Source organism: Zosterops lateralis, assembly GCF_965231275.1.
Source record: "Zosterops lateralis genome assembly, chromosome: 2".
In the NCBI taxonomy this organism is placed as follows: domain Eukaryota; kingdom Metazoa; phylum Chordata; class Aves; order Passeriformes; family Zosteropidae; genus Zosterops; species Zosterops lateralis.
Window position 1 is genome coordinate 66900199 of NC_139763.1, and position 136580 is coordinate 67036778.

At 39.2% G+C, this 136580-nt stretch overlaps 3 protein-coding genes across 13 annotated transcripts; 2 read left to right on the plus strand and 1 right to left on the minus strand.

Annotated features, from left to right (window-relative positions):
• Nucleotides 1-21471: 21471 nt before the first annotated feature.
• CCNA1 (cyclin A1) lies at nt 21472-27522 on the minus strand. Its single transcript, XM_083855525.1, has 8 exons — nt 27091-27522; nt 25792-26035; nt 25443-25564; nt 24544-24767; nt 23709-23913; nt 22737-22850; nt 21950-22083; nt 21472-21634 (listed from the first exon to the last, which is right to left on the minus strand). Exons 1-8 carry the CDS (start codon nt 27229-27231, stop codon nt 21583-21585), a joined length of 1236 nt encoding a protein of 411 aa, XP_083711651.1. The 5' UTR covers nt 27232-27522; the 3' UTR covers nt 21472-21582.
• Nucleotides 27523-59514: 31992 nt separating this feature from the next.
• SPART (spartin) lies at nt 59515-77052 on the plus strand. 9 transcript variants are annotated; one of them, XM_083854335.1, is made up of 11 exons: nt 60491-60619; nt 60722-60967; nt 61060-61124; nt 65146-65981; nt 67163-67360; nt 68015-68119; nt 69887-70016; nt 70799-70993; nt 71880-72038; nt 72117-72207; nt 75009-77052. In XM_083854335.1, the coding sequence occupies exons 4-11, from the start codon at nt 65148-65150 to the stop codon at nt 75193-75195; spliced, it is 1899 nt and encodes a 632-aa protein (XP_083710461.1). In that variant the 5' UTR covers nt 60491-60619; nt 60722-60967; nt 61060-61124; nt 65146-65147; the 3' UTR covers nt 75196-77052. The 9 variants fall into 9 exon arrangements, with proteins under 9 accessions (XP_083710464.1, XP_083710460.1, XP_083710468.1 ...); XM_083854342.1 differs by lacking the exons at nt 60491-60619; nt 60722-60967; nt 61060-61124 and adding exons at nt 59516-60185; nt 73242-73302 and having other exon boundaries at nt 75009-75223; XM_083854336.1 differs by lacking the exon at nt 61060-61124.
• A 3704-nt stretch (nt 77053-80756) lies between these two features.
• On the plus strand, nt 80757-110710 carry LOC310905713 (coiled-coil domain-containing protein 169-like). 3 transcript variants are annotated; one of them, XM_083854344.1, is made up of 8 exons: nt 80757-80845; nt 86949-87031; nt 87482-87592; nt 87689-87729; nt 101082-101180; nt 101379-101432; nt 105250-105326; nt 108552-110710. In XM_083854344.1, exons 1-8 carry the CDS (start codon nt 80769-80771, stop codon nt 108652-108654), a joined length of 645 nt encoding a protein of 214 aa, XP_083710470.1. In that variant the 5' UTR covers nt 80757-80768; the 3' UTR covers nt 108655-110710. The 3 variants fall into 3 exon arrangements, with proteins under 3 accessions (XP_083710470.1, XP_083710472.1, XP_083710471.1); XM_083854345.1 differs by lacking the exon at nt 80757-80845 and adding an exon at nt 85536-85554; XM_083854346.1 differs by lacking the exon at nt 87482-87592.
• The last annotated feature ends 25870 nt before the right edge of the window (nt 110711-136580 follow it).

Genomic DNA, 136580 nt, shown 5'->3' on the forward strand with positions numbered 1-136580 from the left:
GCAGGTAGTCCTGTGCACAGGTCTGGGTTTTTTTTCTAATTGTCAATTAACTTTTGCAACAGCACACCTCAAGGATTGTGTTCATGTGAGATAACATTCCTGTCAGGTCACTGACAATTGGTTCACAAACCACCTTTGAGGTCTGGGTTATCTCAGCATGACATGCAATTTCAAAGAATCTTACTGCTTAATTATAATCCATTTTTTACAGAGAGATCATTTTATTAAGCATGGAGGTTTAAATTTTAAAGCCTTACATATTACAAAATACAAAAACACAGCCAAGGCAATTCCAAGGTCATAGAACCATAGAATGTCCTGAGTTGGAAGGGAAACTCAAGCACCATCAAATCCAACTCCTGTTCCTGCACAGGACAACCCCAAGAGTCACACTATGAGCCCAAAATCATTGCTCAAACACTTCTTGAACTCTCCAGGCTGGTGCTGTGACCACTTCCTCGGGGAGCCTGTTCCAGTGCCCAACCACTCTCTGGATGAAAAACTTTTTCCTGATATCTAACCTAAACTTCCTGACTCAGCTTCAGGACATTCCCCTGGGTCCTGTCACTGTTGACCACAGAGGAGAGATCAGTGCCTGCCCCTCCTCTTCCCCTCACGAGGAAGCTGTAACTGCAATGAGATGTCCCTTCAGGATGGTCACAGTATTAAAATTCCAGCCAACCTGAGTTTTGTTCTCTCTCCCTCACATACCCACCAAGAATTATCTAGGGTCAGAACTAATATAAAAAATGAAATAATGGGTTACCTTTAGATTAGTAATTGTGGTTATTCTGAGCTTTTGAATTAAGACTAATATTCAAAAAGGTGCAGGGGAAAATCTGCAGAAGAAAAATCCAAATCTAGTGATATTTATGAAGCGGCAAAAAGTGCCATATAATTATTTTTTAACATCTTTTAATTGCTTATTTTGTATCAATAATCAACATCTTTTGCTCACATTCTGGATGTGAGTTATGGTTTCCATAAACCCTCCTGCCAGAGAGAGCCAGAGGGAAGAGCAACTGTTATCACTAGTAACATAATAGTCACCAATTTAAGATCTATGAATAGCATCTTATGAGGCTAAGTAGGCCCAGAAACTCAGCTTGCAAACCAGGTGAGGAGAGGTTACCTACTGGAGCCCACTCTGGCACACTGGAAAAGATGACATTTCTTTCTTTTCTGCATAGACGAGGAAGGCAGAGAAACTGTTTCTGCAGTCTTGCACTGCCTGCCCAGCAGTTGTAAAGAACAAAGACTTCAGGTACTAAAGTGTATTAATGATCCTAAAAATATAATGATTAAAAAAAGCAAAACAGCCCAAACCTGTAATTAAACTTTTCCTTGAGATAGCACAGTGTTTTTTTGAAGTGTGAAGAGCTGCACAAATCAGTGTCTGGGGCAGGTAGGAGGAGGAACACTGGTTCCACCAAGGCAGTGCTGATGAGTGTGGTGGGAGGTGTGGGCACAGCTCCACCACACACCACAGGAGATGGCTGAAGCACTGACACAGCCTGAGAACAAAAGCTTTTTCCTCCTTAGAACATCACTGACTCAGGACAACATGCTCAAGTATAATTTTTTCAGTTCAAGTATAATTTTCCAAACTAATGAGAATCTGGGGTCTAAAATGCCACATCCCCCTCAGCTCTGCTGGGGGTCAGAAATATACTGAGTATTTAAGGGGAGGAATATTCTTTTCACTTTCCCTCTCCTCCATCAGAGATACACAGCAGTCAGGAAAGCACACGCTCTCCCTTCTGTGACATGAACAGAGTTGCCTGGCTCTGTGAAGGTCTGTTTTGAGTCAGACTATGTCAGTTCCCCTGGTGCATTGCACTGGATGATCAACTGTAAATGGCTGTATGAAGCTGAGGTACCCTGATGGCTCACAGAGCTCTTAGAGCACTCCAGAGGCTTGCTTTCTAGCAGAATAATTAAATTTCTCAGAAACTATGAGCAAGGATGGACTATGAGAGTAAAAAGAAATGGGTCACTTTAATCAGTGATAGTTGGCTTTTAATACTTTCAGTAGGCACAGTTAAAAAAAATAAGAGAAGATCAGAGACAGAAACTGGGGAATCACATGCAGTCTTTGGAGATGACAGCAGGGAGATAAAAGATCATTCTAGGGAAGAGAGGAAAGAACCATCCAAGTTACCAAAGAGGAAAGATTCTTAAGAATGTGGGACCTTCAGTCTTGGGACCAAGCCACAATATATCCTAAGAATATCAACAGAAGACATGAGAAGAGCTGAAGGATAGAAAGCACTCTAAAATAATGACTAAATATTGCTATTTATTCTGTGCTTTGCCACCTCATTCAGCAGAAAAAATTAATGCCTTTTAGGACCACTGCTATTTGTATCCTGTTTCACATCACTATTTTGTTTATTGTCCACAGAAGAATCATCACGTTGATTTTTTTTCCCCCCATGCCCTTTTCTCATTTCCCTGTTCTGCATATTTTTTCTGCAGCAATTACATCATCAATACTACCTATGATGCTAATGAAAGTGAAAGAAAATGTTCCTGGGAACACTGTAAATGCTTAAGATTAGATGTGGAAGTTAAGCTTCCCGTAGCACCAAAAGAAAGAAATTCGTGCCCTGAGGGAGTCATTCATCTCCTCTTAAGGGGGGTGTATAGGGGATAACACCTTTTGAAGGCACCTTTCTCCCCCTATAGACTGTAGGGAGTCCAAGCTCAGGCAGCTGGTTTTGACAAGACATTTGAGTTTTAGATCAAATGAATGAATTCTCCCTTGATACTGCAAAAGCTTTACTGACTAACTGCAAAAAATGTATAAAAAGGCTTGTATACTGTGCCTATATACAGATTTATTATGCATTAGAGGCATATTTGTATGAAAGCTTAGATTTTGGAGGATCTTTGTTCTATTTAAAAATCTCAGTAGGCTGAAAGTCCTGTTGACACACCCGGTAAAGAAAAATTATGCAGGGTCCAGGAAGAAAGGTCATTGAAAATGGTTGAGAAAAATATTTACCAGTTACCCTTGGAAAACTGGCTTGTCAAGACCTTGCTGAAGGGGTCAGTGATGTGTGGGATGTTATTGCAGAGGCATGGTTTGTCTTACCATACAATGCTGCTTGTATTCATTTCCTCTCAGAGAGACCTGGTGTGCCACAAATGATCTGTTTCTCCAGTGAATTTTCCAAGACCAAAATTCACTGCTGTTTACCACGAGGGTAGGACTGAGCCTGCATGCTTGTGTGGCTACCAGACACCACAAATAAGCCTCTGGACTCTGAGATTTGGTCTCATAAGGACTGATCACCCCTCTTGACAAAAATTATAACACTTCTGGCCTAAGAAATATGAAACAAATTGATAATTGTGTGCTTTTCATATTAGCAGACAATAAACACAAAATTTAAACTGATTTTTTTTTTTGTATGGAACCTCCAAGTCATTTGATAAAAAATAAATTAAAGCAGGAGTAGTGAGTTTAAATGTAATCAAATGGAAAGAGAGAGGACTTAGCTACTACACTCCATCTGGGAGTACAGATAAGAATATATTTCTTGTCTGGTCAAGTAAGATTAAAATCCAAGATCTTTTCTGTAAAATCCCCAAGTCAATAAATTAATTGTTGGCCTGTGTACATAAGGTGAATTACTTGGACAAATAGACAACGTATCCCAAAGACAAGTGAAAAATTATCAAGTTGTCAGAATTTTTGATTATTAAAAAAGAAAGCATGTTGGTGCTCTGTGAATAAATTCTGCAATAAATGCAAAATAATTCTGAAGGATCTTGTTATATAAATGCATATTGAATATCCTGACTGATGGAAGTGTTTTAGCATACAAATGGTAGACATGCCTTTTATTTTTGCTTGAAAACACAATATTTCCCCTCTAACCTCCTTAAAATCTTTACAACTTCAAAATTAATGAAAACAGAATTTCAGACACAAATATATGAATTTAAAATACATTTATCTACTGCAGCAATTTTTACCTAGATAGAATCATCTGTATCATTTGATAAAGAAAACTTCCTCATCTAAAATAGGAGTGAGGAGAAGGGAAGAATAAAGGACTTTAGAAGGAGCGTGAGCTGTAAACCTTTAGATTCCAACCACATACATAAGGAATCAGGAGTACGTATAAAGATAGCATTAAAATCTTCTAGGTAAAACTAACCCAATCTGTTTCTAGATCTGTATTAAACACAAATCACAAGAGACACACGCTCCTCTTCCAGAACATCAGATGATTCAACCATTATTTCAATCCCCAAGGAGGTACCCACAAGATGGCCACTCTCCCTGTGCAAAAACAATATACATATAGAGAAGAATAGTTCATTAATCAGAGTTTTCATTAATAAGCTCATTTCCTGACTTTACCTGACATCACTAAAACCATTCTGTTTCAGGTACCTGATGCCTGGGCTAGTTAAACTACATAGGTTGCTAGTTTATTTAAAGAAAGGAGGGCAGCACATGCCTTTGTTTCTGTTTTTCTCAGTCAAAAATTGAGCTTAATGAAATTAGTAAATAGAAAATACTGGGTTTAGTACAATTTCAAAAAGAAGAAAAACTTGGAAAATATTCTAGAACAAGCTTCAGCCTTTGAAAAAGAGAGCGATAAATGCCCCAATCTTATATAAATATTAGTGGCACATAGGTTGCTCAAAATTGAAACTCAGAAGCACATCTTCCTCAGCTGCATATGCACACAGTAACAATTGATCCTGAAAGGTAGCAGTGAAACAATGGAAGAACTGCAGAGATTCACTGTTTCATGTTTCAGACCCAGAAGCTCTGAGAAAAAATCCAAACTCAGGCTACACTGTTGTTGTAACTCTTAGGCAGACAATAAATTAAGGGTGAGTCTATGCCCTTCCCAAATGCAGGGGTTAATGGACCCTTTCCCTGTGGGAAGGCCTTACAATTGCTCTCCTATCGATGTTAATGGGAAACCCTGCAAGGATTCCCTTCTCTCTGAGCAGAGTGCCTCTGGGCTTCCACACAGGTCCAGGAGTGTCATTCATCAACATGGGCTGTGGCTAGAACTAATGAAGAGGGGGGAAAAAAAGAGAAAACTCAAGGTTTCAAGATGCTTTCCCATAGTTCCCATAATCCTTAAATTCTCATCTACTGTCCATGAGCTGGCCACCAGACCTCCAGCTCTGCCTTTGCCTGAACCACAGAGAAATCCACTGGCTTGTTACACTTTAGAAGAGCTTATATGGTCTCTAGGAAAGGGTAGGAAAATCATTGCCCTCCAGAGTTAAAAAGGGTAAAAGGGAAATACGATTCTCTGAAATGAAATAAAATACAAGACCTCCACCCAATACACTCTTCCTGTTGCTGGATAGGTTGAATGACTAACAAGTATGCCCCATAAATGTAGGTCTTTTCCTGCTGAAAGACAGATTCAGAATTTCATGTTCACAATGACTAGAACCAGTATAAACATCCTAAGTTTCATCTTCCTAGAGAAGCATGCTTGAAGAGATTATTACCCTCCTAATAATCATACAATAATAAATATTGTATCTGTAGAGTAGAATACCAGCCTGGGATAAACTAGAAAAGTTGGGTTTGCTTTCCTTTTGGAATATAAATTCAACTGAAAGGATCAGCCATCCTACTAACCCTTTATTGCTCATTGGATTTCCATCTAGTAGATTGTTGTATGTGAACAACCAGAACTGTACATAGGTGAAATCACTGCAGCACTAAGCACATTGCAGATATCTAGCCTTACTCATATTAAGATTTCAACATTTTTTGGCTTTTCCATTTCAGAACATCTATCATAAAGGACAAGAAGTGGAAATAGAAACAAAATGGGAGGATATTTTAGAAGTAATGAAGAAATGATAGAATTACTAGGTTTGATTATTAAAATTTTACAGGTTTAAGTACTATAATTTTTCATAATTCTGCTACATTTATCTTCCCAGGACACTAAATGTGTAAACCAAAATTTCATCTTCTCTCCTCATACTTATATAAGACTCACTGACTCCTTATAGCTTTCTTTTAAAAGTAACTTACTACCATTTAAACTCCAAAGCCAGAGGTTTTCCAAACAGGAATCATTACAATGACCACTAGCAAAGCCCTGTGTTCATTTCCAGTTCATTATTTGTCACTTTTCTGGCCTGGTTAAACAAAAAACCCTGAAAGACAGAGGCTCCTTGGTATATTACCAAAACCATCAGTGTCAGATGGATCCTGGGGAATGCAATCTGATAGAGCCTGAGGAGCTAGAGAATGGAGAGATATCAATGTACAGATAAATGCCACAAAGAAAATTCCTCTGAACAGCAAGGATATTTTGCACCTCTGTCAGTGTTTTTTTTTTAATTTTGTGTATTTAATAGTGCACTCTTATCGCAGTAACTACAAAAGGAATTAGAATTTCTGAGGTTTTCATGATCAGAGCAACTATTCTTTCCTTAGAAGTGTTAAAATATTACAACTGTCACTCTACTTTCATGTGCATTGAACTCATCACTGTAACAGGCATTAATTTTACTCAATATTGAATTCACTGCCATTTCCACATCGCAGTCCAAAAGGAGGCTGTCAAAGTTATTCAAACTTATTCAAAGTTATCTCAATTACTTGAGATAATAAATCACAGTGTTTAGTCCCAATGCCACTGAACTGGAAACCACCGAGAATGTGTTGCAGAACTGTCAAACAAAGCTCTGTACATAAAGAAATGTGCTCACCATTCTCTAAGCTGCTCCCAATAAACTGTGCCTCTCTGTTCTGTGATAGTCACAGAACAAAGTCACACAGCTCCTCTAAAGCAGAGCACCTCTTCCAGTGTGTAGGACATGCAGCATGCAGTTGAGATGCAAGTTCAAATGATGCTCTGCTGCTGACTTCCTGTATCAATTTTAACCATTTCCTCCTTGTGAAATTCAAGTCTCTCCAGTACAAGAGGCCATGTGGGAGCCAGGGCCACTATAGCCAGTAGAATCCCAAGAACAAGACAGCCAAGCAGACCGAGGTGTGAGACAAACAACCTCTTCACTCTGATGGCAGCTTTGACTTCAGCTCCACTGAGTGTAACGGGAACTTTCACACTTAGACTGAAAGCATGCACAATGTGGAAACCTAAATTATTGTGTCTAAACCTGGAGATGAGATAGACCTTACTGTCAGATCAACAGGACATATAAATAAGCTAATGAGTTTACTTGGCTGGGATTTGTTGTCTACCTGTGAAAATGGACATATTAATAATTTCCTCACACTCAAGGACAAATATCGGAGATAAAACTGAAAAAACCAAACCTAACAAAAGTGAGGGAGAAAAAAGGCTGTTCAATTTCTATGGGGAGCTTATCAAAGAGAGCAGAGCTGGGATCTTCACAATGCTGCATAATGGGAGGATGAGATACAATCATCAGTTGAAAAGAAGGATACTCAAGCTGGCTATATAAACTTTTGCACCATGAGGATAGTGAACAGCAGAAGAGGTTGCTCAGAGAGATTGTGCTATTTCTGCTCTTAATGGTTTTCAAGAACAGGTGGAATAAAGTTCTGAGCAGAGAGATGGGCCCTCATGGCTGACCACTGCATGCTACAGGTTGGACTAGACACCTTCTGAGTTACTCTGGCAGAAAAATCTGTCATTTCTATTCTACTATGGAAATTCTGAATTCAGTCTCCGGATTCTTCTTCAGCTTAGCAGTCTTGAAAGTGAAAAGCCCTAGAGTTACCTTCTCCTTTTCTGCCATTTCCTCTTTTCAAAAACAAACAAACAAACAACGACAAAAAAAGGTAACCAAACGGAATTGAAAACATGGAATCACTCTGACATTTGGATTGGAAAAGACTTCTCAGATCATTGAGTTCAACTGTTAGGGGAAAAAAAGTGAGGCAAATATGTGATCTATTGATGCTTCCACAAAAACACATCTCATCTTAGATGTCTTTGGACTTTCATGTGTCAAAAGCCTGGGAGATATATTTTCACTGCTGCCAGCACAGAAAAGCAAGGCACCAGGTGGTACATAGTTAGGTTTATTGAAGGACAGATCACATTCTTCCCTGAAAAAGTACAAAGACAAACCACTTGCCCTTTTAAACAGTGATTTCATATCAGCATTTTAATTTCCACTTGATACTGATCTCCATAAGCATTAAGGCATAACCTTTTTCAGATGTCCATGTTTACCCACCACAATTTCATTATTAATATAATTTTATTTAATATGAAGCATTTTATGTATGAGTACAACTGGGACAAGTCTCTATGGCTAATATTCATTTTAGCTATATGGCTATTATGTTGCTGAGGGCTATCTGCAGCTGCATCAAAGACAGTATGAATACACATAACAGTGCTGAGTCCACAGAGCCATGAGAGCGTGAGCTGGCTTTTATTCTCTTCCCTTGCATCAGCAGCATTTCCAAACCATGTTTTAATGAGCGCCAGCATGAGCAAAAAACAATCGATTGGATAGTCAGCAAGCCCTCCAGCTATATCCTGATTAGGCAGTAGTGGTAGGTAAAGAGCCATATTTTCACTCATATCCTGGGAAAATGTGGAAAAAACAATGTTGTATGAGTTCTGCCCTACCAGTTCTACAGTGTTGCATAAAAATCATCCTATTGCATCGTCTCATGCACTTATCTGCCCCTCCCACTTCTGAGGCAGCAGAATCCATACCTGTATTGCTCAGCAGAGACTTACCCATATTTCCCTCACTTAGGTGTCATCATACACAAAAGCCTTACTAAATTTTTTTTAAAAATTATGTATCAAAATTAGATATTAAAACACCCACACAAACCGAAATTTTCTTTTTACGGTTTTCTTAAACATATTTCCCCTCCAATTATGGAAGGGGATTGCTAATGACTCACTCTTTCAACATTATATCTATCATAGACCTACTTCTCATCTTGTTGTCACTAACAATATTTAACAGTCCAACTACAACCACAAAAGGGTGAAGGTTAAAGCAGAAAAGACATTTAACACTTCTGCCTTCCCAGCCCCAGCAGTGGCTAAATTGGTTTTTCTTTCTTTTCAGCACCCATAGAAATATTTTCATGTTCATACTCTTACAACTAACATATTGTTTTCTTATACCATATACATTTTTACACATTTTCCTAATTGTTCAGGAAAAAGCTTCAGTATATCTCCAGAAAGCTATATTGAAATAGGTTTACAGGTTATAAAAAAAAGGCAGAGAAGAACAGAAGGCAACATTCTCAGCATCAGAACTGCCATTTATCAACCATTCACGCAGAAAGCTTGATTTTCAGAAGAAAAGGGCTGAGCCCCTGGATTCCCATTTGTCACAATTACCATGAAAAACTGAAGAGGCTTAACTTGCCCTAGTAGAAACACAATTGAATCCAGGAACTCCTGAGCGTGTAAACCATCAACAGCAGGTGTCTCTGACCCACAGCTTTTATCCAGAGATGCCCCTGGGCAAAACAGTGCTGTTGGACAGTCTGGAAACTAAGTTTTTAAATCTCCTCTTTTCCTTTGGAGGAGCCTTACCCCTGGTAGGGCTGGCATCAAGCCCAAAAGACTTAGAAGGTTTTACTTTATTTCTGGGTTTTTTTTTTTTTTTTTTTTTTTTTTTTTTTTTTTTTTTTTTTTTTCCTTTTCCTTCTTTTTTCCTCCCCCTCCCACACTGCTTTATTCTTCTCCTGGTTGTGTAAGCAGTTTTGAATGCTCTAACTCACATGAGTAAAGGCTTCTGGAGAAGGGAAGATTACACAGATTATTTAATGAGAGTCAGACTCATCCTCCCCGTGTTCCCTCCTTCTAGCTTTGCAATCCCTCATTCTTGGCAAGCTCCAAACAACAATCTATCCCTGCACCTCATCTATTGCGTGTACTAGCTGTCTTTGTTCTTGACCAGACCCCTTCTCTGAACAGATGTCACCAGTTCCAGATGCCTGCTCAGTTACTCTGTTCCCTGTTCCTGTTTTTTTGCAGAAAGGAGGCAAACTTAGATCATTCAAATACCAAACCAGAAAGATCTGGGTCACAAATACAGAAATTTTCCTGCTATATGACACTTTAACAAGCTTTTTTGTTCCTCTTACTAGACATCAACTGACATGCCTGTGAGAGATTATTATTACCTTCATTTTTACAGGCAGAGAAACTAAGAAAATGATGCTTCAAATCATTCCTTCAAGCAGGCCTAGAAGTTCTGACACTCCCACCTACTTCAATGGGAATATAGATTAGCTCAACACGGAGTACCTTTGAAAACCCTACCCCACATTTCTGTCTCAAAGCAGCTCAAGACCTAACTCCCAGGCTCATTTTAGTCAGTAAACACTGCATTTGTTTCTAGGAAGTTATAAACACAGCATTTTGCAAAACAACTGTGCAAAATCTCAGGAAAAAAAATATAAAAATGCATAAAGCTACTGCACTTAGGTAATACCAATGTGGCCTTTAAGCCATTTCCCATAAAATACATAAAAGGGCAAAAGGGCATAAACACTGCAGCTGCTGATCTGCTCAACACATCTAATGCAATATGCAGTCTTTTCCAAAAACGGAAATCAATTATGCCTAGAATTATTAATGCAGAGGCAATATGTGAATATGCAGAACTGCCAGCCCTGGAGTGAACAGAATATATGCTTCTTAGATTACTGCTGAGACATTTTTACAACATTGGTTCCTATGGAAGTCTGAATAAATGTGTTTACATAGTAATTTCAAAAGGCAAAAACTATTTTAAGTTTCTGCCATTACTAAGATCAGTGGTAGAGTGTTTAGCAAAGTGTCAGATGACCAAAACGTACCTTGCAGTATGTGTCCCCTTTATATGTCACAGGTGGAACCTGGCACTACTTTGAAAATCCAAAACCTTCACCGAAGTTCCAGACAGCCACATCTCTGCTCTTGGTCCCTTATAACACTTCACTTCCTGCAATACTAATAAGCTTTTCCCTAAATAGCACCAAAGAAACATTGCTACAGCTTACAACAACCCATTGCTATATTAGAAGTGCAATCAGTTAAAATAAATTAGAGATGAGCAACTTAGTTAATCATCTTCTTACTGCACTTCAAAATGAGAACAAGTTGCTCAGTGAACCTTGGACAAGCATTACCACAGATTTCAAGTGCCCAAATAATTCAGGAGTGTAACTCTCTAAAATCACACAAGTTGTAGGCTTCTTAGTCATTCAGGCTCTCTGGAAAACTCCAGGTTCTGGGTCAGTCAACTGAAACCTGTCACACCCAACATCAAGTTCAGCTTTAGCCCATGATTGTTTCTAATAAAGTTATAGGATGCCATGGATTGGGTTGGTTTCGTTTAATCTTCTAGGTTACAAAGATCAAAGCTACCAAATAACTTTTCTGTTCCTTGTAGTAGCAGATAGCACAAAGGATCAAACAGGCATGAAAAAGTTTATGAAAACTGCAACGTTTTTGCCATCAGTTATGACAGAGATGGCTGCAACAGAATGGAGGCCACAGGTAACAGATTAAAAATTGGAGCTCTGTGCAGCATCTCAAAATTAATGGAGCATGTTGGCTCACAGGTGACCAAGAACAACTTTCAAGCTGTCAGAGGCTGTGTGCACAGGTACATACAAAGCAGCAAAAAGTAGAAAACCGCCTCTATACACCATATCTACACACATGGTAGAGAATTACACCATTAAATTTCCTACCTCTTACTTTGAACTTCTGAGGATCAAGCCACCAAACTGGAGAAGGCACCAGATGGTATATCAAATAAAGCCGATTGAAGAAGATATTGCCTTCTGCTTTCAGAAAAGTCTGCTTATCCTTTTTTTTTTTTAATTTCTCCTGGCTTTGGTAAGCATTGATGAAACCAAAATATTACTGGCATATATGATTCACAGTTATGAGAACTATATGCTTCTGGCATGTATGGAGCAAAGCACCATACCTGTGATTCCAAGCTACAGAAACACAACTGCTGTATCAATCTGGGCTCTGCAGAATATCTCCTAAGCTGTATTATGCATCCCAAGGTTCAACACTGAAGACAAACAAACCCTGATTCCTCATTCATGGAAAAAACAGACTTGAGTTGGGGAAAATGAACTTAATTTATTGCCAATTAAAATAAATATTTAACTACTGATTTGATTAGTGGGAAAGAAAGAGGCAAACTTTGAAACAGCTTTCCTTCCCTTGTTCCCAAGGCCTGGCCTCCCTCCAGACTTTGTTGTGTCCTTCAGTGCTAAGTTGCCTGCTCCTTCCAGAGTTTTTACTTCATAAACATCCTCCTTTACCCGAATTATCTCCTTCTGGTACATTTTGAAAAAAGGAGAGTCAAGAAGTCAAAACCATGTCTGACCATCCAAGCAACTCTGAGGTGAGCATTACAAAAAACAAAATAGGGATCAAAATCCATGCTATTACCCCTGAAACTAAAAGAAATACTGGAAGAGCCTGAAGTCATCCAGTGACATTGATTTCAGATAAAATACAGAAGGTGATATTTAACACTAGCATAATAATCACAGTTAGTATACATTAGTGCTTCTCAGCACAGAAGACATCTGGCCAAATCCTGCCAAACTGATGGCTTGGGTAGCTTGCCAGGAGGCAAAGAGATTGCCTCTGATTTATATAGATGGGGGGGAAAAAATGGTGAATCAGCTTTCATTACAAGCAGGCTTCAGCTAGTGCCATATCTTCAGCTGCGTGAAGCTGCCAGCAGTTACTCTCAGAACTCATTAGGAAATTAGTTTTCTGGGCACTGTGGACCTTGCAGACCTGCAGCTTACACCTCCTGCTTTCATGAGACCATGATAAGAACTGCATCCCAGCCTGAAGCCCATGTTTTTAGAGGATGTTCAGCAACTGGGGAGGACTGCTACAAACACACAAGAGCTAGAAATAATTTATTACCATAAAAAGAACCCCAAACAAAACCAAGCACAGAAAACTCAGTCCATTTTGTTAACAAGAGGAAAACCATAGGGTAGCTTAGTTGCTGTGGTTAAATTTTCACGTAAGAAGAAAATGCAGTTAGTGAAGGGCTCTTTAGCCTAGCTAGTGAAAGGAAAACTAAAGAACTTGAAATTTGAGTCAGATAAATAGAAGTTAAAAATAGAAGGGTTCCAGTATCAACAGGGATTTAGCAGCACCCAAACATGGTTAAGGGCATTAGAAAGTCTGATAATTGCTTTTGACCTTAAAAATCAATGCATCTATACAGACAACATCAGCTAAGCCTCTGTACACTTCGATTCAATATTGAGCAAAAAATCTCCATCACTTTTTGTTGTCAAAGCCCGAGCTGCAACAAGCCTTCTAATTAACCATCGCCCGCAACTATGCTAACACACCACTTATTTCAAATTTTAAACATAGGTTTTTCTACAGCTGAAGTACATTTCAAGACTGCTCATATACAGTAACTTAAAAGCTTCTCTGGTGAAACAAATGAAAAGCAGTCTGCTCAGCAGGATTCTACAAAGCATTTATTAAAGACAGAACAAATACAAATGAGACAATGAATTAAGAGTAATCATGTTCTCTGAACAAGAAGCCATAACCCTGTTCAGCCCCTGCACAATGGTATCAGCCACAGTAACACTACCCACTCATTTCAGTCCAAGTGTTCACTGATGAGCAGTGGAGGCTTCATGTGTTTCCTTGGCTTTCTACAGTGACAATAGATCTTTCCTTCGGAAAAAACAGGAGCCAAGCTCTTTATCAAAAAATGGAGGGTTCTAGGCAGAAATTATCATCATCCCTGCATGCAGAGTATGGCAAAAATATTCGTAAAATATGTTCCTATCCTAAACTCTGATCATGAAATGCAGGCCCCATGTGATGCCTGTGTGAGATTCCATGAAGATTTCACTTCACAGTTGAAGATAGGGGCAGACAAGGTTAGAAAACAAAAATCTAGTGATAGCCTTTAATTTCTACCTATTTATAGATCAAGGGCAGATGGATTAATTACATTCAGTAGTGTAATGAGCTTTTTCCTTGAGCTTTAATGTTACATTGAACTTTACATCATTACACTTAATGTCACTCTTGAATTTTTCAGTACCTTTAAGATGAGTTGCCACAAAGGAATTCCCACAATCTCCTTGAGCATCCTTAAAATGATTGGTCCTATCACACCATACCAGGAAAACCAGAAAATGTTCTATTATTTCTACAGACACTTACCAACCAACCTTGTGGAGACTTTTCCCATCCCAAAGCATCCACAAATTTCTCCAGATGGAGGAAATAACAAATTTTGATAAACGTTGTGTTGATTAACGTTGTGTTGTGCTAGAGACAATTCAGTACACTATTGATGCAATATTGACAGCATAGTCTTTATGATACTTTGATTTATGAATTTAAGTTTGGTGGGTGATGGGTTTTCTATATTTTTTGTGTGTTTGTTTCTTTAGCTTTAAAAAAATTGCTTCTCTCTTTACAATACAGCTATCAAAGGTTCTGGAGGTTTCATCTGAAAATACAATGAAGGATTTTTCCCCAGTTAAGTGCAGTCAGCATTTGCTTGAACACAAGTGGGAGTTACAGAGATCAGCAGTTCCCATATAGTAACCAGAGAATGATATTCAACAGCAGAACCCACTCATACATCAGTTACTGCCCAGCTCAGTGGTCTGGGAACATGAGCAGTGGTTATAGTACAAGTGTCTCGATGGCCTAAAGTCCATGCACTAAAACAAGAAGCCATTTACAGAAAGTTTTGTGAGGCAAAATCTGGCAAACTGCAGCAGAGCTTTTTGCACTGATTACTTACAGAAAAAATAGGGCTGTCAGAGCCTGTTTACCTTTTTACCAGGTGATACAGGACAAGTAGCCAACAAAAGATTAAGACCAAACTTCATGTTTAAGACTGGATGCAAGGAGATACTTTTAAAATTGGGTGTGTTCTGTTCAACACTAGTGTCAGTCCTGCCCCATGGGATATTTATTACTTGCTGGCTCTGGGCCAGGAGCCCTGCACAGTGTTATCCTGCTGGCAAAGGAGCCTCTGCAGGGCCACATCATCCTTCCACTTCATTTGAAAGTTGTGAGCAGTCACCAAATGACAAGAAATGAAAGAAGGGTACAATGTCCAGCTAGCAGAGCAAAGGCATATGCGGAAAATCACATTTGTTCACGGGTGCTCGAGTGCCTACTGAAAACATGCCTGTATGATGTGAACACTCTCCTCTCTCTGCTACCTTTTTCATTTAGAGACAACACCACCTCCTAAAAGCTGCTACTGTTTACCAGAACAAAACATTTATTTACCTCTAGCCAATGTCCATGGAGTGCCTCAGGTGGCCCATGGCTCTGTGCACATGGCATATAGTTCAGCAACTGTCTTAAAATAAATCTGAACAAATACCTGCAAAATCTCAGAAAGAGTAAGGAACACAGGCTCAGTCACAGCTCAGCATCATAACTGTCCATGAAGAAAACATTTCCCTTTGACTTAAAAAGCTTCACAGACAAGTTTTTTATTGAACTGTTAGATACCACTGCAGCACTCAGACGACTGCCCTGGATAGAAGTTTTCCACTGACTTTGACAGTGCAGCTTCTGCTTCCTATTTAATAGGTTAAAAATGAGAGCAAATACATTTTGGAAATAGCTGTAGAAAAAGACAAGTATAAATTTGAATGGATGAGCAGCTTGTGAAAGTAGAACTCAGTTCAAGCTGGGGCTGGGACAGAACAAGAACAAAATGACCAAGCTAAAAAAATGACACTTAAATACCTGAACTGGGAAACAACTGTCATGCATAAACACTCTCCATATAGCTAGATTATACTGAAAAAAAATCAGCACTCAAAATTTTCAATAAGCAAGAGAAATACATTTAAACTTAAAAATTATAGCTAATTTTTTCCCCTCTTTCCTGCACAAACTATACAATATTAATATTAAAAGTGCTTCATCTGCCCAACCTGCAATATAAGGAGACACTCCTACATCAGACTTGTTTCCACAGAACACTTATGTCATGGATATTAGCAGAGCACTTTCCATCATATTTTTATCCTCTCCAAATCAAGCTTTCAGTCAACATCAGTTAGCCTGACTTTTATAGCCAGGGAGAAAAAAAAAAAAAAAAAACCTTACAGAAAATGTTTGATAGACTAGTGCAGAGAGTCAAGTGTCACATACAAGACCAGAAATATTCTGAAAAGGTAATTTATTTTGGTTTGGATCACCAGACGTGATAGCTAGGGCTGGCATTTGCTTACATTTCAAATTTGCTAAATTGACAACCTTACATTTCAAATTTGCTAAATGCTGGTTACATTTCATGAAAAATTAATTAAACAAAGCTGTGTTGTTGCAGTGATCGTGCATGTTGCTGGTCTACATGTAAACCACGTCAAAAGGAACCCAAGACCAAACACCTTGTGGGGCTGTAACCCTTTTGGGGAACGCTAATACCGGCTTTCCCCTCCAGTCCCAGACCAAGGATGCTGGTGCCCTCTTCTGGTCCTGTCCTTCAGAGATCATCAGGATACAGCGTCTTTCAGGTTTAACAAAACAAAAGGCTCAAGGTCTTTTCCGGCGCGGTTGAACCCAGCTGTGCCTCTTCAGTAAACAGAGCTGACAGTACACCAGGTGTGCTGTTTGAAAGCATGTTCTATGCAAATGTGCTTCAGAGGGAACCTGCTTCTGCCACCTGAATGTCTCAGGCCGTTGTCACATGAAGGAACAGCACTGCTGTTGCTGCTCATCTGCACTCTGTTTTGCCACCCATTTCGTTAGTGCTCAGATATCTCTATCCTCTCTGTGAGCAGAAAAAAATAGCCAAATGGATTATTCCTTTTTGAGATACATGTTACTTCAGTGTCTGCCTAAACAGGGATGGAGTTTACATTATTCTACTGTAAGGAGCTCATGTCATCTGTTGAATGCTGTGGGGTCTAGCGCCCTCTCTTACTTTTTCAAGTTGTTTACACATCAAAACACAAACAACAGCAAACAAGCAGAAAAGGCAGCTTGGCTGCAGATGGTGGAGGGAGGAGACTATTTCTTGCCAGAATTCAATGCTTCATCATGAGCCTGTTTTTTCAGCACTTGGCTCCAGTCAGGCTCTTCTGTGTTCAAATAAAGAAGATCTGAAAAACAAGGACCGAGGACTCCCTTGTGGTTTAACTAGATATTTACTGGTATTAATGGCAGGAACACTTGGTCATTCTAGACACACTGCTAAGACAGAAGAGGGACAGACTGCAAGTAATGAGCTCTGAGCACAGACACCCGCACAGCCTGTTAACTCACACTGAGTATTTTGTCCTGCTCCAAAAGCTCTCTCCAAGACAAATCTACTTAAAAAACTAGCCAGCCCTAAGCATCATGGAAACAATCCAAATGGAGACAGACATTTGGCCAGGAACCAGTCCTTACTCTGTCCACAATTATTTTTCAGTACCAGCACAGCCTAACTAGGCAAGCACTGTACAAAACTCCAAGACAGAGACATAATTTTAGCAACTTCAGGGGGATTAGGGCCAGGACTGCCTGTTCTTTCTTGGCCCAGACACAAGTTAATTTGATGCAGGTAGGCATGTACTTTAGGAGTAACTCTATCACATGGTCAGTAGCTGTCTGTGGGCTGTCCTGTAAGTTTGTCTGTCCTAATTCTCTTCAAGGTTTGCAGGGCTGCCATCTACAGTGACAAACCACAAGGAGTGCACAGAAGAGCCGCGACTGGCTGTATTAGATACTTCTCACACAGGCTGCCTAAAACACTGCTTCTCTACATCTCTGCAGTGCACATTCTCCATAAGCTTTTTATCAGCAATATTCATTATTGGCATCTCATCATGCAAAACTTTGTCTTTTTTGCTATTAAGTAGATACAGTATAAAAGACCATCCAAGAGAAAGTCAGAGCTTACCATACAAGAGAAATTGTAAAACTTATGAAACAAATACCTGCTAAAAATAAGTATTCAGTGTGTTTCTTGTCTTATGCAATGGGAAAATACATACATCCACTATAAACACCAGAGGACCAAGAAACTTCATACAAGTCAGCTTGACAGGGCTCTAGAACATCTGAGTAGTAGGGGATGGATCTGTGCTGCCTCCAGTTCACATCTGCCCAGCACAGCCTGCACAGCTCTTCAGTATAGGAAGATGATCTTGCTCTGGGGAAGCAGGTGCTGAGGAAAATTGCAAGATAAAAAGCTTAAACCCAGGAAGCAATCACTGATGTTGCTGGCTTATTTCTCATGCTTAAGAGCAGCCCCACAAGCTGCTTCAAGGTCACGGGATAAAATACATACGGACCTCAGTGATCAGGGCCCATTTGAGTAATTTATAGAACTGATGACAAGCAGGTTTGCACACAGACTAATCACACAGCCAGATTTCCCAGCAAGGCAGACAACCTTCTGTTGCTTAACTGCTCTGAACACAGTTAAAGCCTTCTCTCTAAATACCTAATTACCTCTCAAGCATCCTCAATTCATTCCAGATAAGAGGAAAACAAAGGCAGACCATAGCTTTTAAACCAGTACCTTTTACCATAAAGTATCGAGCTGCACTTATCTCTTTTAATCTGAAGGGAATGGTGGATCCACAATACATCTCCAGCTATAAGAACAGTTTTCGCAGGACACCAGAGATGGCTAAAATATTGTTAGAAATTATTGGTTAAGAATGTTAACTACAACACAGAAAACCATGATCACACAGCCAAGTCTCTTGAAAGTCACAGCATGATAATACGGAAATTGCTAGAACGAGATTAGGGATGTTCACAGTTGTTCTAATACAAACTGCCCAACTGCAGAATCTTCTATCCCTGGATCTCAGGTATTATCTGCAGGGAACAGCCCACAAGGGGTAGGCCAGAGTTAAGTGCGATGATCCACATTGCAGGCGATAGGAGACAGCACTCAGTTTTCACCTGGGAAGAGTCAAGGCTCACTCCTGTAATAGCAATGAGTCTTTTTCCTTGCTCTGAATAAGACAAATACAACAGAAGGAAGTGAGAACAAAGCAGGAACATTCAAAATGACATTATTGCAGATCTCAGATGAGATTACTTCAAGATGAGTTTCTTGTGCCTCACAAATTAAAATTTAATCCACCTTACCCAAACTCATTATTAGCATTCACACTGTAACCTTATGTGATTCTTCACCTTAACTATTTATTTTCTTTTACCCTTTTTAGTCTTGGACTGAAACAATATTTAGGTCAAAAGCTGAGTTAAAAAATAATTATAAAACAAAAAGGCAGATGAAGCACACTCTTCATGTATTATAGCTTAAAAAGAAGGCCAAAAAAACCCAGGTACATTTGTATACCAAAGAATTGAAACTCTGAGAATGTGAAGTGAAACTGCTGCAATTGCCTTGCAGTTGTAAGTCAAATCTAAGAAAGTAAAACAGAACAGAAGCATGGCTTCTAGAAAGACTCCAGATGTTAAAATACTTTGTAAATTCTTACCCCCTGGTTATAGACTGTTTGTATAAGAACAAAACTCATCTCTTCCCCACTACTATTGCAGCATGGCTACACAAATCTTTAATCTCCTGTAACACAAGGAAAACATTCCTGCACTCAAGACACTTATTTCTGCTTTGAAAATACCCTGCAGTTCAGTGAGCAGTATTACGGACAAGTAGAGTCTTATTAACATGGAGTTTCAGAATACCCTATGTTCAGCCTGAAACACCACACAAGCTGGTAGTCATAAGCTGAATAGACTTAGCAACATTTGCTCAGGGCACTCACCACTTCCTTGTGAAACAAACAACCAAGAGCTGCCTGTTGTAGGTAAGTCCCACTGGTACAGCTTTGCACTCTCTCTAAAGAAGCTGACTGCAGGCAGGAGTGAAAGTCATAGCCCACCTTTAGGACATATGCCCACAAGCCATGAAACTGAGTGATTATTACAAAATCCATGGATTGAGGCCCCCACCACAAAATTAATACCACAGACATGAGCATGGGATATCTGGTCACTTCTATCATTATCAGTATATATGAAGACAAATTCACTTAACTGATTAGAAAGTGTTTGAAGCAAAATACCAAGAACTGGACTGAAACCACAGCACAAGACTGTGCTAGACTGAAATGGAATACTCCCCTCCCTTAAAGGATGTTTACTTTGAGACAAGTGAAGCAGTCATGACCACTACCTCCACTTTGGAGAAATACAAAAGTTTGCATTACTGGAAAGATCCACCAGGCTGCACAAGGAAGAATTAAGGGAGAGGAAGTCCTACATACATTGAGGGAATGCCCAAAGTTAAGAGCCTCATGACACACATATTGGCATAATCAGGTTTTAAAATTAAAACAAGAGGCTTGTTTGCTGGTACTTAATATGTCTGCTGAATTGCATAGTGGTGTCAAGTGTTAAACCTATTCTTGCTTGGAAACACATAATGCACTGTACAGACTGCTCTCTTAGGAAGCAGTAAGCCCTGGAAGTTTTAAACTCTTGCAGTAAGAGCACACCTCTGACTTACCATTTAGATGAGTTGATTATAGTTCTCTACATGTTGACCAATATGACCAACTGATTTTTAAACTACTGTGGACAGAGGTTGTGTTTGAGAGTACAAGGTGGTGTCCCCTGTTTGGATGTTTGCTTTTTCTCAAAGCACTACTTAACAATAACCAACAGTGGGACACAAGACCATGTAGCAGCTCAGGCTAAGACAGATAATAGTTCTGCCCCATTGCCCTCTCTTCACACATATCACCAGTGCTCTAGTGACATGAGAGGTCATCTCAGACAGGTTTGTTATAACGCCACTCCACACCACAAGAATTACTCAGGAGCCATCTAGATCAACTCTGCTGTTCCAGTACCTCATAGATTTTAGCGTTGATCTCTAATGCAGTCTGTTCATCAGTGTATGAAATGTTCCTAAAGCTCTGCCAGCCACTATCTCAACTCCCTGCAGAACAGTCCCCTATTTTGTCTCCATAAAGGAAAATCTGACTTTTACCTCAACATTGATGATCTTCTACAAACATGTTTACAGTTCACATACCAATTGCACATGGATGTTCTCGGTCTGATATGGTGAAGAAGTTGCAGAAAATAGCTTCTGTTCAGGCCCACATGATTTTGTCTTATTGAAGAAAGAAGTTCAGTAGGACTACAGCAAATCACCTGTGCCTTACAGGGATGTCAGGTTGTGGTAGTTCAAACTTCGTTTTATGCACTCCAGCCAGCTTATAAGTGCTTACAGCAATTTAGTAAAAAACAAATCCCACCAAACAAACAAAACAAACCCCAAAAAACCCCACACTCCAAAAAAAACCAAAAAAAACCCAACAACAACAACAAAAAACCCACCAAAAAAAACCACTACAAAATTCATTTGACTCACTGTTACTGCAGGTATTAACTGGAGTCAGAAGATTCACGGAAGTAGAGTGTAAGAAGACATTTATTAAAAGTGCTGTCAGTTATGTTGAGCTATAGTCTAAAATCTATTTTAAAAAAAGGCATCTCATTAAAAAATATTAGCTTAAAAACCATTCTGATCACTATGGTTACAGACACATGACCCGCAGTGCTCTATGAAATGTTAGACCAGCTTTGTTGATTGGGACACAGTAATCTTCAAGTCCAGGATCCACGGTGTCTAGCGTAGAGGAAGAACTGCTGGGAGCTCCAGAAGAGACACCTGCAGATACCTGGAATAGAAACACAGTGACTACAGATATTGGCTTCAGATTTGTCAGCTGAACCATCACCTGATTGTGCAATACACTGGAGAAGAGAAGCATCATCCTGCAACATTGCAGACAAAGTTTTTATCCAATGCATCTGCATACTTATGAATTAATCACTTTTCTGGTCAGAAAAGTTTTCCTCTCAAGGGGCTGATGGAGGTGTCTAATTTCAGGACTAGAAGCTGACAACTATGAGAGAGCTACAGCAGCTACAGCCCAAGCTGGCAAACCAGAGTGCTTACAGCCATCCAAGACACTAGCATACTGATAACTTACTTTGGGTGCTTATACTTCTGCTTAATAGCTTGCAGCTGGCAATGGGGAGCATCAAGGCACGCTTTGTGCAGGTCTGTCAGGCAAGGTGCTATCTCACTTAATGAATATCCAGTAAATGCAGCAAGTGTTTCTGGCTGGTCAGATGAGAAAAAACAGTGTTACTTTATTGTAGACAGCAGTCATCTACAAGATGTGTTTCCCATGGAAGCAGAAACTCTTTTCACTACATGACAGCTCACTCTAGACTCTTTAAGTGTGAAAAAGATTTAATTGTATTGTGCCATCAGTTTCACTCTAGGTCTTCCGTGGCGCCCTGACAAGCTCCTTCTGCTCTAAGCACATGCAGCCATTACATCTCTTCTGGATCTTACTCTGCACTAAAGCTATTCCTCCAACACACAGCTGGAAGGTCTACCAAGGCTTATGGTAAAGCAGCTACGCACTGTAATCACTCAAGTAGACATAATCAGTTCTCCCCTTTCTCCCAGAAAGACCTTGAATTGTATCTGGGGGTGTAGTTTTGGAGATTTGTGAGGGCTTTGGTAGAGCCTTGATGTAAGTGATTGAGACAGTAAAATCCCTTCCACTTCAGAGAAGAGGCATGGTATTTCAGATTTACTTAACAGTCATTTATCAGGTAGTCTCATTAACTCAGTAACACCTACTCATCCTAGGATTTCAGCCTTTAGAACAACATACTTTGTAGCTACTCCTCCTCCTTCTCAGTTCAGTTCTAACAATAACAAAATGCTTGAGCTATTTATTAACATACAATTGTTGTTCTTACCCAGAAAGATCTGTTCACTGTATAGTTTGCTAAACAGTAGGCTGCTGCAGCAATTTGTGAAGGAAGGTACTTCAGAAGAGGATCAACCTGAAGGAGACTCAGCTCTGCAAGATACTGAACAAGAAAATTCAAGTTTTTTTAAAAAAATTAACCTAACTGGTACAATCAGTCCAATACAGCAAGTATTAAAGTTCGTCAATGGACTCAGTGTGATGCACAAAAGGATAAACTACATCCCTAGCCAGGAAAATTAGCATTCTAGTCCTGATGATCTTACAGAAGATCCTTTATCATGTTTCAGGGGGTACAGAAACACCACATTTTGCCAAAGCCTAACCCATCTATTCTAATCTGAAGTTCTGGTTCCACCATCAGATCTGACTTGATTTTACAGGTAGGGACTCAGAAAAGTCAAGTTTCATAAAAATGACAGACACATTCTTCCCATCCACTAAGGCTCTTGCTTATATAGGTATACCCCACTTGGATACCAGGGATAAATGAACAGCTCTAGGAGGCACAATATGGGCTCTGTTAGAGTAGAGGCATTGTACAAGCCTATAGCCTTTGCAGAGAAGCAGGTGGTCAGATGTTTTACTGTAATTTTGCTGTTTCTAAGCACAATTGCCTACTTCAGGCAACTCCTATGCAGCTCTGCAGGTATATTCTGTGTCATTGTGGAGAAATAGGCAGTAGCACCAGCTCCAGGACAGACTTTCTTCACAGGCACTATTGAAAAAACCACCAGATTTTTACCACCTAATTGCCTAGTCAGTGAATCATCCCTGACCAGACAAGCTAGACCAAACCTAGATTTCCATGAGGCATCTATCCAGAAGTCTCAGTGCACAAGCCATTGCTATAAAACATGCACTTTTATGCCTGTTGCAGAGACAGCTTCATGAAATGCAAGTAGCTCTCTTTTAAGGATCACTTCTTCCCCCTCAGTCCCAGAAGGCAGATAATCCATACCCTTGCAAAGTTCTCTGTCCTCATACAGATTCCATGCCTCTGAATATACTGAAGGAGGAACTGGTTGATGGTTGGGGCTGTTAGGTCAAAGCCCAGCACTTTGAGAAGCAAGTGCTCCATTCTCAGGAGCTGCTTCTTTGTGTAGGTATCATCTGTTATATAGACAAATTCATCCACATCTGGTGGGTAGATCTCTTCATACTTCCTGAAAAAGGGATACAGAAGCTACATTTGACAGCTTTGAAGTGATAGTAAAAGAAGTATTTGTGCTGGACCCACATCAGGATGAGAATACGACATTACTAAAACTTGTGAAAAGCTCTAATTTTACTTGTTCCTCCAGGCTAGTTAACAATTTCGGTTCAAATTTGGGCTAATATGCTTAGAGGAACTCCAAGTCATCAGTCCAGATCAACATACACTCACATTCTTAGCTCTTCACAGCAAGCTTTCTGCGGGGGAATCTCAATAACACAGCACACTCCAGACAAACACCCATGCACTCCCTAAGCTATGTTGCTTACACTGTCTAGCTAGAGCAGTTAAATCTACCTGTAGATTGCAACTGAGTCTATGACAGCCTTACAGGCTGGCAGTTTAACACCATACTGCTTCTGCTACTGTGTTTTTGGTTAAAAGCTTTCTCCACTACAGTTCCTCATATTCAACATTAATGTTTAATATGACCAAAGGAGCCTGGGTGGCCATGTTGCTAATCTTGAGACATAGGAAAAGCTACCTACTAATACAACCTTACTTCCTCCAAATTACACTACAAGAGTAAACACAAAAATAGGCTTCAGATCACTAAGATTTCAGAAGATGAAACACTTACGCAGCCAGAAGAATTGCCGCTGTTCCTACAAGTTGTAGCTTCCCTCTGAGAACAGACATGCAGGAAAGAAACCTGTCCAGGAAGTTCACTGCCAAGTACAAAGTCTCTGTCCGAAGTTTATACTCTTCCCCTACTTCTACCAGCCAGTCTACCAGGATAGCACGCATTCCTGTTGTGATATCTGGCTGCTTCTTCATGTAGTAGGGCTTAGGCCTAAATCTTACCTGTTGGAAAAGAGTTGAAGAATCAGGATGATCACTCTGAAGAGAACCATGGATGGCTGAGCTGATGAATATTCTTTGTACTTACACTAAAAGGAGCAAGGGCTATCCTACTGTTAATAAGTACTAACCACAATTATTGTGCTAGTGGTAATTATTCCCAGCTAGTGGCATCTCTAGAAAGTAGTATTTCTACACTGAAGAGACAGATTGAAGCCACAGTGTTGGCAGGAGAAAAGTAAAACACTTCCTGGACTATGGCCAGCCTTTGCCATCAAACAGTTGAGCCATTCAGAAGGACCTGAAAATGAACCAATCAGATTTTTCCCCTTCTTCCTATCAGAAGACTGCACTTCACTGCTCTGACACGAGAAGGTAGGAAAAACCACTTCTATAGCCAGAGAGCTATCAGTGAGACCACATCAAACTGCTTCAGCATGTTTTCAGCATTCTACTCCCATTTGCAAGAACTCTTTATACCAAACAGTAAAGAGGTGCTCCCATCATAGGAAATAACAGGGATGCATTAATCCTGAAAGAACTTATCACTACTATATGCTGCCTTAAGAAATTACTTTTACTATTTACTTTCTCTTCTTTTTAGTTCAGTGGCAGCCTTGGATCTCTGCAGTATTGCAGCCTACTACAGCTACCTATAAGCTTCTGACAGCAACTTACTTCAGCCTCTCGAAGGTACTGATGAATGTCTTCTGCATATTCTCCTACAGCCAGAGTTACAACATCTTCCATGTGATCCTCTGGCTGGGATTGGAAGGATGAGTCCACTACCATAGGAGAGCCTAACAGGTAATAGGAAGCAGCAAGACATTTGTATAGTTAATCTCTTGACTTTCTTTTGTTAATTTTAGCTCAGAAGTGTTGCTCCTCGTGTAGACACAACCCAAGTTAGCTTGTAGTGTTATGTATTGTAACATTAGCTACTCACTAGCTTAGAATTCACAACTCATAGTCACTCTAGATGTGGTGGTTGTGCTATGGACACCATCTGAGTAGTAACAGGAGTTACCTGAACTCAGATCCAGCAGCAGATGAATACTGGATGTCATTGCACTGGTATTCAGTTCACAGTGGCCAAATTCCAGCTCTTCAGACACTTGGCAGCTGTAGTTTTCTTTGTCTTCTGGGTCATCTACGTAGATAGCAAAACCTTGCTTTGATACAGCACTGACCACGCAGTTGGGCACTTCATCTTTTCTAGATGAAGGGATGGTGTTTTCAAAGCCAGAGAAGCGCTTGATAACAGCAGCACCCTGAAGCAGAGCACATATTAATGCTGTGGGAGGGCAACTCAGGAGGAAAACAGAAAGTGTAGATTGTTTTCAAAAAGAAAATCTCTTTCCTTGTGTAACAGGCACAAATAAAAAAAGTTTACGGGAAAAGCCACCAACTACATTTGGTGCTTCTGAAGTTGGTGCCACTTTTTGCTGTCTTGCTGTGACAGACTCCTAACAGAAAGAATGAAGTGTAGTAAAAGTCAGGAAACCAGGGGAAGCAGTATCATATTCAGTGCCTCCCACCAAGAAGAATGGGGGTGCTGCTCAGTTTCAATGGGGCTGGAAGTGCAGTTTGCTCCACATTAAGTTCTGGCAAGGAGCAGCTGCAAGTGCAGCAAGTTAACAAAAGTGCTCAAGCACTGCCACAGACTTAGGAAGGACTGCACCAGCAAGAAGGCACTCCAAGCAGAGTTAAAAACTGAAGTTTGGATTTTTAAGCTTAAGCATCACAATGCCTAGGGACCACGTGTTACCAGGCTACAACCCTTCACACCATCTCCTACCAGTAAGCCATGAGCTCAGTTAGGGGCTTTACACAGCCAAAACCATGAAGAGTTCATGTACATGCACCAGCTGCTTTTTTAGGTCAGGACAGTAACGTTATCCCTGCCCCACCAACAGACCAGAAGGGACAGAAAAGCAGAAAAACGACATGTCATCAACTTGAACTTCTTGACCTAAGAGGCACCCTGAGCTGAGCAGGGCTAGCCACGCTGCAATGAGAGCTCTGGGTCAATGGACAGCCCTGCCTTAAACCACCCCCCACACCGTGGAGAATAAGCGGTCAAGCAGCATCCCTTCCTTCCAGGATGAATTATTTACACAGACTATTTCCACGGGGAAACACCTGCAGGTGAGGAGTGAGCGTTACTAGCAGGGTTTCTCGGGAAACCCACGCTCAAGAGCAGGAGCCCGAGTCCCGGTCTCCCCCGCCAGGCCAGGCCTTTGCCGGCGGCCTCGGGGCGGGTGTGTGCCCCGCTCCTGCCGGGCCAGGCCCAGGGGGAGAGTTCAGCGGGCTGTGCGGGGCTCACCTGGCCGCCGGGCCGCTGCTGCTGCTGCTGCTGCCCGTTCTCCGTCAGCACCCCCAGCACGGCCCGGCCGCCGCTGCTGCGGAAAGCGGCGGGGCAGGACTCCCGCCGCCCCGCACGGCTCTTCTCTCCGGTGCGGCGCATCGCCCCGACCACGGCACCTTTCCGAGAAGAGAAAAAAAAAAAAAAAACCCACAGAAATAAAACGAAGCCGCGGGCAGCAGGTGGGGAATACAAAACCCTCCCAGCGACCACAAATACACCCCGGACAGCCCCTCCCGCGCTCCCCGCAGGCAGAGGGTGTCGCACCGCTCTGCCCGGCTCCGCTCGCCGCCAGCCCTCGGGCAGCTCCGGCCGCCCAGCGCCGCCCAGGCCGCCCCGGTGTAGGCGCGGCCGCTGGAGGCGCCGGCTGTTGGCCCGGCCCGTTGGGAGCCCGGCGGCTCAACCCCCGCCCCGCCAGCCCCGGGTCGCCATGGTGACCCCGCCGGGCCCGGCCCGCGCTGCGCCCGCCCAGCGCCCGCTGTGGGACCGGCAGGGCTGTGGGACCGACAGGGCTGTGGGACCGACAGGGCTGTGGGACCGACAGGGCTGTGGGACCGGCAGGGCTGTGGGACCGACAGGGCTGTCAGGGCCGCCAGGGCCGCCGAGCCCGTGCTCCAGGTGAGCCCCGAACGCAAAGAAGGGATGGGCCACAGCTCATGGGAGCAACAGCAGCGGCCCTGTGGGACAGCTGCGCTCGGACGTCTCTCTGTGATACAGGCCGAGCGAGAAAAAGGAGCTTTTGCCTCGTTTAAGGGTGGGTTTGGCTCCCGTGATGAGCCCAAGGCAAGGCACGGGCCTGGCTGTGCTGTTGCAGGGCTGACAGGTCTCGGCTGCCCACACGGAAAACACAGCGACACTCAGTCAAACCACCAGAGTTTGTCCCTAGTGATGTGGACAGTGATACAGGCAGCAGGCCTGCTCAGGTTTTGAAAAGGTTGTGGCCATGCTGGGGACACACGATGAGATTTCTGAAATGGTCTTGGAGAAGTGGAGAAATGTTCGGGAAAATCAGGATGCTCTTGGAGCACAAGTGCAAGGTCAGAGCCAGTGGGTGCAGAAATGCAGGATGGAGAACAGCCAGGCAGCAGCTCCATGGAGAAGAATCAGGAGGTTACAGTGAACCTCTCAGCCTGAGCATCATTGTTGTGGTTTGAAAGCAAAACAAGTGAGAGGCTCCAAGTCAGAGATATAAGTTATTAAGAAGAAAGGTAAAAAGGTAAAAATAAAATAAAATAAATGCAATAACACAAAGGACCACTGACAGAGTCAGAATACAACCTGAGCAGGATGGTGGAAGCAGTCCAGGTGAGGTGCTCTTCCTGAAGCAGTGATCCTGTAGAAAGGTCTGGTAGCTCTGGTCCTCTGGGAATCCAGTAGGTAAGGGCTGCTTGCCCTGTCCCAAATCCCAGATTATATCCAGGTGAGAATGCTTGGCTCCTCCCCCTGGGTGGAGCATCTCACAATGGGATGATGAGTGTGAAGTGGGTCCTTGATGGCCCATTAAACAGAGATAACTCCTGGAGGGAGTTACCTGTGAGTCATGGGCCAGGCGTTGATCGGCCATTAGCAGAAGACACCCCAACACTGCCCCACTTGGTTTTAACAGTTCATGAAGATGGTGATAGAATAAATACTTTGTGTACATCCTACACTACAACCCAGGACAATCATTTACCAGGGTCATGGCTGTCCAAGCAGGAGCAAACAGGAGTACAGCCTATGTGGCACATGAGCCCTCTGCAAGTCCAGCAAAGCCTAAAGAGCAAGAATTACAGTAGCTGAAACCTCAGCATGAGATTTAGGTTGGATACTAGAAGTGCAGTGCCCCAGAGGAGACAGCTTGGGAAATTTTAGAATTTCCCTTGTTGTGTCATTATAAAACCAAATTAAAGAGAATTTTGTCAAAGCTGTCTGTGCCTTGGCCATTCTTGAGATGCTCTCCGGGGATTGCAATGTAGAAGCTATGATCCAAAATTTGGATGTATCAAGAAGAGTCTTATGCCAGAATTGGTTTTTGCAGTTCTTACGATCCAGTCTGCATTAAAGGGCTGTATTTTTTCTTCACACTTTTCTTACATTTATTTAACCGACTCCCTCTGATCCCCCAAAAAGGAATTTACCATAAGGCGCAAGTGGTATATCTGAAGGTGAAAAATGTTATTTGTGTTTGATCCATTGGTCATGACACACTATTTTTCCTTTTGGATGGGAGGGGCTCCATGTCCTTGCAGCAACAGGGTTGTAAGCAGGTAGTTAGTAGAGTGGATCTGTCACAGCTACAGGTGTGGGCAAAGGCAAGTCAGGAGAAGGGAAAATTATGCTCTATGCCCATGTTCTTCTCCTTCTTTAACTTCTAACCCCCAGGTCTGGACAAGGAACACTTCACTTGGGGGCAGTTATTTAAACATTTTCATGAAAAGTTTTAATTTCTGAAAAAAAAAATTAGTCTAGTTGCCAGCCTTTGAAATCAAATATTAGCCTAAGCAGAATTTTAAACACTCCTTACCCTTTTGTTTTGATGGGATTACCAAATTCATCTTCAGTCAGTGAACATTCTTTATATCCAAGTACCCATCATATCTTTATTCCATTTAGACATAACTTAAGAACCTCAGCTATCCAACAGATGATTTATTCATATTTTTATGTATGAGCAGCATATGGCTGGTCCTCATCCTCGCTGGTCATATTGTGCATTAATGTAACTGAAGCGCCTCTCAAATGCTTTTAATGAGGTTATCTAGGCTCCAGTTTCTCAGGAACTCTTTGAAACAGCCCAGTATGGATTAGTACCTGAGGGAGGCCAGTGAGCTTTGCCAGCCACTGCGTAATTGTAGCAGCAAATCAAATAAAGCTTTGGGCCATTAGTCATTTACTTCTGAGCTTCCCTGTGTGCTTGAGAGGAAACTGAAGCCTTCCTGAGTGGACTCTTAGGACTTCTTGCAGTCATCACTGTCTTACTGATGATTTCTAGGAAGACAGAGAAGTCAGAGCAATTCCTGACTTGGCGAGGATGCTTCCTTTTTCTGGAAAAGATAGGGTTAAAGCACTCTGTCTCTTGTCTTGTCAGTCTTCCCTAGTTCCTTTTTGCAGTCTTTGCTTCAAATATTGTTCAGCTTTGGTGATTTTTTCCAGCTAAAGGGTCTTATTCCATGCTGTGGGAACAGGCACTGGATTCAGCTTTTTTTCTGAGAATCACTTATATTAATTCTCAGTTTTTACACAGCAAGCTCTGCACAGGCTTCAGTTCACAATCCAGGACATGGATCATTCTGCCCACAAATTAAACCACTGTCAGCTGTCCCCTTCTCCCTTCAGCCTTTGAAGTATTTTTAGGTCCCTATTGTGCTTTAATCCATAGGCTTTCAGCCTGGCCTAAAGAGTGATTTGGCCTGCAGCCTGGGAGTAGCATCTTCATTGATAGTAAAACAGCTGTAGTCTTACAATTAAGTGCAAGTATAAGATGAGAAGCAGTTCATGGAAGACTTGCAACTTCCCAGCCTTGCTCCTCTAATCTCACTTTGAATTACAACACGGTACTCATACAGGAAAACCCATTCAGGCAGGTTAGACACAGTTACAATGACTTTGGCCAGGTCACATTCAATATTTGGCAAATCTTTCCAGACCAAAGCATTGAGCAATCACACAGCAGGTCCATGTGTGCCATAGATTCTTCTGAGGTCAGCTTTGTGGCAGAGCAGAAATGGAAATCCCCCTGAATAGCAAATAACATCCTGGAAAATGTGCTATGGGAGCAGTCTTAGAGTTAAAAAGTTTCTAAAAATAATTATGAAGTCTCCTTGACATTGAGAGCAGAGCCTGGACTTAGAGACGTGCAAGGTTCCATCAGGACCTTGTTGTATGGTCTTAATGTAGCAAAGCAGTGGAGAACATGATTTCTTTCACATGGCTATGATTCCTTGGGTTGTGAATAGTCCCCTGGCTGCAGTGTGTTCTAATTATCCTACCAATAAATTAATTTCACATTACTTAAGAATTCATAGACTATATCTTGAATTTTGGTGTTTTTCTCAACCACCAAAATCAGAAAAATGGTCAAGAGGTAAGACATAAGTGCAGGGCTCAGGAGTAGTGGGCCAAGGCATACAGACACAGTCTGCATTGCATGGCTTACGAGAGTGCATTAAAAAGGACCAGAAAATGTACACTGCCATGCAGTTCAGTCATCTGTCCTGTACAGTTGTTGGTACAACTCTGACATAGTCCCTGCTGCTGCTGCAGCAGGTTGTGCTTTTCAACAGTTTGTAAGCATAATCCAAAGGTTAATATGGCCAGTTTTTCTGAGCCTGAATTCTTAAGTGTGGAAGAAATTCTGAGAGTAAGAATTGTGTCTGTTCTAGAAGCTCAAAAAAGGCCATAACTGAGACAGATTGTCAGGATTCAATCAAATTAGTAATCTGCTATCTGGTGTCCTCTAATCTTCTCATGTTTCTCCTTTTGCCCTTCCTTAACTTTTCCAAATGCCTGTAGTTTTTGCGAAGTTACAGTTGCCTTAATGAAAATGTAGAAGAAAACCGGAGCTATAATTCATTCTTGTCATCTTCAAAGGCAAAATGAGGGCAGAGATAAAAAGGAAAAAAAAGACTGTGCTCAAATCAGTTTCAAAACAAAACTAAATTGCTTTTCCTAAATATTTTAGGAAAGTTTTAGAAAAATAACTCATACCTAGAACATAGAAAAATATTTTGGGATGTTTTTAATTTTTTTTTACTAACCCTTAACCTAAACTTAATAGTGCAGGTTGAAGTGATTATCTAGTGTTAATTTGTATAGTTTATAGTATATTTTAAAATATAGTATATATTTTTTAGGGCTACATGTATGCTTGTCAGCTGAGGATATGTGTAATATTTACCTTTACTTTACAAGATGTAAAAGCAAGTAACTTCTTTCAGTGGATGTATTTCTTTAATCTGTTGCTTATGCACACCTAATGTACTTTAACATCTATGTTTCCCCTCTGTGATGCGTTTGTGAATGATGTCTACATAGCTTTAATTATAGTGCATCAGTATTCCTTACACTTCTTTAGAAAAATACTTTATATTTGCCTCTCAGAATCATTCAGTGATCAAATTTGCTAGTGTTTTCTATTAAGCAAGTTCCACTAGATTTCATGTACTAAACCTTTCAGTTATAAAAAAGAAAACAGTTAAACCACCATTCACAAATAATTTTGTATTATAATGTAATTTTACATTTATACATTTTATTTACATAATAATTTTATATTCATAATTTAATTTAATAGGACAAAATTATGATTTCTTTGTGCATATTGAGCTGTGCTGGCACACAACTTTTGTGTATTTTTAAATAACCTGACTTTATAAAATGAATTAACTTCAAGATTTAGTGTTAAAGCTATCTTCCTAAACAGTCCTAAATTAATAACTCTTACTCATTATGTGTGTGATGGCATATTGTCAAATCTGAGAGCTGGAAAGTGAACTGAGTGATATTCCTGAAGACAAATCATCAACCAGTGGGAAAGGTTCATATTGCTTGGCTTGCAGAATCAATCAAGCAGCCTGTTTTGTAACATAGACTGCTGGAGATAATCCCTGATTCTGGCTATACTGCATATCATTATGACACATATATTAAATGTAAACTGGGCATGAGGAAAGACAATAAATGCATGACCTTGTTAAGTAGAATGTGATTGAAAATCCATTCTGCAGAAGAGCCTGGAGACAACCATGTGAAGCTGGTATAGGAAGAGCTGTAATGATCCCAGAGCAGCTCTCAAAAGCAGATTCCTGTTCCCCAGATGAATGTCTTCAGAGTTGCAGTACACAGTCTCTGCTCTTGGCAAATGCAGTGCAAGGTAAGATGTGAGATTTGCTACTACTGTGCACGTACTCATCCTCCAGTGCTATAGGAAACAGAAATAATCTGTTGAAGTTGCCAAGTGTCTGTGTAAGGCAGGGAAGCAGCAACATATCCTGTGTCCCAGACAGAGCCATAAGTACCTTGCTCCTTTAACATCAAGACTCTTGCTTCTGTCTTCTGTGCTTGCAGCTGTGTTGTACATGGTGTGGTTGATGCTGGGAGAAGCCTGATGCACTCTGCTTCTTTATTATCCCAGTAAGTTGTCTAAGCTTGGAGCACAGCCTGCCTGCATTGCACTCGTGCTAGATAATACAGGGACCCTTCAGAAACAGTCTTTTGCTACTCTGTCTCATGTGCAATAATAGGCAGAGCTTACTTCAGGGAGCAGTGGAACCTACCAGTGTGTCACAGAGCACCAGCTGATGCCCACAGCAGGGAAGCAAAGCCTAAAGCCTTGAACAGCTGCAAGATTTTCCCCTCTGGGGTTGTATCAATCCTAACGAGAAGACTATTGTGCATCAGAAAGTTAGAGATCCACGAGGAGTGTCTGCCTGAGCAGGCTGTGCTGCCCTGTGCTCATGTACAGCTCGTCCTTCAGGATAAACTCAGCAGGGTGATGGTAACAAAGCAGGCAGCTCCCACTCTGTGTTTCCAATTACACCACCTGTGTGGCCTTGGTATTATCTTAAAGAGGAGCAGCAAGTTCTTGTGTGAACATACAGTCAGTCATTTGACAACAGATAGGATGAATACGTTATTTTTTGTCTAAGCAAATTCTATAAGAGGTCTCAAAACCAAAATGTTTTTTTCTACAGGATGGGACCTGTAGACCTGAGTAGAAGTCTATGAGATGCTGCCTGGCTCAGGATCCCAGCATCTGAAGGGATATAAGATTACATATATTCTTTCTGCCTCTTGTGTTAGTTCCAGAAAACGTTGTTTTTAGCAATAGCTTATGGAGCCTGAGTGCCTTTCTTACTGGATCATAAGGTACACTGAGGTAGCCTCTGTGCCTTGTACTTCAGGTTATCAGCAGAATAGCCTAAAGTTGACCCCAAAGGTGTTTTGGAATGAAATGGTCTAAAAGGTGACAAATAAAGCTCCAAAGAGTTCCAGATTTGGGGTTGCTTCTCCACAGCAATCTGCTCCCACTAGCTTTGTGACTATGTAGGATGCCCAGCACTACTGCAGTTACTCCTATTTCACCCAAGAGTACAAGAAAATGAGCTTTTTCAGTATCAAAACAATAATAGAATATAAACTATACCCTTTGGTGCTGCATTTGGAGAGAAAACATCAAGCTTAAAATGAAACATTTCTGTTAACCATATTTTATTCCCTTACAAGCTTCTCTGTATCATAAAGCAGCTGATAGCAAGCTTTAGCACTGTGCATGTTTTAAATTAATGTCCTTCACAGAACATTAATATCTCAACTATTTTTTTCATTTCAGAACTATACAGGAAAACACCCATAACTTTGACAGAACTTTGAAACAGTACTTCATAATTCAGAAACAGCCATTTCTGAATTCTTCAAATCACTCTCTGTAATAACCATCTAGCTCCACTGCCAGCTTCTTCTGCCAGGTATTGCTGAAGTGACTGCTGAAATGCCCTTGCTGATAGGTCTTTTCTCAATCAGGCCCCAATTTATGGTCCCAATACTTATGGAGTCTGTTACTCAGCTGTTATTGACAGGTACTGCTCATTTCTACTTAGAAGCTGACAGTTGAAAAGTTTCAAAAGAAACTCGTGCTCTGACTTGGTGACCCTGTGGAAGCTGACTCTTGGGGACTGTTTCTCAGGTTACAAATCACAAACAAATTCTCAGAGTGCAGCATCTGGACAGAGAGCCAACTGTATCCTGGGCTGCATCCAAAGCAGGGTGGCCAGTACGGTGAGGGAGGAATTCTGCTCCCTCTGAATTGTTCAGCCTGGAAAAGAGAAGGTGTAATCTAATTGTGACCTTCCAGTACCTGAAGGGAACTTACAGGAAAGATGGAGAGACATTATTTATGAGAGGATGTAGTGACAGGAGAAAGGGGAATGGGTTCAAACTGAAAGTGAGTTTAGATTAGATATTAAAAAAAAAACTATACTGTGAGGGTGGTGAGACACAGGCACAAGTTTCCCAAAGAAAATTTGAATGCCCCATCCCTGAAGGTGTTCAAGGCCAGGTTGGATTGGGCAGCCTGATCTGGTGGAAGGTGTCCCTGCCCATGGCAGGAGAATTGGAACTAGATGATCTTCAAGATCCTCTTCCAACCCAAACCACTCTAAGATTAAAAGAACAATTAATTTGTTGCTATCAGATCTACTTGTTTGTGTTAGTAATTCAAATGTAGTGGTGTGTGTATATAAAGCATATGAGTTTTGTGTGCACAACTAGTTGAAGATCAACTGTCTGTAACAAAAATTTAGTAATAAACTAAAATTTATAGTAATAGCAACAGTAATGTTGGAAAATAGATGTTTATATTGTTTGGAAAAGTAGGTGCAATGATCAACTTCTGTAGTATTGTGAAGAAAAAGATTTCATAAAGGCTTCAGCTCAGCATAACAAAATCTTGGAACAAAACAATGCATGTTTTGGTTTTGGAGGAAGTGATCAAAATTACATTTATCAGAATAAATCATGACTAGTAACTGTTGCTTTGCATGCAAGATCTGGCATTGCTGGAATCTGACAGTGTTTTAACTAAACTAGAAGAGTGGTTGTCCTCTGAACTCTATGCCTTACGTATCAAGTACATGACTACATGCCACCATGCATGGGCGAAAGAAGAAATTAAACAAAGGATGGCTTAACAGAGCCATTGCCAGGTGGATTCATGTCCCTGGCACTCTTTCCCCTGCTTCCTCTAGAAGTCAGTGATTAGACTCATTAAAACTGTTGGATGAGCTCCAACATGAGACATCAGACCATCCATGTGGATTCCATAGCCTGTGAAACAAATAGATTGTACTGTACTGATCATACCTGGAGCATTGCAGTCTTGCTGTTTTCAAACTAAAAAAGACCAGTGCACTTTGTCACAAACTATATACAAAGATTATTAGCCCTGTGGCCAGGGCAGTGTGTTGAAAGAGGAATCAGAAGTAGACAAATTCTTCCATTACTTGGAGAGTTCCACTGCCTTTTTTCTTTGGTTTAGTTGGAATACTGTGTGGTTTCTCCACAGTGTAGAGGATAAATTTTACTTGGCTCTTGATTATCTGAGTAAATAGTTAGTGACACTTGCTCACTGCAATTACACTTTGCCATTGCAGCTCTCTGAACTCTGCTGTTTCAAGTCACCTATTAGGTGTCTGTGTTCATAATTACAGCGTGTTGTTTGTAGTAAGTAGATGTATGGCACAGCACTGCTTTTGTATATACACAGCAGCTACTATTTAATGTAGCTGAGCTCCCACATTCTCATTGCTTGCTGCATGCTTTGCTAGTGATAAATGATAGCCATTTTTCTCTATCCCAGCAAGAACAGAGATTGAAACTGTAGATACCAATCTGATCTCACAGGTCACAGCTTGTCTGTGTAACCCGTTTCATGTTATAACTGATGGCAGTAAAAGGTCTTTCATCAGCCTTGTTTATTTATGTCTGTGATTCACAGTGATGATGATTTATAGGACACCTGTAATCACAAGTGTATGCCTCTCACAAAAAACACTTGTAATTGCAAGTGTGTACCTTGCATGAAAACGCAATGCAGACCTGCAAAAAATGACCTTGTAGGAGGGAGAGATATTAAAAGTCTACTGTGAATAAAGAAATCCAAATAATAGGATAATCCAATTACTAAATATAGAGCAAATCTATATATAAACAGTAGAGATGGGTAATTAGTAGGGGAAAATAGAGGACTGGAAAATTCAGCATATCTATTTTACATTGTATAAAATTTAAAAAGCCTATTCAGGTACTCATCTTTGTTCTTTGGCTTGATAAGATTAATCTTGGCTACATCTTGGACAACTGAGAAGCTCTGAGATCACAGTTTGAATTTCCAAATTCAATCCAGTGAAGAATACCTCCATAATGTAGAAAACAGAATAATTTTAATAGGGAAAAAACAGTGCCTGCATATTAAAAAGGGGTTAAAAATGTAGCAAGGAATGCAGAACAGGATAAATGCTAGGAAAAAAATATGGAGTTTTTTGTATAAAAATTTTAAAAGGGCCTTATAGGAAGAGATTTAAATACTTTAACATCTTACTAAGCAGAAGACAGAAAGATGACAGGATTGCATTAGGATTCCCCTGGGAAGAAGATACCAAGCCTGCAAAGCTCATTTATTCTAGCAGACACTGAGATAATAAGATTCAGTGACAAGTACCTGAAAACAGTCAGATTCCAATTAGACATAAAGCAAATGTTTGTAACGTCACCCATTACAGCAAGCCCCCAGGGGAAAGCAGGATGTCTTTCAAGGTTTTCAGTATGGCCTTTACTTGAGATGCATGTTACCCAAAAACATTCCTGGTACTGGACTGTATACTGGAATAACTGGGGAAAAAAAGATTTTGGTATGCTAATAGGAAGCTTAATGGGATGATCTAACAGACCTTTGGCCTTTAAGATCAAAACAAATCTCTGAAAATTACTGCAGGCCTGTGTTTGGGCTGTAGCATCACTGACTGAATGACCCCATAATCTTTCACCTGCATTTTTTTCTTTACTTTATTTCTTATGCTGGAAGCAGCTCTTTCCTCAGAAAACACAGTGACAAACTTTCCTCTCTTCTTACTCTGGACAGTCAAGAGATTGGTGTCTGTTCTGTCCTCCAGCTGCTGCCTTCTCCCTGTTTTCATGCTTCCCTACTTTGCACCCCAGAAGCGACCCATGTCCTGTTGTCAGGTGGTTGTCTCTAAAGTCTGGGAAAATTTTATCTCTGATACCCTTCTGAAAAGACATAGACATCTGAGAGGTGAGCAAACTGCAGCCATTTTAGAATCCTGTAAGGATTCATTTGTTACAAGAAAAAAAAATATAATTTCAGTTTATCTCTAGCTCACAGACTACCACTGGGATACTGATAAGATAGTGAGAAATGAATGCCTTTCTTGAAAAAGAATATGCTATCAGAGACAATACTTATAGAGCTCTCTTTCATTTCCTGAATTTAGGTTTCCTTTTAATGTCTAGTATTCAGCTTGCTTTTAAAAAATTTTTATACGTGCTTAGTGCCAAGAGAGTAGACAGCTTTTATTTTTTTACCAACTTTTCAGGTTTTCAGATCTTGTTTTCTGACAGCAATACATGGTGGCCCTCTTCCAGCATGTATTTGGGGCACTGCAGAGAGCTTTACACCTGATTCTTGCAATGATTTAAGCACCAGGGTGAAGGAGACATGTAATCCCAGTGTTTCAGGGTGAATAAGGAAGCCTTTGGAGCTAGATGCCCCAAAACAAGACATAAATCTCACTGTTTTCCTCTTCTCCCATAAGTACTGTCTCCTTCTTGTTCATTTGATGTCAGTTTTCCTTTTGTAGCATGGTAATTGTGCATGTAGGTCAGCCCCAAGAGGCAGGGACAGCTCCTCTGTGCAGTGATCATGCTCAAGTACCATGTGAATGTTCCCGTTCAGGGTCCCTACCCAGCACACGATCCCAGTCGCTGAATTTGGATATTCAAATCCAGCCCCCAGATATTTGGCAGTCCCTGAATAAATTCCCCCACCAGAGACTATCTGGACACACACCTGGATGCCATTTTTACTCTAAAATCATGAAGATGGGTTATTACTTACTAGGTGGTTGTAGAGAATACCTTTTCTAGATTCTCTGTGCACTGAAATTAATCAACCTGAGATACAATATTTAAAGAGCCATTTCAGTCAGTAAAATGTATTAACTCTTTTACTGATTCTAAAAATTAAATGTTCCATCTATCTTGCAGCACTGCTATTTCTTATCTATTATGAAACACTTAAAAATAATAAATGAAAATGCATAAAGTAAAAGAGGAAGGAGTTTCCAAGTTTTCTGAAATGAAAATATTCCAAAATTAAATACATGGAGAATTTTATTTAGGAATTTTCATTGAAATAATATGATTTTGTGAGGGGAAAAAAGACCCAACAAATGTATTTGGGCTACTTTTAACTAAGCTTCTGGAAACTTTATATAAAGACAGAGCAAACATCCATTCAGTTTGCATTTGCAGGGAACTGTAGTTACAATAAGCTATTAGCAATGGTAGGACTTTCAAGGACTTTTGTGACTTTTGTCACAAAGTCACAAAATCATTTAGGTTGGAAAGGGGCTCTTGAGCTTGTCTAGTTCATCCCCCTTGCTCAAGGCACAGTCAGCTACAGTAGGCTGCCTGCCTTCTGCCCAGCTGGGTTTGAATTATCTCTGCAGATGGAGACTCCTCAGCTCCTCTTAGCAATGTTGCAATGTTTGACTGCTTTCACAGTAAAAAAAAAAAAGTAATTTCTTGTGATCAGATGGAATTTCCCATGTCTCAGTTTATGCCTGCTGCCTCTAGCCCTGTTTTTGGGTACCACGGAGAAGAGCCTGATTCCCTCTTCTTTGTTCTCTCCCATCATATTTTTATACTCATAGGTGAGATTTTCCCAAGGTTTCTCTTACCAAAGCTGAACAGTCACAGCTCTCTCAGCCTTTCTTCATCTGTCAGATGCTCCAGTCCCTTAATCATCTTTGTAGCCCTGTGCTGGACTCACTCAAGAAATCTGTACCTTGTACTGAGGATCCCAGAACTGGTTCCAAGTGTGGCATCACCAATGCTGATTGAAGAGGACAGATCACCTCCCTCAACCCGCTGGCAATGTTCTATCTAATGCAGCCCAGCCACTGGCCACCCTGGAAGGAAGAGCACATGCCTGCCCAGTGGAAACTTTGCTATTTATCAGGACCCCAAGATTGTTCTCTGTCAAGCTGCTTCCCTGTTAGTCAGATCCCAGCATATGCTTGCTCCCCTCCATGTGCAGGATTTGGCATCTCCCTGTAACTGTACTTCATGAGGCTTATGTCAGCCCATTTCTTCATGCTGCTGAGGTCCTTCTGAAGGGCAGCACACCAATTCTCTGTATCAGTCACTCCTCCCTATTTTGTATTTTGCAAACTTGCTCAGGGTGCAATCTTCCCATCATCCAGGTTATTAATGAGGATGTTAAAACTGGGTTTGCCTCAGTACTGACCTCTGGTAGTGATTTGCCTCCATCTGGACTTTGTGACAGTGACTACAGTCCTTTCAGCCTGCCATTTCAGCCAGTTTTCAATCCACCTCCTTGTCGCTTTATCTAACACACACTTTGCATATGATAGAGTTGCTATTTCTTATATCTCTACAGTCAGTCCTGAAGGCTGCATGGATATGGCACATGAGAATACCCTCTCCCAGGCTCACATTTTTAAATGCACCTCTGATTGCTGTCCTAAGCTATTGTAATAATCTGTTTAGGTTTTGGGTACTAAAGTGATTCTCAGTACCAGCTGGATCCTTTAAATCAAGCTATATAAAAATGTTACAGTACAAAGTTCTAAAGAGTTTATAAGCACTGAGCAGGGCACTTCATACTAGGGAATAGTACAGTTCTTAAAAGCCAGTAAATATATTTTTCATTCAGTTGTGTTTCTGCATGAACACAACTTTTCCTCAGAAAGGAGGAATATATAAAGCTATTACAAGAATATGAAAATAGGTAAGAATAAGAAAATATTATTAAATTATTAAAATATTATTAAGTAGATGACAGTCTTCCTAGCAGATCAGTGGTTCATCTAGTTGAACTGCCTACCTCAGGCAAGGACCAAAACTTCAGAAAACTACGAGGTTTCTTTCATGTGACCATTGTGTGACTACAGCAATTTCTGCATTCTCATCCTATTCCAGATTTCTGGTCATGATAGTGATCAGTGACTTATAAATCAGAGAAAATATTCTTGTGGTCTAGATATGAAAAATACAGTATGTGTTACTTGAAAATCTATCTTCTCTTAATGACACGAGAAATTTATATTCTGTTTCAAGTGAAGGGAACATCTCATTTTAAACTTGGAATCTAAAGACTGAAAACCTGAGTCACCCTCAGGAGGTGCCCTTCTCCCTCTTTTGGCTCTAGAAAGAAAATCTCTCAACAGATTATGTGCAATGAATACAATATCTTGTGATTATTTTCTATCTAAAAGCATGTGAATGTCTATTTTTTTCAAAGTCTAAAACTAAACTCTCAGACTGTGATATCTGATGGCAATAAGTAATACGTATTCAGTATTTAGAAATTATACAGTTATTATTTTCCCACGTGGGAATGTTATTTTTGCTTGTATTGACATGTCTAGTTTTGTCTTTGTCTTTAGCTGGAGTCCATGTAACCTTTTTATGCTCTTTACACTTTTTAACAGGCCAAAGATGATTGCTGCTTTCTTCTAAAATAGGAAAAGGGCACTGATAGCTTGCCCTGTGTACCCAGAAAATCCAGTGTCTCTGGATTTTAACACTGTGGAAGATTTGACAGTGTTTGGCCAAACTTCTCCCTCTAACATGCTACTGGAGCCCATGTTGCTTGTTACAAATAACCCACTGATTTCTTTTAGACATTCACATGTAGCTGTCCAAGGCTATTGCAACACTCCAAGTAATGTCAGAGTCATGCTGGGAGTGCAATTAACTATTCGTTATTTTTGTTTATTGCCATTGAAAAGTGGTGCTCAAGATGTGCTCAGACAGAAGGGAAAAAACACCCTCTTAAAGTATTAATTGCAGATTTTATTAAAAGTATACAAAAGACTTAAGGCGTAACCAAGCAAACAATCACTGTTCTCTCACCACAGGAGAGGGGAGGAGAAAGAATTCCAGTGGCAGGGAGCTTACTTGCTTTTGACAAGAAGGGAAACACAGGCCTCCTAATTAACAGCACAGTTAAAGAAGGGTGAGCGGGTTGTTGCCAAATGTTACCCCAGGGAAAACTGTAACTGCTGTAATCAAGGGAGTTATTTACTCAGTCAATAAAAACAGGCTGAAACAAATGACTTGACGCCCTGAATAACTCTGGTCTGAGAACAGAGAGTTACCAAAAACATAGTTCACCCTCAGTCCTGAGGAGCTCGGGGTGGTGCAGGCACTGGACTGAGGGTGTGCTGTGTTGCATGGGCACTGTTGGGCACTGAGCTTGGATCTCATGCCCGTGAAATATGAGAAACACCAAACTGGACATGAGGGAAAACATCAGATCAGCATAAAACCATAGGAATAGCTAGCACCAGACAGTTCCAGCTGAGCTGGGTGTTCAGTTACTGTTATTTAGGCTTTGTGAAGCAAATACTTGGTAAGAGAATTCATCATCATATAATCCATATAATCCACATAGCTTTTAATTGGAGCATGGTAGCAATGGCACCTGCTCACAGCACACATCAATCTCATCTATAAGTACTTCCATCATTGCAGAACACAGTTACAACTGTCTCCTAAAAGTATATTATTTTGTTGAGTGATGAATGGCATTGTGAAATATTACCTATAATCAGCACCCATTATGGCAAAGCTCATTAAATTTCTGACAAATCTAGTGTTGACAGCACTTTAATTTTGTTTTATTGCCTTATTTTATCTACACAATTTCTATCTCTGGTTTACAGTTAATAATGAGAGACAGCAGAACTGCACTGTGCTTGAGAATCAGAAAAATAAGTATTCATCTTTTTGAAAGTCCCTGATTTAGGCCATAGGAACAGCCGGTACTAAACAACACACTCATTGAAAAGGTGATTAAAGTTTAATAAAACTGTCAAGTGAAATAAACCAACCTCCTTACAAAACATTCTGTTTGCCAGGTGTCTGGACTTCAGCTGTTAAAAAATTCTCTTTCCACAGTCTGTTTAAAAGTGTAGCAGGCTAATGTTGTGACTGCCAAGACACAATTCAGTGTTTTTGCATGATCTGTTGAGACTTGCTAATAAAGACTGCTAAAATAACACATTCAGTAGCCACTATAACAAGTACTATGTAGGATAAATGCACTTTTATTTAATTAATTGCTAAAAACATTCCTGTCTCACACTGTCCGAGTTAGATATTGGAGCCTGTCTTTCACCCCTGGCTTCATAGAAGATGTGATTCTCCATCTATCCGGTCATCTGCAAATGTCCAAACTACGTTTCTGTCTGTCTGACTTGATGGAGTTTTGCAGCATTTTTTCCATATGCATATGATTATACAAAATCCAAGGCAATAACAAATCAAACATATACATATAGATATAAAATCTATAGTCCCTAAAATCTCTAGTCCCTACAACCATCTGAAATAACTTGATATCACAAGACGTTATTAAACTTTAGAAATGGATTACTAATTATTAATTGATTTGCTGTGCAGTACCTGAGGTAACATTTTATGATTTTTTTTACAAACTGTATTCTCTGTAGAGCTGTAGGTGAGTTAATACAGAATGATTCATCAATGACATATTCCCGTGATTCTGCCCGACGTGTCAGTGTGTGCGCCGTACGTCAGACCTTTCCTCCGTGTTCTCCAGCCGCCTCCCTGAAGAAAACAGCTCAAACAACAAACTGAGTTTCTTGAAGGTCAGGATGTTCCTGAGGGATTCACAGTTATGAGAACATTACCATGTTCTTTAATGAGAACATCACCTTGCCTCTCACAAGGTTTTGCCGTGCAAAGCACATCAGCTCCCTGACTCAGGGGGAGCCCTGACCGACAGGAGCAAGAGACCTCAGATAATGAGGAAACAATAACACCCTGCCACTGTCCTGAGTTAAAAAGGCAACCTGGCTCCCAGGAAGACAAGCTTTTATGGGGACACTCTGGAAATATGATGTGGCCTTGAGAGGGAGAAATGTCTAACTGAACAAATCTTTCTATGCACCTGCCAGCAGAGCAGGCTTTTCTCTGATTTTAGAGGCAGCCAGAAATACCCACCCAGCTAAATTCTCGCTACATAGGAAATTAAAGAAGGACTTACAGCTAAATCTACAATGGCTTCTGTATCTTGGTGCTATCTGAGATATCCTGTCCTCTCCCCACATTCTTCCCAATGGTTATTCCTTTTGCTTGCAACTCACTTTAAATTGCACTGCAAGGTTCTTGGGAGGAGGGTGGATGTCTCTATGTGTCTGTATTTGCTCAGCTTCACGTGTGAATTTTGTGTTCCACACGCAGGTACTGCTACTTTGGCTAAAACATACACATATAAAAGAGCTCTCTTAACAGGTCAGTATTAACTTCCCCTGCAAAAGTTCAAAAGAAAGATAGTAAAACATGCAAAAATTAAAAGATTGTATGAATGTCTTGAATATTTAATTTCTCCATACTTTCTCTGTGCTTATGACAAGATGTGTGAATTTACACAAAGCTTTAATTAGAGCTAGATGGTGAAAACTGGAAAGCTTTATGAAAACACACCCATTTGCAATTTTGTCTGGAGACTCCTAAAGATATCTCCTAAAGGAGAGATAAACTTCATATTTTTTCTTCCCTTGTACTTGGCTTTTCAATAATACTGCCAACATATATTGTACCATGTACAGCATTATCTGTACAAACCCACCAAAGAGTAAAAACGTAAGAAAAATAAGATCTGCTGTGTTTAAGAAAAAAATGTTTTTTTTCTTTATGCTTTTGACAATGGTTTTGAAAAGAGTGTGCATGGCTTCTTATTAAGGAACATGTATGACTTTTTCAGCATACAGAGATCAGGCTTTGTAGCAAGATCCTTATTAACTGATAATGCCTGGCATTCCACTGAATGCATTGCCAAAGCATCACAGTCCTACTACCTGAAGGAGGGCTACTGGTGAGATCAATTCATCCACTCTCACACTGATAAACACCCAAGGTTTAAATCTGCTGCCTGGTAGTTTTGATCAAGATTGTGGAGTTATCCTTTCTTCTTTCCTGGCTTAACCAAAAAATCCACCAAAAAGCCAAGGGATACTAAGATACAACAAGTATTTCCAGGGGGCTGCATTTCTTTTATTCTGTAACAGAGAAATTTTTTTAATTTTTTTTTTCGGAGGGCTTGTTTTAAAACCATCGTGAAGTGTGGGAAACAACAGCTTAGGATCATAAAATTGCTAGTGCTGGTGGTGACAATGCTGAAGTAATACGCAGGAGAAGGAACTTCAGTTTAATGACCTGGGCCACCAAGGGCTCTATGATAATTTTGATTTCTGTATGTTAAAAATCTCGTTCTGAAAAAGCTATATTTAGCAAAAGTTGAGATTTTTATGCTCAGAGTGTTGTCTAGACCAGGAGTGGTCATCCTTTAATTCTTGATCTGCATTGTCTCAATGGCCTAGAACAGTCCTCAGGCCCCCATGGGGCCAAGAGTGCTAACTGGATTGTTTGAATTCTCCACGGTGGGAAAAAGCAAACCACCATGTCCTGCTAAGTCTGCCATTGCTAACTTGCCTAGTGTAATCTTACCCTGCAAAATTAAATTCTAGAATTCTGGGAGAGCTGTTGCCTACAAGTTGGTCCCAAAGCTTACAGGAGATTGTGATATGCAGCTTGCAGGATCAAGATCTTTTGGCTACCCATGTTTTTGAACAATTTGTTACTGCTTTACTTCCCCCTAGGAGATAGATGTTTTAGATAAACATGTATAGGAACTGTTACAGACAGTATTTTCCTCCTGCAGATCTTTCACTGCTGGACTGCCAGGTGGATGAAGCAAACCATCATGGCCTTACGTTGGCTCCTTAATCCACAACCTCACACATATAGCATACTCTCAGACCACCTTCTGCTGATTTGAAGGAAGATGAAGGATGCCATCTTTCCCTCTTATGCTTTTATCACTGTTGGAACAAAGAGGTTTATTCTTGTTATCTCTCTCTGGTGAGCAAAAAAGATAAACCACAGGACGTAGAAACTCAAAGAAAAGCTGAGAAATGTAACTAAATAACAATGAGCTGGCTGCTGCAAGGCACTGCAGGAAGGCAAAGCATCCACAAGACCCCCTCTGGGCCTAATGAATGAAGGTAATGTGAGAGGAAAGTAGCAAAAAGATGATAAGGATGTTTGTCTCCAGTGCTCTTTGGTCTTTGTTTTAGCATTTACCATGCACCTTCTCTGATGCTCAAATCTGTATCTAGATTTTTAAAAAATATCTATAGCTTATGTTTTGTTATTATTAAAAAATAATGGGTTGGCTCAGTCTATGTCAAAGAAAATTTTACTGCATCTGAAGCCCTGTGTAGATTTTAGCCCTACTGCTGTAAGTTCCAAAATACCTGGTCTTCTAACCTGCAGTGTGTTTAACTAATAAACTGCAACACCTTTGGAATCCAAGACCAGAGTACAGCAGTGAAAGCCACACGTTTCTTCTGTTCCACAGCGAGTTGTAGCACTGCTGATGTTAGGTGCTGAGAATGCTTCCAGCTGAAGTGCATTCATGCTAATTAGGACTGGCATACACATCAACTAGTCTACAACTTGTAGAAGCTCATACCAAAACCAAATATGTGGGAGGCCACTCTCTTCCACTGGTAACAGCTTCTCTAAGAAGGCTTTCATAAATGACCCTTTAAAAACCACCTTCTCTGTGCACCTTCTGACATTCGTGTATTGATCAATATAGAATACTTATATGCAGCTTCCAGCTCATACTAGTCTCAGAAGAAAAGAGTCAATGAGTGATGCTTTTTTTTTTTACTTGCTGTCTCCAAGTCATAAACCAAGTGTTTTTTTAGAAAACAGTAAAGTGATAGGATTTGTTTCATTACTGAGAACATGGGTCACTATTTCTTACTATAAATTTAATTTATTAACACTTGAGTTGTTAGTAAAGGTGATGTACACCAGGAGTACTAAGGTATTACTAATGATTTTGTGGCTTAGAATTTGCTTGAAGGACAGACAGGCAAGTTCAAGGTGATGGCTAAGTGTAATTTAAGCTGTAATGCAGTCTCCTAATAAGAGTTTATGTCTACTCTGTGCAATGACTGCTGAAACAGATAATACTGACACATCTAGAAAACTAAAGCAATAGAAAAGATGGTATCACCACATTATTCATTATTTTTAAGCCTTTTTCCAAAGGAATCAAACTGGGGAAAAGAATATGGAGATAAGCAGGGTTTCAAAATCATTTTGGCAATGATAATAACATACTTATTTAGGACACTTCATTCAAAAAAGTTTTGCACCCAGAGATTTTAATTAACTGTATACGCCAGACAAAGAAATCACAGAAACTCAGCCATTTCTGAGGAAGAGCTTGAGCGATTCTACAGATAAAGGCTGAGCTGTGAAAATCAGCTTCTCCAGCTGATACAGAGGACAAGCTGCTTACATCAAAGTTGCAGGGTCAGTGTAGGCAGCTGCCCCCCAGGGCAGTGAGATGTACCATTGGGAGAGGCTGGGAAATACAAGAACTCTATGTAGCTCTTTAGGTCTTGGCAGGGGTTGAGCAAGATGCAGTTTGTCAGTTTTCAAGCAACTGCTGCTGCAGGAGCTTCCACTGCACACACCTGCCCCAGATCTCACACACAGTTTTGTGTGCCCTTACACACCAAGCTGGGCTGGACCCTACCTGTCCCTGTCCCTGGCTGCCTCACTGGGGCTCCCCCATTACCCCTCAATGTCACCCAGCATTCTCACAGCTGCCACCACTGCCTGACACCCCAGCTACTCCCAGCACATCACCTGGGCCTCATTCCTGCAGATTTACACCTGTTACAACAGACACACCTTCCTGCAGTTTTGCAAATTACTGATCCTCACTGTCACTTGTGCAAGAAATGCAGCTGCTTTGACAAAGAGAAAGCAGTGCTGGAGTGCCCGTCTGAACCTCCCCAACACTCCTGGACCTCCTCAGGAGTTGGGGTGACAACACAGCTTGGTGGCCCTGTGTACCTTCTTCTTTCTGTTTGGAGACTAAAAACACTTCAGTTTTCAAGTGCTTCACAGAAAACCTGTGTATTGTACCTGTCTCACAGAGAGATGCTTCCTGGGCTCTGTAGAAAGTGAATCACAAGACATGATCAAGGCTTTGGACATATGTCCTTTTCTGCTTCCAACTTCAGAGCTCCCAGCCCTCACCAGCTGCAGCCACCACTGCTGCTCCTCAGAAAGGGGCTGCTGCACAAAGTGGAGAATTTGGTCTGGCTAGCACTGCCAGCAGTAAGCCCTGCACTGTCCATTGTACTCCAAGAACACACACAGCAACAGCCTTTACAGAAATATGTGCCTGTAAGAGTGGGAAAGTGGTGGGGTTATCCTGCTGATTCTGAGGACTGTATTCAATTATTTTACTAACAAATATTTTGTTCATAAAGTTCTATGTCATTTACTGTATATTTTTGAAGTAGAATGCTTGTTTCAAGAATGTGTCCACAAAGTCAACCTATCAATTATGTGTTCAGGCTTAAATAGTATATTACTGTAAGATGATTAACTAGGTTTTTCTGCAGTTAATGACAGAATTTGTTCAAGGAATTTCTGAATTAACTTTGGTTTGATGTATTTTCAGCACAATTGCCAAGTTTGATTTAATGATACCACGTGTCTGCCTGAGGTGCTTTAGATTGGCCCAGGTTGACAATGAATATCTGTTGGCCCATTGCTCTTAATTATATAAACCTTCCCCTTACCTCATCAACAGTTTCTGCTTTACAGTCAGAAGGAGTATGTCAGCAGTAGCCTGGAGTAGGTTCTTCTCCCCTCCAGAGCCCTTACATTAGCACAGGTAGTGCAATGTCCTGATTAACACTGAACAGTTAGTAAAACTTCAGTTTTCCATACCTATATGGTATTGCTTTAATCATACATTGTCTTTTGTTTCTTCCTTTTACATGATATCAGCCTGCTAGCAGGTTCACGTTAACATCTCTTTGTCCATCAATCTCTTTAAAAATTTGGTTCAAGACTCTTTGGTTCAAGATAGTGTCAGAGTCTTGTTATATCTCTATTTGAGTGCATTTAATGTAGACTAACACCTGGGTTCATGCACTGATCTTAGCATCAGGTGCTACTAAACAGGGTAGCATAGTCAGTGCTGGGTAACAAGTGAATAAAATTATTTTCAGTAAGGTTACAAGAGGCAAGTATGTTTTTTAGGAGAGAGCAGCCTGTATATGTGTTTAGGGAAATGTGGTATCTGCCATACTTGTTGCTTTACATGAGGTTTCTTTTTGTTATTACTTATTTTTAATCGCTGAGATTTTTTTTGTCTATAATCTTTTCCAGAAGGGAAAATTCATGTCAGGGAGTAGTTGATTTGTAGAAAATGCTGCTTTTACTGTAAATGCAAAAGCTGAGACAGAAAGATCTAATACAAGAAAATGAGTTTCAGAGGAGCTGTAAGTCCTCTTTAAGTATTTCAAATGAGACAAATTACTAGAAGTTGTCTCACCTCTAATGTTTATAGTCCTGTTAAAACAGAATTCAGTTCAATAAGGATTAACTCAAATTTAGGTTGCAATTGACACCTTAATGTCATTCCAGAAGTATTTTCAATGTGCTGACTGACTTTTTCATGCCTACCAGACAAAAAAGTATACAGGAACTTTTTTTTTTTTTTTTTTTTTTTTTTTTTTTTTTTTTTTTGTAAAGGCTTCAAACAAAACAAGAAAACAAGTTGTATAAACAACTTAACTACCCATCCTTAAAGTCAGGAGAACAATGTTCTGCTCTTGAACATCTATTTTCTTACTCAGGCAGCTCTTGAAAATACTTACAAAATATATGTAGTTGACAAGAACAGTGGAAAAAGTTCCTCTTGAGTAAATATGTATTGAATTTATAGCACTTCACAAGTAAAAACAAGTCATAGAAAATGAGTATCTTCAAAAATACATTTTTGTTTAACTTAGAACAAAGTAAGCATTTGAACAATCCAAGAGGAACATGGCATATTGTGAGGAAAGCTAATTTACCTTTCATTGTCAGGTACGGTACTGGTGCTGTACAGAAGTTTTCTTTTCCTGGATGATGCAAGCCACCATCCCCAAATACCTGTGCCTCTCAGTGCACAGAGGTGTGCCTTTTTCACAGTCCCTTAGTTTTACAGAGAGATCCATGTCCTATTGATTCTTGTTAGCTTATGCAAACAAAAGAAATGAACTAACTAGTGCACACCACAGAAACAGCCTAGAGGGTGTATTTTAGGTCCTTAGGGTGCTGTATCTTCTCTGGCAGCAGGGCTATTTCAACAAGTTTCTCAACTCTATGCTGAAGCTTGTCATCCCATCAGGTCTGCAGATGATTTCCTTTCCTTTCCTTTCCTTTCCTTTCCTTTCCTTTCCTTTCCTTTCCTTTCCTTTCCTTTCCTTTCCTTTCCTTTCCTTCCCTTCCCTTCCCTTCCCTTCCCTTCCCTTCCCTTCCCTTCCCTTCCCTTCCCTTCCCTTCCCTTCCCTTCCCTTCCCTTCCCTTCCCTTCCCTTCCCTTCCCTTCCCTTCCCTTCCCTTCCCTTCCCTTCCCTTCCCTTCCCTTCCCTTCCCTTCCCTTCCCTTCCCTTCCCTTCCCTTCCCTTCCCTTCCCTTCCCTTCCCTTCCTTCTCTCTTCTTATGTCTTACCCAGTGAAGAGTTTACCTGTCCAATGCCTACCTTCAATGGCATAAAAGGCATAAAAACAACTGTCAAATCAAAGAAGTTCCTCATATGTTGTTTCTGTTTGGTTGGTTTTTAAAGCAGGATGATTTGACTGTTAAGGTCATTATGCCCTTGGCCTTTCTGCATTTCAGTAGTATGCAAACAGCAAGAATTCGTGAGGATTCGAAGGGTGAAATGGTTATTAGTTCATTTGGTCTGCAAGGAGGAAAGTGAAAGGATGTTTTGGTCCTACATGTACAGACTTCAAGCCATGTTAATTCCTTAATAACATTTATTGAGATGATGTACATAAACCCCCCATAGCTTTAATTAAGCTTTATTTTATGTTTTCTTAAATATTTTATTAAATAAATAATATTTGAGGTAATAAAATAATCATTCTGGAATATAATAATGTCTCAGGCACCGAGGGAATAGAGTATGAAACTCATTAAAATGTAATCGAGATATTACCTTGTTACTTGCATTTCAATATCATGCACATACTTTATCTTGTAGGCTCAAGAGTTCTCAGTGACAGTTATTGGGACTTGTTTGTTTTAAATTAGTCCCCAAAGGGTATTCCTTGTAATCTCTTTATAAAAAAGGTAGATATTAAATATTTCAATTACAATAATTCTGAAGTTTAATATAAATTCAAGAAAATTTAAAAATACCAATTTCATTTCAGGAAAGTTTCATGTCCACTAAATTTAATACATATTTCTCCTTCATTCAAGAATATTGAATGAAGAAAACAGTAATTTTACTGTAGCTTATTTGTACAGTGGAACAAATTGCCAGCACTTGTTCTAGGCAGTTTCCCTAAGGAAGTACATAAAGACAATAATGAAGCTTTTGTTTAAAGTTCAACTTTTATATATGCTTCAGGTACTTAAAATATTGTAATATCCAAGCTGGAATAACCATGAGGCATATCTGGGTAAAGGATGCAGCCTCCTTAGCTAGGAAAGAGGAAATTAGCATAAACAAAGTTAACAGGTCACAAATTCTCTAGACACTTGGACAAAAATCCTACAGGTGTAGCTCCATTTACAGCAGGTCAGTCCATTACATTTTAAAATACTCAGGTGTCTGTGTCATTGTGGTCTCATTTTTCTCTATGTTTTGGCAAATTTAAAAATAAATCCAACCATACTGCAAACTAATGTATTACCTAGAACGTTTACCTCTATATTCAAGGCTTCCCACTGAGTCTCCTATCTAAGTATTAATAACACAGCAGTGAACTTTCAGGTGGCTTTTTCATTCAACTTTTACAACTTCTGATGATTAGATTTAATGAACTAGTGACCATTTTTCTATATTATACAGCTTTTTATTATGAGATTTACTGACCTTTACTTGATATTACCCATCTGAAAAAGCTTTGGGGCTTTATGTCAGTTTCTGGTGGCAGTTTTTGTCTATCAAACTCGTAAATATAAAAACCTTTTCATAAAATAAAAAGCACAGGCATTGGATTTAGAGAAATCAAGAAAATTCAGGAAGTTTTAGTCTATGGGTTAGCAAGTAATGCAGTCAAAACAAGGCTGTAAATCCAAAATTACTGAATTGAAACCTAATGGTGCATTTTAGTTAATAAAATCATGCTTATATTTTTCATTATGACTTCAAGTAGATATGCCCACAGTACAACCTTCAGTGTTATGCAGAAATATTGAATATAGTTGTAAACATCTCTCTGCTATCCTATAATCTGCAGTACAGATGCTGAACAAAGCCTCATTTTTCACTGTAGTATTACTTCATTTCAGACTTACACCTCTGTGCATTACATAGCTATCCTGCTTTCTTTTCTGCAGTTTAGTCCACAAACAAGAGATAAAAATGCACAGAGAGAAGCAGAAAAGCTTCTTCCAATCTTTCAATAGCTTCTCCAAGGACAGTTAGCTGAAATACATAAATAATTGAACTGCAATAGCTGAGATAAACTCAGTCCTGTTTTGATTGCTGAGGCCACAGCAACAGCTTACCAGAAAAGACAATGCCAGGATCTCCTTTTTCCTCCAGATCAGGTCAGCACAATCCTAAAGGATTCCTTTTTACAATTTGGGATCGTTGTGACCTATGTGCAGCACCCAGCACTTTGCCTTGTGGAACCTCACACAATTGACCTCAGCCCTTTGATCCAGCCTGTCCAGATCCCTCTGCAGAGCCTTCCTGCCCTCCAGCAGGTCTACTGTCTGATTCAGTGTCATCTGCAAACTGACTGAGAGGACACTGGATCCCGTTTTCCACATCATTGATAAAGTACTGAGCCCTGGGGCACACCATTAGTGGCCGGCTGACAGCTGGATGTAGCTCCACCCACCACCACTTTCTGGGCCCAAACAGCTGGCCAGTTTTTTACCCAGTGAAGAGTGTACCTGTCCAAACCATGAGCAGCCAGTTTCTCCAGGAGAATGCTGTGGGAAATGGTGTTTAAGCCTTTACTTTGATTTACAAAGTACTGTCTGTGCTGCACAGAATCACTGCCTATGCCTATTTGTCTCCTTCTTACCACCCATAGTACCCATCTCCCTGCTCTCACTTTTCTGTGTTTTTGTCCACTCAGCCCTTTGCAACTCACTCTGGTCTTCAGCTGAGAGCAATCAAAATCTGTTTCTCATAGAGCATTGGGCATCCAAAGCTGCATATAACTGCCAAGCAAGCTTTTAGCAAATGAGCCTCAGGGCTCAGGTTATCCCACAGAAAGCTTAAAGGACAAGGTGGAGACAACCAAAACTTTGCTCACAGTAGAGTGTTCTGTGTATGTCTTAGACTGTGTGAGCTATTGGGGCCCAAACTCCCTGTCCTGAGTCTTCCAAGGCTCACCTTCATGTGGGCTGACATGTCACGGACAGGATGCTTGTGTGCATAGTAGCCTGGACTAGACAAATAAACATCTTCAAGGAGTAGGGAGAAAAAAGGGCTAGTGTTCTGAAAGGTGTCCTTGGCCCCTTACAGGGCAAGGAAAGAGGCAGTGGGGTTATGCTTGAGGAGATTGGTAAGGCTTGGGATAGATGATAGGAGGAGCTGGTTGGACATTCAGAAAGACTTTTTTGAATAAGTATTTTGTTCTGTAACAGAAGGGAAGTAATTTTGTGTATCATCCAAACAAGCTTGTAGATTGTTTCATGATACAAAATTCTCACATAAATGGAATCTTGTATAAGATAAAGTAAAGCATGATTTCAGGCTAAACAGGCTAAACATAAGCCTGTTTGAAGAGATGCATGCACATAATCAGATTTTTATCCTTTTAGATAAATGGGTAAGTACTACATTTCATACTCATTCTCTGTAGGGCCAAAGTATAAACCTCCAATTTAGACACCTAAAGGAAATGATCAGATTTTCAGATGTGTTAGTTATTCAGACATTTTCTGGCAGCACGTTTCAGAATAGGACCATGCCATTTAACTGTAACAGAGCAGCCAAACTGTACAAATAACTATAGTTTTTCTCAAAGAAATGTGAATGCTGCCATCTAGCTATACAGTATCAGCATAGCTCTAGTCCAGTTCTGCCAGACACAAACCTTTTCAGTTTCAGTTTGGAATACAGCAGAATAGATATACAAAATTTCAAATTGCACTTCTGTCAATTAAAAAAGGTAACTGCAGCATTCATGATTAAAAAAGAAATTATAGTATTATAAAATGCTATTTTGACAGAAAACTGAAAGGATAAGAACAACAAGGTTAAAATTATTGCATCTGATGGTAAACAGGCCTTGTGAATGACTATGTTACATTTTACAAATGCAGGACTTTAGTTTTCCAAGGTTTATACATGCCTTCAGATAAATGGACATAATAATAAAGTTAAAGCCACACATATATAAACAGAAGTCTAGATCCATTTTCCAGTTCAAGATTTATTTAACAAAGATCAGTGTTTCTACAAAACACTTTGTTTAAGAAATATCCATTTTGTTAGGTTTGATCCATAAACTGTTTGGAAGTGTTTATGTAGTGTCAGCTGAGCCCTCAGTATTCTCATAGTACTGTTTGAGCTCTGCTGTGGGCATATGAAGGCACTTTGGGATGAATATCATTTCATGCTCAAGATGTTGATCCATCAACCATCCCACTGAACACCTCTTTGGGTAACCAAAGGACAAAGAGACAGAAGACACATGCACAGGACTTATCCTGACACTGAGAAGGCCATGGGTGGTCTCAGCACCTAGACTTGGGAACTAGAAGAACTGATTTTCACATTTCATCCAGTGCATTATGTACAGAGTTGGGCAGAGCCAGACTGCTTGAGTTTACTCAGTGGATAACTACAATCATTCTGGTTGAACTCCTGCCCACCAACCTCAAGAGCTTATATTTCAAAACAAATAGAGATATATGACTCCTTCAATTATTTTTCCTAGGTGGGGAAAACAGATGTAATTACAGGACAAATATGCCACCTAGTTAAACACACTGTCTCTAAGTACAAAGCTTTTGGAAAAGCTATCCACTTCCCACCTGAGGAAAAAAATCTACTTCATCTAGCACACACATAGTGGGACTCCAAATAGATTGTGAAATTTATACAAGGACAGACATACCTTAAACATAAGAGGAGATGAAATGTACATAAGCAGATGCTTTAAATCTAGTATTTCATATAACTGTGCCAAATAGGACACAAAATATTACAAATATCCTTGCAGAGGATCAGTTCATAGAATTCTCTAGTCTAAAAACTGGCCAATACCAGGTTCATCAAAGGAAGATGCAAGAAAACATGCTGTTATTTACAAAATAAAAGCTCTCAGACCCATTCTAATTTAAGCAACAGGAGATTAGTCTGGATTTCAAATTGTGAAGAGCTGAGACTAAAAGAAGATGACCCAGAACTTCCATGGGCAGGGTTGAAAATTATTTCATGTAAATCATTAGGAAAACAGATGTTCCCCCATATCATCTGTCGCAAAATCTTGATGAAATTTATTCTTACATACAGTATATCACAAGACCCTAATTCTTCCAATATAATTTTGGAATAGTACACTGTAAAGTTTGGGTTTATGAGTTTTTGTACACACACACATACATACAGCTAATTAGAATTACAGCTTATTATTAAAAGACAAAGAGAATACATGCAATCAAATTACTGACGCAATTTATCATAAAGGCAAAGCCACCTGGACACTGAATAATAAGGAAAAAACAACACTTGATTTTCCTGGTGCTATACATTAATTTTCAGTTTAACATATTAGTGCTTGATGGTGGTGTGAGCCACAGAAACAAGAACACAGGAAAGAAGTTACCTTTCATGTTCCCAAAGAAAATAATTTATGGTGAATTGCTATCAATATGCAGACCTCTGTTTCTCCTAAACATTAAGAGTATTAAAAAATATATCTAATTATGAATTAAGTATGAGATGCACTGCTTTCTAACTCTGTGCTTTCAATCTTGCATTTTTAATCTTCTGTGTAGCCTTCCAGCCCCTTCAAAAAACCTGTAAAACAACAACCAAGAAACCCAGGATAGATGTCATAATTCAGTATTATTTTTTAGCTGTATACCATTTCACTCCTGCACTTATGAAGCGCAAAATGCCCCTCAGTAGTCTCTCTTTTTTGACAACAACATACTTTTCCAACTTTGGTGCTGAAAGCAATATATTTCAACACCTCTGCTGCTTTCTGCAATCTGACAGTATGTCAAATTATTCTAGAAAACATATAGCTGCTATCTAATAAAGTATCCAGTATTCCAAGTGCCACAAAGGGGGCATGATGGAATAGTCACTCCATCAGCATTTGAATTTATTCTTCCTCTGAACTAAACAACCAGCATCTCAATATTGTATCAACAGGTGTGAATAAATTGAGTTTTGTGGTACCAGCTTTGCTGCGGTCTGTCCCAGCACCTATAAACCATCCAACAGAAGAGCTTTATTACCACTAGTCTTTACAGAGCCAGATATTTCCCTGGTATTTCCTCTTCTGACCATTTTTGTCAACTCATTTAATGTATTGTTGAATAAACAAACTGAACTCCCAGTCAACTTAAGCTGGTCCATCACCTGTCTCTCTCATTCTTCCATTGCTACCCCCATTATCCCCCACCCTCAAAGAGCACTTTCATCCCTTTCCAGAAATGTTTTCCTGAGGCTGAACTTGAGAATCATGTTTATAGCATCTCTGACAGTCTCTGAAATGTTAAATCTGAGGTCCCATAAAATGGTCTTGGTTTTCTGTGCTTTCTGTGCTCTGTAGGTACAGCACAAGAACACAGCAGACTGGGGAGACAGCATTTAGTGATTGCACACATGCAAATAATTGCTCCCAGCAAAAGGCAGGGAAAAACCTTGCACAAGATGGCAGCAGCCTGGCACACGGCCAAATGCAGTGCACAGATGTTGTCTGGACCCAGATCTGTTTATTTGAATTAGAGCCTCTTTCTTCCCAGGGCTGTATTGGTAACAGCCAGGTTATTCCACCATCCTTTGGGACTGGCTATCCCAGATGGGATCGTTACAGGAAGTAGGTGCCTTTCCAGATGTTTTATACTCGTCTGCTCTAAGTGCATTATCCCTGCTTGTAGCTCAAGGCTGTCAACACTGCACAGAGATGCTGAAGATGTGTTCTTGCACCTTAACAAAGTGCAAGTTCAGTCTGAGGTCAGTGGCTGGCATAATTTTAAAAAGGTGCATTACTTTTGTCAGACAGTTGTAATTGCTGTTGCCTTGCTTGGCCTCAGGATAATTTTTCTGCAAATGATTATGGAGTTTGAAGTCAGAAAAAAAGGTAATAATCACAGTGAGATCATGTCTTCATCTACCATGAAAGTTTTTGCTATTGTTAGGGGCTGTGGAATAATTATATATTCAGCTGTACCCTTACAACTGTGATTTATTGTGCTTCCATCAGTGATTCGGGGGCTGCTGACTAAAAGCACTCTGTCATGCAGCCTGATTCCCATCGGATGTGTAACCAGGTTACAGCTGTACTGGCGTGAGTCAATGAAATTTATTTGCATACAACTAAGAGGTTTGGGAAAATTCTCACATCATTTTTACTCACAGCCTCACTCTCCCAGGTTTGTTAGCATTTACAGGTCAGTTTGAGATTCCTCAATGATTTTACTGTTTGTGATGTTTAAATAGCTTGGAGATATACTTGCATTCCTATATACCTTAATACAGATATATTCACAGATATTGCCCATCTTGCACAGAACTTTATGTTATTAAAGCATAAAAAGGAGATATTTGGGGGAAATTAATTTTATGAAAGTACAGACAAAAATTAAGCAATTCTACAGTGGATGTTAAGATTGAAATCAGAAAGATATAGCTTACCATAAGCAGAATTAGCATTTATAAATGAGATTGAAGACTTGCAGAAAAAACACAGTTTAAAATCAGGTGAGGCAAAAGCAGTTTATTTCTGTAGCTGTAGGAGGGAACATATCATGATAGCAATTCATCCCTCAGTCTAATTCTGACTTAAATCAAAAGTACTGGGGCTCATATAAATTCATGGCAGATACAAGCTGCCCTGTGAGGTGGAGGGTGATAGGGCAGAGCAGCGTCTGGTGGAAGCAAAGGTTGGTATGTGTTCCTACAACAGATCAGAGCATAGCCTTGGGACTCACCTGTCCAGCTCATCCTTCCCTCGCTTCCGACACTGCTGTGCCTCTCATCAACTTCTGGATCTTGCAAGGTCTGCTCCCACAAAACAAGGGGCAAAGGTACTTGCCCTGTGTGGTTAAAGACTTTAAAACACCCTCTATTATCTTGCAGCCCTGCTTCAAAAGAGTGTCACTTCTTAATAATCCATAATCCAGTGACATCTAGTTACCTGAGTGCAACCTGCCATCTGTTTAAACAGATGTTTAGGGCCCTCTCTGCCAGTCCAAACCCTCATCTGTCTATTCACCACTTCACATACAAATATCACCCTCACTGCTGTTTGGAAAGAGGAACTTATCTCTCATCATCACTGCTGTTCAGAAAGAGGAAGTCTCCCTGATTTGTGGACAATCTTCTCTCTCTCAAATTGCTCTCTGTTTCTTGTCAGTAGGAAAAGGACTGAAGAGTGGGTGTGTGAGGAATTTGGAACATGGAATTCCTAGAAAAATATTATGCTAGAAACCACAATGTGTGACAAATTTCCAGAGATACTTTGGAGCTAAATGAAGCTAAGAGGTAAACTCATCTGCCAAAGACAGTGCTGCCACTACCTAAAGTCAATACTTACTATTAATTTCTTATGCTCTGTGGTCCTGAGTGTGTTAAAGGTTGATTCATGATCCGTATACACATAAAATACCTGAGAAAGCAAGTTAGTGAGCCTTAACAGGGCTGGAATCCAGCAAGATCTGGAAGAGCTAGCACAGGTAAAGAGTTCTGCACCATGGAATGCACCTTTGCTAGATCTAACCAGGCTAGAAATTTTCCACTTGGAAGTTAAGCTGCAGGAGATTTTTAGCACTGATTAGCAAAGCTGCAAGTAAGTAATATACTGCCAGATTATAGCCAGTAATCTGAGCAGCTGTTTCACTGAGAGGCTGGAAGTTTGACTGAGAACATGAGTGTTCATGTTCTAAGGCAAGAGCTGGATGTTTAGTGAGATCATTTATCTTTTGGGTTTTTTTCACAGTACCAGTGCACAAATGCAGTTCCCCCCTCCCACAGCTCCAGCTTACCCAGGCTGGTAAATAAGTCTCATCTGGAGACAGCCACCTTTGGAAATACAACCTTGATCAGGACTCCTTTGGCACAATTAAAGTAACAGTCAAAATGAAATGTGAAAACATGACATGAAAGGGGAGACTTCCAAATGACAGCTTTTAGGTAATTTTTTTCCATTTTTTGCGTATTCATACAAACTCCCTAAGTAGAATTTGGGTGTATGTGCTTTTGTACACACATGTACACACATACACAGCTAATTGAGTTATAGATTGTTATTAAAAGATGAAGAGATATATGGATTTAAATTACTAACTCAATTCCTCACAAATGGCAAAGCCACTTAGCTACTAAAAACAATAGGAAAAAAAAAAAACCAAACCCACGGTACCACTGGGGCTATATATTATTTTTCAGTTTGACATGTTGATCCTAGTTGGTGGTGTGAGCCACAGAAACCATAAGAGGAGAGAAGTGATCTTCCAGTGAAATTAACTTAGAGTGAAGTGAAATCAACATGCAGCCCTCTGCTCCTCCCAAACATCAGGAGCACTAAAAGAAAAAAAAAGAAAAAAAAAAAAAAAAAAGTTTTATTAGGCATACGGTATGAGACGCGCTGCTTTCTAACTCGGCATTTTCAATTTCGCGTTTTTAATCTTCCGCCTAGCCTTCCAATCCTCCTCCCCCAAAAAAAAAAAAAACCAAAGCAAACCAAAAAATCCAACTCACGAAAACAAACAAGCACCCCTCCAAAACAAAAACAGACAAAGAAGAAACAACAACAAAACCGCACCAAACCCCAGTACAAACAGCACATCTCGGTGTTATTTATCAATTACTACAGCTCGGGCCGCAGCCTGGGGCCGCCCCCCAGTGACGCCTCAGCCGCGGCCTGTGGGCCCCGCCCGCCGCCGCCTGACCCGGGCTGGGCTGGGCAGAGGCGGGACCGGACCGGGCCGGGCTGGGCTGGACCGGGCTGGGCTGGGCTCAGCGCGGCGGAGGCGCTCGCATCGGTGAGGTGGCTGTGGGGCCAGGGCCTGCCGGGGGTCCCTGCGGAGCCGGGGGCGCTGCTTGTGGCGGGGCGGGCACCGGGAGGCAGCGGGAGGCAGCGAGGCCGGGCAGCCGGAAAGTCTCCCGAGCAGCCGGAAAGCTCTCCCGGGCAGGCGGTGGGAGGGCCGGGATCAGGGCAGGCTGAACTGACCCTGAGGGTAAATAATGTACTGAATGTCTTGAGAGCTTATTTGCGTCAAAATACTCCGGAAAACTGCTCCTTTTAGTTTGTGTCGTTTTGTTTTTTAAGGGATTCGCGTCAGGCACGTTTGAGTTTCTGGTGGAAGGTCGGTAGCGATGAGAAACCGGCCGGCACTCACGGCTAATGGAATAGCATTAAGTAGCAGTCTTACATAACACTGAATTTTCCATGATGATCTTGCAATACTTTGTTATGGTAGTACAATGTCTTTGTACTTGGGTGCTGCGAGGAACGGCAGTGCTGGGCATGGAGATGAAGGGCATTATCTGCCCGGCTGGTTTCTGCTTTCTCTTTTAGAGAAGTGACAAGGAGGGACCGGGGCCTGAAAGTTCTGTAGTGACAGCATGTGGTCGAGGTGCAGACCAAGGAGTCAAGAAGGAAGCTCTTTTATTTGGATAGAAACAGTCTTAAAACAGCTGTAGATGAGGAAAATTAGACGTGCTGGCTGAGCGAATGTAGGTGCAGGGATACCAGCCTGAGAAGATCATGTAGGTTGAAATGTCAGAGGATGCCAATTTACTGAAGTATTTGGTAACTTTGAGAGTAAGAATTACTTTAATATTGCTAACTCTTTCTGTTGTCTAGTCTGTGATATTATCTAGCCTGACTATTTTTTTTTCTTTGCTTAAAACTAGGAGTAGGCCACCACTTCATGAAAAATGTAAACAAATTCATTTAAGTAAGATAAAAGCATAAAAAGGTAAATTTATTAGCTAGTATGTGGCTTGTATTATTATATTCCAGATACTATTTAATTCTTTAAATTTTTGAAAGTTATTAATACTTTCTTACTCGCTCTTTTCATACAGAAATAAGGCTTAAACAGTTGTGTTTGCGTGGTACTTCTTAGTTGGTGGCTGAGAGAAAAACAGTTGACAAATAAAAACTCCTCTTGGATTAAGGGTGTTTTAGTTTGGGGAGGTTTTAAAATTTGTTTTGCACTTTCCTCCCTTACTCTCCTTCAGAAATGCTGAGTTGGCAGGTGTACGCTACCTCTTAGTCAGTCAGGCTTTTTAATCTTCTTAATAAGCCTTAGACTTCAGGTTCACAGTCTAGCAGTGAGATCTACCATTGACCTGTATTTTTGTTAATACACATTACTTTTTGATGAAGTGGGCTTTGCTGCTTCAGAGGAAGGATGGGTGAGATGTTAACTTACAATATCAAACTAAACTCACGTTTCATTGTTGCACTGTAGCCTCCCTTGGTCAAGTCACTTAAAACTGGAGATGATATCTGGCCTGATAAAAGAAAAGGGGCTGAATTGCTGGACTGATCTGTGATTATCTACAGTAGCCTTTAGCTCTTATCTCTGAGACAAGTTCCTCTAAATCTTAATTAAGGCTAAATGGTACAGATCTGGGCTGATCTGAACAGGCCATAGGATAAAAAATTGGCTTGCACTGCTCTCAGTATTCAGTAATACACATTTTTCCATTCATTACAGCTTTAAAACTGAGGAAATAATATTCAGCATTGTACAGAAGTGGATTACAGATAAATATTAAAACATATAGGGCATTTGAATGCTATATTAAGATGGTACACTGAAAATAATAGTGAACTAGGACATTCCTTGGATATGGTCATATTGCTATTTAAATGTTCTCTTTCAGAGAATATTTATTCTTGTGAGGGAACCATTACATAAGCTTATTTATTACCATCCATTCTTTTGTATTAGTTTTAATCAATTACTAAGAATGAATAAAATTCTGTTCTATGGGCTGATTTTTAGTTATCACATGTTTAGCTTGAAATATACTGTGAAATCCTTCCTCCATTTCCAAGTGCTCTGCCCACCAAATGCATTATTTGGAGGTAACTATGCTGCACATACTCTGCAAACTTGGGATGTTTCAGACAATCAGGGTTCCTGAGCCAGCTTTTGTAGCTCTGCTGTGCTGTGTGGACACTGATGGTGCTGACATCTCCATTTCCTTACAGACCTTTTCTAGTTTCACTAAAGACTGAGCTTTAGCAAGAACAGTGCTGCTGTCAGTATGAGAACTATACAGTGAAGAGTAAATCAATTAAATATTAAGTTAAAATGTAGTTAGGATTTTATTTGATGTCTTTTCTTGTTATATGCTAATAATCACTAGCAAAAGAATTATTTGAAATCATTAAAGTATCTCTGCATTAGCCTCACTCAGAAAAAAATCAGATCAATAAACATAGGGCAAAGGGGACTATAGTACTGCAGTTGTGTTCACACAAATAAATTATTTACTTCAAGCCTTGAGAAAGGACTTTATCCGGGCTTGGGCATATAGGCACTAAAAATCTCAAACCAGTACATTTTGCTCAATAGAGAAGTAAATGGTGATGATAGATTAAACTTGTCCGTCCTTCTCACTCTTCAAAACGTTTTTTGTGTTTTAAGAACCTACAATTCTCAAATCAGAGGTCTTTACTGTTAAATTGGTTTTCATCTTTGTACCCTACTTATAAGGAAAAGTGGATTTTTCCATTGTAAATACAAGTGTTGATACACAGTGATGTGGTTTGGCTGTCACCAGTTTTTTTTGCTGTAAGGAACCAGCTATATTCACAACCTTGCAAGGAGTTCTTTCCAGTTTCTTTTACTCCAGTTGTTTGCTGTTGTGCTGGTCAGGAGCATACTTTTAACTTCTGAAGGTGATGCCCTTGGTGATTAATAAATATACACTTTTGCCAGTGTTGTTCTTTAGCTTAAAGATGCTGAGCCTCTTGGCAACAAGTGACTGCAGTCAACCAGAAAAATCTCCTCCAGACCAACATTTGCTACATGATGGGCAGTGAACCTGGTGGCTTGAGTTGCTGCTGACCCACTCCACTGGGCTGCCTTCTGAAACCACCCCTGTTGTATTCTCTGAGTGTGTGTTATTGTACTGAAAGCACACATCTTGACTTTTATGTGAAATTGGATTCTGTAGCATCATTAAAACAGATGCCTGGCAGATTACATGACATTTCTGTTGTGTGACTGCAGATGCATCAGTCACCTAAGTGCTGTCTGCATTTTGATTATAAAGAGTGTGGGAGTAGAACACAGCATTCTTTGCCTCTTTAAAATCTTTTTGTGACCTGCATTTCGTAAGTTTTTGTTTTTGTTGGAGTAGAGGAAGGATATTTTCCAGATTTCTTTTTTAGTTTGTTGATAGTCTAAAACAAGAAGAGACATTAAGTAAACTTAAATTTGGGTACTATTTCAGGATTTTATTACAAGTTTGGATTTAATTCTTTTTCCTTTCTCAATAATTATTTTTTTCTTTACTGATTTACTTTTTTCTTTTTATCCATTGTATTTATAGAGACTAATCCAATCTCTTGGGCTTTGTTTTATTGCCTTGGTAAGCCAAACCTATACCCTTCTAGGGAAGAGTGATTGATTCATCAGGAAAAAAATCAGTAACTTGCCCACCTCTTCTTCTGGCACAGCTTCCTTGAGTGTGGCTCAGTGTCTGAATTCTCACCAATGCCCTGCATGGTGGTGTTAATGCTTCTGCTCATGTATTGGAAGTGGTTTTATTTTTGTACTTTGGCTTTGACTTACCCCCATGTTTTCTGTGGTTTAATATCATTGTGATCGACAGATGTCTCCTTCCTTTCTCCTTCTTCCTGCCTTACTGCAGAAAATCAGGGTTTTGCTTGAAAATATCTGCTCTTTAATTTAATACAGTATCACATTTTTGTTGTCTATGATCATTATTCTCTTCTAGTATAATTGCCTGATTTTCCTGAATTAACAATGCCTCTCAAGGCTGCCAGGGAAAAAAAAAAAAAAACAACAACAAAACAACAACAAAAAAAAAAAAAAAAAAAAAAAAAAAAAAAAAAAAAAAAAAAAAAAAAAAAAAAAAAAAAAAAACCACCAAAGTCATTGGAATTAATTATTTGTATTTCCTGTGTTTGCCCAAGACTGACTATCTGTGTACAGTTAAAACAATGAGTTACCACATTTTAGAATTCAGACAAACCTACTGGATTCTTTTCTGCTCTTCAGTTGAAATAAATGAGGCAGTTTGAGAAATACATTCCAAAACAGACCTAGAATCTGCAAACTCTTGTGCATATTGGTATTTCAAATTTTTGTCACCAGGGGAGCAAGGAGTGTAAAACACCAATTGCCTTTTCTCGCTCTATAAACACTATAAAGGAAATAAGTAATTCAGTGTTTTTATTTTGTAAAGCACAGCTTTTAACTGTTCAAAGTATTTCATAGTTCTGAGTGTCAATGTTAGTCGATCAAGATCTAAAAATCTGTTGAGTGTTTTCTCTTAAATTATTCAAATGGAAATGTACTGTTTGTAAGTTCAGCCTTTATTTAAATAGACAAAATGGTAGCTGAATTTTTAATACCTTAGAGATATTTTTGGGAAAGTTAGATTTTTTTAAAGTTATTTGTTTATTCCTCTTGTTTGCTACTGATCTAGAAGATGAAAAATTTAGTATCAGGCATGTCCATATTCTTCTGATGTTTAACTTTTAAGAAATAAATATCTGTGATATAACTAGGTTCGATGGTTATAGATTTCTTGCTGTCTTGGAGACATGTCAGCTGAATCTGAATGTTATTAGGAGATAACCATAACATACCAGACACTGTTCCAAGCAACTAGATAGATTTCTGCTAATACATGCAGTAGGGTCATCATTAAGAAGATACTTTATTCTAAGGTAAACATTGTTTGGCTTTCTCTCTGTATTTTCTTATTGATTTTTATTCCAATTCGCAGTAATGGAACAACTGCAGGATCCGGTTACGCAAGAAGATGCAAATATTAAAGCCATTAATGAAGAGTACAGGAAAGCCTTTTTTTTTATCAATAAAGGACTGAATACAGATGAACTGGGTCAGAAGGAAGAGGCAAGAAGTTACTATGAGCAAGGGCTTGGCCACTTGCTCCGAGGACTTAGTATTCCATCAGAGGGTCCTGCGTGCGTAGGGTCCCAGTGGGAATCCGCCAGGCAAATGCAGCAGAAGATGAGGGAGACCCTGCAAAATGTTCGTGCTCGACTCGGCAGTCTGGAGCAAAGCACCACACCAGGACAAGCATCTCCTGCTATGATGGGTACCCCTCCAGGGGTGCCCAAGTTATACCCCACCATTCCTTCCAAAGAAAAGCCAGAAAGACCCCCTCCCCCTAATTCTCTGTCTGTACCAAGTCAGCTGCCTGCAGCAGATGGAAGTGTTGCAGCTGTGAGTCAGGGGCAAATTCCAGCTATGAGCCCATCAGCTGCAAAACCTCTTTGTCTGCCAAATGAAGCACCTCCTGCCTATACTCCTCAAGCTACCAATGGCCACTTTACTGTGTCCTACGGCACAGACTCTGGGGAGTTTTCTTCTGTCAGTGAGGACTACTACAACAACAAATGTACTCAGCCACCTCCCCTGGAAAACCTGGGAGTGGATGCAGATGAGCTGATCTTGATTCCCCAAGGAGTACAGATATTTTTTGTGACTCCTGATGGGCAGGTTAGTGCTCCTTCGTATCCTGGGTATCTGCGCATCGTGAAGTTCTTGGATACAGGAAGTGAAGCTGCTCAGAATCGTCCACCGGCATTTCTTCAGGTAACAGGAAAATAATTTTCTCCTTTAATTAAAATTTCAAGAACTGTTATAAAGCTATAACAGGCAACCTTCTTAGGTTTGTGCTCTTCTGAGCTGAAATATCCCTGTGATAATACGAAGGATGTTATGGGTGTTGCAGAAATGGTTTTCTGCAAGTGCACACTTTTACAACTCTGTGAAAAGCACCACTCTGTCTTCCCAAGGTTTTCAAATGCTCACTGTTCCAGTGAATTCCAGTATGTAGAGGACTTGGCTTAACATATCTTTCCATTTCATAAAATTGACTTCTTTCGTCACATAGAGAAGACATTTTGGTTCACCTCTTGTAACAAATCAAGATAAAATGGGGTTGGGTGCTACTCACTTCATTCTCAATTAGTGATAAGGTATTGCAGTTATGACAACTGATAATTTGAAATTGAGGGTCCATGTTAATCCAGACTCAGAACTACAAATAAAAGAAGATGCGTTATTTGTACTTTTTCAGTCCTTCCATGTTTCATGTGGGCATGTTCTGTAATGAACATTGCGATTCTGATTTGGATTCTGACTTTGGATCTCCTTAGTTAGTGCTAGGATTGGGTGGTTTGGGATCTGTGGGATCCTGCTTTGGGGTCTGCTGGTTCAGCTCTGCCCATGTTAGCAGTCTTCAACAGTAGGCCAGTGACAGCCATGCATTTCTGTTTGTCCTGTCATATAAACCTGTCCTGAGATCTCCACAGTGGTACAGGCACTGTGTGCGAATCCTTGTTTGGCAGTTCTTTTCATCTGGGCCTCAACACAAGACCTCAGTTAATAGGGTACCAGCCTGAATTCTAATCCTCCGAAAGTTAGGATTTTCTCTATATTAGACTGTCAGAACTAATCAAGAGTGATAGTTCCAGAATCATGTTTTTTTTGTTTTTTGTTTTTTTTTTTTTTTCAATTGCAGGATTGTTTTTCTTTTTTTCAAGATGGTATAAGGCTTTTTATTTTTCATCATAGAATCATAAAACAGTTTGAGTTGGAAAGGATCGTAAAGATAATTTAATTCCAACCCTGCTGCCATCAGCAGGGAGCCTTTCACTATAAGGTTTCACTAGAAACTTTATGGAAAATCGAGTTTATGGTGTGTATCAGTATGTTCTGCCTATCTTTCTTTTTAAAATCGTCCTTTGATTCTATGCACTTGTTTTTCCTAGGTTTGTGACTGGTTATATCCTCTGATGTGTACCCAGTCTCCTGTTCTGTGCTGCAGTACAGGGGTCTACATGTTCCCTGACACAATGTCCCAGATACCAGGGTCCTACGTGGGAGTAGTGCTGTCCTCAGAACTTCCAGCAGCTGACAGAGAGCTCTTTGAGGATCTCTTGAAACAAATGTCTGACCTACGTATTCAGGTAAATTTCTGGGCAGTCTGTTATAAGCTGATAAGGAAAGGTGTAAATCATCAATACATTCTCACATTCACATTTAGTTGTGTAAAGAAGACAGATTTTTGTCTTGGTTAGTAAGCTCATCTGTGAGAAATAGATAAAGGAGATATAATAAAGCAGCTTTGTAGTGAAATGGTAGATCCTATGAAATGAGAACAGAAAATTTAAAATACTAAATTTTAAGCACAGAGTAGAATTTGAGACCAGTTTTTACATTTTCTCTGTTTTTCTGAAGAAAAATATAGGACTCAAAATGAAATTATGTGTTCAGGTGTTCAGGAAAAAGTTCCTTATGTGTGCATGCACACATCTCTGTGTAGTTTCGGTGATGCCATTCTTGGAAAATCGTGCCCAATTGTGTTTTCAAAAATGTTAAGCTACCCCAGAGAAGATCTGTGAAAATAGTAAGTACCTCAAAAATCTGCCTTTACTAGTACAGGAGGCCACTATTTTTTACTTGAAAGGGGAAAGTACTACAGAATTATGGGATATTGACTCACTGGATAAAATTCTGTCATTTTTTCTTGAGTAGAAGTAGCTCAAATTTGGTATCTTATTAGTTCCTTATTTCCCTAAAACTTTGTGTTTTTGTTAATGTTCCCTGATACCATGTCACAGGTGCCAGGATCCCATGAGAGAGTAGGGTTACCTTCAGAGCTCCCAGCAACTAAGAGGGCACATTTTGAAGATAAATTTAAACAGAGGTCTGGCCACAAAGTCCAGGTAAATCCCAGGACATTCCAAAATCCTATAGTTAAAAAAAACCCCAAAAAGTCACAGACATGCATGTTAGAACTGCTGATTTGATTGACAGCAGCTGTGCACGCTGTATCCTGTAGTTATTTTTTTGTTGGGTGGCTTTTTTGTGTTGTTGTTTGGTCTTTTGTCAAACATCAATTCAGTTACTGCAGCCTGCCACATTTTTCAAATCAGCACATTTCTGTAGTTTCAAAAACTGTGATATAGAACAAGTATGCCAAAGCCTAGTCTGATGACCATTGAAAGTGTCTGTTTTACATAGTAATCATGAGGATCTAATTGACTAATTATATTTAATATAATTACACTACTGTGTCCTCTGTCTTATTAGAGAATCCATTTTTGCTGTTTAGTGTAGATCTTAGAAGCCTTGTTGACTGGTTTTCTATATAGTGACCCAACCTGTGGCGTGACTAAATTCCATCTGGAACATAGTTTGGGTTTTAATAGTTTTTGTTGTTTGTTTTTACCTATATCTGTTTATTGAAGTAATTTCTCCTGCCCAGCCCTCTGAGTGTTTTGGTCACATGCTAAAAGACATTTCTTGAACACCAGATTTCACATTGCTGTCAAGCAGTAAATGATGATGTAGCACGTATCAGTGATACATTGTTAACCTTCCAGGTAGCAACCTCCTAAGGTTTAATCTACTCTTTCCTGTTAATGTTGGTTTTACTACAACGTTCTGCTCTATGCAATACCCTGCTTTTAATATCCGGTAAATATTTCAGAGGAATTTCCTGTAATAGCAAATACTGTTCTGTATTGTGTATTCTGATCTGCCTATGGGTTTAATCTGTAAATACCTTCATTTAGACTCTTCCAGACTAAACGAAAATGTTTTTTCTTTCTGTCATTAACTAGCAATATTTTCGATCTTTGAAATATTAGGGGGTTTTATTTACTTTTATATTGGGAAAGTTCTCTTAACAAAAAATTAAACCTATTACAATTTTTGTAGGTTTCTGTAATTAAAGTTTAATTATACATTGTCTGTGAACTGTGTAAAGTGACATTACACATTTTAGCAGAGCTAAGCAGCCTGTGATAGTGATTGCTGTGTTTAAATGATTAACATCTACTGCAGAAACCATTTGACATGAAGTAACACAGAACCTGTCCACCCAGCTTTAAATAGGGGTCACTATTGTGCACAGTTTGATGTTTTCCTTGGCTGTGCCAGTCTGAAAAAGCAGCAACAGCACACAGCATGAATAATCTCCTTTATTTTTGAATTTGGGAGGAAAGGATGAGGAACAAAACAACCTCAACAGCTGCATTCCTTTAGTGCAGCTGTATTCTCTAACTAAAGACTGCAGTTCCCATGCTGAATAACAACAGAGTTGACTTCTGTCTGAGAAGATAAAAATGAGAGATGGAGAATCTCTTATCTGTTTTGCTGGTGAACTAGTAATGTAAATTTTCCTGGCTTAGCTATTTGGCCATATGGCTGCATTGGCAAGCAAATCTGTTCATTGTAGCTGGATGAAAAAAGCATACAAAAAAGCTGACCTGTCTGATAAGCCTTTTTAGATGTCTAGGATTTCTGTTGAAAAAGTAGTTGAGTGTTAAATTTAGTTTGAGTTCCTGTACACTTACCCAAGGCATGCACAACTTTAGTATTACTTGGATGTGCATGTTTGTTTGGATAATGGATGTGAATGATCTAAACCAGAAATACTGATGATATGTTGCAAAGTAGATGCTCAGATGTTTGCTTTCACTTGTCAGCCTGCTGATGCCTCTGGTGATGCAGTTCACTTGCCTCAGACCGTACATATCCAGCCACAACCTGAAGAAGCTGAAGATCAGAAAGAGTTACCAGAATGGAGTGAGAAAGTTGCCCATGGAATCTTGTCAGGTATAGCTGTAATATGGGGACTGTGTTGAATAGAAACCAATGTGAGTGACATTTAAATAGTATTTTCACCTAAATGCATGAGTGCTGATAGAAGCTGAGTGATCAGAAGTAGTTGTTCACTAGTTGCAGTGTTGATCCTCTAAAGGATGCCTTGATGAGCTTTATAAAAACAATGCAGAATATAAATCCATTGCCAACAGTTTGTTCATTGCAAATAAGTTTGGCTCCTCATTTGACTCTGTTAGAATATCACCTGCTGGGACTCAAACCGCTGTGACTGAACAATTTTACCCCTCTATGAGCACATATTACAGCAGGCATCTGTTGTGATTTCTGCAGATAAATATGTGGGTTTTTTCCTCTGAGAACCTTTGGAATATAGTAATGACCACCAGCTGATTGTAATAAATATGAGTCTGCAAGGAGGGCTAGAGGGTTTGGTTTGTATGTTTTCCTGAGTGTTAATAGCATTAAGATGTGCAGTTCTGTCACTTCTGACTCAGCTGGTGCTTGTATATCCATTAAAAAACCGAGTATCTGTATTAGGCTGACATTTGGGTGTGGGCTGGCTGTATATTAAACTTAAATAAAATGAATGTAAAAAGTGGTGGTGTAGGTGCAGAAATTACTGCAGGACTTCTGTGCTGACCCATTCAGGGGAGAATATAATTGTAGACTGTAATCAGGAATGCTTCTAAACGTTTTTTGCAGCGGAGAGATAGTTGAAGGAATCAGACTCTGTAAAATTGTACATACTAAGAAAAACAATTTTTGCCTTGAAGGTGCATCTTGGGTCAGCTGGGGCCTAATGAAAGGAGCAGAATACACGGGTAAAGCCATTCACAAAGGAGCCTCTAAACTGCGAGAGCACATTCAACCGGAGGAAAAGCCTGTGGAAGTCAACCCAGCTGTAGCAAAGGGACTGCACGTAGCAAAACAGGCTACTGGAGGAGCTGTGAAAGTCAGCCAATTCTTAGGTAAAAAATTTCCATCTCATAGAATATAATATTTTTGCTTTAAATAATAAAACTTCGTAAGATGCAAGCTGGTTTCTCTAGCCAGTAAACTAGAGGAGGTACTGACGTGATAAAATTCAGAGATCAGTAGCTTGTGCCTAGTTACCTCCTGCAAGAGATGTGCTTTAAGACTAGTACATGTTACTTGGCCTTGAGACATCCCTCTCTTTCCTAAAAGAATAGTCTGTATAGCTTTAGGTTTGACATGCTTTTGAAAGCTTTAGACAGTTAATTCAAAATGGTGTCTCTTTTTTTTTAAGTTGATAAGCATGCTTTTTTAAAAGCTCTACTCTCATGGGTTATTAACATACAATACCACAAGAGAATGTGTGTGTGCATATTTTTAAACATGCACACCTCAAACAAGTCCATCTGACTATGTGTAAATATTAACATAGAAATGGCCTGGTATTCAGAGGTGCCTGGCAACCCTAACAGCTCTCAGCAACTTAATTTTGTTATTTATTTTTATATAATCTTTATATTTACTGTCTAGTGACTCATCCAATTTCAAAAGTAAATTGTGCTGATCTTATAAAACTACTTTGAAAAGCTTGGATGCTTGCAAGAAAGACTTCTACAGAAGTCAGGAAAGCAGAAGCTTGTTCTCTATCTACAAATTAGAGATAACAAAGCAGTGGAAATAGTTTCTTAGCTGTATAGAACCTGAAAAATAAGGTTTTGTATCAGTTGAGCACTTACATGTGGATTCAAGTCTGTCTTTCATTTAAATAGAAGCATCACTTAAGACTTCAATGAAGCTTCCTGTTCATCATGAGTAAAGATTTTTAAAGAAGGGTGTTCTGTATTCTCACTAAATAATCTGCATACTATTGTTTTATGGTAGTTGAAGGAGTGTGTTCTATAGCGAGCTGTGTTGGAAGAGAGCTGGCTCCACATGTGAAGAAGCATGGCAGCAAATTAGTTCCAGAATCCCTAAAGAAAGATAAAGATGGCAGATCTACTTTTGATGGTGCTCTGGTTGTAGCAGCAAGTGGAGTTCAAGGTAATAAAAATTCCTTACACTTTTTTTAATGGCATATTTTTAATGGTATGAACTCAAATAAGCTGTTTGTTTCTACAGGGTTTTCAACAGTGTGGCAAGGTTTAGAAAGTGCAGCAAAGTGCATTGCTAAAAGTGTTTCAACCGAGACTGTAAAAACGGTCAAATACAAGTAAGTGACATTTTTTTTCTTTTCATCTGCCACAGCACACTGTTATTATCTCTGAATACTGGCAAAAAAAGCTTATGAAAGTGCAGGGAAGCTAACTGAAATGCCTCCTTTGCTGTAATTATGTAGCACATGATAGGGTGGTAAGTGCAGTGCACAGTAATAAGCATCTCCTGTATGCAAAAATCTGAAATGAGTAAATGATTGCATGAAGTATTTTTTTAGTTTAGTAGAAGTATTACAGCTTTCAGGCTGTGTTACAAATAATGTTTAGATTTATATCTCTGCTCTATGGTATAATATCATTATGGAAAAAAATACTGTTTAAACCTCTCAGCTTTAATCTTGATTTTATGCAAACTTAGCTAAATTTATGAAAAATAAAAGAACCTCATCTATCAGCAGGCTTGGCTAAAGCGAGGCAGTACAAAAAAAGAAAATTGTGGAAGGAAATCTAAGGCATATATAGCAATAATAGAAAAGCCTTGATTTGCAGAATTCAGGTGTTCTTTGAAAAAGATAGTGGGGGAAGAGGACAATAACATTTGGGATTAAGATGATGTTACAAAGTTGATGGAAAGATGAAAGCTGGATGATGTTACTAAGTTGATGGAAAGATGAAAGCCGTATGCATGTACTGGAATATGCTGTGGAGAATAAAGGAGTATATTGAAAAAACCGTGAAACATGAAATGCACTACTCACAAAAAAGGGCAGTTTATTTAATAGAAAGTGAAGAGTAAGCAGAAGCAAGCAGTTTCAATGGAATTGGTGATAAGTGTAGCAAAAGAGATATTAAGAGGATTGCTGAAAGTGCATACAGGCTGCAAGCCAATGGTAACAAGATAAGCATCAGCATACAGTATTAAGCAGATTGGCATTCAGGGTTGTGTTGTGATGCATTTCAAACAGGAGGCCGAATAGCAAAGTCCTAGGCAGTTGTGGTTTCTTGCTGATGTTTGTTTGCAGTAGAAATGTCAGAAGAAATTGTACTGGTACTCATTTCACATAAATTCATATTAATGTTTTTGTTTTAGATACAAATATAGGAAATATGGAGATCAGCAGACAACAGACACTAAGAGTGAAAAACAATAAGTAACTGCCTGTTGCAGCTAACTGATTGAAAATTGAAAATTTTTGAAATTGAAAATATCTGATATGTAATCTTTAAAATCTATCCTTATAATTATAGTAAAATTTTACATAATCTCCCTTTTGTAAGCTGTTTTTTTTATTTCAGTGACAACGAATGTCTGCCACACAAAATACTAGTGAATGAGCTAAATTCCACTTAATGGAAACAAAGCTAAAGTAGCATCATCAGTGTCTCTAAAACAAAAAAAAGCTAAAACTTAGCTGCAGTACCCTTGTGGAAGGAATTTTAAAGAGATGCTCATCATATGCATGTTGATTGGAATGGGGGAAAAAAACATAGCTTCAGAATTAATACGTCTGCCAAAGTCCCAGCTACTACATTTTTTAAAAACTATTTAAATAGATGCAGTGTATATAACTGCACAATGAAAAAAAAAAAAAAGAGTTAAAAATTATGCAATTATGCCAGACGAACTAAAAAATTAGTTATCAGACATTATGAAGTTGTTAGTCTTACTGTACTGGATAAGCTACAATCCTACTTTAAATGTGATTACTTATTTTACTGATACTATACTGGCTTATGATGTTCCTGAGGTGAAAATAATCAAACTGACAAACTAATCAAACTGACAAATATTTCTGCTGTGAGATTAATTTTCTGACCTGAAAATCTGATGTTGATGATTCAAGGCTGTTGCTCTATCAGAGAATTAAAGGCAAAACAAAAAAACCCACTAATTCTTTTTATTCGGTCTCACTGTTAGTTCCAGCCACATGCTCTGGCTGTGATGTACTGATATATTACAGATTTTTGGATTGTTTGATATTCTTTGCTTCTCTCTAGTCTTGAGGACCTCAAAAAATCTCTTTTTGGTCATAACAAGCACAGGGAAAATGTAACTCTGCTGACTGCTGGGATTCTGATGCTGCCAGGAGTATTTCCCTTTGCCCTGGTTTGTCTGACTGCAGACTGTGCTCTCTGGTGAAATGTCTGGCTACCCAGAATAGCCGGAGTTACTGCTCTCACTGTACTCTTGTCCTCCTTCATTGTGCTCTCTGTGCATAATTGAGTCATTAGTCTGAGACTGCCAACTTGCCCACTAAAGCTTAAAGAAGCTTTACTCACAGCGCCTTGGAGAGACCAAAGGTTTTTATGTCTTCATAATTTTCATTGTGTCCTCAAGATAGTTTTGTTGAGCCTTTTGGGGTTTTGTACAATGCAGCACTCCAGGCAGGGGTCTCCCAAGGGAAGAGTAGAGGACCCCCTCCTTGTCCTGCTGGCCATGCTGTTTGGATGAAGCCCAGGGTACAGTTGGCTTTCTGTATAGAGGAAGTAGGAATTTTACCTAAGAACTAAGGTGAAGAAGAACCTTATTGCACAAAACTTCTCTCCCGTCCCTTCTTATTATTCTATAGATACATTTTTTATTCTTCAAAATCAGGGGGGAAAAATGGAGAAAGATTGGAAGTGTTCTTGAAGAAAAAGAGTAGAAGTGTATTGGTATTTTCAAAGAGCAATTGATCTGATAGAGGAGCAGCCTTTTTTCAAATGGCTTCATAAATTCTAATTTTATTCTTTAGACATTCGGGCACTGTGCTTACGATTTTTTCATGGTAATTCCTGAATTTTTGCTCTCAAAAGAATTCCAATGAAGATTAAAATACTAAGTATACAAATTTATAAAACTGCTCTCTTTCCTTAGGTATGGAGAGGATGCTGGCCATGCTACAGACGACGCTGTGAATTCTGCAATCAATGTTGGTGTTACAGCATTTAACATTGAAAATATTGGTATCAAATCTGTTGTAAAGAGAACTGCAAAGGAAACCGGCCATGCTGTGCTAGATGAATACAAAGTATTGGATAATGAGAAGAAGGGTAAAAAATGAAAGCAATTAAATACTTCTCAAAGCCTTACATTAGAGATGAAACTTTCTATTTAGAAGTAACTACATTGCTCATCTGACACTGAACATAAGCCACACTGTATTTTCCAAGCAACTGTTACTTAGTTTGACAGGAAAATGTAAAAGTAGGAAGGGCATTTGTAGGAGGAAAAATGAAAGTTGTCACCTCCTTGTTCTGTACTGAACAAGGATTTAAACAACTGGATCAGGGCTTTAGGCAACTGGAAGGATATGAGTTTGCAGTTCATATACTTGCCTCTTTAAGCACCTTTTCAAAATAATATATGGAATAATAGATTAATATAGAAATACCATTGTGAATATTTTTGTAGCACTTTATATTTATAAATAAGGTGATGATACAGAAAGAGTAGGATTACTAATTCTGGAACAAGTAAAATTACCAGTTTTGGCTTTATAACTATCCTTAAGAATTAGTTTTACTAATCGAGCCTTGTCTTATTTAATATGCACTACTAAAATAAGCATTGTGTTTCATTTTTTGTAGAGAATTTCTCTTTTCACCTACAAAACAGCTGATCTTATCCAAAGTTCATGTTAGGAAAAATGAAACCTCAGGTAATTAGCAGTCATTCCCTTTCAGACTGTTTTCTCATCCAGCATATAAGTAAACCAAAGACACCAAGCATTTCTTCAAAAAGAGGGTATTTACAGGTGTAGAAAAATGCATTTTCCAGTTGACTCCAAAAGGAATATACAAAGATTCTTTGAAATTCAGGTTTTTATGTAGAGAGGATAAGAAGGGTTTTGCATAAATTAAAAACTATTTTTCTGTGAAAATATTAGAGGGCACTAGGAAATTCTATGCATTCTGTACTTTTCAGCTGATCCAGAAAGAATCAGATTATATATCTGATGGAAGATTTCTAATGCTTGAACAAATAGTCCTAATGGTCATCATCTTTATTCCATTAAAGTCACAGTTGCACAACAGTGTGAAGTGTTTAAAAAGGCTATGAAGACAAACCCTTTAAATGAAGAGTTGTGTAGAGTAGACATTTCTGTGTAGATTTGCCGTCCTGTTTGTAGCACAGTGTAAAATAACTCAAGACGTTAAATCCTGGAGATGCTTTGACATTGCTAATTATTTAACACTTTATTATTGAGTTTTAAAGCTGCTGCACATTCTAATACTGGCTGGACCTGCAGCAGACAGAATGCCAACAACTTACAACTTATCTCCATTTCATGCAGATGGAGAAAATAACTAAATTGTTGTTGGCATTTGTAGAAGATCGAAAAAATACAGTAACAGTCTGTTAGAATGGTAATAGGTGTATATTTTGTGGTAGCTACTGCAGGTGTGTGCTTAAGGTGAGAAATGTGAAAGAAAGGATCTAACCACTTGAAGTGTAACTTTGATATATGGAAATAAAGAAAATCTGTGCTTGACTTTTCTATGATATGAAGCTACTATGTGGATCTATAAGTGGAAAAACTAGGACTTCTTCAGAAGTAATAAAATAGCAGTACTGGAGTGTATCTACAGTATAAACAAGCTCATCAACTATAGAGCTTAAATATGTCAAACTAAAAGGTTTCATCCAAAGTACACTTCAACAATTTCTGCTACTGTAGTCTACCACTTGCCAGCTTGTGTAACCAGGTAAAAACTGCTAAAGACTTCACACTAGCAAAAGCATTTTTTGTTGCTATAAGCTGTATTTACAATAGGGATATAGGTATTTGTATCTTTTTCTCCCTCCCATTTTGAGGTTTTTCTTATAGCTCATACCCTTCAGTTTCATCTATAAACCATCAAAACAAAAAGTTACATTAAAACAATCAAAGTGTTAGTCTTCAAGAGACCACATTGGAGCACACTGAGGAAAAACAACGTTTAAATGCTCACAGTATCAGGCAAGTAGTGGTGTCCTGCTCAACTTGCTGTTACTATCTTCATGTGTATCCAGTCTTTCAAAATGGATTAAAACTATTTTTGAATGATGTCTACCCAATTTTACAGCTTGTAATGTGATATATCCATGATCTTCCTTCTTAATTGTTCCAAAGTTTAGTTAATTTTCCCAGCTGATAGTATAGTGCTGTTGAACTTACCTTGCTTCACCTGCCACTTCTTGTGCCTAGGGTAGCAACTCCATAGGCTTTTCCTTCCTTCTTGTACCATATACAACAGCCTTCTCACATTTACTGCCTTATCTCAGCTCTCCCCTTTATATATTAAGCTCCCCAAACTTCCTGTCTTTCTAGTCACAGCTTGGTTTTCTTTCTTTGAACACCGAACATCATTTGCTACATGGCAGTCCTAGAAGTTTTACTAAGCTACGTAGTGCATGAACTACTGCCTGATTTCCTAAGGCATTCTTATTTCCAAATTTATTCAGTCTTTTCAGCTACAATATTGGTCTCAGATCTTGTCCTGAGAGATTACTTTAAATGATCTTCAAGTCATTTTAAGCTACTGCCAGCTCTGGCATGTTCATAATTTTGTGGATATAAACCATGGTTCTTAACTCAAATCTAAACCCCTATATTTCAATGGATTCTTCTAGATTCCAAAGGTCATTTGATTGGTTTGTTTAATGCTGGTTTAAAACTGACTTGGAATAGCCTATTTTTAATATTCTCTGAATAAATCCACAATCCTTTAAAAAGAATTGGTAAACCTGTTTTCCACTACAAAAACCATGCTGACCAGCTTACAATAGAATGGTGAGGGTTGGAAGGGACTCCCTGGCCTGTAATTCACCTCCTGCTCAAAACAGGTCCAGTCTGGAGCACAGGCTCAATTCTTCTGCTCATGTTGTGATTGTCTCCAAGGATGGAGACTTGACAGCCCCTCTGGGCAACCTTTGCCCAACTGGACTCTGCTCAATATTTACCCTTATACTAAAAGAAACACTTTTATATGCAGGTGCATTCTATTGCTTATCCTTCTGTAATGCACTCTGGAGGAAACTTTGGCTTCTCCATCTTATTTAGAGTTTCATAATACATAGCTGATTACAGCACTAAGCTTTCCTTATGCTTTCTCCTGCCTGAACAAAGGCAAGTTCCTGACAATAATGCAGCCTGTGGGACTTGTTTGGGAGTCAAAAGTGAAGTATTTCAGCATGTGCTGAACAGAGTGAAGGAACCATCTCCTGCAGGCTCCTGGCCATCCCCTTGCTATGGTAGCCCAGGAGCCCATCAATTCTTCTTTGCTGTAAGCTGTTCCTGGCTCATGGCAGCTTCTTCACCAGGGAGTCTGTATCTTCTACAACGTTGCATTTTAGACCCTGCTCCAGCCTGTATTGATCTATGGGCTTTACTAGTGCCGGATACTGGGCTTTGCACTTTATTTTTGTTGAATTTCATTAGGTTTCTCCAGGCTATAAAATCACGTGTGAATGGTCACTCTTTTCCTCCTGCATACTGACTGCTCCTCTCAACTTATCATGGTCATCAAAATTGCTGAGCTGGTGTTCAGTCTTCCAGGTTATCAATCAGGAATTAAGGGTATTGATCCCAGAGTCAAGCAGTCATACTGCTGATCACCACACCTCAAGCCTGATGGCCCAGCCAATTTTCCAGCAGCCTTATGACCCAGTTACTCAATCCAGAGCTCACCAGTTTGGCTATGAAAGTACTGTGGGAGACTACATCAAAGTCCTTTGTAAAGTCAAAATATACAACATCCACAAGTTTCCCCTTGCCCACACAGCCATTCATCATACCTTAGTTACTGGAACTACAGAAATAACTTCTTTGTAAAAATTAATTTGTACCTTCACCAACTGGTCTATCTTGCTTTTACGTAACTAGGTGTTTAATGCCTTCACATATCATAAATACATATTTAAGTATAAAATTCTGTTTTCAAAACACACTGTGTTGTAATCAAGTTTCCTAACTGTTCTTGCTAAAGTTTTTGATCTTGAACCATTAAAAGCCTTAAAACAAAGATAATGCCTTTAGTGGTATCCATATACCTAATTTTAACCAATTTATTTGGATTAAAGAAATTGAGGAAAAATCTTATATATTGCAAGTGTCACTATGTTACTGCTGTGACTGTTAAAAATATTGATGTTTTGAAGTTTTATATACATGAGACCTTAGTCCACAAGACACTTGCTTTTCTTCCACTCCAGTTCCCAAGCCATCAGGTGAAGCACTCAGACCTGCTGTGCTGTGCCAACCTAGCCAGTGTGGGCTGGGCTCACCCTTATGTGCACAGTGACCTCTTCCTGAGAGTTTACCTGGTTAAGACACTGAGTAATCCCTCGGTGAGGGTGAGACCTGAAAATATCCTGGAGAGGAGGTCAAATTAAAGTCTCCTAGGACAGAAAAGAGTATGCTGTGGGTGAGGATACAGCCCTCAGTTCCCCTGTGCCCTCTATTCTCAGACTTCTTGTGATTCCAGGGCTCTTTCTGAGCTTTCTGAATGTGCCCACCCATTGAGAACAATTCATCAGGCTGGTTGCATTAATCTTGAGGCAGTTGTTCACAAAAACTGGTAACAAGAAAAATGGTTGCTGATGAAAACCTTTGCTGTTAATATTCAGTACACTTAGTGAGTTATGAATGCTCACCTAGGTCCAAGTCATTACTTAAATTACTGGTTTGTTATGAAATGTGTTTTCAATATGAGTCTTAAAAAGCTAGCATTCAGTAAAACATGAAGGCAAAATGAGCAGCTAAGTTTAAATGCAGTTACAGTGCAGTACTCTTCTAAATATGTTTCTTGATTAAATTATATCAGAAAATTCTGAATTCAACCCGCACCAAAGATGGTAATTCACTGATTAGCTGATACCTTCAGTTATAACTTGAGACTCAAAAATCATCTCCTGCTCTAATATGTATCAGACAAGTGAAATTAAAATTACTTTTTTTGTCTTAGAATCAAGCTTCCCACTCTCCATCCTACTGTTCTATTCCCATTAGATCGTGCTGGATTAGTGCCCTGCTGTTGCAATATCGGTGAGGCATCAGATTGGGCAATTCCAACGTGACACACTACCACTTTAGGATTACAAATCACAGCATTTCAGGACTGACTCTGTGGATGGCAATACTGGTTAAAGTAAGGGTAAAAAATAACCCATGTTTTAAACTCTCAAAGCAGTGCCTGTGTTTACCCAGCAAGTGCCCAGGGCTGTGGCATTTGGCTTGCTACTCATGCAACTACATTAATTAATTGAACTGAGAAAACCATTACCTTTTGCATAATATCAGTAAAGGAAAATTAAAGCCGACCCCCTTCCTGGGAAAGTGAACAGACAGTTCCTCTAGTGAGTGTTAAGTTGTGTAATGGTGAGTTGACCTAAGGGAGCACTTACTACTCCCAGTTTCATCCTGTCCCTTGCATCAAGCCTGGTGTTCCCTGTGCAGCTGGTAAGCCCTTTCAGATCACCAACCAGCAGAAACAGCGAATATTAAACACTTTCCCTTTTGTGTTCAATGTCTCAGGAGCTGCGGTGGCTCACGGAAGAGTCACGGCGATGTCAAACACGCCGCTCCCTCGGCCTCGGCCTCGGCCGTCTCCCCGCGCAACGGGGCTGCCGGAGGGACGGGCCCTGGCGGCGGCCATGGGGGAAGGCGGCGGCCGGCGGGCGGCACAGCCGGAGCGCCTGGCGCTGGAGCTAGGGCGGGAGAGACGGAAGCAGTGAGTCCCACGGGGGCTGCGGCGAGGCCGGGCACGGCTGCAAGGCCGGGCATCGCTGCAGAGCCAGGCACAGCGGCGGCACCGGGAGCGGCTCCGCGGCGCCGCCTGCGCCTCCCTGCGGCAAAATGGCGGCTGCCGGCGCGGGCGAGGGGAGCGGGCCGGGCCCGTGGTGTGGCCGGAGCCCCTCAGCGCTGCCCGGCCGTGCTGAGAGCACTGCTGGCTCTGCTGGGCCCGGAAAGGGCTGGCCCCGGGAAGGGCTGGCCCCGGGAAGGGCTGGCCCCGGGAAGGGCTGGCCCCAGGGATGCGAGTGGAACGAGGAGGCCGAGGAAGCGGGATAAATAATGTCAGCCGGAAAGGAAGGCAGGGCCGGCTGCCGTGGGTGACCGCAGCAGCAGATCAGCCCCACACAGTCGCTCGCCCCCTCTCCTGCCCTTCCTGGGATGGGGAAGAGAAGGAGGGAAGGGTGAAAGAGACAAAATTGACGGGTTGACACAAAGAGAGTTTAATACCTAAAAAGGAACAATAACAACAACAAAAAGGAAACAAACCCAAGAACAGCAACTGATGCAAAAACCTTCAGGTGGTCACCACCAGCGGGCCAAATGCCTTTCCCAAGGCAAAGCAGCCCCAGCAAGCCCCCCCAGCACCCTCGTTTTTATTTCTGAACATGACATGATATGGTATGAGATATCCCTTTGATCAGTGGGATCAGCTGTCGCAGCCGTGTCCCTTCCCAAGTCCTTGTGCACCCCCAGCCCTCACTCCCGGGTGAGGAGCAATGAGGCCTTGACCCCGTGTCAGCAATGCCCGACAGTGACCAGAACACCACTGTGCCAGCAACACAGTTTCCATCACAAATCTGAAACACAGTCCCATACCAACGACTACAGAGAGAATTAGATGTGTCCAAGGGAAGCACAGCACACTGGGGTGGGAAGCCACTTTATGGGAAAAGCAGAGAAGACTTTTACATGGGTGCATGCCTCGCTGGGGGCAGACAAATAAAATGGACAACAAAACACTCTTTATGCTCACTTCTTTCCACTGTGTTCAGTTAAATCAGAAATCTGGATTTCACCCATCTCTAATGTCAGTAAATATCTCTGAGACCTCTAGGTAAGGTATCACATCTCTGTGTGCAGTTTGCAGGGATGAGGATTTGCAGTCAGTCTCCTTCCTAAAGCAGCAGTTGTTTTAGTGCTGTGATGATTGTTGCTGCTCACGCCTGGTGGTATTGTTTTCTCCCAAGTTTTCTTAGGAAGCTACATGTTTTTCCCCATGTTAAACAACATGATTGCCTTTTGAGTGTTAATAAATGAAATTCAGACTAGTCCTCTTCAGACTAGTCCTGCAGTTGTGGACTTTATAAAATGTTTATTCATAAATGGAAAGGGAAAACCCAATACTAACAGAGTCAAAATGGTACCTTATTTATTCAAAATGGCACAAAAAGGAGCTTTGACATACGTGCACCAATGTACACCCAAATGATCTTTAATAAATCTCCTGACTTACTAGTGTCTCAGGGTAAATAGATCAATTATCCTCTGCATGCACCAATCTTTTACCTGACACATGATCCTGATCTTAATGGTGATCAGGTAAAAAGTTGAGTTGTGTTGACTTACTTATAGATAAAAGCAAAATATATATTTAATAAAAACCTTTATGGTGCTGGCGTGACAGTGAAAGACTTTCAGCTCCAGATGGGTTCTACAACTATTTTCTTTGTGTGCAAATAGACAGTATTATTATTGTCTATTTCCCAGGAGTTATTTATTCAGCTTAATTGCCAATGGCCAGGCTTGTTAGACATCTCCATCTGAACCAGTGGCATGAATAGTCAATGAATACAGAAAAGCTTTTTGAAGGTGTGATTCAGCTGACCTACTTTGCCTGGCTGTTCTAGCATGAGATGACTCACACCCCAGGAGGTGCCAGTTTCTCTCCCTTGGGTAGAAAGGGATGAGTGGCTTGCAGATGGATCTCTGCATTCCTTCACTGCGATCTCACCCTTGTCTTCTTTTTACTGGCATATCTGATTATTGTGCCAATTAGGCAGTTTGCTGACAGCCCACCTACCACTCTTATTTAGCAGTCATGAAGAAGAGATTTTTACTTCACAGAGTAAATTGAATCATTCATGTCTGTAAGGGGTCTGTTCCTAATGTACCTACTGATTCTCAATGATTATGGATGTAGTGCTGTGAAATCTTTCAAATTTTTTCTTCTGACTGTAATGAAAGTCAGCTCAAATCTGGCTCTGTATTGTTGTCATCAAGATTCAGTACACGTTTTGGTTGGGAAATGTCATGGCAAATGTTTCTGGTGAGAGAGAGAGAGAGAGAACACATATAACACTGCAGTGTACTTCTCATTAGACAAAGACATCTTAAAGACATATTTATGCATGTCAGCTACTTAGTAATGTTTATGGAATTGTATGTTACTTCAGCTTGTGAGATTTCATTTCTTGTGGCTTTCCTTGCCAGGAAAGTGCAGCATTTTCCCAGCACACTACTGACTGCAAGTGTCAGGAGTCTGCAGCTTTCAATACTGAGTGTGTTCTTCCATGCGGTGCCCCTGCACTGTGCAATATTGTTTCTGCTTTCTTCAGAGATTCTGAAGGCATCAGTGCATTTTATCTTCTACAGGACTCAGTAAAGATCTGCCATATTACAGAGCTGATGACTTCCCCTGAGCTTCTCCTGACTTTTCTCCTGAGTTTCTCTCTTCACTATAGAAAATTGCTTCAGGCAGCCTTTTGCCTGATGCATGTTACAGATATCCAGACCTGGGTAGCAAAACGTGCAGGAAAATGTTTTTCATCCTAAGTGGCTGCCATTGTCAAGTAAAATAACACCTGTAGACTGCATTAAAAAGAAATTTAGCCATTTTTTCCTCTTTTGTAGGTTCAATCAGAGCCTTCTTATGTGAACTGCACATTTTTTTCTCATTTTCTTCACAAGAGCTTTTTTGTTATACTTAGTATGCAAGGATGTGGTTAGGTTCTCATGATGATTTAAATGTGATGTTTCAGGATTTACAGGCTTTCTTCTGTGATGACTGTAAATTGTCCATTGACATGGAGAAGATTTATAGGCCTCGAATTGTCTAATTATGTTTAACACATAGGAGGTTGCAAGTAGAAAGTGCAGTGCAGTCCCTCTAAGCACAGACAAGTCTCTGGGCAGGTTGGCAGCTATACACAGCTGCATTAAATTCACACTAACAGATACATGGCATGACCTTCATTCCTATCACAATTAGAAATAACTGCAGAAATGCAAAATACTCCAATACATTAAACCCCAGGAATACTTACCAAGCTGCTCAAAGTGATTTATTTCTACAGCTCTTCTCTGGGCAGGGATTGCATTGTACTGAATATACACTGTCAAAAACAGAGTGGTTTCAACCACTTGATGAATTCTGGGTGCTACTGGTGTATTAAGTGTTTAATAACTATTATACTTAACCAAAAAAAAAAAAAAACAAACAAAAAAAAAACCAAAAAACAAAAAACAAAAAACAAAAAACAAAAAACAAAAACAAAAACAAAAACAAAAAAAAAAAAAAAAAAAAAAAAACAAAACAAAAAAAAAAACCCAACCAAACAAAAAAACCTGATTTCTGTTGCCACATAGGAAAAAGACTTTCTGTCAATGTAGCAATTACAGTGTGACACCTGACAATTTACCGTTTCTGTACATATATTCATCAGAACAAAATATAATTGGAATTTGGCTTCCACTTTTGTTAATGGTGCAGAAAAAATCTTAATAAAGAAAATTTTATATAGACTTGGGATGGTAACAGAAATTGAAATCTGGAAACACTGGATTTTAAGAACTCATTCTTCCTGGGGTTTTTTTACCCCCTGCATCTGAGCACTTAGTTAAGATTTCTTTGAAAACAAAAACAATTTCATTTTTATACAGCTCAGTTCTTGTTACAGCTTTGACTGTTTCTAATTTTCAGTGTTATTTCCTTTAAAAAATCCCATTTTAGCACTCACTGCCATCTTAATTTCCTCTTTTCCAAGTTCTGAGAGGCTGATAGAAATCTGCTTTGCAGAAACCTTATCTATTTGTGTTGAGATGATAGCAGCAATGTGGTAAAATTTTGTCTTTCTTCTTCCTAGCCATCTGCCTCTTTTATTTGGAGTGGGAGAAAACAGGCAGCAGCAATCAGATTTCCTTTGATTTTCCTACATCTAAAGCTTTTTGAGTCATGTTTCAAGGCTGTCTTTGGGTGGGTTTCACCTTGTCCTTTTTTTCTCTAGCAAGTTGAGAGTACTATCATAATTTTTTGCCAATGTGCCCCCTGTATAATATAATGTTGGCGAAGACAGAAAGAGCAATGGAGCAAGGATGGCTTGGAAGCCTCACCTCTCCTTGCCATTCATGATGTCTGTCCTACTGTTGTCCAGTGTGTCTCTTTCACTGAAAACAAACTTGGCTTACCTTAAATCCCTCTTCTTAGTATTTCTTTGTGATTTCAGCTCTTCAGCCCTCCTTATTCCAAGCTTACCTATTCAACTCCCTATGACCATTTATTTGGTTGGCTTCTGCAGCTTGCAGTTGAAATCTGTTGTTTCAAGCTAGGAAAAAGAAGTGTCACCAACTGAACATGAGCACAAGGAGTGCAAAAGGTGATGCAATGTCTCAGTAATCAATCTCTGTTATCAGAGCTTTGATTTCTCAGAGGTTAGATAATTACTTCTCAGAGAACATCTCTCATGGACATGTTCAGAAAATGAATATCCATGTTGACAATGGAAGCTCTCCTTTAAACGTCTCTCCCTCCCCCCCCAACCCTCAAATATTACAGCCTAATAATGTTCTCTCTTGCATGTTTAATGAACTAAGCTAAGGTTTCAAAGACACCAGTCATCATATTGGTATTGTAAAGCATTTCCCAAAGGGCCTTCCTTGTAGAGTTTGTGTTCTCAGTTTTTCTGGAGTATCTCAATTTGAGCACTGAAAAATTGAGGTACCCAAGAACCATTGACTGTTTGTTTTGTTTGTTTTTTTTTTTTTGAAAGGCTAGCCTTCCAAACTTAACTTTAAAAGACAAAACCACAAACTGCCTCTGCATTTTTGTGCACTGTGTTTTTTGCTTGCACCTGTGCTGCTGTGGTCTGACTTCCTGAGACCTCAGCCAGGAGCATTTCTCCATAGACATCCTCTCAAAGAACCAGGCTGTAAGCATGAATATGGTCAATAACTTATCAGTAATGTCCTCTTGATGTGATCGAGATCATAGAGTTTATTGTAAGATATTGTAAACTACCATCTGTCCATTTTGAAGGGTGAGAGTCACCCAGCACCATGTCTGAGGCATGCCAGGTGGGTTGTGCTCTTGTCAGAGTCCCCTGCTACCTTCTGCTTCTGGTCATACCCTCCAAGGCAGAAAGAGCCTGGTTTTCATGGTGCCTTTCAGCTTTCTGGCTGACCACTATACAGGATTAATCAATGGGCAAAAATATATTTTCCTAAAAAATGGTGGCTTGAGGTCCTGTATTTTTTTTAACAGTCATCTTACTTTAATTGCTTGCTTTCTTTTCTGGTAGTCATAAAACGCTGTTTGTTTTGATTGGTTTTGATATGGGTGCAATTTAGGAAATGACTATTAATCACTGAGTAGTAAGTCAAAATGAAGAATTAATTCAGAATTTCAAATAGCACATCTCCCAGGCATATTCTTGTTTTAAAAATCACACTCATTGGGCATCTTCTTTCAGATGAAAAATTAAGGTCAATGTCCCCTCTACATTTTTTAAATTCTAATGGTTGTCTAGAAAATTATTGTATTTTAGGAAATGCCTATCTTGGGTATTTGTGGAAGTAATTTTATTTGCAAAGTAGAAATGCTTCATTGTTTTAAAGGCACTGTAGTAACCATAGAGAAAAATACATTTAAGAATGGACAAGATAATGTAACTACATAGGAATGACCAATAGATGGTCATTTTGAAAATATATTTGATCTAATTTTTTCTAATTTCAATAATAGGACTAGTACAAGTCCTATTATTGAAATTAGAATTAGCCATTTATTGGCTATTGTAGGAATTTATTGACTTCTTTTAATACCACAGGCAGATGCTTGAAACCTCAATATTTGAACTGAGACAAACTGTAACAGAGCTGGAAAAAAGTCTTAAGAGTGTTGAAAATGAAGGTAAGTAAATTACAGCAGTCTTGCTAATTGATTAGGAAACACAGAAACATAATTCTTTTGGGAAGGACCTACAAGTGTTCACATTTTTTTTTAGAAATTTAAATTTTCACTCTTCAAATATGATTATTCTAGCTGTGGTGCTTCACATATAAAATTAAGAAATGCTACTTGTGGCCACGTTAGGGTTTTTTTGTTACTTATTAATGAAACTATGAATAATATGAATTCATGGAGTTGGTTAATATTCTGACCACAGTAAGCCTAGTGAAATTTTTCCTTGATTTATATTTTCAAGCTCTTTTATATGCAAAGATGGTTATTATGGGGATTACTTAGTGAAGACTTTGTCAGTCTCCAGTTAGTTAAAAGGAACAGTTTTAAAAAATGCTTTTTCTTAAAATGACATGAACTAATCAGGGAAATATAATAATTCTGTATTTGTTTTTTAAGATAATGAATGGAAAACCAGATATGAGACACAAGTAGAATTGAACAAACAGCTGGAAAGGCAAATTAATATTCTTCGAGATAAAGCGGAGCTTATTTGTGGAAATCCAGCAGGTAGAAATGGATATTCATAACTTTTTCAATAGAATTAGTGGTGATTAGATATGTTGAAATTATATTGACAGGTCACAATTTTCTGCTTATTTGTAGATAAGCTGTCCGTTGTTCGCACCTTTGATAAAATGCCTGTGGTAAGTACTGTGACATTTAGTTGGCTTAACAACAAATCACAGTCCAGTTGGAAAACTTGTATAGTCTTTGTTTTTTCATGACAAAAAATTGCAGCAGCCTGGTCTAGAAGCCAAAACAATCAGTTCTGTTTATGTTTTTATTGTTTCATATATGCAATTACTTCTAAAATATAGAGTAAAATCCTGAAGCAGGAAGTACATAAAACCTGAATGTTGGGAAGGGTTATGTAGTGAATTTTTTACCTGAAAAATCGTTTTATAATTGAATTTGTGGTAAGGCATATGAGATGGAATAGCTGGACTGGATGTATGAAAAAGTTAAAAACATTAAACCTTTTGGAATCATTTAGTCTTTTACCACTCTCACAGTAAAAAAATGCCTTCAGTTGCGACCAAATGGAATTCCAGCAGTTTCAGTCTCCTTGTCCTGTCACTGGGCACTGTGGGGAGAGCCTGGCTCTCTCTACATTTCTCACCATCTCATATTTGTATACATTGATAAGAAACCCTGGGCCTTCTATTCCCCAGGCTGAACAGTTGCAGACCTCTCAGCCCTTCCTCATCTGTCAGGTTCTCTGGTCTCTTAATCATCTTCATAGCCCTGTGTTGGACTTGCTCCAGAAAGTCCATATCATTCTTGTACTGAAGTGTCAAGAATTGGACCTGGCACTGCAGATACATCTCACAGGTGCTGAGGATAAGGGTCAGATTACCTGCTGGCAAAGTCTTCCTGATGCAGCCCAGGCAGCCACCCTTGCCACCCTTGCAGCAAGACTGCACTGATTTCTTGGGGTCCCCTTGTTCACCAGGACCCCAAAGTCATTGTTTCCCGGGTTGCTTCCCAGACAGTCAGCCCAGCACATACTGGTTGCTAGGATTATTTCTCCCCTAGGGGCAGGACTGCATCTCCACTCCACATGATTCCTCTCTGCCTGTTTCTGCAGCTTCTTCAGGCTCCTCTGCATGGCAACACAATCCTCTGTTTTATCAGCCAATAATCCCAGTTTTGTGTCACCTGTGATAACCTAGATGAATAGTTGCAGTAACATTTTGTGTAATATAGTCACAGAAAAACTTCTCATTTTACAGTAAATTTTTGCATCACTGAAGGAAGTATCTGGTTTTTTTGTTTGTTTGTTTGGTTGGTTGGTTGGTTTTTTTTTGTTTTTTTTTTTTTTTTTTATTCCTTAATGCACTTGTACTTCATGTCCTTTATTTCAATACAGCATAAAATATTTTTTATGCAGTCTTGAGGAGAAAATGCCAAGGAAAAAACCCAGCAAATATTATGGCCATTTTGTCTTCTAAGGTAGTAAATGAAATAAAAAATCATCGTATATTCAGAACTGCTTTTTTCTTAGCCGGTCATCTGATGAAATATTTGACAACTTTTTCTGCTTCTTATCCACTTTTAGAAATAGAGATGGTAGATAAAGATGTGATAATGCCTTTGTAACACAAGCAGGGATAATGAACATTATGAAGCAGGGCTGTTATGATTTTATTCCTGTTGCTTATATGTACAGAAGTGCTACCATGTGACTTTTTTTTGGTGCTTCAGATTCTGAAGATTAATGGGAGTTTAGTGACCCTAGAGGAGGCTGCATGCTCTGTTAGTGGGAAGGATGATTATCTGCTGTAAACAGGATGTAAATAATTAACTGCTTTTTCTGATCTGATCCGTGGTTTTCAGTCAACATTTTTGCCAGTTTTAGTGTTGTCCTAGAGACCATGGTATTTTGTAGGTAGGCAAGATTTTTTTCTTTAACAGCCAATTAAAAAGAAAAAAAAATTTCCCCATCCCACTTTCCTGTTTCACTGAGTTAATCTGAAAATGCAACTGGGATTATGTTCAAAGAAAAGTCTTGACAGAGCCCTGGTCTAGAAAATTTACAGCAGGGTCTGCTTTGGACAATGTTATTTATTCCTGTCAGCCTGTAAAGCACAAACTGATGTGCATAGTTACAGTATCACAAGTATTTATTCCAGTCCAGTTGCCAGTACTCTCCTAACCAATCCAATTACACTTTGCCAGGCAGTCCCAGAGGCATTTACCAGCAAGATAATCTCCTTTCGCACCAATCCAGTACATTTCTAATCCCTGCTAAATACTGCATTGCCTCCTCACCAATGAGCCCTGCTTCTGAGAGGTTTGGTTACTGTTCCCATAAAGGGAAGAATGCCAGCCCTGCTGAAAGGTTCGTACTGCCAGAAGGAGTCTAGAAGAGAGCCTGAAGAGTCCTAGGCTCACTTAGTGAAGTCTGGGAAAGTCTGGACCCCTTGTGCTATGCCATGCACTTTCAAGTCCTTCCTTCATTCTTCCAGTTTAGAGTTAATAAATCCTCCTGATTGCTAACCAAAAAAGAAAAAGTGCTTTAAGGATTTAATTAAATGTTTCATTTTTTCCTTCTTTTGATTTTTGGGAGATGGAAAGTGCAGAAAATTATTGAGGTATTATGTGGGCTTTGCTGTTTTTTGGGTTTGATTTTTTTGGGGTTTTTTTTTTTGTTGTTTGTTTGTTTATTTGTTTGTTTTTGTAACTGAAGCCGTCAGAAAAGTCAGTGTTTATGTACAGGACAATGAAGAGCTGCTTTGCTTTATATATATATATATATAATTTTAGAAGACAAAACATTGGTAAAAATACACAGATAGTTTTTCATGATGTTCAAGTATTTAGGTTTGTTAAAATTCCTTTGGGGTTTTTGAGAATTGTATGGGAGGTTAGGGGAGAATATTTAGTTTATTTACAGAAGGATAAATAGCAGATGTGAGTGGTAGAAAAACAAAGAGTTTTCAGCCAGTCGTCAATATACATTTGCTCAAAGTAAAAATGCTGAGAGTGGGTATATAAAGCATCGTGTGTGTGCCTGTAAAATCAGAAGGACACTGTGATATTCAGCTTTCAACTTGCAGTTGCATATGAATGGGAAATACATTCCTGTATGAAAATATACTTCCTAAGTGTATTGCATAGGAAAAATTTCTTCCCTGAAAGGGTTGTCAAACATTGGAACTGGCTGCCCAGGGAAGTGGTTGTGTCACCATCCCTGCAGGTATTTAAAAGACACATATTGTGGCACTTGGCAACATGGATTAGTGGTGGACTTGGCAATGCTAGGTTAATGGTTGAACTTGATGATCCCTAAAAGGTTGATTCTATGATTGTGTGAAGTTCTGTGGCAAGATTGAAAAGTAGTTCTTTCAGCAAGATGATACAATTTCTAGAACATAGCAGCAGTAGACAGTAGATTTTGTTTTGAGCAACATATTTAGAAAAATAAATAATATTTTCAAGTATTTATAATCTGTGTTCCCAAGAAACTTTGAATTATAATCAGAGTTATTAGAAGGATCTCTAACAATTCTTCATTAACTAAACAATTTTGGCTGTATTTAACAGAGGAGTTATCTCAAAGATACTAAAGAGATTTAGCTCACTCAAGCTAGTCATTTAAGGTCCTACTATAGTGAAAAGAGGGAGAAAAACATGTCTGTAGAGTAATTCAACCTATTTAGACATAGGTAGCATAAAATATTTTCTTGATATCAAGCACTACAGGGGAAATAAAAAAAAAAGAGATTAGTCATCAGGGACCCTGGCAGTCAGCGAGCTATAAAAACTTGAATGAAAGAGAAGAATACAAATGCAAATTTGGGAGTGATGAACAAGGAAGCACAGAGGATTTTCTGTGTTGAAAATTTGCAGTAATTGTTGCAGATGGCTTGAACTATTTTTGCTTTAAAATTAGAATTGTACTGATGAATAATTTCTTTCTATTAAAAACACCCCCACACCATTTATATATACAGTTATCATTCTGAAGTCCTTGTACTGATATGAGATAATCCTTTTTTTTTTTTATTCAGAAAAATCATGTAGATGTCACATAGCAATAAATGCAGAACCAATACCTTGAATGCAGAAAGTCTTACTGCCAGGGTTTAGAAAATAATTTCTGTGTACTGAGGGCAGATTAAAAATAACAGTGACAAGCACAAGGGAGTTCCAACACTGAAAACTGTTTAGTCAGTAATTTCCTTTATGTTGCAATGAATAATACAAATGTCATACAGTACTTCGGAAATAATTACAGAAGGAATGCATTCTCTCTGAAGTATAACAAGATGTGATTTTTTACTTGCTTCTGTTAAACATGCTGCTTTCATTTGTTTGCATTTTTTCATAAAATTAGTTTTGGTAAAATACATGTTCTTTGCTAAGCATAATTTCCCATATAAGCAGAAAGAAAACTATTCCTCTCTCTCTCACCATTTCTGCAAGAATGAATCCCTAGATAGCAGCTTTAGTATGCAAATACTGAAAAGCATACTGCAAAATCAGTTCAGAAGAGCACACACTCCTGATGGCATTGCCTTAGCAACGCTCTAGTTAAGATTAGCCCAGGAACCAGGGCTTCTGTGATAAATCACCATTTTTTCATGATGTCCAGCAGCACAGAAGAGAAAATTCTAACAATTAAGGGCCAGATACTTGCCTTGCAAAGCTGCCTTTTCTCTACGGACAGTGACCACAGAACAGATAGCCTCGCACAACCACCTCAGGGGTATTGCTGTCAGTTTTAACTTATAGGCAGAGTGTCACACTGGAGACATACGTGATTGCAATATGACAGGAAGGGAATCTGGTTTGTGAAAACATGCAGTGTTTTCAGTGTTGCACTTTGTATTTCAGTAGGCATTGATAACTGCCCATAGGGAACATCAGCACTTACAAGGGCATAGGAAATGTTGACAATTCTCCTAGCAAGTAACTCTTAAATGAACCTTGTTGCTCTTCCTGGATTAAGCCATCAGTGGGTTTATGGAAAGAAGAAATCTGATATCCTAGCTTTTCATGAATCTTGGAAGTATTTTGGAGAAAGTTCTGACTCTGGTCTGACTGCCCTGAGCTGTTATCCTGCCTACTCACAGACTTCCCCATCCTACTCCTTTCATTTGACCTCAAATACCTCCAAGAGACCTTTTTTCTTTTCCTCGTAAAGTTGGTATTAGTTGTTCCTCCTGTTCCTCCTGCCTTGCTCAAACCAGGAAACTCTTTTACTCAAATCCCTTTGTGGTGTGCCCAGAGTCAGAATACACCTTGTGTTTCAAAGAAAACAATCAGAGAAAAATCTCGGAGTCAAGTGACATTCCTATCTGTTCTCAAGAATTCCGTAGCAATTGATGATGTTTCTGGGATATCTTCCAGAGAAAACGTCTAAGGAATCCAGCCTGTTTCAGGCCTACTAGAAGATGCTGAGACATTTCTGAATCTGCAGTGCTTTGTTCTGTCAGTCTGAACCACAGCGCTGGAGGTCTCCGTTTTACCTTCGCCTGCCCAAGTCAATGCATACCCCCTGTGATCACTGTGTGGAGATCACTGAGATAAGGATTTAGGGAGCAAGCATCCCACCCCTATTACAGTGCACTAAAGAGGTTCCCCTCCGGGTCTGGTTTGGAATACAAGGATGATGCTGACCACAAGGGGGCACTTGGCATTTAGGCAAGAGCAGGGAGCCATTCCTTACCTGCCCTGACGATTTCGCAGGATGCAAGTGCATCTTGCATGGAGAAATATGCTATGCTAAATATTTTTTAATGCGATGTATTACTCGTGAACTTATTCATACCAACGTAAAATCAATTTCCATTTCACTAAAACTAAAGATATATTATTTGGGTTTGCTACTAATGAGTTTAAAATGATACGTTGAAGGATTCAATTAGTCACCTGATGAATGTCAACTCCTTGTGGAACTTATTTTCTAAACAAAACTTAATTTAATTAAAAACATTAAGTAGAATGGGTTCTAAAAGGCTTCTTGGGTTGCTTTTTTTTTTTTTCCCCCCAGCACAACTGACAGATACATTGCTTCTGTTCTAAATCATGGAGAAAAATTAAAGAGGAAGCAAATTGCTATAAGGATCATCAGTCTACATGAACAGAACTCTGATGAAAAAAAGTTTGAGCTGCTTGATGATGCCATGGATTTGTCACCTTGTCTGTTGTGAAATGATTGTTAGAAATTGTCACCTCTGTTGCCACTGAGAGCAGGGCAAGGAAAAATCCAGAATGAGAGCCACTTGTGTGGGTGGCCTTAAAATTCACTTGCAGTATCTTTCCATAAAATTTCGTTTTCTTGCCGTATTAAGCCAAATGTGTAACTTCAGTCAAGTGAAAATAAAATGGTGGGGAAAAAAGAGCTGGAGAATTGGTGTTCCTTTCATGAAACTCTGGGCTTCGTCACTACTGAGCACAAGATTAATGTGTCTTTGCTCTGAGAGTGAATCATGCTAAGTACCACAAAAAACTGTTATATAAAGGAAGTATTCAGTTAAAATCTCAGTGTGCCTTTTTAGCTTTTTACCAGCTTGCTCAGAGTGGTTTGACATGGATGATGTATTGAAAACTAAGGATCTTAAATTCAGGTTAAATGGCTTAGTCAGCTTATGTCTTCTTTTCAGGCATACAATGTCCCTATATTCAATGCTTAGTAGAAGAACCTGTAATGAAACTACCTTAAAAAAAAAAAAAATCAAGATTCAGTTAAACTACTTCTAAAAAGTTTTTCTAGAATTTACCATACTAGTTCATCCTGGAGTTTTGTAGATAATTTTTCATTCTAGGGGGAATCTGCATAGCTGGGAAGCTCCTTCTGGTTCTCTTGAGTTCTCACTGGTCCTTGCTTTGTTTTAAGGCTTTTTCATGATATAAGAACTCTGCTACAAGTCAGTGTCACTGTATGTTTTAAGTTCTGTTTTCTATGTACTTTTGTGTTGTTTTACAGTATGAAGCACTAAGCTGATTATACAACCATGATCATGGAGAATTGAATCTGTTTTGGTGAGGTTCCTTTCTACATGCTTCCCACAGCATTCAGGAAAAGCAAATCCATCTCTTAGTGATTTAGCTGAGTTGATACGCTCTTGTTTCTCACTTCTTGATTTGTATTGATGTACAGCAGCTAAAACCTTCAGATATGCAAGGACTCTGCTAGTTCTCCAGTGACTGCCTTGAAAGTAGGAGTGGGAGATAACTTACATCCATTCCTGGCTGGAATGTAGACCTCTAGAATCATTCTGAAGTTTTGTCCTTTGAAGTTTCTTAGTGTCTGGTTTTGAAAATGCATTCTATAGTGTTTGGGGACTTGGAGAGGTCTTATAGTTCAGTAGGAACATCGTGTGATGAGATTTCCACAAGAACTTCAGTGCTGCCATACTGAGCTCTGTGTCATCAATTAGGTTCGTTGGATGCAGGAATAGTTGTTCTCAGGCTGGGTTAGCTGAGTAGGTTTCCTAGGTATTAGCTGTGAGAAAGGCAGCTGGATTTGGATTCAAACAGATTGCATATCAGAGATGGAAAACCAATAGCAATTTGGCAAGAAAAACCCAAGGAGTGTGCCTGAAATCCTGCCTTCACTCCAGAAACAGACATGACCTTTCAGTCTTTCTCACTTTTTTCATCTCCCTCCATGCAAATATTTGTATTTCTGACTCATTGCCAGCCTGGCTTAAAAATTTTCTCAGCACTGGTTAAGTATGATGGTGGCAAGGGCATTCGCTGGCTATGAGAATGCAAGCTCTTGAGGAAGCAGAGGACTAAAATGTAACTCAACTAGTTTATTTCTGGTTAAATTTTAGGATGTTAGATAGAAGAGGCTTTCTTCCTCAGGTAATATGTGTAGAGCATCCTTGCCAGGTTGTGCCCTGTTAGAGGGATGACCACTGGGAAGCTTTGTATTGAGACTCTGTGAAGGCTTTCAGCAGCAAACCAGGCTGCTCGATTCAGCTTGGTCCTATGGGCAACCACAAAAGCAGCAGCTCAGATGCTTCCCTGCTATCTGACAGAAGCAGATGTGAAGAATATGAGACATTGGATAAACTGCTTCATTAGCAATAAGATGTTAAAGTCTGCCTGAAGTGCAATTGCAACTACAGTCCTACACTGACTTTAGATTTCACTTCCCAGTCTGTAAATTTTGAGTATTTTATAGCATTCTTATTTCACAAGAGATTTGTGATCATGGGTTTATTACAATTTATGAGGTAACTGTATACTTTTAGTCACATTACAAACCTATTTCTGTCTGCCTGCTCATCAAAAGAAGTGTAGTGCATGGTTTGTTTGCTTGCATTTGGATAACATCCTTGCTCCAGAGATGAATGAATGCCCAGGCATCTGCAATGGACCAGCTGCATTGGCAGCAAAAAATAGACTGTGCTTCTGAAAGGACTAATGAAAAAAAGATCTAAAAGTAGTTTACTTTGTAAGTGAAAGAACTCAAAGAAATTAGATGAGTACCATCACTGAGGCGATACCAAATTGCTCTGTTTTAAGTAACAGCTGCGACACCGAGTCTTGCTGTCTTATATAACAATGATGGACAATCCAGTAAAGAAACAAATAGTGTGTCGTGGATTTACATAGAACAAATCTGGAGAGCAGCATGAACTTTTGTATTTACTGCATTCGAGCTTACTATGGTAATACAAAATATGTAATAGGTGGTACAAAAGATTTTGTGTGCTGTCACATGGTTATAATCTTTAATGTGCAGTGAGGTCAAGAAGGCAAAAAAAATTTAGTTTCCTTGTTCAACAGTGGTGAGGTCTTCTCTGTCTTGTTTAATTCTGTAGAGACACTGCTGTTGAAATGAAATAGCACATGACCCTAGTGGAATTAAGCCAAATCTTCTCTTTAATCTGCAGCTTACTTTTTTTCCTTAAATTGGCCAACATTGCCTGAATTGACTGTAGGAGCCTTCTGTATTTGGACAAAGATTTCATCTGCATCCAAGGTACTTCTGCTTTAATTAGGAAAAAAACCTGCAGCTACCCCTCAATTCTTTTCCTGTCTCCAGTATGCCTGTTGTAACAGATTAAAGTTAATAACAGTTCAATGAGGGGTAAAATACTCCTCAAAAATACAGTTCTTCTGTATCTCTTTTTAACAGTGGGAGGGTTTATTCTCTCTTGAAACATGTTTTAAAAACACTATGCCTTTTGCCAGGCTCCTGCAAAATCTTGATTTTAACAGAAATTATTCCTAGGGAAATGTTAATGAAACCCAGAATTTTTAAAACAAAAAATAAAATTTGGAGCCAAATAAGTAACATTTTATGCAGAAAACTATGCAAAAGAATAAAAGTTGCAATAATCTGCAGGTGCTAGAAAAGACTGGAGACTTAAAACAGGCGGATGTATTTTTTTTACCAGCAGCAAGAATTCATAAACTCTCTGAGAAATAAACCATATATGGATAATGGCCTTCTGGATCTGAGACTAGCATGGTAAATAGGGAAAAAATTAAAAATTCCCATGGAAAAAGAAGGGAAAATATTTGGAGAATTGTTATCTTGTTTCAGTGTTTACCAGAAAAATCTAGTAAATAAAGGCATAGCAAAGCATTAAGGTCATGAGAAGAAATAACTGATTGTTAAGGGAATGGTTAAGTAATCAGTATAGAAAGAAAAGGATTCATCTATTTTGACTAAGGAGGTGCTTGTGTTAGAAATAAAAAGAAAAAAAAAATTCTTGAACAAATATTCATTTTACACAGGGGACGTGAGCAAACAAATGGAAGAACCTGACTGACCAGTAATGTAAGTGTTGATAGCAAAAACATGAAAGGATAACAAGTATTAAAGATACACACTTTCCAGGAAAGAACAAAACAGAGATAGATGTGGAATGTAGCAGACGTGAGAGACTTTGACAATAATGTTGTTGATTCTTTCTTCATCAGCTGTTTGGAAGAATTCATCTTGAGGATGAATTGGAAAGCAAAGTTTAGTCACAATAGTATTGGGAAATAATACTGAAATGTACATCAAAACTATATGACTCTCTTAAACATTGGGACACAAATATTTACTTTTCTTTATGTAGCTGTCTACCTCTTTGCTAGGTCTTTTAATTCCTGCTCTAGGCAGCCACAGGTCTCACTAACACAGTCAGCTGAGTAAAGAGATTTGTATCTAGATTTATTTGGTTGGCATCTTCAGTGGAATAATTGTGTAAGCAAAGAGTCTTTAAGATGTTTCAGTGCACAGTAGCCTGTTACTGCTCCATAAGGATGTGTCTTGTGTAACCCATGTGTCACATCTGCCACATGTGAATGTCTTGTACTCTCTAGAACTCAGATGGAACTGAGATGAGCTCTTTAGCTGAATGAATCACTGAACAGCATTGGTTGTCTTCACTGTGACTCTTAGTAGGAGTCCAGTTTACATTTGGATACTCAAATCTAGATACCCTCACCTCAGACTGAATCTCATCCATCCAGTCAAATATACATATAAATATATTATTTGGATGGATGAATTTGGGTATAATATTATTAAACTACTGACAGAAACTGTACTGTATGTTAGACTTGTAAATAAGTACTAAAACCCAAGTGTTAATGATGATGAGGTGCAAAACTCAAGGGATAATTAACACATTTTAACACAAAATAATAGATAAAAGAGACACAATGCTATTTTAGATTTTTAAAACCTACCAAAACATTAAAGAAAAGCCAGTCAAAAAACCTGTCAGATCAAGTGATGATGAATTAATTCACTTTAAACTAAGCATGTATATATTGCTTAAGTTTTAAGTAAAGGCAGAAACAAAAAAATGCAGGAGAAAGGAAAAATAGCAAATGTCATCAAGTGCTTGGAAGAAGAAATGACCATAACCAAATCCTAAGGAAAACTCAAAGAATTGGATATACTTAAAATGAGGGAAATGCATAATCTGTATCTTAGGATTCTGAAGGAACTGACTTGTCACATCACTGATCTGATAGCAAGTGGTTCTAGTAAACGTGCACATTGTGTGCACTGGAGAAAAGCACTTTTTTTTCCAGTTTTAAGATAATGAGAGGAATACTTGTTGCAAAATGAAATTGAAATATGTATATATTAAAAGGGGCTCATGGTGGGCAGACCTGTTGACATTCTGTAATGAAACAATAGATTTATTGTCACAATAAATATAGTAATCTTGTTCACTGTGACCTCTGATAAAGATATCATATCGCATGGGAAGTGACTGATTAATTTGGAGAAAATGAAAATGAGTAGATTTGTTAAAAGAGTAAAGAGCTGGCAAATGGAACATGATAGCGGTGATTAGTGAAGGAGTCTGCTGGGAGAGTACAGGCAAAGGTCTTCCAAGACCAGGTTTAGGATGAATGTTAATATTTAATGCATGACCTTGATACACAAAGTAGAATTAGATTGTGATATCTCTCTCCTGAAACCAATTATATAATATAATTGGGATCTGGATGTGATTTAGAAAAAGAAAGACAGTGAAGACTAGATTATTAAAAATGTGAGCAAAATTTAATAGTGGATTTAGAAAATAATTAAGAAATTATATTATGAATTGAGAACTGATACAACTGCAGAGGAGCATCTGGGTATTCTAGCTGATGCCTTGTTGACTGTGAGCCATCATTGTGCAGTTGTGCAAAAGGAAAATGCAATCCTAAAATTTATATAGGTAAAGTATCCCTGACATTGTTCAGGGCAGTGTGATGGCTTTTGGCGTAAGGCCAGTTCTGTTCTCCTGCCATAAGAAGGCTGAGCTCCAGCCTGGTGCACAAAGGGGTAGCTAGGATGATAAGATGAAAGGACAGCCCGCTGTGTGAAAGATAATTTTGCAAGTTCAGCTTAATCATCTGAACAAAACGAATGTGGAAAAAAGATACTCATGTCTTCAGTCTATACATGCTGCGGACAAATATAAGGGAGGAAGAACATTTAGTTAACACATTTAAGTACAAGAATAGGTGTAAACTGACCTTGAATAATAATAGAATCACAGAATGTTTGGGTTGGAAGAGACCTTAAAGACCATTTAGTTCCAACCCCCCTGCCATGGGCAGGGAGACCTTTCACTAGATTGTCTTGCTCAGTGTCCCATCTAACCTTGTAGACCTCTGGGGATGGGGTATACACAACTTATCTGGGCAACTTGTACCTGTGCCTCACCACCCTCACAGTAAAAAATTTCTTTCTAATATCTAATCTAACCTGTTCTTTTTCAGTTTAAAGCCATTACCCCTTGTCCTGTCAATATACACCTTTGTAAAAAGTCCCTCTCTGACTTTCCTGTAGGCCCTCTTCAGGTACTGGAAGGTGCTATAAGGCCTCCCCAGAGCCTTTTCTTGTCCAGGCTGAACAACCCCATCTGTCTCAGCCTGTCTTCAGAGGAGAGGTGCCCCAGCCCTGTGATTTCTGTGTTCCTTCTCTGGGCCTTCTCTCCTGCAGCGGGTCCAGATCCTTATCTTGGGAGCCCCAGAGCTGGATGCTCCAGGTGGGGTCTCAAGAAAGCAGAGCAGAGCTGGGCAATCACTTCTCTCAGCCCATTGGCCACACTTATGATGCAGCCCAGGACACGGTTGCCTTTCTGGACTGCAAGCCACACTGCCAGATCATGCCAAGATTTTCATCTACCAACACCCTTAATTCCTTCCAGGCTACCAATCTATGTTTCTACCCTCTCTTACCCTCTCTAGGCTTCCTTCTTGTGTTTGAATTTGTTCAGGAGCTACTTGTTCATCCACACAGGCCTCTTGGCATGTTTGCCCAAATTCCTTTTTGTTGTAATGCATTCTTCCTGAACTTGGAGGGTGAAACTCTATGTTAGAGACTTCTATAATAATGTCTCTACTGGATCAAATTATGAATGAGGTTATGAATAGCAGTTTCCTGTGTTAGAAGTAGAGGAGAACCTGCTTTGGGTGTGTGTTTTATTTCCATTACACAGCAAGCAAAGATTTGGCCAGTGCTAGTAACCAAAAATGGATTCTACTGCTGTTACTCATTCCAACTGTAGACAAGGTAGATGGCTGCACACCTAAGACAGTCTTTCCGCAAAGTGCTTCTTTCTAGACAAATTGATGTGAGTTACCTTTGATGTCCCATGTGGCTCTTCAACCAGCCCAGCAGCTCTCTCAGCAAGTGGTTTGGAAATGGATGTGCTGGTAAGATGTGAAATCTTCTTCCTACTAAAAAAGAGCCATCAGGGGGAATTTTGGTTACAACAAAGGAGCAATTCTGACTGGTCACCCCCAGGTGGCTTTACTAAGATGCCAAGGAGCAGCAGTGTGAAAAACTGTACCTGTGTCATTTTAACACAGTGGAAATGTGTAATGCATAGCTGATAATTGTAGCATATGTTTAATTGCCTTTGTCTCTGCAGTGTGCCAGCCAGAACGATGAAAACAAAAAATGCACATGAACCAAAGATAATAACAAACATAATGCTTGAAGAATTAGGACTATGGTGATGACATCTTTATAGAGAATGGAAATAGTTGTAAAACACTGTTTTATTTACCATTACCCCAGGGTTCCTTAAAGAGGGTTCTTAAACAGCTGGAAGAAGAGAAGAAAAGTCTCCAGAATCAGCTAAAGGACTATGAACTTAGACTGGAACAAGAAGCAAAGGTTTGTAATCATTCTGTCCCTCTAGACTGTAAAATCTGCTATGTTGTGTGACAAACAGACACTGTGTGTGGAACACAATATAATAGTTCCACAAAATGTGTCACTGGAGAAAGGCTCTGCTGTATATCTGAATCTTCTGTATGATCCAGCTTTTAAAATCTGTGCTTAATGATAGGCTGTATCTTGTTTTATCTGTAGGCTTACCACAAAGTTAATGATGAGCGGCACATGTACTTCTCAGAGATCTTAAAGGTAAGAAATGTGTGACTCAGTAACTTTTACTTCTTTAATATAACAACAAATTCTGTTAATGCCATTAGATCAGGATATTTTTTCACTTCACTTGTATACCACATATCTTACAAAAGCTGCTTTTTAAAAAATTTAAGAGCCATAAATTGAAAGATCATGCAGTTTATTTATTTTAAATACTTTTTTTGCTTTTGTATCACTTGGCATTTCGGTGTTCCCCAGCATAGTAAAGTGCCCATAACTGAGAAAACTGGAGCAATTTCTGGTGCTTGGCCATCCGTTAGTCACAAGATTGCTATGCAGTTGAACAGAACAGAAGCAAATCATCAGCCATAGTGACACCCACGTTAGATAGTAATTCCTCCTTTTCATGGGGGAAATTTCCTTTTCTCCTTTTTTTCTTTTAAAGACAAACTATCCGACCAGTTTGGAATGAAATACAACAAGTATTTCCATTAACTTTATAACAGGGATAAGACACCTTGTTTTGGTGAAATCACAGGTTAAATATTATTGCTGCAAATAATATAATGCATGAAATTTTATGCTACAAACTGAAAGAACCTGTAAAAGAATCTATAAAGATTTATAGTACTTCTTATTCTAGAAAAGCTCTAAATTTCTAAATAATGTAAAAGTAATACCTTAGTGTGATATTCATGAGTTGCTGCCACTGGGTAAAAGCCTGTAATTAGCAATGTTTCCATGTGTTCGCACAGTGGGCAACTGATTCCCTTACATGGTTCATTGCTACTTTGAGAAATCTAAAAGAATTTCTTAAATGAACTTTCCAGCATGAAACCAAGAAAAAACCTGGAAAATGCTCATGATAACTGTTAATATCTTTACCTTAGCAATTACTTCTGGAGGAAGAAAGGAAATAAAAGCAGATTTTATTACTGAACATGCTAGTAAGAGGAGTGCCTATGTTCAGCTCCCTATAAAAACACATAAATATGTGTAAAACGCCATTTGAAGTGAGGTATATGCACTGGCATATTTCATAATGAGGCACTGGGGTCTAGGATTTTGCCATCATCACTTCAAGGTAGTTAGTGCATTATATTTTCAGCAATTAATTATTTACTCTTATGATTTTAGTATCATATGAGATCAAAATAGTCATCTTTAGATTAATACTCCTATCTTTAGTTCTCTATATGTCAAATAGCCATTCAAAAGTAGTTATAGAGGAATCCTCTGTAATTTATGAAGAAAAGATCATGTCTAAGGTGCAAAGTGTCACATCTGTTTTAGGTCAAGATGAAATTAATTTCCCTAGAGACTTTCCTGTCCCTCGTCCTGGGCTCTAAGCAGAGCCTAAGTGAGTAGTTTAGACTAAACATCTAAACATTGTACATTGCTGTTCTGAGCAGGGCAGTCACCCCCACATCTCAGCTGCTGTGTGCAGTTTTGAGCACCTCAGTCTAAGAAGGACATCAAAGTACTCGAGTATGTTCCAGAGAGGGTGAACAGTGTGGTCTGGCCTCAAGGGCAAGATTTATGAGAAGCAGCTGAGGTCACTTGGTTGGTTCAGCTGGGATGAGAGAAGGCTGAGTGGTGACCACAATGCTGAGCAGTGACCTCACCCCACACTACACCTTCCTCTGGGGGGGCAGAGAAGGGGAGGGTGCTGATCTGCTCTCCACAGTGATTGGCTGTAGTGGTTTGAAAGCAAAGCAAATGAGAGGCTCCAAGTCAGAAATACAATTTAATAAGAAGAAAGGAAAAAAAGTAAAATAAAATAAAATAATACAAAAGACCACTGACAGAGTCAGAATACAACCTGAGCAGGATGGTGGAAGCAGTCCAGGTGAGGTGCTCTTCCTGAAGCAGTGATCCTGTAGAAAGGTCTGGTAGCTCTGCTCCTCTGGGAATCCAGTAGGTAAGGGCTGCTTGCACTGTCGCACATACCAGCTTATATCCAGGTGAGAATGCTTGGCTCCTCCCCCTGGGCGGAGCATCTCACAATGGGATGAGGAGTTGTGAAGTGGGTCCTTGATGGCCCATTAAACAGAGATAACTCCTGGAGGGAGTTACCTGTGAGTCATGGGCCAGGCGTTGATGGGCAAATAGCCCAAAGGCAGGGGCCTGGGAAAATACCGCCCCACCTGGTTCCAACAACTCATGAAGAAGGTGATAGAAAAAATACTTGTGTACATCCTACACTGCAACCCAGGACGCTGGTGACAGGACATGAGGAAAGTGAATGAAGCTGCACCAGGGGAAGTGCAGATTGAACATTAGGAAAAGGGTCTTCAATGAAGAAAGGGTGGTCAATCACTGGATCATGACTGCCTGGGAATTGGTCATAGCACCAAACCTTTCAGACCTCAGGAAGCAATGGGATGACATTTTAATTTTAGGTATTCTGCAAGGAACAGGAAGTTGGAATTGATGAACCTTATGGATCCCTTCCAACTTGGGATATTCTATGGTTCTGTGGTTTACTGTGGATTTCAAAAGTATCAGTCCTTTATCTGTTCCCTTCAAGTCTTCTTCTGCCATGACTTTGATTTGACTTTTGTATTATTTTAAAATCTGCGTATGTATGCCTTCTCTTTTAACAGTTCACTTTAACAATAGAGGCAAAAGTAGATGAACATTCAGTGCAGACTCTTTCAACTGTATTAAATAATCAATGTTCTAGAGTCTGCACATTATTATTGGCTGTTGTTGAGTTAGAAGGACTTACCCTAGGCTAACAATTTCCATACCTTGCACAGTAAATGTTCTACAGGGTATTGCTGTCCTGTGACAACAATGTATCCTAGTGATATTCTTTTATTTACTGAGAATGGATATAATGTTCTTTTAAGCCTTTATTTTCTTTCATTATGTTTATAATTTTTTTATAGCTGACAGTAAGGGAAAAAAAAGGAGAAAATCATAGAATGGAAGTTTTTTACTGGTAGGTATTAAAAAATACCAGGTGTTTTAGGTTTTTCCTGCTTTTTTTCTGGATCTCTCCTGAAGCCTGAGGCAGAAGCAGAAGACAAAGATGTTTCTGAGCAGTCATTGCTTTTATTTACCTTTTTATTACTGAGTATTTTTCTGCTATTTTTTATATTTACAAAATATATTCTTAGTGCCTTGATGTTTGTCTTGTCTGGTCCATAAGGACATAGTCAGTTTTAAATGATAGTTTTAAAATAAGTTAAAAAATTCACAATCTTGAGAACTTATGCTAGGGGCACCACTGGTTTCTGGTGTATACTTGTTTGGTTTTTTTGTTTTGTTTTCAATCTGGCAGAGCATTGGTTTGGGATTTAGAGTCCCCAGATCTCAAAGGCACTCCCTGGTGGTGTTCAGACAGCAGTTTGAGAGCCAAGCAAAGAACTATAGCGGTTCTTTAAAAAGGCAATTCTTTCAGGCCAGATTTTTCTACAAAGTATTGCTAGCATAGTGAAATCTGACTTGTGGCTGGGATTTCTTTGCAGGAAAGGCACAGGGTTATAGATTGCTGTAGCTGGAAAGCTGCTTGTGCAACAATGCTAATTTTAGTTGGGGTAGGCCTGAAGTAAAGTGTACCAGCAAAAACAGTGCTATGGATAATAATCATATACACCAGCACTCTATATTCATATAAATTACAAAAACAGTGAAGCAACCCTGGCATTGTTCTTGCCTCAGAATCACATCTCCTCGGCCATGATAAGATGATAAATTATACTAGCCATCATCTTTTATGCTGGAGTTCCTCAAGTACAAAAATTTCTTGCCTTCAATAAAGTAAATCTGTCCAAATCCTTTTTACTTCTGTAACTGTGATTGTGGTTAGGATTTAACTTGTTTTGTAAAAATTTGTATATTGCAGACCTCAGCTAAACTTAACATTGTTGAAAAGCAAAAAACAGATGCTCTGACTGGCAAGGGAGAAAAACAGATACTGAGGTAAATTTCCTTTATATTCCCTGTTTTCTGGTTTATTATTTTTTGCTAAGTCCTATGTTTAGAACATTGCAGTTTTCTGTTCATGTTAAATATCATGGCAAAATCCCACTGATGAAGTATTACTCAACATAATTTTTGATAATGCTTTTCAATGATTTTTATTTAATGCGAATGTTGAAAATACATATTTTTACATCACTGTTAACAGACTTCTCTTTAGTTTTATGGGTTAGAAATATAAATTTGAAAACAGTCCACCTGCCCTGAGATATATAGAAATAAAATTAATTTCTGATTATAATACCTGTGGATAAGCTTGAAATTGGAGGAGATTTATTTTTTAACTGAACTGAATATATTAAGAATATGAAGTGTGAAGAATATAGGGAGTATATATCAAAAGTTTGTTGGACCCAGTCACCTGCCTCCAGTGGCAATAAACAGATGCCTACAAAAGTGTGGAAGCAAGAAGATATAATACTTATTTTTTAAACTCTCTCAAATACTTTATATTTGGGGACTTCCTAAGCTAATATTGTTTCTATATATTTAGTGTCTCACAGTAAATACTCTTCCACAAACCCACTTACCTATATTTTTAAAATGAGCATGCACAATATATATTGGGATCATCTAAAAATGTAATGAGTAAATTACATGATATTATATAGACATATTTGCTTACTAGCCTTTTCCTTCCATTCTGTGTAAGCACAGAATCAAAGGATTTCATAAACTGGAGCAGTGAATCTTCATGTTCCAGGAGAGGATATTAGTAGAATTTGAATTAATACAGTACAATATGAATTCAGTTCTATAACTGAAGTTTCTCAATACATAAAAAGCACTGTGTGGGTTTGAAGTGCCCCATATGCCACTGTATCACTTCTGGCCCTGGTGATATTTAACATGGTTCATACAGAGAAGGTCAGAAATGTAGAACCAGGAGGATTCACTGGCTCTGCAGTGAGATTAAATATCATCAGCCAGATATGGAGGTTTGCTGAGGGTTAGCACTGATTTGTGATTATGATGGGGTTTTTTTGCAATCTATTTTAGTAGACCATTACTTACCCTGAAATTATATGACAGTGTGTTTCTGTAATTTTGTTCATTATCAAACAAAAGAAAATAAAGTATGAAAGAAAATAAAGTGTCCTGTAACTGCAGGTCTCAGAAGATGTGTGGTATAACAAAATATCCCCTTTCAATCCATTTTCCCTAAGAGGATTTTTCTTACTTTTCAATGTTCTTTAAACACATGAAGATAATTTTTCATCCTTTAAATTGTCCTTAGTATAAAAAGGACCTAGTTTTCAAATGATTGACTTTTATAACTAGTGACTTAGAACTTTCAGGACAAACTTTGATCCTTGCTTGCAACGTGGATGTATGAATGGGGATTTGGCATAATTTGTATTTTGAGAAAATACTAGAATATAGGTATGAACCCCATGAAGATCACAAGGTAACTACAGCCATTGTTATATTATTCCTTTTTAATTATGTTTTGATTTATAGCCTGAGGTTTTTTTGTTCAAGCTGACATTAATGAGAAATAATTTCATTAAAATAAGAGAAGACGTGTATCTTCTTGAGAATAATTTGAATTTTTTTTTGTGTAGAGTTCTTATCTCACCTCTGTTGCCCTTTTACAAAATATCTGCATAGGAATTCAAACCATACTAAGAAACTGCTTAATGCTTGTTTTAACTATAGGAATAGGTACAGAAAGCCCATCCTGTGTATTAAACCAACACTGAAAACATTTTTGGGTAGTAGATGTTCTACTAATCTACTAATGTTGATGCATTCAATTTCCTGGCCATCCAAAACAGAAGCAAGTTCAGCAGAGATCCTTTTTGTGGTTATTACAGGACAAGAAGATAGGCTAGCTGACAGTTGGGAAGAACATGGATGTCTTGATGGCTCATATCTCTGTTGCATTTTGAGCAGCCAATTTATTGTCATTCTGACCCTTGCTTTTACACTGAGACTTATGGTGGGGCTTATTAGCTCAGTTTCAGCTGCACTGCTGCATTTACCTGGCTTCTAAGTCTGTAAGTCCAGCTGGTTTTGACTGGAAGAGGTTTTGCTGCCTGCAGAATTCCAGACAGGCATTTTCTGTCTACTTTGTCCAGCTGACAGTGATCTACAGTTTAATCAGCTCATTTTGAGTAATCAACTGATTTGAATTTGAATAATTGATTACTGAGCACAATGGGGCCTTGGATTGTGATCTTCCAGCTCTGAGTAGAAGTAGCTCCATATCTGTATGGGCACTTGTCCCTTCAAGACCAAGACTTGTAAGAGCTAGAACAAAGGATGTGTCAATCCCAAGAACACTAGTGAGCCCTAGATTTGACTTCGTTGGCTCTTTCCCCACAAATTTGAAACTTGCACAGATACCATCATCATACCTTCTATCACATACCTTGGTATCACGACAAATGTAATGGTGTGATGTTCTGATATATTTTCCTTCAAAATGTCTTCGCTTGAGAAAGACACAGAAGCTCTATATATTGTTGTTAGAGTATGTAAAGTGCTGTCTTTCCTCTGCAGTAATGAACAGGAAGAGAAACAAAGGGAGCAGAGAGGCAGGCTTCTTGGTCAGGAGAATGACCCTTCCAGCTTGAAAGAGAAAGGTGTTTGGGGAGGCACCATTCTTTCCCTGGAGATTTTTTTACATTCCTACTGATTTCTTAGAAGATCAAGATGGAGCTCTTGCTGTTTTCATGTAGATGATGTATGTATCCATGATGAGTACCACTTCAAAAGTCTGCTGGTAGCATCTCCTGCAGGCATTTCTGGTGATCATGGGCTCAAGAGCCTGGCTCTCCAGAGTGGAATACCTGCAGAGAGCCGTAAGTACATCTACATGAAGTGTTCCCCCCTTTTCTGATGGGAATTCTTTAACTGATGAAAATGTCTCTGTGGCCAGTTATCACTCTCCTAGTGCCAATATTTAGTATTCTGTTCATGTTCTTCAAATGACATCACTTTGGTAACAGGAATCATGAGAGGAAGATTGAGTTTGCAGAATAATTAGATGCTCTGCTAACCTGCGAGTCTAGAAATATACTTGGTTTTTTTTCCTCTCTTAGGTTTATTAATTCACAGTAGCAATCAGATATGCAAATATAGAAAGCATGCACATTTTTAGCTGTTAAAACTTACAGGCAATGTGACATTTGCTGACTAACTTCACCCATTTTATTTCAGAGGAAGACACAGTGTTCCAGGAAACCTGAAGATGGTTAATCCTCAAAAACGATCCATTAAAAAGACTGTAGGAGTGAAACAGCTTCCACCGCTAAAGCACTGATTTAATGTTAATGCCAAGAACTTCCAGTCACTTTTTAAAAAATTTAATTTGACTGAAAGTTTCTGAATTGAAAATGAAAGAATTTGTGTCTTATTGCAATACCAGACCCAGATTGGGATGCCTTCTTGGCTGCCTTAGTGTAAGTGTTCCTCTGCCTAATGCAATTGCTCTTCTGGTTGCCATCTTTGTACTGGTGATCTCTGAACCTTTCCATTCTGCTGCTCATCAGTGATTCTGAGTGTGAGGGTGTTGAAAGACTTGGAGAGTATTTAATGTCTTTATACACTGTGTAGATCCTTGAGCTATGCAGCCATGGAAAACAAACAAGCCTCTAGCATTTTTGACCTCTCAACCAAGAAGAAAAAGGCAGACTAATGTAACTTGAAGTATTGTCTAAATATAACTTTTTTTAAAAGCTGGCTTGTCATAGATGCAGTATTGACTACCACTTTCTGTCTGCATGGTTTAGAAGCACAGCACCATTTCCAGGTGCTTTAGGCACTAGTAATAGCTAGAAATCATAGAAAAATTGAGCATTTTTTAAAGGAATCTTCAGAGCCTTTAAAAAAATGAGGAATAGTTGTTTCTTTTAAACACTATATATATGTGCTATAAAAAAACACATATCCTGATATTGGTATGTTGCTCTTTGAAATTTGAACTCTCAGATGAACCCTTGTATCCACAGTCTCAGAGTCATAAAAATCTCTGTCTTCTTCAATGGTATTGATCCTTCTACTTTTAGGGTCCAAAATAGTTCCAGTCCTAAATGTCATCTCTTCAGTGAAAGTAGAACTACTTTGTCTTTTCATTCTTAAGCACGCAATTATTGTTGCAGTTTTATTGCCTACATTTCAGTCATTAAATTTGGCAAAATTTTTCAAGTGGCAATGGGAGAAATATTTTGGAAATGAAGCTTCAGTCCTCTGGGTTACATCTTAAAAGCTGTTGGCAGAGCAAATGTGGTTACTTGACTGCCCTTTATTATTTTAAGAGCATTCCTAACTCTTTGCCATAAAGTATTTTGCCTCTTTAAGAGCAGTACTAATAGTTCCTTATTACTGGCAGCATTAAAGTGACACTGTAATTAAATTCACAATAAAAGACAAACCATTGGTGTCATTCTAAAATGCAGAAAACAAAGACCTGCAGCATGGTACAGCATATTCAGTATGACAATCCCATTTTTTTCTCTTACATAGTATGAAAATCATTACAGATATTTTTCATGTTACCATGATGCACATGGTATCATTCTTTCATAAGCAGGGTGGTCTGCCTGGCTGGTTTTTTCCTCACAGCATAGCACAGCTGGTTAGGTTACCATTCTTCTGTTTGTGTTTTTCTCTTGAAAAATTTCCAACTGTTCTTTGTGCTGGCATTTGTCATTGTGGTGAAGGAGAAGGGAAAAATCACCATAATGGTTCTATTGGCATAAAAGACGAGGGACATCTGCAGTAGTAAAGAAGATCCAGTCCTTGGATTCATGCAGCAAACATTTCCTACTGCTGTCTCTTAATCAAATGTTAATGCACTCAAGTCTGGTCTGTGTAGCACCTCAGAATAACTGGAAATACTGCAGTAATATGACAGAACATTTTTTCACAACAAGAGACTTGGATGCTTCCCTCAAGAATAGTCCTCACTGAGGACTTAAAAAGAGACTCTTTTTGAATTCTTAAAAGAGATATTTATTGGTACAGGAATGACCTGGGAGAAGGGCAGAATATGTCCTATCTAGTCCCTGTTTCACCTTGCCAGGAACAATTTGATTTGATTCGGGATTAGAAATGCAGTAGCATGATGATTGTTAAAACATGTGGTGTTTGACCATTTTAATTGTATGTCCAGCTGTAATCTTTGTTGTGCAAAATGGTTGTAGTTCTGTACTGATATTCTTTGGCATTTCATTTTCTCCCTAGTTTTCTGAAAATAAGGATGAACCTCATAATTAAATTTGATTACTCCAATTTCTTTACAACAGCAAAAAGAGAGTTATTAATTTCAAAAGTGTAGTATCTCTTTGGATCTAAATAAAACTTTTGCACTTCTAGCTTTCCCAAAACATGTGTGAATTTTTGTTTGATTTGGTGGGTTTGGGTGAATGAGTGTTTTGAAATTCCTGGGTTTATCTTGTGTGAACTTTTCTTACTGTTTTGTTGTCCTGTGAAATGCAGTTTGTTGACATTTGCAGCAATGAACAGTTAGATGGCTTTATATAATGTCTTCTATATGAATATTTCAGTACATTTAGGATTAATTAATCCTTCAAAGCATAATATGCAGTATTATTTTAGGCCTAGAAGGCAGAATCGAAAGCTAGGTTTATTTGAAGTCGATATAGGAGTATAGTGAGGTCTGGTTTTCCCCTGATTTCACTAAAGGGTGATCTTTTGTAATGCTGCCAACCATTTCAAGATAAAGTCGGCCTCCTCTTAAGTCTCTGTGCATCATACATGACACTGAAGGAATCTGAAACCAGAAATGGAAAACTGAATTGCTGACAGCTGTGGTCAGTGATTGAATGGAGCTAGACATCAGAGGAAGACGGGATTAGAGATGAAGGTTTGAGTCTGGCCAAACTTCTTCCTTCAGTGTACAGTGTTCAGAATGTACTTGGGATTCCCAATATACTGATTGTAGTGTGTAAGTGGCTTTAATTGATGGACTGGGAAATTTGATATCCTAACTTGGCACTTGAGAGTATGCTTCATTTACATGATTTACTCATGTAATTCCACTAATTTCAGATGAGTCATGATTTTGAAGTAACTAAGGCATTTTAAGTATTTACCCATAATGTTTCTGGAAAATATCAATTTAAAATCTCAAATGCTGGTAAGCACATGTTTCTTATTTGCAAAAAAAAAAAAAAAAAAAAAAATCCCTTTCTTTTTTTTTCTTTTAAAGTCTCGTCATTAAAGATGGTATTAAGTAATAATATTTGGTTTTGATTTATGAGTTTAGCACCAGTGTACTCTTCTATGATGGAGTAAAATTAAAATGGGTATTGGACAGCCTGTGTGACTGACTATTAGGTAACTATGCAGCATAACCACAGGCTGCAGACAACTGGGGTGATGATCTTCCTCATATTCAGGATATCATTAATAATAAGGAAGATATTTTGTTGCTTAAATACTTTGTTTAATGAGTTCTCTGTATTTAAAATGACTAGTTGATACAGCTGACAGTTTCCCTGATTCCTATGATATTCCATCTCCACTGGTAAAGATGAAGTATATAATTTAGCCTTAATACATTTCCAGTAGAGGAGGATGCTGTGCAGGCCTTTTTACAAATGTGATGCAGACACAGTAGCAAGCTACTTTATAAATTAATAAATAAGCAAGTGAACCTTTGTGTTATTAAGCTTCTGCTGGTTTTGCCAGACCAGTGTCAAACTGTACTTTGAACTAACTCTAGTTGGAAGCCGATATAATGTGCATAGACTAAAATTAGAGCTAATTGCCACAGTTTTATCTCTTTACACATAGGTATCACACTAATGACAGACAGCTTTAGACTGGATAATGAGACTTTTCAAAGGTGGCAGCACCTTATTTACTTGGCAGATCAGTTTAACTCTCTCTTCCAAAAATACAACCATTGGATTTAGTCCTTTACAGGTTACATCTTAGAATCCAGTTTTCCTGCACTTCACAAACCTGTGCCATAAACTACCAATGAAGAACCATACAGAGATCAAATGAGTGTCTCATGTCTACAGGAGTAGCATGCAGGTGGGGCCAGGCTTTTCTGTGGTTCTGGGAGCAACTCAATGCTCCACCCCACAGAAAGTGCTCTTGCAGGCTCCATTTCTAGGCTGGTAAATTTCCTATGCTCTGGTTCCCGTGTAATTTCTCACCCCTCCCCTTGTTGCCTGGGAGAAGATGAATTCTGCTTCAGGAACCCATCTGTAATTTGGGGAGAACAGTATGTTTCTGGTGCTGAGAAGTGACACAAAGATAAATACACCGGTGCTGGAGGGAAGCCAGCTGGTAAAACCACAATGAATCTAAGTAAGTCTGACCTAAATCAAATGGGTTTTATTTTGTCTTACAATGAAGATGGATAATATTGGTGCTCTGTTGGTGCAAAAACAGCTGTGGCTGCTGCGTCTTACTGAAGATTTGCCAGTAAAACTGATGTCAGGGTATTTCCTGATGACTCAGTGTGACACAGCAGTGACACCAGTTGCTGTGCATATCTTGTTACAGAGAAAAATGTCAGCTCTGAAAAGAGAAAGACCCCATGTGAAATCCAGGAAAGGCCTCACTCCCACAGCACCCTACAATGGGCACTCCCCCTTGCATCTGTCTGGTCCTTCCACAAGACAAGCAAGTGTCATCTAGGGAATCTGCTCAGGAATGACGTGGTGTAACGCAGCAATGCAGACTGGGGACCAGAAAAATTGGGCACAGCTGAAGGGTTATTTTGGGGAAAGGATGAAACAACAAGAGTGTGCACTCTTGACTAGTCCTGTGCTGATTAGGAATAGGATGCTGAGAAATCTTTAAAAATATGAAAAAAAGGAAAAATCAGCCTGGGAATCATCTGTCCCAGTTTGCAGCTTAAAAGTCATGCATCTAAGTCTGAGCTAATCACTGTATACTCAATGAGCAGTCAATGGGGAAAAAAACAACAGACACCTTCAGAGTGCAGCTCCTCTCATTCTAACAGAGATGCTTAAAATGGATCAGATGACACATCAACTGGATTTCTTTCCCCTGACTAGAAAGACAATATAGGATGACAAATTCCGAATAACCTGTCCAGCATGTAGAAAGGTAAGCTGAACCCTGTTCTTGTAAATTTCTTTATTTTTCTTGCTCTGGCTAGGGACAGTGACACCCAAGATCAGTAGAGGGTCTCAGCCAAGAAGTAATACTGAGCTGCAATTTGACTCTCCTTAGGGCTGATCTTTTTCTCTCGCAGCAGCCCAGCACTCAACAGAGGACCTGTTCTTTAGGCATTGAATTTACAAGACTCACAGATCTATTCTCATGTTGCATCAGTACTTACAAGGATAAATTACCTTTCTTTTTTTTCTTCCCTTTGAGTATATTTGGCAAGCTCCATGTTCTTTTGAAATCAAACCAACAAGCTGCTGCCTTATGCTAAAAAGCCCTCCCTAAAGCCTGTAGACCTCCAATACACAGGTGGGAAAGTACAGCCCATAGATCAATTTGCTACAGAGTTTAGAAGAAAATCTGATGCAATTGTGATAGGAATCAATAACCCAGCGATCAATCCCTTTTTGTGTGTTCCTGTCTCTTAAAAAAGCTGACCTAAGAATTTACAGATAACAAGCCAAATTATTGCCTGGGCAAATGTGTTCTTGGTGGATTAAAATAGTTTGCAATTCCTGCCAGGGCTGCAATGGGTGACAGAATAATTTCATTAGTATAATATATTCCTAGGGCAAGAATAATTTGTCCAAATACACTTAAAATGATTGGATGAAATCATCTACCTTGCCTTAGGCTGCCATTAGAAAGCACTTATCAGGCCAGACCTTCAGTCTCATTGACACCTGTGCAGCAGGGATGGACACTGCTCCTGTGGCACAGCTCAGAGAGGTGTGAGAGCCCCATGTCCCTCACTACCTGGAGAGGAGAGGAATGGAGGATCATATGTCTGTGCTGAATTTTCTATTCCAGACATCTGGAGCGAAGCACCAATCCTGGAAACATACCGTGTTGTGCTGTGCTCATTGCTGCCTTGGCAAATATTGTATCAGTACCTCCAGTGGCTGGTGCTTCTGGGTGTACCCACAGATCTGCTGAGCTGGAAAAGTAATAAGAATTCCTCACAATTCAAATCAACAACAGTCTTGAAAGAGATGGAAGAATCTCTCTTTCCAGTCTAATCAAAATTAGAAAACAACAATCTTGATAGTATATAACCACACTCTGTTCCTTGGCTCTGTGTTGATGCTTCAGTCATCCTGGGCTGGGCATGACCCTTGTTCCCCTCACAGGTCCTGATCCCCAGCTCTACTTGCAGGCAGATGTCCTGCCCCAGCCTTGGCTCTCCCTCTCCCCAGGGAGATGCCCCTGGTGCTCCATCCCCAGTTTGTACTGCTCCTGATGGGGGCAGTGAGATGGTCCCTGCCCTGCCCAGGGATCCCCTGCAGCTCCCACAGTCCCCAGTTTCAGGGGTCACTGCCTGCCACCCATCCTGTCAGATTTGCACTCTTTGGTGGTGCTGACATAAATAACAATTCGCTGACTGCAGGAGTGATTTACTTTAAGCACTTCAGCACCTGCTGTTGCTCATTACGGGATTATCATGCCCCAGATTGTTCCTGGCAGCCCGGGGTTTACAGTGTTAGCACATGGCACATGTGTAAGGTTACCTTACAGGGGTGGTGGGTTCATGCACTTGCTCTGTCCTCTCCATGACCCTGCTTCATGCTAAGACCTCATGTGTGACTGGAAGCCATGTTTTAGACATGTGACAATCAGAAAAAAATAAATCAACAATTAAATCAGCATGAAGGCTTTTAATGGTAGATATCTGCATTTGAATTGGCATCTCATAGTTTAGGATAACAGCACACTCTCCACTGTTGGCTTATTTTGTCACTATGTGGATATCATTGCAATTAGCCTTTCCTGAGAAGGATAAGAAGGATGCAAAGATGGAGCTTGTGCTAAAGGCTCTGCAGACATCTGGCATTTCACACTGTTCCCCTGGGCTGGCAGTCAGTGGGGGAAGTTATAATAGTTTTTAGGGCACATATTCCAAAACTCTTGGCAAAAATAGCTGTCTCACTCCTCCTGGTAATCTCCCCTGCCTACTTAATTGCTTAAATTGCTGGTTCTTCTGTTTTCTGGTGTCTGCAGCACATCCTTTCTCACTGCAGCATTTCACAGGACTGCAGACTTAGAGCTTCAACTTGTTTTATTAAAGTTGATCACCTGCAGCCTAAGCCATAGAAAAGTCCAATTATTATTTTCTGGCCTGGTAACCATCTGTTTCCTAGTGCCAGTACCAGCCACAGCGGTGTCTGCTATGTCCTCTCTGAACTGTCTCTCCTCTCACCATCAAAACTTTCACTGGAAATTACTTGAACTGTACTGCTTAGGATGGCTCTATGGCCAACTATCACTTAGGAGCAGTGCCCATTTCATTTCCAAGTAAGGAAAGATGGAACAGTCTTTCCCAAAGATACAGAAAATGGGAAAAAGAACATGCTAACACTACAGAGAACAAAGCACCCTGCAGCTTTCTCAGCCAGTGCTCTGATGAGGTCCAACAACAAAAGAACCCCACCACCAGCCCCAAAAAATCCCCAACCCAAAATGCCCCTCCTAAAATCTAAATAGCAGGTTTATGCAGTGAAAGACAGAACTGGTCCATACAAGTTTTGAGTTGTTGTGAGGAAAAGTTCAGCATGACTGTAAAAACACTGTAGAATCAAAATTCATATGAACTTTGAATTTAAATAAGCATTGGTACAAAGAGGGGAGAGGAGGAATGTTACCCTGTAAAAGCCTTTGAAAGGTTTACTTAAGAAATACCTTTGAAGAACTATTTTAAATCTAAAACGGTGGTCAGAGGCAAGGAAGATTCTTCTGCTACAGAACAAAAGAGGCTTGCTGAGACCATAATTTCTTTACTTGTAAAGATAAAGTTTAACAAGTTTAATGGACTGGTAATATTCTTATATAAAGAAAAAAAAATTCTAAAGTAAACCTGCATGCTTTTGGCATTCTTTTGAGCTGTAGAGTGTAATCATAGCTGAGGTACTTGCTCCATATAATGGTGTGAAGATGGCCTAAGAGCATCTAGCAGATTTCTGGAGCCCCTCAAAAAAGATCAGATAATATAGAATGAGTTTTATGTTAAAAGCCAGATTTTCAAAGGACTGTACAGAGTAGATTCAAAGAGGGTCTGAATTATATAGGACTCACAAGTTATTTTCTAGAAGGGGAATGTGCTGCAACTTTGCATGTTGCATGGGAAAAGATAAAAATTGTAGGATGAGATTTTCACTACTCAGATGCTGAATGGGTGGAAGCCTAGGCCAGCCAGTCAGTGGTCCAGGATGGTGACCAGGTATGGTGGTGAACTCCAGTCAACTCTGCTTTATCTTATCCAACCCAAGTGGGGAGAGCTTCCATTGCAGTTGTTGGCCACTTCATGATGAAATGCAACTTAACCAGAAAAGTCTGCACTGTGCTCCATTTCAGAACTCTCAAATGTCCTTGGAACATTTTAGCCTTTAGAGGGTTTCTTGTTACTGGAGTTTTCTACAGAGCAGAAATTAATGCATCACTGATGTCATTGCATGTACATAGCAACACACATGCTTTTCACAGTCATTCAGAATTTTCTGATGTTTGACCAACAGAAAACACTCTGCTGAAATGGTTAAATATAATAGGTTATTAGTTGCCTTTTTTTTTTTTTTTTTTTTTATTTTTTTTTTTTTTTTTTTTTAATATTCCATTTCACATTTTGGAATGTATGTGTATAAAAACACTGAGACTAATCTTAATCAAGGGGAAAAAAAAAGGTTTCCTTATTAAGGAATGCTGAAGAGATTTCATGTAACCTTTTCATCCACTCAAATCAACAGGCAAATCAACATTTCAATTACGCACGTCTACAGGAGCGATGCTCTTATCGGTTTAGTTATTTCATTTTGTTGATGCCCAAGAATCTTTATTTTAAATATGACAGATCAGTCTCCCTCTTCTATTTTTTCACTGACCTTAAACACAACTGGTATTTAAGAGTTTGATGTTGTGATTTTTGACAATTTTAACAAAGCAGTGATATCAAAAGTTTCTTGTCTATGAGCTGATTAGTCAGGCTGGTGACTCTTGATAAGTTCAGGCTTCTTCAGTGTGTGTAGAAATACAGGAAGATTTTCTCTCCAGGCATGACACTGTTATCAAATAAGAATTTTCTATTTGTATACATCTTGTCTTGCATTTTTAAACCAAGGCAATGCTGGAAGCATTAAAGGTGACAATATCTAAAGTTATTTTGTGGGACCTGTTAAATGAGTAGTGGAAACACAAATCGGAGAAATGCAAATAGTTTTCAAGAAAAACTACTTGATTTTTCTGGTAGAAAAGGTAGGAAATCGAAGTCAGTCTAGACAACATATGCATACAGCTTTTCTGGAATAAAAACACTATTTGACATCAGAAAAAAAAAAAAAAAGAAGCTAAAAAAAAAGAAAATACACTACCAGATGTTGATGTTTATTTTTCTAAAATATGTATTTTATTTTCAATTAAAAAAATGGACCTGTGTGGGAAGTCTTTCATACAGAAGGTTTTCAATGGCTTTTAATTACTCATATTTATGAGTCTTGGTTTTGGTTTTGAATTTTCAGGTAGAAGGCACAATTTCAGCTGCTGGCAGCAGTGGTTTTGACATGGAGAAGTGGGATTATCTATTGCCATCACTGTTATTAGTGGAATTGTGCTTGGTAGGGAGTGAATATACAGCCTGTCTGCCCACTTGGAGGAGATGTGCATTCCATAAGAAAACTCAAAGCTAGTGTATGACAAACCACAAAAATCTGTAGTCTTGTTCTCAGGTGACAGTCACCTCTTGGGTTCATAAAAGGAGGGGTTTCATTCCTGTTGCTATACTGTACCTTTAACTGGTAACTTCTTCAGGCTAGTGATTAGAAATTGCAGGCAGGCTCTACTGCTCCCACTGACATCTCATTCATCTGGGCTGGGCTCTTGGGAAAACATTTTTAAAAGGAGAAGTGGTTGAGCTAAGAATAGATGATTACTTCTAAATTTGCTTTCTAAGGGCCATTAAGTAATCAAATGAGCTCCTTTGATTGGGAGGAAAGCTCAGTAAACCAACATAGTGCTGGGTCAGCATGTGTACTAGTGAGCACACAGGAAGGAGCTTAGCATGGCTGGGTGGAAAGTTCCCAGTGACAGCCATGACCTGTTCTCTTCAGGATAAGGCATTTCATTAGGTGAATATTGATCAGCCCTTACTTTGGTCTATACCACCTCCCAAGGTCACCTTGCAGGTTGTGACCCAGCCTAGGTATCTGTAAATCAAATGTGAGACAGCAAGACACTGCAGTATATGGAGGTACTTACCTTTAAGGCTTCGTTTTATTTAGACAGTTCTGAATATGGAGTGATGTTATAATTAGGACACTCGGCTGGGCTGTAGGAGATGATGAGGATACAGTGACTCAATTTCTCACTTGTCTGTGGGATAACAACTGTTTCCTGTGGGCGTTGTAAGCACTGTAATTCTGTCATGTTCTAGAGGTGTTTCCAGCTCAACATGACAGGCATTACCAGTTAAATCCTGCAACAGTTCTCTAACTCGGAAAAATGAAACAAGAAAATTGAATGAATGGTGGAAACTGTGCATGCTTATATTTTTCATACACCAGAAATTGGGATTATTTGGGTTTATCGGCTGGCCACCCAGAAATATGTAGTACCTAGATTTCTGCAGTGTCTAGTTTCCTGCAGGCTGCTCAGGCCACGGACTGCTTCTGCAGCACAGCAGAACCCTGATCCTGACTCTTTGTGACAGCCACTTCCACCAGTCTAGACTCAGTGTGAGAAATCATGGCAAGTTAATGTTTTTCATCCTCCCTTCCTGAAAGCTAAATGTCTTCTCTGAAAGGACAAGGATCCTGAAAAGGGTAAAACAGAGCAGTCCACTTTTGCAGGCAAAAGGACAGCCACAAGTAGAAATCCCTAGTCTCTTCTGTAGAGTGCCATGGGCATTACTTTGAATTAATGGTTTCAAAATCTGTCACATTCTGCTTCAGAAACTGATGGAAAAAAGGGACCTTTAATCTTCCTTTCTTTACTGGCATGAGTACTGGACAAAATCCGCTACTATGTCCTAGCTGAGACTGATACAGAACAACCCTTATGACTGAATCATTGCCAAACACCCTTGGGTTTGGGACATGAGCCTGAATGGAATTGTTAACTACTGGGAATATTTTCAGTTCCCTCCTCATCTCTGGCTCCCCCGCTCTGACTTTCTCCATACCTTTTCAAGGAAGGAGATAAGATATTTGGCTCAGATTTTGGATTTTGTCCAGGTAGATGTAGACATGGAAACCTCTTCTTAGTGCCCAAAGTGAGAGAAAAACACACAAAAAATATGGAGAACACTTGTACGTTAAAACTTATTGGAAATGGAAAATGGTAATAATAATAATATGTAAGGTGACTTCACTCTGTAGGTGTTTCTTCACTTGAATATCTTTTAAAGTGTGAGTTTATGGCTTATAATTTAGCTTTAGCTGATTTCAGTTTTAATTCTTAAGGCTTCTCAATCTAAGCACAGAGATCCACCCACAAGAAACAGCTTGCAGACTCAGACCTTTAGCTGGAAGAGTTGGCTGACTTATGTCAATCAGCCTGCCAGTATATTCTCTCCCTACTCTCTTCTTAAAATAGCAGTAGCTAGTTGAAAATTTGTTTTTGTGGGGGTGGGGAGGTGATAGGAATAATAAAATGAATTCATAAGCCTGGCTATGCATCTTGAAATTTTCTATTGATTCCTATGTATATTAGCCATTCACATGTAGTGTATGGCTCCAGAATTCACAGTAATGCCATTCAAAGGGATTTTGACATTTGAAGGTCAAGTAGCATCGCATTCATTGGGAGAGCATAATCCAAAAAAAGTGAAAAATTAAAGTGAGCCTCAGAAGGAAAAATTAGGAGAACAATGGTGTGATAGCTTGCCATTTTGCTTGCAAGTGGTTTTGAAGATCAGTCGGTAGTTTCTCTTGCCATTCACAGTGAACTAAAAGGGGTATATAAAGACAAGCCTCTGGTGTCAGAAAATGGCTACAGTGCCCCTCTGCTAGAGATCAAATAGGCAAGGTGCTTTGAAAAGCAGAGGAAATAACAAAAATTTATATGACAAAGTTCTGCTTTCTGCCTTCTGCTTCTTTCTTCAAAGGGCTGGAAACTGAAAGAGCCTTGCCTGTGGTCCATGCATTCCTCAACTTCTTTGCTTCTCTTTTTTTTTTTTTTTCTTTGAAATTTATTCAATCAGAAAAAAAATTGGTAGATTTAGGAAAATGTAGTTATTAAGGAAGGAGAACCAACTGAGTTGTAAAGGACCTCTTTTTCATCTTAAAAGTCACTGAGTCATGCTGGCAGAGGGCACACAGTGCTGCACAACCTAAGGGCAAGAAACATTTTTTTTAAGCTTTTGTTGTTATAACACTTTTATAATAGGCACAGTCAGAGCAAAAGCCTTCAGGAAAAAATGTAAACATTTTTTATAAATTTGTTCTCTTGCATAAGAACTGAAAGGTGAAACCAACTTTTTTCTCCATTCCAAAGCAAAAATAGACCAGATGAACAAAGAGCAGATTAAACTCTCAACTTTTCTTGAACTCCCTTTAAGATTAACACAGAAATACGGTTTTGCAGTTGGACACTCTCCATGTCTGTAAATCATGGTTTGTTGTGTACTTTTCCACGCCATCCAGCTCACCTGAGAATCTGCCTTTGATGTGTGCTGTTGAAATGAGTCTTCAAGCCGGATTTTTAAAAGGCTGACATTCAGCTAGATGGGGAATAAATACCGCATGACTGTAATGACAGCGCACACACTTTCTCCCCCAACTTTTGGAAGTATGAAAGCACAGGCTTGTCTTCTTTCGAGGCATTTTCAAACTTCCAGTAATGAGTTAGCAGGAATTTATTGTTGGAAACAAAACACCATGACTGCCACTGCAGAGTTCCCTACAGAAGTGCCATGCACATCAGCCTAGGCTGGTTTGAAACTGCCATGTGTTGGTGGGGAGAACATGCAACACACTTAAATCACTTCCAATATGTAAGATTTCTAGGAAAAAACCAAACTCAATACAGTGAAAGGTCTCCCACTATCAGATTATGATTTGTCACTGCAATATGAAGCAGTGAAGGTTAAAGAATTTTCAAACTCATGATTTATTTGGCTGTTCTTTTTAGTAAGTTTACGAATGTTGGTTTTACAATCTCATGATTTAATAATGAAAAGAGTAAAGAGCAAACACTACGTATGAGTGTCTGTAAAGGACATAGAAGACTAAGAAATATATTAAGTTGACTTAACTGCAAAATTTAACAGGATCATGCTGAGAATTCATGATGTACAACTCCTATAAACAGTAATTTTTGAGGAATTGCAACAGTTTTGCCTCTGAGCTTCTCCACTGTGGTGCAAAACAAGGACACATGTATTGAAATAGGATTATTTTCCTTGGGAGGAACTTGAGCTGCTTTCTCCCTACGAGAAGAAGCCAAGATGGTGAGTGTTGTTAATTCATTAAGCAACTAGCACAACACAGCTTGCTTTCAAGGAGAATATAAAATCTTCTGATTATTTTAACCAGAAGATACATATTCCAACTATGATCAAATAAAAGTGTTACTATGAGGTTATTACTCTGATCTCCTGAAGCAAATAAAGGGGGGGAAATTATGATTTAGTAATTCTTCAAGTACTATCTGGTTATACAAATTGTATCCAAAATACGATTTTTCAGGCACTCAGAACTCATTCTACATATTTTACAGTATTGTACACCCTGCCTAAAAATTTTTCCCCGTGCTTCCCTGTCATTATGCTTCCTGTCATTACAGGCGAAAACACTTCAAAGCAATGAAAGGACTCATAAGAGGCATCTGATGCCTGAGTTTCCATCACCACCAGACTGTGTCATGTCACAGAGATATTCCTGACAGATGTGGGTCCTTCAGGATCTGTATCTCAATTATGCTTCTTCACTGCCAAGTGTCAATACACCAGGTCTATTCATCATGCATAAAAAGACAGTTGGGGTTGTTCAGCCTGGACAAGAGAAGGCTCTGGGGAGGCCTTGTAGCAGCCTTCCAAAACACAAAGGGCACCTGCAAGAGAACAGGAGAGAGACTTTTCACAAGTGGATGTAGTGATAAAGGAGAAGAGGTAATGGTTTTAAACTGTCAGAGATTTAGATACTAGGAGGAAATTTTTTACTGTGGGAGTGGTGAAACACTGGCACTGGTTGCACATAGAAGCTGTGGGTGCCCCATCCCTGGAGGTCTTCAAGCCCAGGCTGGATGGGGCTTTGATCAGCCTGGTCTAGAGAAGCTGTCCCCGCAGGGGCATTGGAACAACATGATCTTTAAGGTCCCTTCCAACACAAGCCATTCTAGGATTCTATGATTCCATGATCTTGGCAAGTGTATAACCTGTCCCCCATCAGAAGTAGTTTTTCTTAATCTTATAACACCCTGGGTCATTGTTCTTCTGAGTGCTGTTTGTGTGGCTGTACGTGTCATCACAATGGCACCGAGTTTATGTAGATCTGTCATTGATACTGCCAGAGACCAAGTCCCTTGGCACCCTGCTGTGAGTTACCTGGAGGCATTCCCACAAGCAGCTCAGACAGTTTTATATTTATGCTGTGCAGTGCTTTGGTCTCCAGAAACCAGGGCCAGACTTGTGTCCCAGGATTATGTATCACCTTCTTTAATGAGCTGGAAAACACCAGAATACAGCTCTCGGAAATTCAGTAGAAACAACCATACAACAGCCACTGAGGGAGAATTTTCACTCATCACAGCCGCCAAAGGAGCTTTGTGCCAACAAGGAAGGCAATGCAAGACTGCAGGAAGCCACTAGCAATACCCTTGTCAAAGAAATGTTGATAGCTTGCACTGCTACTGCACGAGTACCAAGCCATGCTTGACTTTAATGACCTTTAGGTTTCCATTCACAGATGAAAAGGAATAATAAAATTTAGAGATGCTTTCAGTTGTCCTGAGGATCTTGCTGAAGACCTTGGCTGGGCTGGTTTACAGGCAGTGTGTGACTGTAATATTTTTTTAATGCAGGTGCCCATTTTCCCCTTCCCATCAGGTCAGCCAGCCAGTCTGCAGCAGAGCTCCATGGAGATACAGAAAAAGGAGTGAAGCAGTTGCAGTTAAAAAGACCATAAGTTACTCCTTTCTCTGATGGTGGGTGAGTGCAGGTTGCACCAGTTTTTCGTGCCAGCATCCCACTTTCCTTGATGACTATCTTAAATTCAGCCTTCACCACTGTCTTTCAGGCAGTTTTTAAAGCACTCAGAAGTACCAAGCAGAACCTTCATTTCTCCATATTTGCAAGTCAAGCTTTGCTAAGACAGGTTTTCATGGGTGAAAGCACTTTGCGCATGCAGGAGGATACAGTTATCAGGGATGACAAAATCTGACTGGCCAGGAGGTTTTGTTGTTGTTGTTTTTTTTAAATGCTGTTACATGAAATCATGTTTTTAGTATTATTTCAGTGAGCTCCAGAAATCTTAGAAAAACTTAGACAATCTGCTGCAGGGGGGGTTGATTTTTTTTTTTTTTTTCCTCATGAAAAGGAAATTATCCAATTATAAGCCTATAGGAATTATGACCCCTCCTTAAGATGGGAAAATGTTCTTAAGATTGCCTCTCAAGACCAAGAAAGCAAGAGAACTGGTCCTAGAAAATGACTCAATTTTTGAGGCAAGTGCATTTTCACTCACATTTTTCCTCTCACCTTTGAGAAAACTCAGCTGAGTGCCTGAAATTAACAGTGGAATAAAAACTTGTATGGAAGGTAAATGACTCAGGGAAATTAAAGGACATCTAGCTAACTAGGATGGAAAGGCAATTGTCCATTAGATTCAGCTGTCATCTATCAATCACAGCCCAGATGTCCACAGTTAGGATAGTCACAGGAATGGACTCATACAACCCAGGGGCTCTTAGGAGAAGGTGGGATGATATTCTGTATTGGTTAGATCATCTCCACCATAGTTCCTTTCTTGCTATGGTATGCACAGGATGGACCACGGACATTATTTGTAGCATAGTGTGTATGGTTTGCTCTGGATTACTTAACAACAGGAAATCACAAATAAAAAAACAAACAAATAACAAACAAATAACAAACAACCTAAAATAACAAACAAAACCTAAACAAAGCATGCAATCTTTGTCCAGAGGCTCGATTTAGGCACAAAAATGTAAGCATTAATAAAAGGTTAAAAGATCTGTTATTTCTGCTTGTTCTGGTGCTGCCAACAGTTCCTGTCATTTGAAAATGCCTCAGCAGTGTCTTCCAAGGACCTTCCTCATCCCTTTGTTCTCCTCAGAGAATTTATCTATCACTAATCTTTAAAGAGTATTTTATTGTCCCAATTAGAGTTTGAAAGCACTGAAGAACACCTTGAAATATACAAATATGAATCTGTATGTAGAGAGAGTTTATCAGAGTAAAGCAAATTTTGAAATTTGTGACATTAAATTCCTAATACGCCATATAAATATGTTTTGTTAAATGTCTGGTTATCTGGGCAGGGTAAAATGTGATTTATTTTTTTTTTTAACTCAGTTTGTATATGACCAACATAATTATAACCAACATAAATATAAGCTGAAAGCTAGATTAAAAAATGGCTACTGTATGTCTAATTTAATCTTAAGTGTAAATTACTATTCAGGTGCCTTTTTTTTCAGTTGAAGTTTATCTAATTTAAGGAGCTCAGGACTTGCCTCTTCACATCTTTTAATATACTGAGTGAGAATCGAGTGTGTGGGTTTCCATCACCTTGATTACCCTTGCCATCGGAGAAACTGTGCTGCAAGTCATAACAGCAATAATAAGATAATTTCCTTTTTTATTTTAATTCCAGGCAGAATAAAAAACCTGTCTGTTTCCAGTGACGTGTAATTCTTGCAAATAAGAAGAGGCTGTTAAATTAATTAGAGGCTGTTTAGACTACCATCATTGTCCATCATGTGTCCACGTCCATTTAGGTCCATGGAGAACCTAAAAGCAAAATATTTTACCAGTAATACCTCCATAATCATGATAAAGATAACAGTAACATTTTTTCCTGAAGTGGTTGGAGCTGCCCATACCTACAGGCTGTAAAATAAAGATATGTCTTACAGAGATATCAGGCTCATAAGTAAGAATGTCTGCTTCCAGTATGAAAATATTTGATCTAAGAAGCCTGAAGCTTGAAAAAAAAAAATTGAGACAATTCCTTCAGCCCTACATTTCCTCCTAAAATGAAATCTTTACACTGCTTCTCTGTCAAAGCAAAATGGTGGGTCTGAAGATGAGCTAAAGTATTGTGTCTGAGTTACCGATCTTCTGTTTCTTGAAAATAATTCTCTAACCAATGATTATTTGCTAGGATCACCAATTGCATTCAGACATTACTCACTGGTTAGCAGAATACACCCTTGCAGGTTACCAATGCTTCAAAGAACCATAGAATCATAGAATGATGCAAATTTTTAGGTTGGATAAGATCTTTGCAAACATAGCACTGCCAAGTCCACCACTAAACCATGTCCCTCAGTGCCACATCCACATGTCTTTTAAATACCAGCAGGGATGGTGGCTGAACCACTTCCACAGGCAATCTGTCCCTACGTTTGACAAGCCTTTCAGTGAAGAAATTTTTCCATCTGAGGAAAATATCTTTTAGCTGCTTTTATTTTCAACTTATTTTTAATCTATAAAAAAAAAAAAAGTGAGTTTAGGGTTGAATATAAATTGACTTATGGATTTTTAAGAACCTCAGAAACCTCAAAAACTAAAAAAAAAAAAAAAAACTAAAAAAAAAAAAAAAAAAAAATCCAAACAAAAATCCAACCAACCAACCAATTAAAAAAAACCCCATAACAAAACAAAATAATAAAAAAAACCCACCCTAAATTCAAGCTTGAACTTCTGGAATAGAAAACCTCCAGGTGCCAACACAGGCTGGGGACCAACAGCTGAAAAACAACTTTCCAGAGAAGGGCAAGGTGGCTTTAGTGGACAAGATGACCAAAAGCCAACAGTTCACCCCTGTGTCAAAGAAGGCCAGTTCTGTCCCATTTCTTTGATCAACTTCTGCTCTGGACTTGCTCCTCAGCGTCTCTAAATTGCAGTAGTACCATTTGATTACAAACCCGCATGATTACAGTGAAGGCAGATTATCCAGACTTTCTTCTTCCCTTTTTCTTTGAATGCTGCAGACTTTCACACACCAGTTACTTGTGTGAAGATTCTGACATTTCCATGAGGTGATCAGAATATGCATAAGTAGACTCAGAGGATTTTCTTCCCTTTACAAAAGTTTAAGTGACACAGTCACATTGGGGCATTTTATTCTAGGAAATAGAAAAGAGGACCTGAAGAAGTAGTTTATTGCTCATACTCTGAATATTGTAATAATTAATTGCTGTTTGAAAATAATCAGATGAATGCTTGCTGTTGTTAGGTGAAGCCAGTTGTTAATTGTCTACATTTTCTTATTTTTACAGTTATTCTTTCTACATAATTAAAAATTCTTCCCCATCCAAAGGAAAGTCTGCACTCCAGCTGAGTCTGAGTCTCCAAGAGGGAAACTTTTTTCTCTTATTGCTGGTTTCTAGTCATCCCCTGCTGATATCCTGTCGTCCAGTCAAAATAGAATGAATTTGCAAGAGGCTTTCAGCAGCAAAAAACTCCCTGAAGCTTTGCTGTAAAATAATACATGCAATGTACTGGAAAACAATTGAGCCCACAGTGCTGGAATATAAAATCACAGTAACAACCACGATTCAGTTTGATACACCAAGCCCAATATTAATTTGAAACAATTCCATGTAATTCTTGGGCATTGTCAAAATGGGAAGTGGATGTAATAAAGACACTAACAAAATTAACTTATAAAAGTGTATTGAGTGAAGCAAATAATCACATAGAAGTTTTAACTGACTGATAAATAAGAGGTCAGATTCATCTCACAGTGCTGAAAACCTTGTCTGTTTTGTCTGAGAATATTGTGACATGCCTAAGAGCAATCAGGCATGATGCCTAAAAGCATCCAAAATTACTTAGTATCCAAATGAAGAATTTAAAAACCCTCCAAACATTTCCTCATTAATTCAGCTCACTAGATTGCCAGTGGACTGTCAGTGGTGATGTGAGGGATTGGCAGATTCATGCACAGTTAGGGACAGATTCTTCTAGAAGCCACCAAAATGGAAACTGAAGATAGTCTACAAATACACGCAGTGTTGTCACTATGGAATCCTGGGGGAATCATCATGTACATCAGAAGAGCACAGAAGACAATCTAGATTCTTTCTGGAATACAGGATGGAAGGCTAATCTGAGCATTATCTGTGTTTTAAAATCAGTTTAAACCTGGTTGAATGGACACATTTTTCCTTTTTTTTTTTTTTAGCATATAAATAAGGCACTTCTCATGCTTTTTTAAAAGATTTGTGTGAAGAAAATGAGACATAAAATCATTGTTGTGCTGAAATAATAATTAAAATATTAAGATTTTTGTAATTTATGGCTAATTCAGACAATTCACTGTTGCAGTAAACATGAAATTTAAATTGTTTTATACAACCAAATAATTTGGAATGCACAAATGCTTTCCAAATATTAATTAGTTATCCAGATATTTTTCTGTGCCTGCTACACTGTGAAGATGAATGTGCAGAGCCCAACATGGACATAGTATTAGACAAAATCAACAGGCCAAATTCAGACTGTTGAAGCTCAGCCAGATTGTTGTGTAGGATTCAGTAAGCTTTCACTGTGTAATACTTAAAATAAATCATGCAACAATGCTATGCTACTCATTGTTTACAGATCTTCCTTTACAAAGTTGAAGTTCTTTCCTCTCTGAGAGTCACATCATGACAGTTCGGAGTTTCTGAGAACAAAGCTGATCTCTTGCTTAGGAACACCACAGTGGAGGAACACAAGAAATGGAGGGGTTGATCTAAAGTACAGACTTATCTGTTATCCAAGTCTGGTATCAGTCACCTGAGAAGCAGTATCTTGAGCCATCTAATTTACTCTGCCTTTTGCAATTATGGATTAATCTGGAATACAGGTGTTTTGCTGGTGTCACACCTGGTCACAAGGTTGGAGGTTGAACACTATCATATACCATGTAACTCCTTATTGCCTCATTTTATTCCTGACCCATTTGGGGATTGGCAAAACCCCTGAATATGTTGCATAATCCAGAAAAGAATTTTTTTTTCCTATGATGATCTAACATGAACAACCAACTCTTTAAATTATTTTCTAAGTTGTTCAAAAACAGCTTCCTTTATCTGAGATTTTTAAAAGCACAATTTTTAAACGGTGCTCAACAGCATGGAGGTTCCCAAGGTGCTGTGTAATACGTAATGGTTTTTGCCATGAAACTGATTTCTGTGGATGTTGTTTTCTATAAACATTGTTTGATTGTTTGATCTAATGGAACTTCTTTTAGAGCTCTACTGAAACAAAAGTAGAGCACTACTTTTGGATGATTTCTGGAGTAACTATAGTAGAACTCATAAACCAAATGATTTTTACTCTCTGATGAGGCCTTGTTCTGCTAAAAAAGTCAATTTTATAATAAAAGCTTCCATTAGGAAATAAATTTTAAATAACTTTGAAAGATAGGAATTGAATTTGCTCTTCATTCATAAAACTTAATTTGTAAAAGATGTACTTTTAATAAGAACACAGTTCTACAGGAAATATTAATATTTAAATTCTCCTGAGCCTGAAGACCTATTGTTTAATTTCATTTTTTCACATAATGGTGAAATAGAATATCAAAGAATACAGTGTTCCTGCATCTGTGTTATACAGTTAAAGGCATCTAAATACATTTTATTTTGTAGTGCACCTGATAGATTGAAATCTGCTGTATTCTGCTACAATCTGCTGCTCATTTTCTTACAGATAATGATTTTTTTAGTCAATTTTCTTCTCTCATTGAATATATGGAGGACAGCGAGAAAGTCCTATGCCAGCAACTGTCTGCACAGCTCTCCTAAGGACTGAGGCACCTGAGGTTGACTGATATCCTTTCTTTTTGGCATGCAGTGCTTTCTGTGCATATTCATAATACCCTGTGTCATTGCATGTCCAGGAACATCAGTCTTCACTGGTGAAACACTCAGCAGTGCTCATCCCTAAAATCTACTGAGATCTAGAAACTTTGGGCAACACTCATTTCACTCAGCTTTGCAGCCCGTTTTGATATTCCTTGTTCCCCATGTCCACTTTATGGGAAGCACTTTATGGCCCATGTGAAAGGGTGCAGATGCTTAGAGCACAAACAACTTTTTTAAACTTCACCTTCTTAATGACTGTTCTTCTTGAGTCTCTTTCAGCTTTGAATTAAGTCTAGGGTGGATCTCCTAGCTCACGCCTTTCTGTGCTCCTCATATGTACTCGTATGATTAATTAAATTTTTTTACTTCTCAAAACAGGAGACAGAAAAACGCCTTCTGTAATTACAGAATTGGTGAAGCTGAAACCTGTAACCCCTGTGCCATTTAAGTGGTTGATTCCAGTGACATGAGTGGTGCTAAAGGAAAATCACAAACAATTTTAATTAATTTAGAGCACTGAGTTAGAGTTCTTTGAAATTGTTAAATTTCTTGTTAAAAGTCAGCATGAGCCTGTAATAAGAGGAGGTGGCAAAAAAAATTTAAAATTCATTTATTTTTAATAAACGAGAAGGATACTTTAAAAGAGAGATTGTCAAACAAAAAGTGTTTTATATGGCAGCAGTGGAATGAGGAAAAGCAATAAGATTCTTATTGTCATTTTTCACAGGTGACTTGTTTCTATTTTTTCAGAGAGCTATTAGGCCCTCTGAATGGTTAATGGGGAATTGTGTATTCATAAGCTTTTCTAGAGGGATACCTCAGAACTACCCAATACCTTATTCCTCCAGTTGTCTTCTGGGTCTTGGCTCCCTGATTATCCATACATTGGTTCAGGGTAAGCACTCCTTTGGACTGAAACATTTAGTTCCCCACAAAAAAAAGTCTAGGTGCAGTTCTGGGGATGATTCAGTCCAAAAAGTGTTCTCCAAGGATAATATGACCCCACACAAGCTATTAACTTCTGCATTACATTCTTGTAACTCACTCTCAGTGGGCTTTGCAGCCTCAAAGAGCCTTACACGTCTCTCCAAAAGAGGTATACATTCTTTCTCTTTCATGTTATAAAAATATAGGTCTTGATAGGTTGAAACTTTTTTTTTTTTTTTTAATTTCTACTTGAATATGCAAGCTATTAGAAACCAATTACATTTCTCAGCAACCAGGGCACCATGTAGGTCCTTGAGGAGGAAGCCCAGAGCTTGGTTAGGATGCAGCCAGCTTGCTCAGGCAGGGGAAGTCCCAGTGTGGACAGGAGCCATCCTGCATCTGGTAGTGCAGGCTTGTCCCTGTAGGAAATGCATTTAGCAATGCAGGTACAGCCAAAGATACTAAGCTTTACCAGTTATTCAGGCAACTGATGACAAACTCACAATTGCATTTATTGGCAACAAACTACCAACAGATGAACTTCCCCTCCACTTCTCCACTCTCTACTGTAGAAAATATGTCTGCTTTGGTACCACAGAGCCTGTTTCATAGGTTTTGTACCTTGATGAGGCATCCACACACTTCAATGTGTATCATTCCATAGAAGTTATTTGTCTTTGCCATACACCTCTGCAATAATATTACTTTACTAATGCAAACAGCTCCATTGGGTCTCAGTGATCAGTTGTGTAGTCAGGTGTTTTTTGCACTGGGTCCCAAACTGTGTTCAGAGAAAAAGTGGTATAGGTTTGTGACACCCCAACCTCTAAATAAAAGCATCTGCAGTCCAGTGACTTCAAAGTCCTCTGGGTTCATAATACTTAACTGTAATAAAATGGATGCTTTTTGATCTGAACTGAGTGTCCAGTTAAACTACATTTTGTTATATCCATCCCCAGCTTTCATTCATATGCCAAAGGTCTACTGCTCCTGCAACCCTTGAAATTTTATTAAGAATTTTGCTACTGTTAGCAGTGTGCTGAATCAAGGTAGGATTTTCTTTAATATAAATGTGCAAACCTAAGAGGAAGAGTTCAGCCTAGCTTTTCAGCTCTGCAAACTTGGCTATGCTTTAGAGAAGCTGAGTTCATTCATCAGGGATGTTCTCACAGTTTTGAGTGGCACATATAATCTTTCCTTATATAATTACCCTTTTTTTCTTCAATCCCAAGCACTTTCTTAAAGGTACTAGGCATACACACTATTTTATGTCATTTCTAAACAAAGTAAAATTCTGTGTACAGTTTAATTAAAGGCAAAGATTTAAGTAAGTAATTAGACCTACTGATTTCTAGCAGGCTTCAGTTTATACTTCAACTAGCATATAGGCAAATGGTCCACTAAGTCATAATTCTGGTTTGTTTTTTAATAATTGTATTATCTGTCCTGTATTAGATAGGACACTATCTCACCTATGCTCAGCTCTACTTTTGGATATCTTCTTCATCTTAACCCTCTAATATTTGTTCTCTATTTGTCTTTTTCATTATTTAGAAACTGCTTCTTTGTTTATTTTTAGAAAAAACCCACCCTTTTTGTTTCACAGATTCCCCACCTAAGCAGTCTTTCTATCACTTGCTGAACATCAAAGTTCAGTAATTACTGAGGAAGATGCTTCAAATCTAAGGAGAATTGACTTGGTTGTATTTTACAATTAACGTGATCAGCAGAAATATTAGTGTCCAAACATCTTCAGTCTGATGATGCCTTTTTGCTCCTGCAGTCAAGATAAAACATGAAACATAAACATAAAATGTATCATCTCACCTCTTTTTCAAATCTAATCTTAGAAAGAAAACATTCAACAAATATTTTGGAAGACACTTCATAGAAATCTGGAATGCAATTGCAGACACACATTTCCAGCCCTTGAAATTTCATAACCAAGGACTGTAACAACAACCTTGAGGAGTGGAAATTTTCGTTTCCTATTTAGTTTTCATTTGTCCCTTTTGGGGAAAGTAAGACAATATTCAGAGGCTATCATCACAGTTCTTAATTTTATTGTATTTTATTGCAAATTTGTGTCTCCAAAGAAGGCAGCAGAGACTCTGAGCCTGCCATCAAGGATACATTGGAATACTTCATGAATATTTTCTACCAGGGCAATAAAAGCAAGAGAGACAATTAGACAATATCTGATGACCACAGAGGCACACCAGGGTGAAGGACAAGCTGCAGGATTAAAGCTTTAAGAGGATCTAGGGTAGAAAATAAGCTGAGAAGATGCTGGCTGTCATTACTTGAGGCAGACCTGGTATTGTCATTCTGTACTGAATCCTTCAGCTCAGAACTGCATGGCCAGAAGGGTAAAGGGTTTGCCTTTATGGCAAGGCACAACCATGTTCCCTCTGCTAAATCCCAGGCACTCTGTGGCAATGGGCTTTCCAGAGTGCTTAGGAGGGAGAGGCAGGGATCAATGTGCACACATAGCTCCTTCTCCCATTATCACACAGTTCTCATTTCCACAGGCTACTGGTCTGATTAACAACTGATGCCACTTTCCAATTGTCGGTATAATAGAACTGTTAATATTATAAATGCCTTAACACTCGACACATAACCTAATACTTGGGAGAATAAGAACTCCCTGAATATAACATAAACTGGGACTAAGAAGATAAAAGAATACCTTATACAGTGGCCCATTATAACCCCCCTCTATTTCTAGGGGTTATTTATATGCCATTTGTATTACAGTTACATGCAAAGGGCCCCCACTGCAATGTACTGAATCATAAAATAAATGGCAGTATTTTCTTTAGCACTGTTAATATAGGAAGCATATGCTTGCAAGTAGGGCACAAATCACACCTTGGCAAACATTTTCAAATGAAAGCCTGAGAAACCATTGGGCTGTACCTCTCAAACAGCAGGTATGTTACATATATTATACATGTTATAGGTTTGACCCTGGCTCTCTGAGGGGTAGATTTATGGGTGCTCAGGATAGACTAAATTTCTTTTAAGTCTGCTGTATTGTATTTCATTTTAAAAACAAAACAACACAACCCAAACAAGGCAATTTGCTTTCCTTTGAATTTTAGCTCATTCTTGTATCTAAGGGAAATATATATATATATAAAAGAAACTTACAATAAAAGGGATGGAGAGGCTAAGATGTACAACATAAGAGGACCTGTACAAATACTAAACAGTTAAACTCCCTTGTCTTATTTTGCATTATTTTACATCTGGTGTGTGTACATGGGTGTACACCTATACCCTTTCCTTTTCCTGTTTATGTCTCATTATCACTGATTCTTCCCAAAGTATATCTTCTTATATCAGGCTTGTAGTCAGTACCTTGTCTTTCATCTTTATATAACCACTCTCCCCCTCAGTTTTCAACACAGCAGCCTGTTTCCTCCTCTCAGCCCCCGCATGGCAATCACCCCCTTTGCCATAGAGCTATGCAGTCCCTCACTTCTCAGCACATTTTCATAAATCTTTCCTGAATTTTCATAAATTTAGGAATATACCTGTTCTGCTTTTGTCTCCTAAATCCTATTTGTGGGAAAACATGCCAGGACTCCTTATGTACCTAAGGGAGAATATTTTAATCTATAATATCTTGTAACAAAACCAATCATGTGCATGATTTACTCAGAGTATCATCTAATAAGCTTGCTTTACTTAAGTCTGGTAGACAGATTGCACCTCTTTGTTTTAATTTGGCACATCATGAAATATAGATGGGGCTGACCCAACATGGGCAGAAATTAGTGCTCTCTAAAACCTATACTAACAATTTTCATTTTACCTTGCATCTCTGAGAGCATATGATATTGAATACACATAAGAGCACACATTCTTACTGATTAGACCAGTGGCTTTTTACAGGCATATTATCATCAGACACAGTTATAATACTAAAATATGCAGCATACGTTTTAAAGACTATCTTTACTTTGTTTCCTCTTTTTTCTTTAACCAGCTTTGTGCTTTCTCACCCTGAGGCTTTGTGTTTCCTCTCTAGCTCGAGAATGAAAAAGTATGAACACCAAAAACTCTGCAGGGAGTTCAGGAAAATCGCTATTACAACATTTCTTTCTGCAGTTTTCATAGTTTTTACACAGACAAAACGGCAGAAAAGGTGCAGAATCTAGGGCAATTCTTCCAGCTTTGCACTATACAGTATGTGGCCATGGGGAAACTGAAGGGATCACTGTGTATGCCCAGCAACAATAAAGCATTCCCTGTTTAATGAGAAAAGAAGGAAAAAGCATTTTTCAAACCAGATATTCTAGGATTCATCTTAATGTGGAGTTCAGCCTTAGCTTGTAAAGGGTCACTTCAGCTCCCTTGCAAAATAAAGCTATCAACTTCTAACAATATCATTTTTTGCCTCATAAGCCTGACAAAAGCACAGCTTTTGCTACAGGTACATTTTTCAAAACTATTCACATAACTGAAAAGTAATTATTATTCTGATTTTTTTTTTCTTCCTAATCCACCTTTGCCCTCTGCTTCCTTCACCCTCTTGCTCCCTATTGTTTTCTGCCAATGGAAAGGGAGATAACAGCAACATAAGTAATCCTGGGTTCAGATTTCCATTTTCTGCTGGACTATTTCTGTATCCAGCATTATTAGGGATTAGATAAAAGATGGGATCCCTGGGAACCACATGCCAGGAATTACATGTTTGAGTAAGTAGGCAGTATGGTTATGCTCCTGCATGTTATCTGTGTGCAAATGTAACATAACTTGAGTGAGCCAGAGGGGAGTGTTGATTATTCTCTAGCCCTGCTTTCATTCTGGGGTATGAAGTAGCATAGGAAGACAATTTTCTTACTGAGATTATGGATGTTTGGGGAATATGCTGAGCTGCCCAAGGAACATGAAATGGATCTGTCTGGCAGAAATTTGCTGAGACAGAGATTTTCTGTACCGGTTAAGTTGAAGATATGAAACCCATAAAATTCAGTGATCCTCAATTAAAAATTAGTTTCCTCTAAAAAAGGAGCAAATACTGTCAAACTGAGCACCTGCCTGAACTTTCAGCATGTCTTGGGCAGTGATGAGGTGTGAACCATCCATTCTCCCATAGGGACTCTTCACACTTTCTGGAGGATCATTGCCAGCATGTTGCCCTTGTTGAGTAAGTCATATTCATCACTGCTCCTGATCATCTGCAGGCACTGGAAACTGTAATCAAATTGGAGAAGAGGAGTGAACCAGACTATTTTGAATTCCTGAAATTGTTATGAAATAAGACACCTGACAAGAGAGAAAGGATATTTGTGTTTGTGCTGAGGAGAAGATTAAGAAACTCTCTCACAGTTGGACATTCAAGAAACAATATAGGAAGATGTGCAACTGGCTAAACTCCATTTGCTCTGCTGCTCTGAGAACAATTATTTTGGAATCTGTCTTAAGAATGAGGGAACTTTCTGCATCTGATGGCAAATTGTGTTTAATCACTTTTACATTATTGGTGACTTTCATCTAGCTAAGTGATTATCACAATATTGTGCAATGGATTTATCACTTCTGAAGTTATTCCCTTTTGCAGGTTTAATATGGTGTTTTACTAAAATAAGTCCACGTTCTTTACTAAGAGTGCAAATTTACCCAATTTCAGTCTGATATTTTTATTTTGCTTTTAAGTCATATTTTTTTGCATCTTTTGTTCCTCAAAACATTTAATTAGCTCAACTAACATGGGAAACAGGCAAAAATGTTGTAATTCTTTAATAGCGTCTGTCTACCAACTTTTGTTGTGTACCAGCTTATATAATGCTCAAATCTATGCTGAAACTGTAATTAATACTTCTCATAACATATGTAAGGTATTTTAAATTATAAAGAACATTATATATATTTAAGTCCTTAAAAATAAAGATGCATCTTCTGAAAGATTAGCTGTCAAACTTTACATTGCTTCAATTTTCAATGAAAGGCTTTAGGCCACTGTCAGACAGCAGTGGAAAGCTCTGCTGACATTAAGAAGGCAGCTAGAACAGGGGAAATATTCACACAGTAATATGAAAGAATCCCTGTTAAACCATCTGAGACACATACACATACAGGATATTGAGGTTTCATGCTTTTCTATGCTAT

Coding starts and splice junctions, on each gene's coding strand:
- CCNA1 (XM_083855525.1), bottom strand. CDS start 27,231: ATGCGCCGCACCGGAGAGAAGAGCCGTGCGGGGCGGCGGGAGTCCTGC. Junction 26,036..27,090: donor AGCAGCGGCCCGGCGGCCAG/GTGAGCCCCGCA, acceptor GCTCTGCTTCAG/GGTGCTGCTGTTATCAAGCG. Junction 24,768..25,442: donor AGTACCTTCGAGAGGCTGAA/GTAAGTTGCTGT, acceptor CTTTTCCAACAG/GTAAGATTTAGGCCTAAGCC.
- SPART (XM_083854338.1), top strand. CDS start 65,148: ATGGAACAACTGCAGGATCCGGTTACGCAAGAAGATGCAAATATTAAA. Junction 67,361..68,014: donor TGTCTGACCTACGTATTCAG/GTAAATTTCTGG, acceptor ACCATGTCACAG/GTGCCAGGATCCCATGAGAG. Junction 70,017..70,798: donor TGCCCATGGAATCTTGTCAG/GTATAGCTGTAA, acceptor TTTGCCTTGAAG/GTGCATCTTGGGTCAGCTGG.
- LOC310905713 (XM_083854344.1), top strand. CDS start 80,769: ATGGGGGAAGGCGGCGGCCGGCGGGCGGCACAGCCGGAGCGCCTGGCG. Junction 80,846..86,948: donor GGGCGGGAGAGACGGAAGCA/GTGAGTCCCACG, acceptor TTAATACCACAG/GCAGATGCTTGAAACCTCAA. Junction 105,327..108,551: donor GGAGAAAAACAGATACTGAG/GTAAATTTCCTT, acceptor ATTTTATTTCAG/AGGAAGACACAGTGTTCCAG.